Below are 144179 nucleotides of genomic sequence, written 5' to 3' on the forward strand. Positions count from 1 at the left end.
CCTAGCCCTTACTTCCATCTCCATCTGGTTGGCGTTCGTGGTCAGGGAGGGAAGATTCGACCCCCATTTTGCTGCCAGGGGGTTTTAATAGCATGTTCCTCAGAGTACGGTCCTTCTTTGTGTGGGCCACTGCCATGATGTCCTCGGTACACTGGCACCCCTTTAGTTACATCTAGGCTTGATTGCTTATGCTTACTCCGTAAGTAGGTAGCTGGGTGCAACACTCTCCCCGGCCCAGCCTATCGTCCTCAAATGGCAGGTCGATCGCTCACATAGACAGCGGCTACAGGTATCCTCCTATGTGGTCAGCTGGGCTGTTCATGAACAGTGGCTGCTCGCAGCAGACGCAGTGCTACTCTGCCTCGCCAGTGTCCTTGTTACAGGCATGGCACAGACCTGCGCGCTTGGCCCCGGCTGTCCCAAATGGCAAGAGCAGGCGCCGGTTCCGTACCTACACCAGCAGGAAGACCCCAGCTGTGCAAAGGCTATGGGACGGTCTGAGGGGCGAACGCAGGGTGGCCTCCAATATAGGTGTTTAAGTGGCTGTTCTCCATAGGAATCAGCGCCGTCGATGCCTCAGGGGAATGGGCAAGGCCTCACTTCTCTGTATGCCTGAATCCGGAGCTGATTCCTTCACTAGTGTCCCTTGTCATGCACTGACTGGGTGGCTTCTGTTGTCTCTGTTTAGGAGCAGGTAACCTTTGCTCTGCTGCCTCTAAGTCCTCAGGGCCCCAAACTAGATGGTACAGCAAGCCTCGTCTCTCCTGAAACAGCCTCTTGGGCATGGCTCTTACAGCCCTCCCGACTCGCTCCTCACCTCTGTGTGGTAAGTAGGCCTGCCGGGTGGTACAGTGTCTATGTCGCCCAGTGTCCTGGGCCTGGTTCTGGCCTTCCTCCTCATCTCCAAAGATCACTGCATGGTCCTGCTTCATTGATCGGCCATCAACAGCTCCAGATTGGCTCCAGGCACGGAGGGCAGTGCCATGATCTCAAGCGTCCACATTGTGCAATCACCATTTACACTTGGGCTGACCGGGCCCGTTTTGTCACTTTTCTGGAGTTCGGGTCCGCGGAATAGCCGAGGAGGTCTGCACCATCGGATCTGCTTGCTGAATGTAGGGCTTGAGGTGGTGGGGATGGAGGGACTCACCAGAGCGTCCTATCAGTCCACCATCTTGGACCCACCCCCTACTATTTAGTTTATATATTAATAAGTTCAGTCCCCATTTAAGTGAAGCCTGTTTGGACATTCCTAAGATTGATGGAGCACCAGTGCCAACCTTACTCTATGCAGACGATACGGTTTTGCTGGCCCAAACACCTAGGGCCTTGCATTCATTAGCCACTGTGTTCATCGAAAAGAATTAAAGTCTCCTCGATGAAAGTGGTTGATAAGCAACCGAATACCAATAGTTTTCCCTACCTGGGTATTACCTTTGATTCCTCCAGCTCTTGGGAGCCTAATATTGTGTCTCAAATTTCTTTGGGCAGTTGGGTCACTCCTGAGCATTCCTCATCCATCAGGAGAAAGTTATCTTCTGCCGCTCCTGATAATTTATAAAACCCAATGTGTCCTGATTGCTACATATGGAGCAGAAATCTGGGGTATAGCAAATAGTGCTGTTATCCAGGTAAAAGAGAACAGCTTCTGCAGAAAGATTTTGCCATCCCCCAGACCTCCCCAAACTGGGAGCTTCGACTCAGCTATTTAGAAGATTATATTAAATTTAGGCCCATCTTTCTGTGGATCTCTATCTGGTGGAATGAGAAAGCGGCGCTGAACTAACTTATCTTTAAAGATTGTTTATCATGTGTTACGGGCCTTAGCATTCCCTGTATTGCCCAGCTTAAGAAAAATTTCCATGGTTTGGTTAAACTTCAAGTATTTGATGATTCTAGTTTGTGCGGGAGGAGTACAGATGCTAATTTGCGTGCAGACTCTGAGGTTATCCAGGGAAGGCAGTAAACCCTCAATATCTGTAACTGAGGCCATCCCATGTTCTGGAGGATTATTTGATTTAACGTATGGTAGATGGGAGAGGTCGCTTTTAGTTCAACCAGAGCCTGTACTGTTGTGAACCTGTTGTGTTTTCCGCTTGTCCAACTTCTTGAGACTAAAGCATGTCCTTGTCCCTACGATGGTGCATCCACTCAGTCCCTGCTACATATTTTTCTTTTTCTGTAAGTTTTATCTGAGATTTACTATGCAGATTTCAATTCCTTATACTAAGAAGTTTAATATACAACACTGCAGATCAGCTCTGTACCATTTTTGACAGATGGTGAATCATGAGTGCTAGATCTTTTTTTAAAGTTGAAGTTCGCTCACGTAGCACTAAGCACTTTGATTATTTTATGTAGTTGAGATGCTGCATTGATGTAATGATGTCATGTTTTTATAAATGAAAGTTATATTTCTTGTATGGACGTTTATGGATGCTTTTGTATCCAAATAAAGTATGTATTCATTCAGTAAATTATCCCAAATGTTGTCTTGACAATAAGCAACCAAAATTAAAACATTTACACATGGATATAACTCCTGCTCCAACGTTATTCAGGTTCATTTACCTGGTTGCCAACCTCAATGGGGGGTTATACACAGGAGCTTTTAAAGTAGGTGACTGTACATTACACTATTGGTGACAATGAGTGGCATTATAAACAGATCCATTGCCTAGTGACAGTGACTTTATATAAAGGATAGAAAACCTCAATCATACTTTGTAAAGATAGTTAGTTGCCAAGGATATCCATGAGTAAGAACAAGTCCAACTCTGAAAGTGTCTTGAGATATTCTTTTAATATAAAAGTGGACGTCTGTCTTTTATGCCTTAAAATAAATAACATCCTACTTCTGTACATGTTTTCCTTTCCCTCTTCTCTCTTCAACCTCCACTAGAGTTTTGGTGCTCCCTCCTCCCACTCTCCCTTCTCCAATATATTGTTACACCTCTGTAATGGGAGCACAACACCTCACTGTCATCATTGACTGACCAGAGGCTCTCAATATCACTCACAGCACCAGTCTTGGATGGAAGACATTGTGTCCTGAAGGCACAGCCTAACAGCAAATCAATGGAGCGACATTCAGCTGACACTAATAGTTGCAACGGCAGGAGGAGGGCATTCCCCGCACAGGTAGCCCACCGCCAGAGCCTGAAGTCATCTAGTGCTTAGTGGAGGTACAAGAAGGATCCTGCCCATAGCAGTCGGAGCAGAGGTCCTGTATGAAAGAGGGAGCCACCAACAGTTCCTGGCGCTGTCTGATACTTAACTGGGGCTTGAAGGTGGTGGATTGCTCACAAGGGGTGATTATGCTCTGTGGCTACTGGTAGAAACCCAAGCTGGTTGCCACATGTTCCTCCTTTTCACACAAACCTACCACCAAACAGGGGTGTGTGGCATTTTTAGAAAGGGGCGGGACTTCCCAGTACAGCCTCTCCAAAACATCCAATCAGAGGGTGAAAACACAGCAGGGGATAAAGCCACACTTATATCACGCCATACAGTAAGAAAAGGAACTGCCCTATAAGGGTGTGGTATTTTGGACCAGTCCATATGTGACTCCTGTCACCTTTTAGTCAGGAGGGAGGTACCAGGCTGAACAGAGGTGTGCGGATAGTATCCTGATTTCACAGATTCCTGTGGGCGTTCTACCTCCTTGGAGTAATAACCTCGACCCTCCGCCAAGGGAATACAAACAATTGAGAATACCCTGTTACTCCTCTCTGAAGAAAGAACTGAAACAGACTGAAAGACATTCTTGAAATTGATGATTGTTCACTCTGAAGCACACTAAAAACTGGAAGTTTATTGTAAAGGAAGGGATCACTTCCTCTAGGTCATCCCTCGTCTCATGCTCTACAACCCCCTTTGTTAAAAATATCCCAGCTCCTGTCTTACTAAAATACATTTGCCATTCTTCACCTCTCCCCACTCACCCTTCTCCTTTACAAAATGTATTAGTTCTGGTGTTATCAAAGACTTTTAACAGTCCCCAAACAACTTTTTAATATATATAAATATACTTTATATATTACATATATATATTACACCTTTGCAACCACTACTATGTAGTTAGAATTAGATGAGAGTTTCCATTAGAAAGGCATTTTTGTTTCTTGAATACCGTTGACAAATTTGAAAGAAACTTTGAAAAATAAAAGTCACCCACTAAGGTTCTTAATGTAACTTTTTGCGCTGATCTGTTAAGCGCTTGGCCAAGATAAATGGGAATAAAGGAGGGGGGTACAAAAGTGACATTTCCAATTTTATTCCCATAGGAATCTTTGCTCTCTCTAACAAAAAAAACAGCTCAACAAAATTACACCACATTTGTTAAAAAGTTAGAACTTCACTCAGAAGTCGTGGTTCTTGTGATTTGGTATCAATCCGTTCAGCATTTTTTGCGAAAGTAACATTTAAATAGGTGCTTGGGCACAGCATGAAGGGCTTAATGGTGGTAAAAAGTTAAACATATCTGAAACGTTTATGTCTGATTGGCTCTGATTGGCCCATTTAGAATGGATGTAGAATATGTTGTGGCAGCATTTACAGGACTCCTGAGTGGGTACACCTTGGCCTCAGGGCCATGTGGGGGTCAGGGCGCCCGAAGAGAACCCTCAGGATGGCTAGAGCGCGCCACCAGGAACAAAAAGACACAAAAAAGCAGTCTCTTGGGGCAGAGAAAACATCGAAAGAAGTTCATCCTCTCGGGAGGACCAGCAGGGAACGGACGCATGCAGCACTCCACTTCTGGAAGCGTATTGAACCCACAGGGAGGGTTAAGCCCTAGGGAATCAGTGCAAGGCAAAAGTGATTGGAGAGAGTGTGCGTGGAGCCCAGTCCCATAGATATACTTACTCCCATGGGACCCTGCCTCTCGTGAAGCCAACACAACTTAGGAGCACCACAGCTCTCTTTGCTTATTTGTCCCTGGGTGCCCCCATTTCCTCTGGGAAACAACAAAGAGATGAGTGGCCAGGCCCTCCTTCCATCTCCATGCTGTAGAGGGGTGGGAGTGCCAAGCCTGAAGTCACCCACTCGTGCTCAGCACAGGTGGGCAGAGTACTTTGTTCCTGCTCCTGTCCGCAATCTGCACAGGTGGGGAGCAGAGAAGGATGCCACGGCACAGAGCAGCTGCACAAAGCAAGCGGGATCCGGCAGAGAAAGGAAAACGGCGTGGTAGTCCTCCCTTTTGCAGTTTCCCAGCAGCAGTGGTATCAAAGTGCCGCTGGCCAAGAGTGTCCCATAAGTCTTGTGTGGGCTTTAGAAAATGTGCATATTTGTGCCCGTGGTGCACGAGCTCAGGCAGGGGCACCACCAATGACACTGGAGTGGGTTATGGGGCTGCCAGTAGAACAGCAGACCCCACAAAAGTTTCCTAAGGGTTAGATGGATGACATCAGGGTAATTTTCAGACAGTTTTAAGCACTCCTAGAGTTTGAGCTTTTGCTCAGAGGTCCTGGAACATTGAGGCCCCTGTTGATAGGCCCTAAGGCTGGTCTTGCAGCATACTGAGAGTGGAGGGAACCATCATGCTCATATTTTATTGAAAGTGTAATTGTTTATTGACATTGAAGCCCCTGTTGGTAGGTCCTAAGGCTGGTCTTGCAGCATACTGAGAGTGGAGGGAACCATCATGCTCATATTTTATTGAAAGTGTAATCGTTTATTGACATTGAGGCCCCTGTTGGTAGGTCCTAAGGCTGGTCTTGCAGCATACTGAGAGTAGAGGGAACCATCATGCTCATATTTTATTGAAAGTTTAATTGTTTATTTATAATGACACCACTGATAACTATGCTTTATATGTCTTTGTGAAAGTCACACATTTGTTTTATTGATTATCATCAGGTTAACAGTGAGGCATTAAACATTCTAAAGAATGTCACTGTAAGGTAGTACCGTCCCTATACTTTTAATGGTGGTGCGAGGTCGGATATATGTTTCTGCCATTATGAATGTGGTGACACCCTGATGAAGCCAGCACTCTTGCTTTTTCATAACTACACCCCCTTGTAATGTGTCTAGTATGTGTAGGGGTATCATGGCCTTACGGTTCAAGGCTAGCGGTGTGGGCTGTTGGGAGACTGTCACTATAGGTATTTCCATTACCTACTTGTACATTTATGTAAATTAATTCAAATTACACAATTATTTGCAAACTAATTAGTTTGTGCATGGCTGGGCAATGCTTTAATGGGTATTGTTTGTTACATACCTGTGGACTAGTCCACACCACATCCCCTTAGCAAGCCTTAGACTGTGCCTCGCTACTATGAATGAGTAAAGTGCTACAAAGGGGTGCTATTCCATGCTATGAGGGCATTATTTTTTCAACATGCATTAATAAGAACTTTACCTTTTCAGGTTCCTTGATTCACCGTCCACCAGAGTCTACTTCTAGTTGAATGTCTCTGGTGGCTGAGGTTTTATCCCCTATGTACTTTAGTGTACTAATATTAATATTCATACTGACGATTTCAATGGCAGCCTGGCTTCCTTGCTTATCAGATTTTAAGGCCCTGCATTGACAGCAAATAGTTAATGGGCCCACTCACACAGCCGGTCACTTACTGGAGCCCATCTTCATCTTTTCTAATCTCCTCTCTTTGATTGTTACCACCCCTATACCTCTTATCGGGGCAGGTCATCCACCGCATCCCTGTTCTAATTTGTGCTAGTGATGCTGGAGAGTCTACTCTGGGACCCAAAATCTTTTCTCAGCGTTGGTCCACATTTAAACCTGCACTGTTCTGCTCTCATCTTCAAGAGATTATGCCTGAGCTGGGAGGGACAGTGGGCATTCTCACAGAGCTTGCCACAATTGTATCCATTCCACACTGAATCATTCCTTCCACTGAAACCAGGTACTAAATTTAAAGCTCGCCTTCTGGTCTCCTTGGTTCAATGATCCTTTATTAGCTCTAAAGAAACCTGCAAACGTTTGGAGCATGCCTGGTGCAAACATTACACTTGGAAGGATTAATTAAAGTTTAAACTGGTTACCAAGGATTATCATAGGGCGTGCAGGGCAGCTAGCACAGCTTACTGTCCTGAAAAAAATGCTGGTGCCCGAACCACCTCCAAAAAGCTCTTTCAAATTGCGAAGTCACTCATGGATCCCTCTATGGCATAAACTGCAATGAACTTACAGTTTGTTTCTGCAAAGTTGGTGAATAGTCATGCCTCTTTTAGCATTACATCTGCCATGGATTCGACCATCACTCCTCTTGCCTCTGAATCCATCCTGGCATCTTACCATCCTATAGATAACATCAGCTTAACAGCTGTCTTGGATACCACTAAGTGGGGTTCTCTGCTAGATCTCTTACCACCTGCAATTCTGAGAATGGTGAGCTCCAGTTCTGGTAAACGTTCTCAACACCTCCATGTTTAATGGACTGTTCCTCTGCTTTGGAAATATGTGTTGGTTGTTCCGCTGCAAAAGAAACCCAGTCTGGAAATAACAAGATGGTGTAGTTATCGCCCAGTCTTGCTGCTGCCCATCTGCGTGAAGATCCTTGAAAAGAATATTAATCGCCAACTGTTGGCATCAGTGGCGTAGCGTGGGTTGTCAGCACCCGGGGCAAGGCAAGTAATTTGCGCCCCCTAACCCGGGGCAAGGCAAGTAATTTGCGCCCCCTAACCCGTGGATTTTAGCACTCGAGTCTCTTCCAAGATGTTGCGCCCGGCCCCCCCTGCACCCCCCACGCTACGCCACTGGTTGGCATTGGAGGTTAACAATTTGCTTCATCCTTCACAATGAGGTTTCTGTCCTGAATACAGCACGGAAACCGCACTTTTTGGTGTAACTGAGCACCTCAGATTGAATCTTGGCAGAGGGTAAACTGCAGCTCTCATTCTTCTGGATTTGAGGGCAGCATTTGATACAGTCTCCCATCCTGTGCTCCTCCAGTTATTAGCATCCAGGGCATGCCTCTCTCTCCTAGTTTTCCTACTTTTTGCAAGATCGCTCATTTCAAGCCATTTCGACACCCTATAAATCCTTGCTACACCAGTTACCATATGGCATTCTGCAGGGCTCTTTATCGAGCTACACATTGTTTAATATCTATGTCCGTCCCTTGACCGACATAGTGGAAGGCTATGGTGCCGACGACACACAGATTAATGTGCCATTTTCTGCTATGGATGGTTATAGATCACCTAATCTCAGAATCTGCCGCATGGAGGTGGCAAGATGGATGAGGAACAATTATTTAAAACTGGTTGACAATCATCCTCAACTATGGGGCCCTCCCTGTTGGCTGGTTCAATTGAAGCCTTTCCCAAACCCAGTCAGGTGGTCCTGGATATTGGCTTCTTGCTGGATGTTATCCTTACCATGGACCAACAAATAAATAAGGTGGCCAATAGCTGCTTTTATAAACTTAGTTATCTGAGAAAAATGCTTTGACTCTTACCCTCCTCTACTCAAAGGATGATTGTGCAGGCTTTGATTCTTTCTATACTTGATTATGGCAACGTTCTCTATCTAGGGTCTACCAAGTCCTCAGTGAGCCGACTTCAGATTATTCAGAGTGCAGTAGCCCATCTTCTATGTCATATTACAAAATGTTGTTTTGGTTTCTCTTCATCTACAGAAACTGCACTGGCTCCCTTTTGATAAAGGCTTCCAGTTGAAGGCGTTGTGCTATATACACAAAGCCACAACTCGCTCTGGACTTACATACTTAGGGTTACTAGATCATCCAGACTGCTTGTGCCGTGTGTCACACTCAGGCAATCAGAATTGTGCTGCAGTGGAGACCTGTTGGTCCTCAGGAATGTTGGAGTGCTTCAGGGACCAGCAGGGCCCATTAATTGGTTGGTTTGTGCATACTTAAAGTTGGTAACATGAGGTCATCTTGACCGCACTTGCATTGGCTGTAGTTCTATGAAGACGCCCTGTAGTTTTTCTGATTCTTTTCTCAGGCAATCTCAAGTGGTTTGAGGGTCATTTTGTGGTTGGTACTGTAGTTAGTGGTATGGGTGGCCGGCTCACAGGTATGTCAACAGAGGAGGTGAGAGACGCCCTTTGTACTCTCTGCGAGGCTGGGTGGGAGAATCTAATGAAGCTGGGAGTGTATTCTAAGGCTTTGGTGGGTATGAGGAGGCCCAGAAGGGATGTGGTGGTTACAGTCGCTATATTATGGATGTGCCTTAGCAGGGCTGGATGAGGTGAGGGTTGGTGATGGAAGAATGCTTACCGGTAGTAGTTCCAGCTGAAAGCAGAAGAGCAGGTGAGGGGCAGCAAAGCCACAATGTTCCCCTCAAATGCCAAAGAAATGCGACAAGCCCACAGCGTGAGAATGTCTAGGAAACAGGGTGCTACCAGGATAGCTGAAGGCAGACACTGTCAGCTGCAATGGATTGTGATGCAAAGACAGAATCAGGCCAGCAGGGGGCGCTGGGAGATGCCCTCACCATTTCAGAGCAGCCTCTTATTATGTGGGAGCAAGGATGTTGCACCTGAAGATGCGCTGAATCCACTACCAGATTTAGCAGGGACAGAGACAAGATTAGCAGGAATTGAAGAGTGCCTATGTCAGCTTGGGTATAAAAAGGCTGGCTCAAAGCGATGATGATGTACAAACATAAGGGGACAGATTGTAAAAAATAAAATTACTGAGACAGATGCCGGGATGTCTCCGTTTACATCCCCAGGCACGGAGAGGTCAGGTTGTCCCCGCTTTTCAGAAGGAGCACAGAGTGGGCAAAATCAAGATTTAACCCCTCTGTTGGAACTGGACTAAGAGAAGGAACTGGAAGGGGGAAGTACTACATCGGGTGCAAATGAAAGACAAAGTGCACAAGGATCTGGGGACTGGCTCTGAGAGAGAGAGGGGTGGTGTTTCTAATGATGGGGCACAGTCTTTTATGTTACAGGCACACCTGGTACCTGGGGCAGCCACAGTGAGGATAGTTGCTGCATGGAAAAAGGGTAGTTGATTCAGTGAAGACCCATACAGGCGAGAAGTGTGTTTACAACCAGGTGGGTGTAAATGGTGGCACGCTTGGTAGATATTGAGAGAGGAGAATAATAAAAAAATAAAAAAAAAGAGGTAAAAATTTGTTCTGTTGCTGTGGGGACATATTCTTGGGGAATTCACAGATTCCCCAAAGATGTTGAGAAGTCCATTGGTACAGTTGCAGCATGGGGTGTGACACTTCACACAGAATTAACGAAAGGAGATACGGCTCAGCATTTTGGGGAAGTTGAAGGGGAAAGAACTGCGGGACAGGGGCATTAGGCAAAGATGACAAGAGGCAGGTTTTAGAAAAGTATAATAAATAATCAAAGAAACAGGTGAAGAATAGAAACAAAAGGCTAAATACAAGAACAAAATTGACATACATTGGTGTATCAATGCCACTAAGAGCTCATTTAACGAACACCCACAAAAGAAAACATCTGGAAAGGGAACTTTCCCATTGTCATTAATTAGTAATGATGAAGGAATCGTCAAATGAAGAGGCATGGGAACTTGCCGGCAACCCAAAATTAAGAATTACAGTGGACACATGGGCATAAGCGTTTTTTAAATTTGCGAGTGTCTAGTGTGAAAAGTTCCCTGAGAGGGTGATTGTCATTTTTAAGTATATGGATATTGTAAAGAAATGGACTTTGGGGTTTGTATGGTATAGATATGACAAGGAGTTCGAGGCTAGGTTAATATTTTCCTAAGAATACCTGGGGGGAATACAATAATTATATTTGTTTGCAGATAATTGCCCCTACAAGAGCAGCATAATCACACAGCCAGTAGTTTGCTGCTGTCTTACAGGCCCTTTCTGGGGTGTCCCATACAGGGGTGGGTGGGGTTGCAGTGGTAGGCACATAAGGAGTTAACTCCAGAGCACGCATGGATTTAACTGGGGTTATTGTAACAAGAGTCCATGCAAGGACAAATACAATTGCTCTTATTACATCCAATTGTAAAGTGCTTGAGGGAGCCCAAAGCTACAAAGCAGCCACAATAGAGGGGCTGAAGAGGTGGACAATAATTTAGTAACAAGGGCTTTTACTCTAGTCGCTTATGTATGGCAAAAAAAAACACAACACTCCTTGACTGTGGTTTTAAGAAGAGTTTTTGCCTAGATTACAAGGCCCTAGAGTGCCGTGGTTCGCTGACAACCTCAAATCTGCCAAGCAAATGCCACACATTGCAAGAGACAAGGTTTTCAATTAAGTGAGGGAGGGCAGAATGGAGAGTCCATTTAACCTTGGCCTTTGGAGAATGTAATGGTCTTTCCATTAGATGTGGTCTCTAAGAAGATGGCTGGTGAATTTCGTATGGTCTGTGGTCTCCCGAAGGGCAGTTGGTGAATGAGCTTATTGCTATGCAATTTGCTTCAGTGGATGTTGCCTTTGGCTTGATTAGAAATAGCGGTGAGAGTGCACTCGTTGATACGTTTGACATACATTTAGTTTACTGCCTGTGAACTTATTAGACTTTGGGCTTCAAGGTATATTTTTGAACTCCAGTTTTTTGCAGATAAGCCATTGCTCGTGGGGTGTGCCCTAGCATGTAAACTATTTGAGAGTTTCAGATGTTTCTTAAAATGGTGTTTTTCTTCTCAAGAGCAGGTGACTGTGGAGTGACTGTTTCTCTGGACAATTTTCTGTTCATGGAGCAAGCACATACTGACTGTGTGGAGTGTGCTAGAGCACTTAAGGAGTTTGAGTTGTTGACAGACGCTAAAGACAGAAGGACCAAATATCACACTAATATTTTTTGGAACAGAAATTGACTCGGTAGATATGGTGGCCCGTCCACCAGAGGCAAAGGCTGGAAAAAGCCAATTCTGCAAAGAAATTGGAGGTAAGAAAAATGCAAACTCTGCTAGGTCATCTAAACCTTGCATGCAGAGTAGTGGGAGCAAGGGAGAACTTACTGCAGATGTCTGGGTTTTGCTCTATCTGGTGCTTCATTGCCACATCACAGAATTCACATTCCATCAGCAGTTAGCGGGGATTTAGAAATCTGGCAGAATTTTCAAAAACATTTCAATGGTGTGACGTCCTGGTTCCTGGAAGATGAATTTCTGTGGTTAATCCAAACATTTTCAGATGCAACAAAAGTTAGACACATTTGATTGCTGTGTATGTTACACAGCTTCATGCTAGGTTGTTTAAAGTTCAGCATTGAATTTAGAGCAAGACATGCCAGGTGTGAACAATAACATAGTGGGTGATTTGTCTCATTCACAGTGACAGAAATGCCATGGACTAGCACTAGCAGCAGCTGCTCAGACTAAAGTACCATTAGAGGTCTGGTCTCTTAAGAAGCAAAGAATTATTGAGCAAACTGAGCAGTCTTTAGCACCCTCTCCAATAGGAGCTCACAGAAAGGGTTGAGCAGAATCTATCACAGGAGAGGCATGGAAGAGAGGTTATGAAGGACAAAGTTAGGTGGCAAGGCGTAAGGATGTGGTATCTTTTATATTGCAGTTGATGAAAAAGGTTTGCCTGCTGTGGCTATAGCAGGGAAACTGGAATGTACTGCCTTTATGGAAAGATGTTTGGGGTCATCAGTAGGTGAACTGGGGAGTCACATTTTAAAGGGTTGGGGGAAAACAGCAGAGAAGGTCACCGCAAGACAGGGAACAGAAATCAGAAAACCTGTATTTTTTTGGTATTTTTAATGTTCTTACTCAAATTATACATGCATGGATGTTCTTTGGGGGATTTAGAGTTTCCAAACTGTTGGGTAATTCCAATTTCTTGGGCATAACATTTGAAAAGCAGATGCAATCTGAGATGCTATTGTATTTGCTGAGGAAGTTGACAGCAGACCAGAGTGACTGAGGAAGGAAGTGTTGTTGAGGAAAGAAAAAGGTCCTCTATGCCATGTGGCAGTCTGGCTTCAGTTCAAACACTTGGTAGAGCACCCTACAGGATGAAAAACATTCAACTTCCTTCCAGCTTTTAGCAGCTCTGCTCTGCTGAAAGCTCTTGAACAATTGCACCGGGATCATCAGTGTTTAAGTACTCACTCCTTCAGGACAGGAGTGGCCTCTGGCTTATAGGTGGAAATCATCAGAAGACTGAGGAGATGGAAGTCAGACTGTTGTTGGCAATATATTCACAATGTTGATGATGCGTGATAGCAGGTTCATGTTTCTAATTTGTATCCTCTCTCTGCAGGTTGGTTTGCTGGGCCTTGGACAGCAGTTCGGGCTGGACTGTTCCCCTGGGGAACAGGGTCAAGACTGATTTGCATATGGCTGGGTCCAAACTGGGGTGGCGTGGTGAGCAAAAAAACAATGGATTAAACCCAGATCTTTGTGACTGGGGGTGAATGTCTGCATTGTTCAGCATTGCATCCATCATCTGTTCTTTTTGAGTTTGTCACCCCAAGTGGGAAGGGTATGCCTAGACGTAAGTCCCGTGCTCACTGGATTCAAGCTAGCCTGGCTGATGAAGGGTGATACCCTAAAACCAGTCCTAGGATGCTTGTTTCTGGTCCAGGGAGGACCTGACTTGGCAGTTCGGGCTCGACTGTTCCCCTGGGGAACAGGGTCAAGACTGATTTGCATATGGCTGGGTCCAAACTGGGGTGGCATGGTGAGCAAAAAAAGTGATGGATTAAACCCAGATCTTTGTGACTGGGGGTGAATGTCTGCATTGTTCTGCCTTCCGTCCATCATCTGTTCTTTTTGCATTTGTGACCCCAAGTGGGAAGGGTGTGCCCAGATTTGGGTCCCGTGCTCACTACGCCACTGGATTCAAGCTAGCCTTGCTGATGAAGGGTCATACTCTGAAACCGGTCCTAAGATTCTTGTTTCTGGTCCAAGGAGGACCTGGCTTGGCGGTTCGAGCTGGACTGTTCCCGTGGGGAATGGGGTCGAGACTGATTTGCATATGGCTGGGTCCAAACTGGGGTGGCGTGGTGAGGAAAAAAACAATGGATTAAACCCAGATCTTTGTGACTGGGAGTGAATGTCTGCATTGTTCAGCATTCCATCCATCATCTGTTCTTTTTGCGTTGGGCCTGGGACAGATTCATTTACCATTTGGATTATTAGTTGTTCTTTTATGCGCTGGACAGAGAAGCAGCTCAAGAAGAGGCAGTTTAGTGTGGGATGGGGACTTTGTGCTGATTACTTTTAGGTTAATTGGTGGGGTAAGGGCGGGACCAGTTGCTACCATAGCTGTCAGAATTAGTGGCATCTCATGGTTGTCCAACTGATTGTTAATTCACCTGCAAGAGTATGATGTGTTGCATGAAGGAGGATTTGAGGGTGACTGCAAGTTCTAGGTCAGGCTCTCATATCATTTGAGCAAAACTAATACTGGGACGGGTATGGAAAGGTATGAAACACAATGGGGTAGAAAGAGCTCGAAGAAATGTGAATGGGGACATGAAGAGATTTTGTGGAGAACAAAGCATAATGGCTTTGCAGCGCAAGAACACTATAGAAAAGTATTTGTCATCATTTAGACAGGATGGGATTAGTTTTTCCTTTCAGCAATGAATACTATTTGATGGGCACCAGGGAGCTCCTAGCAAAGAAATTGATGGTGAGGTTTGGAGTTAGTAGGCAGTGGGTTGTTTGACTGGTGAGGCGACAGTCACAGTCGAAGGCAGAGATTATGCTATGTGGCTGTTGGGCAGGAAAATACCTTGACAGGGTCTTTTTGGGTGGCAGGAGGATGAAGGCTTGGAAGAGTCTGGGGCAGAGGGGAGTTAGAGGATGGGATCCATGAAGGCAGCATTTTGGGGTAGGTTGGATGGATGATGGTTGGAAGGATATTGGAAGTGAGTGGTCGGTGGGGTCGTTTGATTGGGAAATTCTGTCACGGCGGGGAGGGGTCAGGTATTAATAAGCATTAGTTAGGCGAGTTATAATTATCCTTGTAATGTTTTGAGACTAACTTCACACCTGACCTAGTAAAGCACCTTTTGCTCTTACTCTATGGCCTTTCTTGCAGGCTGTCTCACCTGAATATCTGATAATGAAATAAAGAATTCAGTATTAAAAAACAGGATATATTGTCATTTTTTCCTCCAATAAACAGAGACCGTTGTTGTGCAGATCACAGCTGGTCATGGCTGGTGCTGCTTCTTAATGCAATCTTCTGTGTTTCCTTTCAGGAACACAATAAAATGCCATTCTGAAACACAGATTTCTTCACTCTGTACATTTCCTCGTTAGGAACAGTATTGTTTTTGTATGGCTGGATAAAATTCTGAAACCGATGCTGAGAGAACTGATTTGAGTGTTCAGAAGTCTTGGCTGTCCTCACACCGACCCATGTACCATAAAAGTAAGGCACTGTGTCGCTAAGCTTACCTTTATTTAAATACAATGTCCAAGATCACATGTGAGGTTGTGTGAAACATCTCAGTGACACTTGTGGAAATCTTAAACATTAAACATCTGAAAAGTACTGGCAAACTACAAAAATAATTCACATTAGTGCATGAGAAGAGGGGCTGCTTGAAGATAGATAGATGGATAGATAGATGCAGAAAGACAGATAGATTGAAGGGCAGGAAGGTTTGATGTCTATTATCCCACGTCTCTATTTTAGATTTGTGTCTCTTTTTTGCTAAGATAAAGTGACAAGAGCGTCACTGCTAAAGAGTCTATACACATTTTTAACGATGATCTCGAGATCTCTATTGTGCCTAGAACGGCTTCTCAACATCAGTCACTTTCCATTCATAAAGCTCTGTACTGGGCTCGCAGCACCTTCTCCCCTGTATGTAAAGGTCCTATTTCTATGGCTGCCTCGTGTCTGTGTCTATTTAGGTAACACACAATAGTACCCTACAGAGCCTGGCACTACTGTGGCAATAAAAATAAGGTAAATATACAAACTGCACCTGTTTATCAATGCCAGACCTACTGGATTTGCCAACACTTGTTTTTCCATAGCTGCTAAGTGACACGTGTCATCTTCAGCCAAAGCTGACTTTTTGCCAATATCATTTTACATGCTCTTTTCTTTGAGCCTGTAAAACAAAACTACATGCCCCATAATGCAGTTTTGCTGGTGAGTTCTAAAGAAAACCCAAGACTTCCACAAATGTTAAGCAAGACATTTCACAGCTACGTTCTTGTTTCAGTCATCCACGTTTGCTCACTCATCAAACCTCCTTCCTAAATAAGTAACGTTACGTCACAGTGCCAAATGGTTTTGCATCAGGCCAGAGGGGGCAGATTTCAAGACTGACTTAATCCTTGCCTCTGAGTTTAAGAGGAAGACGCGAGCGCCAAATCTCGGCCTCCAGAAGCAGGAGTATGTTTGTATTTCTCTTCCTCAGGTGCTCCCTGCGATGCAAATAAACTGAGTTTGTGTTTACAGTTTTATGTAGCGCGAACCTCACTCATGGGTATTGCAGCGCATTATATGGGCACCAGTTTCATTACACAAGGACACGTTCACTTTTGTGGGTGCGGGGAGATCAGTGATTTGTCCAGAATCCCAGGTAGTTGAATTGACGCCGGGACTTGATTCTGGTTCCCCACTCGGTAGGTCTGGCCGGAGCCCCACATCCTGTGACATTACTACTTGCATGTAATGACAATATACACAGAAACCTTACTTGGGGTTGGAGACTAAGAGTGACATTACCCACAGCTCCTTTACCTGGTGACAGGGAGTGACTGACACCTCTCTCTAACCTGCCGGTGCTGAGGGTCTCTTCACTCCCGTCCTGTCACCGGCAGGATCCGCAGCGCCCCCGCGTTCCTCCCTCCCTTGTTGATACATGGACTGAAGATAGGCCGCAGGGTGGGGGGGAAGGAGGCCCCGGAGAAGGTGAAGAGCAGAGACCGGTCATCCACATTGTACACCGAGAGCCTGCCCGCCTCATAGTCCAGGAAGAGACCCACAGCCCTGGGGGGTGCACGGGGGGTCAGGAGGGTGGAGGGGAAGGTGCCAGCTCTGTATTCACCATCTCTGAGACACACTGCCCAGTATCCGTTCTTAGGTGATAGTGAGATCTTCCCCTTCCTGCTCACAGCCTCGTCACACACCCCCAGGTCCCAGCCCATCTTGTCCCCCACCTCCACCTCCCAGTAATGCCGCCCGGAGCTCAGCCTCTCTCTCCCCAGGACAACGAGGACCGAATTGAATTTCTGGGGGGTGTCGGGCAGGTCCTGTGCTCCGTCTCTGTGCCTCACGCTCCTTCCGTCCTCGGACAGGATGAGGCACCGATGCGCAGTGTCAGGATCCAGGGTCACCGCAGCTGCAAGACACAGAAGCAGAGGTCAGAGCTCAGCAACCAATGATCACATTAGTAATTACAGCCCCCCAGCCACGGGCCGCCCACAGACACGGACTCACAACACCTCAGTCCTGTATCCATCCACATTCCTACCAATGAATCATTCAGTCCTCGCACTTCTCCTCCGCCGGCTTCTTTACCAGAAACACAATGCTCTGGAGCTGGTGAAACAAAACACACAATCCAGCCCTGGAGGGGACAGTGAACGGCTCTCTGTGGCCCTGCACTGCCGGGCTCTGCAGTACCCGGTTCTCGGTTCCTGGTTCTAGACTGCTGGCTCTAACATTGTGGGAAACGTTTCATATCACAAGAATTACAGAATAAGAAATGTAATCAAAAGGGTTCTCAATGTAATCAGCACAAGTAACTGATTTAAAAAAATCCCGCTAATGGTATGGTTTTATACAGGGAGTGCAGAATTATTAGGCAAGTTGTATTTTTGAGGATTAATTTTATTATTGAACAACAACCATGTTCTCAATGAACCCAAAAAACTCATAAATATCAAAGCTGAATATTTTTGGAAGTAGTTTTTAGTTTGTTTTTAGTTTTAGCTATGTTAGGGGGATATCTGTGTGTGCAGGTGACTATTACTGTGCATAATTATTAGGCAACTTAACAAAAAACAAATATATACCCATTTCAATTATTTATTATTACCAGTGAAACCAATATAACATCTCAACATTCACAAATATACATTTCTGACATTCAAAAACAAAACAAAAACAAATCAGTGACCAATATAGCCACCTTTCTTTGCAAGGACACTCAAAAGCCTGCCATCCATGGATTCTGTCAGTGTTTTGATCTGTTCACCATCAACATTGCGTGCAGCAGCAACCACAGCCTCCCAGACACTGTTCAGAGAGGTGTACTGTTTTCCCTCCTTGTAAATCTCACATTTGATGATGGACCACAGGTTCTCAATGGGGTTCAGATCAGGTGAACAAGGAGGCCATGTCATTAGATTTCCTTCTTTTATACCCTTTCTTGCCAGCCACGCTGTGGAGTACTTGGACGCGTGTGATGGAGCATTGTCCTGCATGAAAATCATGTTTTTCTTGAAGGATGCAGACTTCTTCCTGTACCACTGCTTGAAGAAGGTGTCTTCCAGGAACTGGCAGTAGGACTGGGAGTTGAGCTTGACTCCATCCTCAACCCGAAAAGGCCCCACAAGCTCATCTTTGATGATACCAGCCCAAACCAGTACTCCACCTCCACCTTGCTGGCGTCTGAGTCGGACTGGAGCTCTCTGCCCTTTACCACTCCAGCCACGGGCCCATCCATCTGGCCCATCAAGACTCACTCTCATTTCATCAGTCCATAAAACCTTAGAAAAATCAGTCTTGAGATATTTCTTGGCCCAGTCTTGACGTTTCAGCTTGTGTGTCTTGTTCAGTGGTGGTCGTCTTTCAGCCTTTCTTACCTTGGCCATGTCTCTGAGTATTGCACACCTTGTGCTTTTGGGCACTCCAGTGATGTTGCAGCTCTGAAATATGGCCAAACTGGTGGCAAGTGGCATCGTGGCAACTGCACGCTTGACTTTTCTCAGTTCATGGGCAGTTATTTTGCGCCTTGGTTTTTCCACACGCTTCTTGCGACCCTGTTGACTATTTTGAATGAAACGCTTGATTGTTCGATGATCACGCTTCAGAAGCTTTGCAATTTTAAGAGTGCTGCATCCCTCTGCAAGATATCTCTCTATTTTTGACTTTTCTGAGCCTGTCAAGTCCTTCTTTTGACCCATTTTGCCAAAGGAAAGGAAGTTGCCTAATAATTATGCACACCTGATATAGGGTGTTGATGTCATTAGACCACACCCCTTCTCATTACAGAGATGCACATCACCTAATATGCTTAATTGGTAGTAGGCTTTCGAGCCTATACAGCTTGGAGTAAGACAACATGCATGAAGAGGATGATGTGGTCAAAATACTCATTTGCCTAATAATTCTGCACTCCCTGTAGAAGTACATTATAAAGACTGTTCAACAACAATGGGAACCCCTCAGCCCCCCAACCCCCGTCTTCCCACCACCATCCCAACATTCCACCCAATGTCCCCTCTTTATCAGTGAAATAACCTCCCTGTCCACCTACAGCCATAAGCACCTTCAGGCCGGCTCTCTGCTGGACTCTGCTATACAGCTGCTCATGAATAAAAGGGCTGTTGTTTAAAAATGGAAAACAAACATAGGGGAGAAATATGGAGAAGCAAACTCTGTGGGAGAAATGTCACAAACAGAGACGTCCACGTGGAAATAGCTGCCTCCAGTTTATAAAACATTAATTCATTTTATTATTTCACCGACTGAAATGCAACGTTCCTTGCTATTTACTTCTGAGTTGAGCTTCCTTGGTGGATTTTTAATGCAAATTCAATCACAACGCTAGAAACATCATTTTGAGGTTTCTGCAGAGGGGGCAATCGAAAGCTCCCCCACATCTGACACTTTTTCACGCAGACCTGGTTTATTATGAGTCAGATGCAAGGTTTTAAAACTTCCCAGATCTGAATCACACAATATGAGATTATTTCAGTGTGATAATGCAAGCAGGGCGCATCTCATACAGCAAAGCAGCATAGAGCGTTGTATTCTAAGAGTGGGTTGTGGGGTCCGCCTGAGACTCGACCAAGGGAACCAGAATGGGGGTTCTCAACAGTAGAAACTAGAACAGAGAGTGGTTTACTGCGCAGAGCACCGGAGGCTGTGTAAAGAAATCTGGGAGGCAGTGGCCATTGTAAGGCGTTGAGGGTTGTGCAAAGTGGAGGCTCGAGGCTGTGCAGTGATTGCACTGCCGTGTAGGGAATGAGGCTGGCCGACTGGACTATGCAGTGTAAGGATTGGGGCTGTGCGGGTTGCACTATGCTGTGCAAGGACTGAGACTGTGCAGGGATTGGCTATGCAGTGTAAGGATTGGGGCTGTGCAGATTGCACTATGCTGTGCAAGGACTGAGACTGTGCAGGGATTGGCTATGCAGTGTAAGGATTGGGGCTGTGCAGATTGAACTATGCTGTGTAAGGATTGAGACTGTGCAGGGATTGGACTATGCAGTGTAAGGATTGGGGCTGTGCAGATTGCACTATGCTGTGTAAGGATTGAGACTGTGCAGGGATTGGCTATGCAGTGTAAAGATTGGGGCTGTGCAGATTGAACTATGCTGTGTAAGGATTGAGACTGTGCAGGGATTGGACTATGCAGTGTAAGGATTGGGGCTGTGCAGATTGCACTATGCTGTTTAAGGATTGAGGGTGTGAAGAGCTTGAACTATGCTGTGCAGGGACTGAAAATGTGCAGGTGTTGGACTATGCTGTGTAAGGGCTGAGGCTGGGCAGAGACTGGACTATGCTGTGCAGAGAATGAACCGGAGCAGAGATTGGACTATGGTGTGCAGAGATTGGACTATACTGTGTAGGGACTGAGGCTGTGCAGATTTGACTGTGCTGTGTAGGGATTAGGGCAGTGCAGATTTTGGACTATGCTTTGCAGGAATTGAGGGTGTGTAAAGTCTGGACTATGCTGTGTAAGGACTGCAGTTGTGCAGATTGGTCTATGCTCTATAGGGATTGATAGAATGCAGAGATTGGACTGTGCTGTGCAGGGACTGAGCTGTGCAGACTGGACAATGCTGTGCAGGAATTGAGGTGGTGCAAACATAGGGGCAGAAGCAATGCGGAGATTGGACTATGCTGTGCAGGGACTGAGCTGTGCTGATTGGACAATGTTGTGCAGGGATTGAGGTAGTGCAAAGATAGGGGTAGAAGCAATGCAGAGATTGGACTTTGCTGTGTAGGGGTTGGGGCTGTGCAGGGATTGAGCATGTGCAGCGACTGGGTTGTGCTGTGTAGGGATTGAGTCAGTGCAGAGATTGGACTATACTGTGCAGGGACTGAGCTGTGCAGATTGGACAATGCTGTGCAGGTATTAAGGTAGTGCACAGATAGGGGCAGAAACAATGCAGAGATTGGACTTTGCTGTGTAGGGATTGGGGCTATGCAGGGATTGAGGTTGTGTAGCGACTGGGTTGTGCTGTGTAGGGATTGAGTCAGTGTAAAGATTGGACTATGCTGTGCAGAAAGTGAGGCTGTGCAGAGACCTGACTATGTATTTAGTGTTGGGATTGAGGTGGTGCAGATATTGGATTATGCTCTGCAGAGATTTGACTACGCTGTGTCAGGGAATGAGGCGTGCACAGATTGGACTATGCTGTGTAGAGATTGAGGGTGTGCAGAGACTGGACACTGCTATAAAGGGATTGGGCGGTGTGTAGAATGGACTGTGCTCTGTAGGGACTGAGGCTATGCAGAGTCTGGACTATGCTGTGTAGAGATTGAGGGTGTGCAGAGACTGGACACTGCTATAAAGGGATTGGACGGTGCGTAGAATGGAGTGTGCTCTGTAGGGATTGAGGCTATGCAGAGACTGGACTATGCTGTGTAGAGATTGAGCCTTTCCAGACAAAGGACTGTGCTGTGCAGAGACTGAGGGTGAGCAGGGTTTGGACTCTGCTGTGTACAGATTGGGGCTGTGCAGACTGGACGATGCTGTGTAGCGATTGAGGGTGTGCAGAAGTTGGATTATGCTGTTCAGGGATTGAGGCCCTGCAGGCACCAGACTATGCTGTGTTTAGAATGGCGAGATGAGCACAGAGTGACGAACATGCCAGAGTGGAGAGGGCTCAGCTCTGACTAGAGGACGGTGCAAAGTGCCAAGGGCTGTGCAGACTGTGGAGATTTGTGCACTGAAGAAGTGGGCAGGGGTTTGAGGGCTCTGTATTCATTTATTTGCAGTTTTTATAAAGAGCGAACAAGCCCCGAAATTGTACCTGAGTGGGATACATAGCAACAGTTACTACTGCAGTCAAGCAATTTACCAAAGAACACATGTAGGGGTTACGAAGTCCAGCAACAAATTACACAATTATCGAGTTTAAACAAACGTCTTATAGATGAACAGAATTATTGAATCATCTAGATATGCGGTGGCTGTAAAGCAGATCACAAGAATTAAAGAGGCAACCTCCTCGGTGGCGTAGATCACAGTTGTTGTGGAAAAGCAAGTTTCTAATTACCTTCACTGGTTGTGATTGGTTTAAAGACCAGGCTGGAGAACCTGGTGTCTGTGATGATCACGCCCTGTGGCATGTGGCCTGCCACCAACAAGAGAACTAATGAGTGGTCCAGGTAAATGTGAAATGAGTCAGGTGGTCTCAGACCCACTTGTGATATGTGTGCGCGACATATTCGGGGATTAGTGCACCTAATCACAAAATATTCTTATCGCTTTGGAAACTGAACGGATTTTGCCTCAGACCTTGGGGAGTCCTTGTATTACCCATTCTCCAGAGCAAAGAAGGTGTAGAAAATGAAGGGGCCGGGTATCACATTCTACTGCCGATGTGACTTACTAAGTTATTCATTCCCCATTAAAATACCCCTCCTGAGCATGCACCAAACACCCCAAAATAGAAATAACAGAAGAATGATCCCAAGAAATTATCTTATAATTGACAATTTCTAACAAATGCATTACTTCTTGGTTCATCTATATTTCCAAATATTTCCTACCCATTGTGTAATTTCTGGAGTAGTTTAATTCAGAAACACTGAACCAGGGAATGAATAGTGGATCAGAAGAAGCAGTGGCTCGGAAATACAGCCCACAGAGCGCACCAAGGGCCAGATGTAGCAATATTGCAAATTGCGACTTGCAATTTGCGAGTCGGAGCGACTCGCAAATTGCAAGTCGCAATTTGCAATGCAGAACGGTGTCTCAGACACCGTCTGCGAGTCGCTATGGGGTCGCAAAGACCCACCTCATTAATATTAATGAGGTGGGTCGCAAATTGCGGCCCCATAGCGACTATAGGCACTCGCAAACATGGAGGCCTGCTGTAGTCAGCAGACCTCCATGTTCGTGACTGCTTTTAAATAAAGCAGTTTTTTTTTTTTTTCCTTAAAGGAAAACGAGCTGCACTTAAAAAAAAAAACCGAAACCTTTAGTTTCGGTATTTTTTCAGGGCAGGTAGTGGTCCCTTGGACCACTACCTGCCCTGAAAAAATAGTTTTGGGTCCATTCACAAAGGGGAGGGGTTCCCATGGGGACCCCTTCCCGTTTGCGAGTGGGTTACCATCCACTTCAAGTGGATGGTAACTGCGACTCCATTCGGTCGCAAATGGAATTGCATTCCACTGCAAATCGCAAATAGGAAGGGAACACCCCTTCCTATTTGCGATTCGGAAATGCATTTTGCGAGTCGGTCCCGACTCGCAAAATGCATTTCTGCATAGGAAAATGCGATTTGCGACTCACAAACGGCAATTTTTGCCGTTTGCGACTCGCAAATCCTTTCCTACATCTGGCCCATAGTCTTTAAAGGTAAATCCAGGACTACAAACTGGGTAACCTACTCAGGGGCCACGGAGGGATATCTGCCTACCCTAAACACTGCAAAACAAGGACAAAGGTGTTGCCAAGTTGGCCTATGCTTAGCAGTACAATTGCTTTAAGACTGTCAATGCACAGTAGCCAGGGTTGGTAACAAGGGCAGACTCCTGTGTGCTAACATAATCCTGCCACTCACCAAATTATTCAGCTTCCTTTATCACAAACAAGTTGTGATACATCTATATTTTTAGGTTAAAGCACTTTCCTACAGACTATAATTTATACTGAGGTTTTGCTGTTATTTAGAATGATAAAATTCAACCACCCTACTGACAACTAAGGACAATGTAATTTAAATTAGATCAGTAGGTTAATGCACCTGCTGCAAATAAGAGAAACACTAAAACAAATAGAAATAACATCACATGGAATAAATAGAAACGGTAAGAAGTCAAAGGTTCTATATTACTGCAGAGTGCTAAAGGAGGAGATAAAAGCCACTAGCAGACATCAAACAATTACAAAATGAGGCAGGACCTACAATCGCACAGGTCACAGTTTTACACATCTCTAACTCCACATCACTTCCAGCCTTTGAAAAAGTCAATATGGATGTTTGAGAGCTGTGTTGCAGCTTCACCTTGTAATGTGTGTGGGGGCAAATGTGTCATACAAGCGGGTTTATCTCTAAACTCACTGAGTACAAACTATAATGCGTATAGTAATAGGGTCTGTACACATACTTCACGGAGGTCTAACAAGAGGCAATATGTGTGACTAAAGATGAATATTTTACTGTTACACAAATATACTAGTGTATTATACTAGCGGTTTGAATTGTGTCAATTTGAAATGAAACAAGCACTGGCCCAGCTAATACATCTGGAGGCAGCCTCTTGGCTTTGTTAGTTTATGTTTTGTTCTGTCATTTTTTAGCAAAAGTTTATTGCTGGGAGGCTGTCATGCCTTCATCAATCTAAAACAAAGGCGACTAAAGGGAAAAATCTTTTTTGGTCTCTATAAAGCACACATTACTATAGTAGTCCCTGTCACCGAAGGGAACTACTTTGTGTGTAGGTGAAAGTGCAAAATACCGTATCATAGTGATGTGGGCAGACCCCTGCCATATGATGAAGTCTGGCTCACAATCCATATAGCTATGCTGTAGACATCATTTCAGTAAAAACAAAGGGCCTGATTACAACTTTGGAGGACGGTGTTAAACCGTCCCAAAAGTGACGGATATACCACCTACCGTATTACGAGTTCCATAGGATATAATAGACTCGTAATACGATAGGTGGTATATCCGCCACTTTTTGGGACGGTTTAACACCGTCCTCCAAAGTTGTAATCAGGCCCAAAATGTCTTGGCGAACACTACAGTTAGAAAAAACAATTGGTCAGAAGTTGGCTGCCAAACTCTTGAGCTTTTTTGTAATGTTTTTGTAAACCTTCATTACAATTTAAGAAAAAGGAGTGGAAAGACCAAACAATTAGAGCGGCTTGCACAGATAGACAGAGAGGGTTTTTGAGACAGATAGAGAGAACGACAGAGAGACAAGACAGGTGGACACACAGACAGTTGAACAAGAGCTAAATAGAAAGGACCCCAATCCTTAGAATCTACCGCCCGTCACTACTGGACTTCGCTGTCAAGATGGTGCGTAGGATGGTGTTGGTCCGCGTCTTGGACTGGGTCGGGGTCACCAGTATCCCCAGTCAGAGGCGCAGTACGGATTCCGTGACAGGTTGGCACAATAGAGCAATGTCTTAATGTGTCCCTGCTGATTAGTAAATACACCATCGCCAAGCAGGGCTCCATCGCCTGGCCTTCATGGACCTGCCCTGCGCCTTCAACAGTGAGGTGAGATCCAAACTCTGGGAAATACTGATTGACATAGGGATCGATGGCTGCCTGGCCCAGTTTTTGAGAGCCCGCCACTTCAACCTCTCTGCATTAGATCAAGTGGTTTTGAGATAGGGCGGGGGGTATGCCAACGCTGTGTTTTAGCCCCCTCTATTTCTGCTGTACATAAACGGTCTTGGTACTGCCCTGTCTGTCTAGAACTTTGAAGCTCCTTCTACTGGGGGCAAAACGTTTTCCGTGTTATTTGACGTGGATGATGCTGTTTTGTGGTCAAGAACCCCCAATATCCTAAAGATATTATTCCAAGAATTTGTTACCTTTATGGACTCCCTGAGTCTGGTCATTAATCGCTCCAAAACCTTCAAAATGATGTGCAACTTAAACCAAACTAAGATGCGGGGCATTAATTTGCAAGGTCACCTTGTGGCTCTTACCCCAGGATTTCTCTTACCTGGGTGTAGTTTTTGATGTAAAGGGGAACTGGGGACCCTGTATCTCTTCAGTCTGGCGAAAATGTTCAAGTTTGGTTGGTATGTTTTTAACCTGGCCAGATATATTGGGAAAAAACTTGTGGTACCCTTACTAGAGGTATATAGGAGAAAGTGTCTCCCCATCTTAATATACAGCACTGGCATATGGGGATATAGTAATCCCAAGTCACTCCAGGGTGTGCAAAATAGTGCACTGAGGCGACCTCTGGGTGTTTCACCTACTTGTTCCACCTTCCTGTTGCACCAGCAGTTAGGGGTGGAATATGTGGAGGACTCCATTACGCTAGCCCCACTTCTCAATATGGATCAGTCCGCAGGCTGCTGTTAACAGGGGAATAGTCCTAGACTGTTTATCATGTGACAGAGGGACGACTATTCCCTTGATTAACTATGTGCAGTCTGCTTTGTTGGATCTTGGGGAGTCACAGCTCCTTCACAATCCACAAACTTTGTCCAAACTAGATATGGTCCGGGCAAAATATCTGTATAAAGTGAAAAGATACAACCTTAGAGAAGCCAACAAGTTCTCCAAAGTTACTGTCGGAGAGCATACCGCCCTACACAACACCCGGGGCATGGCAGTGTCTGGAGTGGATAGACTCCTCCTGGGAGAGAATGTTGCTCACACGTTTTTGCATAGGTTGTGTTTCATGGAACCTGGGCTTCCCTTTGGGGCAGTCTGATGTGATTAAAATTGTGATGTGCCCATGCCATGAAGTGTCAACCCAAAGCTGGTAGCATTTTCCTTTTTTGTAAATCTTATCAGGATTTTAGCAAGATCTATTTACTCCCCATTTTGAGGTAACGGGGCACTCAAACTTCTTTGGCAGCCTTGGAATATCTAGAAATGTTGGAGTCTCCAACAAACTGTGTCAACATCTGCTCCTTTTTTGATGTCCTATTAATAGGAGGAACTTACTTCTGATTTAATTTGCTTTTATTATCTTTGTATTAGATCAACTATTAAGCACTGAGAGCAATGATATGCTGTTATGTAGGGCCAGATAGGGAACCCAAAGCAGCCCTGGCAAATTCTGTCAGAACAGTCCCCATAGAGTACAAAGCTAGTGGGCCTGAGCACTACAATGGCAAACAGTGCATTCTACCACACACTTTTCATTATATATTCACTTGCATTGGTTTTTAACGCGTAGTAAATGATGACCTTACAGAGCATCACAATACGGTAATTTTTGTATTGGGGCTCTTCAATGGTTCCCCCACCATCACCCTCTAACAGTGCCTCTCATCTTTCCATAGCCCCTTTCGTATATGTATTTCATTTATTTTATAGCGCCTCTCTTACCAGCATAGGGTGTTGGAGCACTTTACATGACACACACATACAGAGACAATAAATCATACGTGTATAAAGCAATGTATAGAAAATGTTATATAAGACAAAGGGGACAACAAGGTGTAGAAGACACATGTCATCCATGCTGGCAGGAGTTTTGAAGAGTGCTTGGTCTGGGGAAGCAGTAACTCAGGATTCAGAACATAACATAGTAGTTAGGGGTGACGTTACTAAGAATTTATTTCTACCCAAACAATCCCTTTTTAAGAAAATAAGAATAATCAAAGACTGGGAAACAAATAACTTTCTAACCTGTACCATGTACTTTGCATGCATCTCTTTGAAGGTCATAGCTTACTCTGCTGAATTATGACTGTAACTTATGAACTGCACAGTAACAAAAGGATCTCTATGACAAAAGCAGTATCCCACTGAGCTCTGTACATAAAATACTGCTCTGTGATCTGCATAGCACACGTTCTTTCCAGCAGGCATATTAACTCTCTGAGCTACCTAAGATGAGTCAAAACTGCCCCAGACAAAACTCCATCTCTCTCCAGCAGGTACATTAATCACCAGAGTTATCTTGGAACTTTTATTGTTGCCTGAAAACGTTTGGTTATACAAGGAACTGTTCAGTGTTTTTAAACTGCTGAATGCAGCACTGCTACAAAACCCCCCCCCACCCTTCCAGCCTCCAGGGGAAACACCCAAAGACCGGTACGGCCAGTCCGGTCTTGTTATTTGCTTCCTCTCCAATGAATTGGCGCCCGCACTTTATTTGGCTGTCCGGCGATGGGTTTATCAAGTGGGGTGAGCCCTCTGTAAATGCCAACTGCTGGTAAGATCTTGATGTTTCAAACTTTGATTTTCTTTGTGTATGGTAGCCCGTGATGTGTGCACTTTTATGGTGAATGGGCACACTTTTATAGTGACTGAGACTAGCCATTGTTTTTAACCCTGTGATGTACTTTTTATCTGTTGTACTTTTATGGCTACGCTTGTGGTCGAAATAAGATGTTAAACTAAAACTAAAAATAGAAAGGGTTGCATACATACAATAGATAACTAGGTACATAAGAAGGTAGATAGAGTTGCAAATATATTGATAGGTTTGCAAAGATAGAGCTAAATTGACAGATAGAGTTGGAAAGATATAGATAGATAGGGTTGCAGATAGATTGAGTTGCAAAGATAGAGGAGTTTCACAAATAGACAGTTGCAAAGATGGATGGATAGATAGGTGTATACATAGACTGAAATACAGTGCTGCATAAACAGAAATGGTTGCATACATACAACTGATAGCTAGGTACACAGGAAGGTAAATAGAGTTGCAAATATATTGATTGATAGGTTTGCAAAGAGAGAGATACATTTACAGATAGAGTTGGAAAGATATAGATAGATAGGGGTGCAGACAGATAGGGTTGCAGATAGATGAATGGATGGATGGATGGATGGATGGACAGATATATATATATAGATAATAATTTGCAAAGATAGAGGAGTTGCACAAATAGACAGAGTTGCAAAGATGGATGGATAGCTAGGCGTATACATAGATAGACTGAAAGACAGCTAGCCAGGTAGACAGACAGGTAGATAGATAGACCGGGAGATGGACTGTTTGCTAGAAAGACAGGTATAAAGATAGAGAGGTAATTAAGCAGACAGGTAAACAGACAGACAACTACAGAGACGGCCAGGTACATAAACAGATAGTACAGGTATGGTATATAGACGGACAGACAGGTAGACATACAGACAGTTGGACAGAGTGGCATAGAGACAGATAGACCAAAGACAGATATAGAAAAAATGACAGGTCAGTAGGCAGACAGGTAGTTACGTTGGATGGGGTGCAATGATAGACAGATAGCTAGATATACTCAGACTGGTAAGGAAATTAGAATAAATGGCACAGCTTGAATTAGTAAAATAATCGTTCATACAAGAGCACTGAAAGCAAGCTAGAGATATTATACAAGCGGGCCATACAGGTTAAACTGGATTGCAAGTAACGGAGCCTGCTGGACTGTTAACATTGGAGCTAGGTCAAGAAAGATTTTCATATGGCTGGGTCCAAACAAACGTGGCATGGTAGGCAAAACACAATGGATTGTGATGTAGCCTGAGAGATTGCCAGTGGCTGAGATTAATTCAAGCATTTTATTCATCACCTTGTTTTAAAGTGTTTCGGGTAAGCCCAGACATGGGTCTCTTGCTCACTGTGCCACTGGAGCCAAGCTATAGCTGGCTGATGAGCTCACACAAGGGTGAAACCTGTCCTGGGTTGCTTGTATTCCAGCTCAGGGAGGGCCTGCCAGTTCGGGCTGGACTGCTCCCATTGGAGCAGGGTCAAGACTGATTTGAATACGAGTGGTTCCAAATTGAGGTGGCATGGTGCAAAAAGTGATTAAGATGCTTCCCTGAGAGATTGCCAATGGCTGATATTAATTCAAGCATTCCATCCATCAGCTTGCTCTTGATGCCCTAAATTAAATAGCAGCAGCCATATAAACAAAGGCCACTCCAAGAGGAATTTACAACAGCATTAAGAGGGGACAAAAACGGAAAGGTGAAATGTTCCCTGTGCTCACATCAAAAGTGTCCTGTTTTCACATCAGCATCTAAACATAGAGAATCCAAAAGTAACAATAAAGTAAAAATACAAAACACTGAAGGGAACTAGCTTGTGTGTGGCTGCGCTCCTTGTGAAAGAGCAAAATGCACTCATTCAAATTGAAGCCAGTAACTAAAGCAGGTTGACACAGTGCCCAATGCTGTATACTGTAGTGGGTGGAAACAAACTGAGTGACACAACAACAGACAAATGGATAAAGAGAGCTGACTGAAAGGCCCTTTTAGTAAGTATGTTATACATATAATTTTATCAAAATAAGAAAAAGGTCTAAAATACGAGCAGTTAAATGGAGAAAGAAATCAACTTGATTTTAAAATTGTATGTATTACAGAAAGTAGGCTGATTTTGTTTTGTCTATACTAAAACCATAACATTTGAGTAGATAGTATCAAGGTGACAGAGTGACCTTCGCCTGCTTGTGACAAACTTGAAAAAAAGCTTTTTATATGAGAAGGAATCCTGTGAGATGCTGTAGCCTTCTCCTTTCATGCACATCTGTACAACGGTTAAAGTATATTGGGCAGGCATTAGAGTCAGATAAAGGAAAATTAAAACACTCATGTCGGTGCCAGAAGAAGAGAAAAAGTTGGTGCTGCCTGTTGTCTGTTTGAACTTCATCATTCTATCCGGGGGGCCTGCATTATCTCTCACACCCATAGTCCCAGCGGCTCTGCAGGGGTGTGCAGAGAGTGCAGGAAGGGTCTGGAGCCCGTAGAGGGCTGTGCAGAGCAGACGGTAGGAGGATACGTTGAGTGTAGGACTTTGTAGAGGCATGGCTTGAGAGTGTGGGCTGTGGAGCGCTATAAAGAGAGCTGACCAATGGCGTGGTGGAGAGTGGTAGGTTTAGTGGGAGGTACGATGGTGTACTGACAGTACATTGAGGTGAGGAGTGCAGCGGTTTGTGGGACGGTGAAAGGATGTACCAACAGTGCATGGAGGTGAGGAGTGCAGGGGTTTGTGGCAGGTGAAGGGATGTACCAACAGTGCATGGAGGTGAGGAGTGCAGGGGTTTGGTGAAGGGATCTACCAACAGTACATGGAGGTGAGGAGTGCAGGGGTTTGTGGCAGGTGAAGGGATGTACCAACAGTGCATGGAGGTGAGGCGTGCAGGGGTTTGTGGCTGTACCAACAGTGCATGGAGATGAGGAGTGCAGGGGCTTGTGGCTGTATTAACAGTACATGGAAGAGAGGCGTGCGGGTGCTTGTGGGACAGTGAAAGGATGTACCAACAGTGCATGGAGGGGAGGAGTACAGGGGTTTGTGGCAGGTGAAGGGATGTACCAACAGTGCATGGAGGTGAGGAGTGCAGGGGATTGTGGCAGGTGAAGGGATGTACCAACAGTGCATGGAGGTGAGGCGTGCAGGGGTTTGTGGCTGTACCAACAGTGCATGGAGATGAGGAGCGCAGGGGCTTGTGGGACAGTGAAAGGATGTACCAACAGTGCATGGAGGTGAGGAGTACAGGGGTTTGTGGCAGGTGAAGGGATATACCAACAGTACATGGAGGTGAGGAGTGCAGGGGTTTGTGGCAGGTGAAGGGATGTACCAACAGTACATGAAGGTGAGGAGTGCAGGGGTTTGTGGCAGGTGAAGGGATGTACCAACAGTGCATGGAAGTGAGGAATACAGGGGTTTGTGGCAGGTGAAAGGGGTTTGCAGAATGGGAACTGTGCAGAGACTGGAGAGCTATGCAGAGGGCTGTAGCATAGTTGCCTGGTCTGTGAAAATGTGTGCGATGCAAGGATTGGGGTGCTGCCAGTGGTGCACTGTGTAGAAAGTGAAGGTGTGCATACAGTTGAGCGCTGTGGTGAGTGGAATACTTTACAGAGAATGGTAGAACAGAGTGAAAGTTTGTGCAGGAGACTGTGGACAGGACAGAGAGTTGAGTGATACATAGAGATGGGGGCTGGGCTGAAGCTGGTTGGTGTAAAGGGTGAGGGGCCTGTTCAGAGAGTTGAGGGATGTGCACAGTTGAAGTTTCTTTAACGTGGCATGTGTGCATGGAGAACTACCCTAAGAGGGGGTTGTGCTGTAGATGGAGGGCTGTAAATAGAGCTGGGGCTGTGAAAAGAGAAGTGATGTACTGTGAGAGAAGTGATGTACCGTGAGAGAAGTGATGTCCTGTGAGAGAAGTGATGTCCTGTGAGAGAAGGGCTAGGCAGTGTGCACCACTTGAAGGAAGGTGCACAGTGTTACACTGTGCATAGAGTTAGCCTGAGTATAGAGGACTGCAGACAGGGCGGAGCAGTGTAGGGCTGTGCAGAAAGTGGTTTGAGTTCTGCTCTTCCCAGTGGGTGTGCAGAGACTGGAGCTCTGTGTAGATGGCATCTAGAGAGTGGTGATTGTGCTGGGAGAGTAGGACTGCTTAGATGTTTGTGTAAGTAATGTGGATGGCTATTCTGAAGATGGTGAGATGCATAGAGGTGAGAGATATGCAGAGTTTAGGGAACTGCCATTATCACAGTGACAGCTCCCATTTTAATCAGTCTGTTGTCATACCATGCCTGCTTTCAGATTTTCTTTATCTTTAATAGAAAGTGTGAAGTTCTTAGACACCCATTAAAAATACTGATTTCATGTCCACCTGCTATCTATGCTGACATGCTGTACTGTTTATAGTAGTGAACGCTGACATTATGTTATGCCCCCTTGCTGTATAGGATGCCAAACTTTTTATTGTTTATAATAATGGCTGCTTAAGGCCAATATGTGGCTAGAGCTGATGTATTCGGTATTAGTTTAGACCTAGGGGGTCATTACAACATTGGCAGTAAAAGCCGATTACCGCCGTGCAGAAGACCGCCAATACACCACTGCGGCTGCGGAATTCCGCCACAGCTATTATGACACACATCTCGGAATCCGCAGAAACTCAGGCACCCACACAACTCCGCCACACCAAAGGTCAGTGATAAACTGGTGAAAACAAAACCTCCACCTCCACGCCAACAGAAACACGCCCATGCTATTACGACCCACGAACCCACGCGGCGGTCTTTCATCCGCGGTATTCCATTGGCGGTACACACCGCCGCGCTCAAAATACACACACATCTCCAAAACACCGCCACATTGGACAATTCAAAATACACACACCTGATACACATACAAACACCACTCCCACACACCCAATACATTATAAAATACACACCCACATCAACCACAAACCCCTACGATCAGAATTCACGGACGAAGGCCAGAGAGACAGCACACCAAAGACAACCCCACCATACAGAGGCACACAACACCATCACCCACACAACATCCAAGCACAAAACACCGCACACCACTACACATCACCACACACATCAACACTCACACCGCCCCACACATCACACACACGACCCCATGGCACGCCAAAGACACCCCCGCTTTTGCGAGGAGGAGCTCCGGGTCATGGTGGAGGAAATTGTCCGGGTAGAGCCACAGCTATTTGGCTCACAGGTGCAGCACACCTCCATAGCCAGGAAGATGGAGCTATAGCGAAGAATAGTGGACAGGGTAAACGCTGTGGGACAGCACCCAAGAAATCGGGAGGACATCAGGAAAAGGTGGAACGACCTACGGGGGAAGGTGCGTTCAACGGTCTCCAGGCACAACATTGCGGTTCAGCAGACTGGCGGCGGACCCCCACCTCCTCCCCCACAACTAACAACATGGGAGGAGCAAGTCTTGACCATCATGCATCCTGAGGGCCTCGGAGGAGTCGGTGGAGGAATGGACACTGGTAAGTCAATTATTAACTATCATATCCCCCACCCTACCTGCATGCTATCACACACCCCCACCCTCACCCCCTCACCTATCACTCCAACTCCTCACTAATGTACTAATAACACAAACCACCCATCCCAACACCAAGCCCTGCATGACACAACTAAGCATGGACACCCATCACCTAAGCATGCCCACTGCACATACCCAGAACCCCCTAACCATCATCACACAAGCCCCCACACAGGAATGCTTGCACTGGGGTACACAAACACCCACCCATTGCACACTATAACACACACACATGCAATAATCATGCTCTTATGCCCCTGCAGGATCACAAAGGACCGTCAACACACCAGAGGGTCCAGACAACTCCACTCCACCCACAGAAGAGGCCCACAGTGACAATAGCAGCTCTGCCCTACTGGAGCCTGATGACCAGCCCGGACCATCGTGGGCCTCAGGACAGTTGGTTCCCCTTGCACAGGCACAGCCCAACACTGACCTTCCACCCTCTGGTAACACCAGCACAGCACTCACCCAGCGGGCCAAAACCTCCGTACCCAGGACAGGTCAATCAGCGGTGTGTCCACCACTACAGGGAACCCAGGGTAACCCACCACCCCAACAACAACAGGGACCTGAGGGCAGTGGTAGTGGGCACACGGTCCAGGGGACGGAGGCACAGGAACACAGGGGAACTGGAAGGGCTGCTGTGCGACAGGGGGCGGACAGACCAAGGGAACCCACTCTCCACGAGGCCCTATCCTCCATCATGGGAGCATACCACCACTCCCAGGAGACGATGGCGACGGTCCTGGTCAAGTTTCAGGAGACCCAGCACCTGCAGGAGGACCAGTATTTGGGGTTCAGGGAAGAGCTCAGGACCATCAGCTCCGCCTTGGGCACCATCGTAGGGGTGCTGAAGGACATACAGCAGACCCTGAGGGACACCGTGATACTCCAAGGGGCCCCTGACACTAGCATGGACGATGAACTGCCCACCACCTCCGCCGGCACTAGTGGACAGGACGCCCCGCCACAGGACCACCACACCAGCACCCCACCCCCTGCAGACAGACAACCACCACGCAAGCGGTCCCTGAGAGCCAGGAACAGGACAGAGCAAGATGGCAAGACCCCCGCCAGGAAATGAGACCACCCTGATTGTCCCCCCACTGTCCCACTTTGTTACCCTGTCCATACTTGAACTGCCCCAGCTCCACTTCCTATGCCCATATGGGCAGTGCACCTGTGAGACTAATAGACTGGACTCTGCCATGGACATTCCTCTGCCATCACCCATCACCATTTTACAACCCCCTTCCATTTTTGGGCACTTCAATAAACACCCTTGAAACACAAAACAATCTGGAGTCAGTCTATGATTTGGTAAAATATAATATCTATGACAGTGTCAAAATGCGTTGTGAGATGTAAAGGCAACATACCCATGTCACACATCACAAGTCCTTGAAGGATGCAAGTAGATGACACACGTTGGTAACCACACCTGTGAAACCGTAATGGAAAGAAACAACTCAATTACCAAATAATCCCATGAAATAACACACAGGATAGAGGAGGACGTGTGACAGTGAATGTAATGGTAAAAATGAAAATTTTCTCACCTGTGTGTCACTGGAAATATTGCTGTATGACTGACTCCCTGTTGTCGTCGTCTTCTTCCTCAGCTTCCTCCTCATCACTTTCCAGAGGCTCCACAGCTGCCACAACACCGTCATCTGGACCATTCCCCTGCAGAAAAGGCACCTGGCGTCGCAAAGCAAGATTGTGAAGCATCGAGCAAGCGATGATGATCTGGCACACCTTCTTCGGTGAGTAGAATAGGGAACCACCTGTCATATGGAGGCACCTGAACCTGGCCTTAAGGAGGCCGAAGGTGCGTTTGATCACCCTCCTAGTCCGCCCATGGGCCTCATTGTACAGTTCCTCTGCCCTGGTCCTGAGATTCCTCACTGGGGTCAATAGCCAGGACAGGTTGGGGTAACCAGAGTCCCCTAATAGCCACACACGGTGCCTCTGGAGTTGACCCATCATATCAGAGATGCTGCTATTCCGCAGGATGTAAGCGTCATGCACTGAGCCAGGGAACATAGCATTAACCTGGGAGATGTACTGGTCTGCCAAACAGACCATCTGTACATTCATGGAATGATAACTCTTCCTGTTCCTGTACACCTGTTCACTCCTGTGGGGGGGGACCAGAGCTACACGGGTCCCATCAATGGCACCTATGACGTTGGGGATATGTCCAAGGGCATAGAAGTCACCTTTAACTGTAGCCAAATCTTCCACCTCAGGGAAAATGATGTATCTCCTTATGTGTTTCAGCAGGGCAGACAACACTCTGGACAAGACGTTGGAAAACATAGGCTGGGACATCCCTGATGCCATGGCCACTGTTGTCTGAAAAGACCCACCAGCAAGGAAATAGAGCACTGACAGCACCTGCACGTCAGGGGGGATTCCAGTGGGATGGCGGATTGGTGACATCAGGTCTGGCTCCAACTGGGTACATAGTTCCTGGATTGTGGCACGGTCAAACCTGTAGGTGACGATTACATGTCACTCCTCCATTGTCAACAGGTCCACCAGCGGTCGGTACACCGGAGGATTCCGCCATCTTCCCAAATGTCCCAGCTGACGGCACCTAGGAAGGGCAACACCGACGATCAAGTCAATGTTTTTCCAGGTATGTACCCACAGTTACACAGAAGACGACACCAAACACAAAACCCTTCCTGTATGTGTGTTGAGTGTAGGCCTAGCTATGTGTGACGCAGAAGTAAATGAAGCCATGTGGCCCCTGAAATGGCGGCTGCCTGACGTCTAAACTGGGACAATTGGATTGTGAGGTAACTGCGTTGGCGTTGCACACCGTCGCGGTAGGCGGTCGTAGACCACGGCGCAATGCTGCATTGGTTGACATAGGACCCTATCGGTCCCAGGAGCCAATGAACAGGTGCGCCGGCGGTGATGATACGCACCGCCGCGGACGTCACCGCTGCGGACGTCACCGCCATTTTCTATCTGTTCAATCACTAGATACCTGATCTTCGACAGGAGAGGACCTACACTGCAAGTGCTGCTGTGACCTCGGTCTGGAAGAGACAATGGCTGCTGCGTCTGGGGAAAGGGCCCCTGCCTTCACTGCTCAGGAGTTGGAGAAACTGGTAGACGGGGTCCTCCCCCAGTACACGCTACTCTACGGTCCTCCAGACCAACAGGGAGCACGCTGTATGGGCTAGGCCTGGGTGGAGAGGGCTGGTTGTAAGAGGGAAGGGGGCAGAGTTCAGGGAACAGTAATGCATGTGAATGAATGGCCCATATGGCTAGAGTGGGGAGGGGGGCCACTCACATCGACGGTGCAGTTGGTAATGACTTTTCGTCTTCCCTTGTGCATGTCATGTAGGTCAGCGCCCACCAAAAGAGGGACATTTGGCGTGCCATCGCCAAGGACGTCCGGACCCTGGGGGCCCACCAGAGACGGGGCACCCACTGCCGGAAAAGATGGGAGGACATTCGCCACTGCAGCAAGAAGACGGCGGAGGCTCAGCTGGGAATGCCCTCCCAACGTGGGAGGGGTGCCCGTCGCACCATGACCCCCCTGATTTTCAGGATCCTGGCGTGGGCCTACCCTGACTTGGATGGGCGCTTGAGGGCATCACAGCAGACACAAGGGGGTGAGTACAACCTCATTCTGCGGACTTTGCGCGCAGTGGAGGGGTCTGGGTGGGGGAGGAGGCCTGTGGGTGTACCTAGGCCAGCCAGAAATACGTAGACTAGGCCCCTCTGTAATGCAGCCCATGTGGCACTCTACACCACCGCAGTAGAGTGCCAAGTACAGGTATATATACCCCTGTGGCATCCATGTGTGCAGATGTCCACCATAGCCATGTAGGCCAGATCCCAGGAATTGCATCTGCAGAGGCCAGGAGCACGGCGTAGTGCAGGGGGCTGCTGTGTCTGTCTTGTCCGCCAACGGTATGCCATGCACTCAACCTGTTCTTCTTCTGTCTTCCCCCCCCCGCTTTTTGTGCTTTTGCTGTTCTTTTGTGCATCAGCATCCTCAGGCGGAGGTACAGTGGCACCGGAGCATGAGGGAGCTGCATCCCACATGGCCATGGAGGGCCACACCACGGACTCAGAATGCACCAGTGGGACGGAGGGCGAGGGGAGCTTCACGTCGGCCACCGGATCGCCAAGCACCGACACGGACTCGTCCGCCGATGGGAGCTCCCTTGTGGTGGTGGCACCATCTGTGCGCCCCACTTCTACAGGTACAGCCGCCACCTCCCCTACCAGCACCGCCCTCCCAGCAGCCCCTCAGCGTTCGCCCCGTGCCCGCTCACCCAGGAGGGTGGGCATCACGTTCGCCCCAGGCACCTCAGGCCCTGCCCCAGTCACCCTTGCTGCCCTTAGTGAGGAGGCCATTGACCTCCTCAGGTCACTCACTGTTGGGCAGTCTACCATTGTGAATGCCATCCAGGGTGTAGAAAGAGAGCTGCAACACGGTAATGCATTCCTGGAGGGCATTCATTCTGGTCAGGCTGCCCTTCAGCGAACCCTGCAATCTCTGGCCTCAGCACTGATGGCAGCCATTGTCCATGTGTCTAGCCTCCCCCCTCCAACCTCCTCCACCCAGACCCAATCCCCTGTACCCCAGCCCATCCCAAGCACACCTACAGACCAGCATGCACACAAGTCAACACACAAGGGAAGCTGAAGCTAACATAGGCACCACACAACCCACAGGCACTCACGCAAGCATCACCCACATACAGACTCAGCAACATCCACTGCCTCCACTGTGTCCCCCTCCTCCTCTTCTCCCTCCTCCCTCCCAGTGTCGTCTACACTCTCACCTGCATGCACTACATCTACAGGCACCAGGACTCGCAACAGAACACCCAGCACCACACCCCGCTCACCTGCACTCACCACCTCCACTACCATTTACACGTCCCCTGTGTCCTCTCCCAGTGTGTCTGTGACGCCCCCTCCAAAAGTACACAAACACGAGCACCCACACACCCAACATCCATCCACCTCACGACAGCCTCCAGTACCTGCACCTGCACCCAAAACACCTAAAGTGACACCTACAACACCTCCTCTTCCTCCACTCCCAGACCCCCTCCAACTACCCATCCCCGTGTTCGTCAGAAACTGTCCCTCTGTAAAGTTGACCTTTTTTCCCCCACCCCCCCCTCCAATTCATCAGTCCTGTCGTAGCGCCTCAGCCAAAAAGCCTCCAATACCAGTGGTGCCTGTTCAAGGTGTGTGGAGTGCACCGGCCACCAGGGCAGGCAGTATGACCCGGAGCCAAGGCACTGGCAGCCCACCCCCTGTAAAGGCTCTGAAATTGGAAAGTGGCCGACGGGACCCTGTGAAGACTCCTGGAGGTAAAACAACTCACAGGGGTCCCAAGGCGATTGCAGAGTCAGCTGTGACTCCTCCAAAGGTGGGGAAGGGCCAGAGGAAGTCTGCACAGTCTGTTGTGAGCATCACAGCGGAGAAGGGCGGCATCCTTCCCGGCGGTCGAGACGCCACCGCCAGCACCGTCGTCACTGGTCCGGAGACCACCGCCAGAGTCATTGCCCAGGAGGGCCCAAGTATCGTCACTGGTCATGAGACCACCGCCGGAGTCAGTGCCCAGGAGGGCCCAGGTATCGTCACTGGTCAGGAGACCACCGCAGGAGTCATTGCCCAGGAGGGCCCAAGTATCGTCACTGGTCAGGAGACCACCGCCAGAGTCATTGCCCAGGAGGGCCCAAGTATCATCACTGGTCAGGAGACCACCGACACCGCCGGAGTCAGTGCCCAGGAGGGCCCAGGTATCGTCACTGGTCAGGAGACCACCGCCGGAGTCATTGCCCAGGAGGGCCCAAGTATCGTCACTGGTCAGGAGACCACCGCCACTGCCGGAGTCAGTGCCCAGGAGGGCCCAGGTATCGTCACTGGTCAGGAGACTACCGCACCGCGGGAGTCCGTGCCCAGGAGGGCCCAGGTATCGTCACTGGTCAAGAGACCACTGCCACCGCCGGAGTCAGTGCCCAGGAGGGCCCCGGCTGCCACAGCCCCACTGGGCTATGAGGGAACGTCATGCCACACACCAATGCCCAGTCCAGGGAACGTCATGCCACACACCAATGCCCAGTCCAGGGAACGTCATGCCACACACCAATGCCCGTTCCAGAACCGCCATGGCAAAGCACCGCTGAACAGTCCAGAGACCGCCATGGCAAAGCACCGCTGAACAGGGCATGCACCGGGGAAGAATGAAAAGACCACCACATCAAGCATCGTTATCCCATGTGCAGCTGGGACAGTGACGGGACAGGAACTTTCATGGGGAGACTAATCCAGTCTGGGCACCAGTCCCCCTCCAGAGCCAGTGGAGGCTGTTATCTACTTGCAAAACTGTGGCTTTGCACTCCCCAGGATGGTACAGTGGGCAACCCACCCACTGTAGAGACTTGAGAGACTGTGGCTTTGCACTCCCCAGGATACATCAATGGGCATGGAGACCCGTCGTGGATCTGGCTTTGCAGTCATCCGGCTGAGGTGCCCCCCCCCTTCCATTCCCCCTGAGGTGCCTGTAGTATTTCTATCTGATGCTCCGGCAGTGTTCTCTCCGATTGTGGACAGGTATCTACTGTGGGCCTCGCCCATGCATTTTTGGACTAGTGGTGCACGGACATTGATATGCGCATTTCTGCACTACTTCTCGTAATGTATATATTTCTGGCTGATTTTATAATATATCTGTATATTTTTGAAACATGTGTATTGATACATTACAATGTTTGAACTGATTTCGTTTTGTCTTTGCATTCTTCCGGGGGGATTGTGGGTTGTTACTGTGATTTTTGGACATGCATTGGTGTGTGTGTTGTAATATGCGAGGGTGGGGGTGTTTCGTGTGTGTCCCCCTAACTTTTGCCTCCCACCTCCCTTATGTCGTAGGTGGAGTACTCACCGTTGTCTTCGCCCGCGCCGGCGTTGGTCTTCGTAGATGAGTAGGAATACGTGGGCCGGTAGAATGTGTAATTCGGGCTCCATTGAGTCCTCGTTCCTTGTTGGATGTGTTAAGGTGAGCGTTTTCCCAACCCAGTAACTGTTTCCGCCGTGTTTTTATCCACGGTGAATCCGCCCCCGTAAAGGTGGCGGATTGGTAGGTTGTAATACTGTGGGCGGTACATTGGCTTCCGCCTGTCTGTTGGCGGTGTCCGCCGCGCTGCTTGTCTGTACCGCCGTGGCGGGCGGTGTGTTAAAGTGGCTGTCTTTGTTGGCGGTTTCCACCAGGGTCATAATTCCCTTTTTTTCTCCACCGGCCTGTTTGCGGTATTGCCGCGCCTTTAACACCGTCCGCCAGGGTTGTAATGACCCCCCTAGTGTCTCCAAGTCCTGTTTTATTTTATAAATATAATATAAAGCCAGTGGACAAATGCTATATAAACCCAGGTATTTGATTACTGATTGGGAGACATCGCCGGAGATCATGCCAGATTGTGGAGCCAACTACTCTCAGTCTGAGAGTTCAAGTCAAATCAGGGTTTATATCGCGCAACTACTCACCCGTAAGGGTCTCAAAGCATTGATTCCAGAACCCGTGCAGAAGTTGTCCTTCACCCTCAAGTGTATATTTTCTTCCACGGCACAGTTCATTGTACCAGTAGAAGTCCCTGTTGTACCAGTAGAAGTCCCTGTTTCTAAGTTCTATCTTTGAGTATATTTTTCATAAACAAAAGATTGTTTGGACTGCCACTATGTCCCTGAACTCACCTAGCATGACTGATAGTTACCACAAAACTCTGCGTGCACAGGATTGCTCAGTGGGCGAGGGCTGCAGTTCAACTGGCTTTTCTAATTCAATGTTGAGGCCCTGAACTAAGCCCTTGCATTAGAGAGTGAGATTTCTGACCCCTTGGCTATGGAACACCCCCGGTCGCATCAGGACTGGTGTGGGCGAAGCGCTATGTAGAGATGGCAGACTGTGCAGACAACTCAGCAAATTGAGGGCTGGGTCTGCAGAGATGGCTCTGCAGAGAATGGAAGGCTGTGCAGAGTGGACTGTGCCTGTGAATGGGAGGAAGGGTCAGGCAGTAAAAGCCTGGCCTGGAATGGGTGGTGCCGGTCAGTAGTCGGATCCATAGAGAAACAAGTGCTGTGGTGGGACGAATGACTGTGCAGACATTGATGTAAACAGTAGTGAGCTGTGCAGAGAAAGGAGCTCGAGGAGTGTAAAGGATGGAGGCCTGGGCAGGTACAGGAGGAGCTATAGAAGGAGTAGAGAGAGTGGAGGGCTGTGCAGAAAGAGGACCTTTAAAGGGAGTGTAGAAAGTGGAGGGCTGCCAGATACAGGAGCACTGGGGGGACTGTAGAGAGTGAAGAGCTGTAAAGAGAGGAAGATCTAGAAGGAGAGCAGAGAGTGGAGAGCCATGCAGAGTGAGTACATCTATGGTAAATGCAGAAAGGGAAAGGCTGGGCAGAGAGAGGAGCTGTAGGAGCGCAGAGAGTAAAGTGCTCAGCATGGGTTGTATTCCATGAAGTGAAACTTTTCCTATTTTTTGTGCTTTCAACTTCCTTCCAGTTAGTGACAGAAAGGGGTGTGAAACCAATGCGATAGATGTCTCTACCAGATATTTCGTTACCGAAGGTAAGTAACTTGTACATCTGACAGAGACTTCTAGTTGCAGATTCCTTACCTTAGAATAGATACCCAAGCAATGCCATCCTCGGTGGTGGGCTGCGAACCAAGATCATACTAGAAAGTCCTGCAGGACCGAACAACCAAAATAGCCGTCTCGAACAGACCCGACTAGCCAGGCAGTAATGCTTAGCAAACGTGTGCAGGGATGCCCACGTAGCTGCCTGGCAGATATCCAGGACAGGAACTCCGCGTGCTAACTTAGTGGAAGCAGCAGTTGCTCTGGTGGAATGAGCACGCAAGCCTTCAGGAGGTTGCTTCTTGGCCAAAGTGTAGCACATTTTGATGCAAAGAAGCACCCATCGAGAGATGGTACGCTTTCGCACCGCATTCCCTTTTTTCGCACCCACATACCTAATGAAGAGTTGATCGTCCACCCGGAAATCTTTAGTACGATTGAGGTAGAACGCCAACGCTCTTTTTAGGTCCAGAGGGTGGAGTGTCTCCTCATGGGAAGGATGTGGGGGTGCGTAGAAGGTAGGCAAAGTGATGGACTGGCCTACATGAAAGGGTGTAACCACCTTAGGAAGGAAGGAAGCTCTAGTGCGCAACACTACTTTGTCAGGGTGCACAGACAAGTATGAAGGTTTTGAGGAAAGGGCCTGAGGCTCACTCACCCTGCGAGCAGAGGTGATAGCGACCAGAAAGACAGTTTTGAAGGTGAGGAGCCACAAGGGACAACTATGCATTAGCTCAAAGGGGGGTACACATCAAATAAGTAAGTACAAGATTAAGGTCCCACTGAGGCATGAGGAAATACATGGGTAAGCCCTTTTAATAACCTACTCACAATAGGAGATTTGTGAGGGCTGATCAGGTAGCCTAAGAAAGGCCTAAATGGCAGATAAATACCCTTTAAGGGTGCCCAAAGCAGAGCCCTGCTTGGCTAAAGAAAGAACAGAGGAACCTCGGACAGAGGGGCAGAAAGGGGATCAACAGATTTGTTGGTACACCATGCCACAAATTTATTTCAACTACAGGCGTATACAGTTTTAGTCGATGGACGTCTGGCTTCCAAGGTAACATTGCAGACTTCGGGTGGAAGGGCAAAAGCCGTCAACTGTTGCCGCTCAATCTCCACGCATGAAGGCGGAGGTTGGACAGTTGGACACTCTTCAAGCCCAGTCCAGAACCTCCAAGATGACTTGGGCCCAGTCATTCTTGATTTTCTTGAGAACTCTGGGCAGAAGAGAGATAGACAGGAAGGCGTAAAGGAGGGCGGAGTTCCACTTGAGACGAAAAGCGTCTCCGAGCGAGTGCCGCCTTGGAAACTCCAACATGCAAAACTGCTGACATTGCTCGTTCTCTGCGGAGGCGAACAGATCTAACCAAGGCTCTCCCCACTGCTGAAAGAAAACTTGCGCCACCTCCGGATGGAGATGCCATACATGATCGGCTGTGCATCGAAGGCCAAGTTTGTCCGCTCTGGCATTGAGGGAGCCCGCCAGATGTTGAACCATCAGGGTAATGCCCTGGTGTTCCAGCTATGTCTAGAGGCGTAGTGCCTCCTGACAAAGGGTCCAAGACCCTACTCCACCCTGTTTGTTGGAGTACCATATGCCAGTAGTATTGTCCATGAACACCTGCACTACTTTCCCTTTGAGAGAGGGAAGAAATGCTTTCAACGCAAGCCTGATCGCCTGGAGCTCCAGCAGATTTATATGGAGCCCCGACTCCGCCGGAGATCAGAGGCCTCTGATCTTCACCTCTCCCATGTGGCCACCCCAACTCAGAAGTGACGCATCTGTCACTATAGAGAGATCTGGTTGGGGAAGGGAGACGGATCTGCTGTAGACCCAATTTTGATTTGAAAGCCACTGGACCAGGTCGGATAGATTCCCCTGATGCTGCGCCCACTGGAACTTCAGGTCCCACTGCAGAGCCCGCATTTGCCATCTGGCATGTTTTACTAGCAGGATGCAGGAGGCCATGAGGCCCAGCAGCCTCAGAGTCAATCTTAGCAAAACCCAAGACCAAGGCCGAAAGATCGAAATCATAGCCTGAATGTCTTGGACTCGTTTGTCGGGACGATAAGCCTGAAAGTGCACTGTGTCCAGATCTGCCCCGATAAAAGGGAGCGACTGAGAGGGAGTCAGGTGAGACTTCGGCACATTGATAGTGAACCCCAGCGTGTGCAGGAGGTTCGCCGTAGTCTGAAGATGGGAGACGACTTTCTGGGGCGAGACCACCTTGAACAGCCATTTGTCGAGGTAGGGGAAGACTGAAACACCTAACCTGCGCAGATGAGCTGCAACCACCGCCATCACTTTTGTGAACACCCAAGGGGCGCTGGTAAGGCCGAAGGGGAGCACGGTAAACTGAAAGTGCTCGTGACCTACCACAAATCGTAGGTAACGTCTGTGGGCAGGCAGGATGGGGATTTGGAAATAAGCATCCTGCAAGTCCAACGCTACCATCCAGTCTCCTGGGTCTAAGGCAGACAGAATGTGAGCCAGGATGAGCATTTTTAATTTCTCCTTCTTGAGGAAGTAGTTTAGGTCCCGAAGGTCTAGGATAGGACATAAGCCCTTGTCCTTCTTTGGTATCAGAAAGTAGCGGGAATAACAACCACAACCTACTTCTGGTACAGGGACCTTTTCTATAACTCCCTTGGCCAAGAGAGCCGCGACTTCCTGGCGGAGAAGCGCCAAATGATCCTCCGGAAGATGATTTAAGGATATTGGCATGTGTGGTGGAGCAGATTCGAAAGGGAGGGAGTAGCCCTTTCGAACGATCTGCAAAACCCACCCGTCCGTGGTGATATGTTTCCAGTGAGGCAGGGGATGGCAAATCCTGGCACCAACTGGACGGGGTGAGGGGATGGACTGGGAGAGTTTGGAGGCTGCAACGGGGGCACAGGTGGACTGAACAGACCTCTGGTTCCCTGTCCCACGGCAATGTGGGATTCCGCGTCCTCGGCCACGCATAGGCTGACCAGCATGCGTGGCCCAGTGGCTGTGCAGAGGATGCGACAGGACGCCCCTTCTGTGTCCACGAAAGGGGTGAAAAGCGGACTGTGGTGGGCGAGGGGCCGATGAAAGACGAGGGACCGAGCTGTAGCCTGTGAATCCTTGAATCTCTCCAAGGGAGAGTCCGCTTTGTCTCCGAAGAGACGGGTGCCATCAAAGGGCATGTCCATGAGTGACTGTTGGACACCCCCGAGAAACCAGAGGTTCGTAACCAGGCGTGGTGCCATAAGGCCACTGTCGTAGCAAACGATCTGCCCAGAGAATCGGTTGTATCCAGCCCACAACGGATTGTGAACTTTGCCGCGTCTCTCCTTTCGTTCACTGCTGGGGACACAATAGCACGGGCCTCCTCCGGTATCTGCGGCAGGACTTGCGCAACCATATCCCACAAGGAGTGGGTATAATGGCCCAAAAGGCATGCAGTGTTCACAGAGCGCAGCGCTAGACTGGAGGAAGAAAACAACTTCTTACCATACTGTTGCAGCCTTTTGGATTCACTAGTGCGGAAGGGAACGCGCCTGAAGAAGAGGAAGCCTGGATAACAAGACTTTCAGGCTTGGGGTGTTGGGACAGGAATTTAGGGTCGTTCGGGGCTGGCCGATGGCAGCGTGCAATAGTCCTATTTACAGGAGCCCCTGTGTTGGGTTTGGACCATGTACCCAAAAGGACATTGGTGAGTGCTACAATTAAATGGCAAACGCGGTTCTGAGGTAGAAGCCCCAGGCTGAAGCACCTCCGTCAGGAGATTAGACCTGACCTCTACAGTAGGAAGCTCAAGGCCGCGTACATCAGCTGCCCTACTGACCACCATACCATAAGCTGCTCCCTTCGAGGTAGCCACAGTAGGAGGAGACAGCATGCCAGCGTCAGGAGAAGTATCCAGACCACTTGCTTCGCCCAATTCCTGTGCCCAGTCCATAGCAGGGTCATCCTGGTATTCATAAGGGTCCAGGGACCCCTCCAATTCCTCCCCATATTCGTATCCATAGAAAAAGGGTCAGAATCTGACCTGGGGCGGATAGGCCCCACTGAAGCTGGAGGCGCATCGGCCGACGCTGCTCCGACTCCGAGTCGTCGGGGATAAGAATTGGGTCGACGTTGATAGTGGGCACCTCCGACATCGGGAGCGTTGATAATCGACTGGGTGCCGGGGAAGGTCTCAAGGGTGTGACCGGCGCTGGTGCGGATCCGCGGTCGGATCCGGAGATGACCTCGGTGGCCTGGGCCAAAGGTGCCGGCGCAGAACCCAAAGGCCCCTCAACCAAACCCCTTGGGCCCGAAGGCACCGTATCGGGGTCGGACCGCCCAAATATGAGGCGCATGGCATGGCGGGGGTCGCTGCGGCTCCGGGAAACGCGCAGAAGCGCGGAGCTGGCCCAGACGCAGGCTCCGAGGACGGAGGCCTAGTGCGTGGATGCTCTTCCCGCGTCGCGTCGATCGAGCAACGGGGCAAAGTCGGAGAGCGATAGGACTTCTTCAACTTCGTACCTTGACCCGAGGATTTAGAAGAAGACGAGTGGTGATGATCTGCGACCGATCTCGAGACCTTCCTCTTGAGCGAGACCGGGACCTACGCGGAGTCGAGTGCTGGGCTGTCATTATCTTTAGGGGCCGCTCCCTCAAAGCCTTCGGGTACATGGCCTGACACTCGGAACACGACTTTGGGTCACGCTCGAGGCACCACAGACAAACACGATGAGGATACGTCATCGACATCGTCTGATGGCCCGGGTCTTTGGAGACATCCTCGACGCACCAAAGTCACACTCAAAAAACTCGACAAAACGGTCAAATTCGCCCAAAAAGTAGCCAGGGTAGCTCTTCTCTGGATCAGCGCATGGTGCGGTAAGAAAAGAACTGATGTCACTGCGCGAGGGCGGCGTCTATGTACTACACCCAACGTCATCACATCGACCACGATGCCTACCACGCCTGCGGAGTCGACCGACGCCACCTACCGACGCGCAAGGGTATTGCTTGAAGAAAAATCTCCAGATCCAGTCTGACGCCTGGGGAAAATTCTAAGGTAAGGAATCTGCAACTAGAAGTCTCTATCAGATAGGCCTAGTGCCTGTGACAGGAAACAGACCAAAACTTATGGTAAAGACATCAAAATAATCTATCACAAAACAACCTGGTTTTGCAAGGAGGTAACCTGCATTTTTGGTCCTGTGCTCGGCGGCCATCTAGGAAAACCTACCAAACCAAGACAGTTCTGAAGACTAGACCCAATGGGGAGCCCAGAGAGGTGTGGCTTGCATAGATCCTCCAAAGTTTTCTTATCCAGAATCCCCTGCCCCGGGGGCGTATCAGGGTTAATCCCCATATGCCACCCCAGGGGGGGGGACAGAAAGACTGTGGCCTTTATTTTGGGGGCTGGGAATGTTGCCATGCTCATTCTGGGCAGCCCCCACCTCGACATTAACAAAAAAAAAAAAATAGTCCCTGATGTCTGGTGGGCTTTTTGCCACCCCGGAGGGAATGGGGTGGCAGATCAGTGGTAATAACCACCACCTGCCTCCTGGGGGGAGCGGGTGGTCAGAAAGGCTGTGCCTGTTTGTGTTTGGGATAGGTGGAGGCACCGCGGAGACCATTTTGGGCAGCCCCCACCTCTATGTATTTTAAAAAAAATGCCTGGTGCTTAGTGGGCTTTCTGCCCCCGCAAGGTGTTGGGGGCGGGGACAGATTGGGAAAGACTTGGGTCCCCATTTATATGGGGTGGGGGCATGGTCATGCCCATGGTGGGCAGCCTCCACCCCTCTTATTAAAAAAAAAAAAAATCCTGGGCGAGTAGTGGGCTTTCTACCACCCCCCACCCCCACCAAAGGGCAGATTGGAGGCCATTGTCACCGTCCGCCCTCCAGGGTGGGCAGAAAGACAGAACATGTGCCAAAAAAAAGGGGTGGTAGTAAAAGCCCTTTCCCAAGGGGCCGCTCTCCCACCAGGGGTGTGGAATTTATTAAAATATCTACTTGTCCAGGGGACAGGTTGCTTCTCAAATCTACTTGTCCTGTAAAAAGATCTACTTGTCCCTTTGGTGCCATGTAGTGTGGCGACAAATTATGGCAGCAATCTCATTATGTAAGAGCTCTGATAATAGCCTCTCTGATTATGCCAGGGCTACTACCTTAGTAGGGCTTGAATTCTTGCAGTTTCAATCCCTACTGTAGCAATTTCCTTATTTTGCCACCTTTCTGCAGATCTGCATACTGGGGCTGGAGGAAGCAGTAAGCAATAGTTCCAGGGCTGGAATGTCTTTGAGTCTGCAAACCTACTAACCTGCATGTTTTAAAGATTTTCACCAGCTTCTCTCTAATATTTTCCCATAATAAGAAAGGTTGGACATTTACTCCTGACAATGGCAGAATTAGAACTTCTTCCAGGGTTGGGAAGAAAGTGGCTGAAGGGAAAATGAACTTGCAAATGCTCAATAGATTTTCACATGAGCATATCTACACATCGTATTTACCCATGCTAAAATACAGTTCACAAATATTTTATAGGGGTACGACATATAACATGGGTGCACTTTTGTGACTTTCTTTAAGAATTTGGGGCCACATGTCGGTAGGTTCAGATTTGCGACTCGCAATTTGCGAGTCGCAAATCCAAATGTAGGATGGTGTCCCTGACACCATCTGTGATTCGCAAGGGCTTTGCAAATGCCCACCTCATGAATAATCATGAGGTGGGTCACAATTTGCGACCCCCTTGCGAATGGCGGGCCTCACAGGGATGGTGGCCTGCTGGAGACCGCAGACCACCATGTCTGTGACTGCTTTTCAATAAAGCAGTTTTTTTTGTTTTGTGTAATGCAGTCCGTTTTCCTTAAAGGAAAACGAGATGCATTACAAAAACGAAAAATGAAACGTTTTTGTTTCATTTTTTCAGAGCAGGCAGTGGTCCACAGGACCACTGCCTGCTCTGAAAAAATGTTTACAGTGACATTCACAAGGGGTAAGGGGTCCCATGGGGACCCCTTCCCTTTAGCGAAAGTGTTAGCACCCATTTGAAATGGGTGCAAACTGCGATTGGTTTGCGCCCGCGTTCGCGGTCACAAAACAATCCTACATTGCACTGCGAGTCGCAATTAGGAAGGGAACACCCCTTCCTAATTGCGAGTCGCAAACTCGTTTTGCGATTCGGTAACCAGGTTACCGAATCACAAAACTGGGTTTGTGCATTGCAATGTGCTTTTTGCACGTCGCAAACAGCAAAAGTCGCTGTTTGCGACATGCAAAAAGCTACCTACATGTGGGTCTTGGTCCCTAATTAGGTCTGGTGTTAACAAAGACATTTTGTTTTTATTTAACTTCTATTTCTCTCTCTTTCGGCTGGCTTTACTGTGAGTGATCGCATTCTGCTCTTCCACAAGGAGCATATTGGCACACAAAGTAGTTTTGTTCAGTGTCAGGAACTACAGTGGCAATCAGTGACGTAACGAAACTGGAGGGTGCCCCTTTGCAAAGAACATGGAGGAGCCCCCTCTCCACACTCACTCAGGCCAGGTGCTGTGCTGAAGGGGCCCCCTGGAGGGCGGCTGCAGGGCCTTTGTTATGCCACTGGTGGCAACGTGTGCTTTTAGAGTTCAAAAACGTTTTTTTTTTTTTTTGCCAGTGTTTGTTACAGTGTTGAGGGCCTGGTAGCTCCCACAACAATAAAGTGTTACAAAAGCCATGTCAAAACAAGACACGCATTGATGAAACTAAAAGACCTATAAAAATATGTCAGATCAGTTGGCTTTGTCAGTGTTTGTAAAGAAATGGCTCCCTGTTGCAGTTACCCCCCACTTTTTGCCTGATACTGATGCTGACTTGACTGAGAAGTGTGCTGGGACCCTGCTAACCAGGCCCCAGCACCAGTGTTCCTTCACCTAAAATGTACCATTGTATCCACAATTGGCACACCCTGGCATTCAGATAAGTCCCTTGTAACTGGTACTTCTAGTACCAAGGGCCCTGATGCCAAGAAAGGTCTCTAAGGGCTGCAGCATGTCTTATGCCACCCTAGAGACCCCTCACTCAGCACAGACACACGGCTTACAAGCCTGTGTGTGCTAGTGAGAACAAAATGAGTAAGTCGACATGGCACTCCCCTCAGGGTGCCATGCCAGCCTCTCACTGCCTATGCAGTATAGGTAAGACACCCCTCTAGCAGGCCTTACAGCCCTAAGGCAGGGTGCACTATACCATAGGTGAGGGTACCAGTGCATGAGCACTGTGCCCCTACAGTGTCTAAACAAAACCTTAGACATTGTAAGTGCAGGGTAGCCATAAGAGTATATGGTCTGGGAGTCTGTTTTACACGAACTCCACAGCACCATAATGGCTACACTGAAAACTGGGAAGTTTGGTATCAAACTTCTCAGCACAATAAATGCACACTGATGCCAGTGTACATTTTATTGTAAAATACACCACAGAGGGCACCTTAGAGGTGCCCCCTGAAACTTAACCAACTATCTGTGTAGGCTGACTGGTTCCAGCAGCCTGCCACACTAGAGACATGTTGCTGGCCCCATGGGGAGAGTGCCTTTGTCACTCTGAGGCCAGTAACAAAGCCTGCACTGGGTGGAGATGCTAACACCTCCCCCAGGCAGGAGCTGTGACACCTGGCGGTGAGCCTCAAAGGCTCACCCCTTTGTCACAGCCCAGCAGGGCACTCCAGCTTAGTGGAGTTGCCCGCCCCCTCCGGCCACGGCCCCCACTTTTGGCGGCAAGGCTGGAGGGAACAAAGAAAGCAACAAGGAGGAGTCACTGGCCAGTCAGGACAGCCCCTAAGGTGTCCTGAGCTGAAGTGACTCTAACTTTTAGAAATCCTCCATCTTGCAGATGGAGGATTCCCCCAATAGGGTTAGGATTGTGACCCCCTCCCCTTGGGAGGAGGCACAAAGAGGGTGTACCCACCCTCAGGGCTAGTAGCCATTGGCTACTAACCCCCCAGACCTAAACACGCCCTTAAATTTAGTATTTAAGGGCTACCCTGAACCCTAGAAAATTAGATTCCTGCAACTACAAGAAGAAGGACTGCCCAGCTGAAAACCCCTGCAGCGGAAGACCAGAAGACGACAACTGCCTTGGCTCCAGAAACTCACCGGCCTGTCTCCTGCCTTCCAAAGATCCTGCTCCAGCGACGCCTTCCGAAGGGACCAGCGACCTCGACATCCTCTGAGGACTGCCCCTGCTTCGAAAAGACAAGAAACTCCCGAGGACAGCGGACCTGCTCCAAGAAAAGCTGCAACTTTGTTTCCAGCAGCTTTAAAGAACCCTGCAAGCTCCCCGCAAGAAGCGTGAGACTTGCAACACTGCACCCGGCGACCCCGACTCGGCTGGTGGAGATCCAACACCTCAGGAGGGACCCCAGGACTACTCTGATACTGTGAGTACCAAAACCTGTCCCCCCTGAGCCCCCACAGCGCCGCCTGCAGAGGGAATCCCGAGGCTTCCCCTGACCGCGACTCTTTGAACCTAAAGTCCCGACGCCTGGGAGAGACCCTGCACCCGCAGCCCCCAGGACCTGAAGGACCGGACTTTCACTGGAGAAGTGACCCCCAGGAGTCCCTCTCCCTTGCCCAAGTGGAGGTTTCCCCGAGGAATCCCCCCCTTGCCTGCCTGCAGCGCTGAAGAGATCCCGAGATCTCTCATAGACTAACATTGCGAACCCGACGCTTGTTTCTACACTGCACCCGGCCGCCCCCGCGCCGCTGAGGGTGAAATTTCTGTGTGGACTTGTGTCCCCCCCGGTGCCCTACAAAACCCCCCTGGTCTGCCCTCCGAAGACGCGGGTACTTACCTGCAAGCAGACCGGAACCGGGGCACCCCCTTCTCTCCATTCTAGCCTATGTGTTTTGGGCACCACTTTGAACTCTGCACCTGACCGGCCCTGAGCTGCTGGTGTGGTGACTTTGGGGTTGCTCTGAACCCCCAACGGTGGGCTACCTTGGACCAAGAACTGAACCCTGTAAGTGTCTTACTTACCTGGTAAAACTAACAAATACTTACCTCCCCTAGGAACTGTGAAAATTGCACTAAGTGTCCACTTTTAAAACAGCTATTTGTGAATAACTTGAAAAGTATACATGCAATTTTGATGATTTGAAGTTCCTAAAGTACTTACCTGCAATACCTTTCGAATGAGCTATTACATGTAGAATTTGAACCTGTGGTTCTTAAAATAAACTAAGAAAAGATATTTTTCTATATAAAAACCTATTGGCTGGATTTGTCTCTGAGTGTGTGTACCTCATTTATTGTCTATGTGTATGTACAACAAATGCTTAACACTACTCCTTGGATAAGCCTACTGCTCGACCACACTACCACAAAATAGAGCATTAGTATTATCTATTTTTACCACTATTTTACCTCTAAGGGGAACCCTTGGACTCTGTGCATGCTATTCCTTACTTTGAAATAGCACATACAGAGCCAACTTCCTACATTGGTGGATCAGCGGTGGGGTACAAGACTTTGCATTTGCTGGACTACTCAGCCAATACCTGATCACACGACAAATTCCAAAATTGTCATTAGAAATTGATTTTTGCAATTTGAAAAGTTTTCTAAATTCTTAAAAGTCCTGCTAGGGCCTTGTGTTAGATCCTGTTTAGCATTTCTTTTAGAGTTTAAAAGTTTGTAAAAGTTTGAATTAGAACCTAGAACTAGTTGTAGATTCTTAAAAAGTATTCCAACTTTTAGAAGCAAAATGTCTAGCACAGATGTGACTGTGGTGGAACTCGACACCACACCTTACCTCCATCTTAAGATGAGGGAGCTAAGGTCACTCTGTAAAATAAAGAAAATAACAATGGGCCCCAAACCTACCAAAATACAGCTCCAGGAGCTTTTGGCAGAGTTTGAAAAGGCCAACCCCTCTGAGGGTGGCAACTCAGAGGAAGAGGATAGTGACTTGGAGGAAAATTCCCCCCTACCAGTCCTATCTAGGGAGAACAGGGTCCCTCAAACCCTGACTCCAAAAATAATAGTCAGAGGTGCTGGTTCCCTCACAGGAGAGACCAACACCTCTGAAATCACTGAGGATAACTCCAGTGAAGATGACCCCCTGTTAGCCAGGATGGTCAAAAGATTGGCTTTGGAAAAGCAGCTCCTAGCCATAGAAAGGGAAAGAAAAGAGATGGGCCTAGGTCCCATCGATGGTGGCAGCAACTTAAATAGGGTCAGAGATTCTCCTGACATCCTAAAAATCCCCAAAGGGATTGTAACAAAATATGAAGATGGTGATGACATCACCAAATGGTTCACAGCTTTTGAGAGGGCTTGTGTAACCAGAAAAGTAAACAGATCTCACTGGGGTGCTCTCCTTTGGGAAATGTTCACTGGAAAGTGTAGGGATAGACTCCTCACACTCTCTGGAAAAGATGCAGAATCTTATGACCTCATGAAGGGTACCCTGATTGAGGGCTTTGGATTCTCCACTGAGGAGTATAGAATTAGATTCAGGGGGGCTCAAAAATCCTCGAGCCAGACCTGGGTTGATTTTGTAGACTACTCAGTAAAAACACTAGATGGTTGGTTAACTGGAAATGAAGTGTGTGACTATGTTGGGCTTTATAATTTGTTTATGAAAGAACACATTTTAAGTAACTGCTTCAATGAAAAGTTGCATCAGTATCTGGTAGACCTAGGTCCAATTTCTCCCCAAGAATTGGGAAAGAAGGCAGACCACTGGGTCAAGACTAGGGTAACCAAAACTTCCACTGGGGGTGACCAAAAGAAAGGGGTTACAAAAACTCCCCAGGAGAAAGTGGGTGACACTAGAAACAAAGAAAAAGAGTCCTCTGTAGGCCCCCAAAAACCAGAACAGGTGGGTGGGCCCCAAGACACAACCCAAAACAAAGGTGGGTACCAGGGTAAGAACTGGGATGCCACTAAGGCATGGTGCCACAACTGTAAACAGTCTGGGCACCACACCAAGGACACTTCTTGTCCCAAAAACAAACCCCAGAACAAAATTCCAGGGGTAACCAGTGTAGCCATGGGAGATGACTCCTCAGATGAGGAGGTCTTCCTAGCCTTCAACTGGAAACAGGGCCCAACAGGTGAGTTGGAGATTCCAGAGGGAAGTAGACACTTCCACCACCTACTGGTGAATGGAATCCCAACCACTGCCCTGAGAGACACTTGTGCCAGTCACACTATTGTGCATGACAGGCTGGTGCTCTCAAACCAGTACATCCCAGGTGAGACTGCCAGGGTAAGAGTTAGCCTAGACAGGGTCCCTAAGAGGCCTGTGGCTTTAGTGCCCATAGAAGTGGGTGGCACTCTTAGCTGGAGAAGGGTAGTAGTCAGTACAGACCTCCCCCTTGATTGTCTCCTTGGAAATGACTACCCAGAGGTTAGTCAGAGCCCAAGAGAGGAACTGGTCCAGTGCCAGTCCTCTCCCAAGGATTCTGGAAGTCCTGCCTCTGCAGTAAATGCAAGCAGGCCCCAGAAGAAGAAGAAAAGAAAACAGAGTAGGAAGGGTGGACAACCTTTAGCCAAGGTTACAGCAAGCCAAGGAGATTCTGCTCCAGTAGGGGAGAACTCCAAAAATGGCCCTGATAAAGTCCAACCTGACCCACAAGAAGTCCTGGCTAGTCAGGCAACTGTTAAACCTGAGTGGGTGGCTCCTCAGCTAACAGAAGAAAGAGTGGAAGAAGGGTGTTTACTACAAGATGTGGTAACCCCCCACTCTAATACAGCAGACAGGCAACCTGAACCCAAAGAGGCCTGTAACTTAGCCCCTTCCCTTTTAGGTGAAGAGCTAAAGGTGTGGTTCTGGGCACTGACAGCTGTCAGTGGCCTCTGCTGGGTGTTAGCCTTTATGGCTGCACTGTCCTTGGCATGGTGGTCAGACCCCATGCCAAATAGCAAGTTAGGCCCCCTGACCCTGTTGGTCATGGTGGGGTTACTCCAGCTCTGGGTAACCTCTTTGGGTAAGCTAGGGATGACCCTGGCTAAGATAAGATTAGCAGAGGTGGATACCTCTAAACCCAAAATAAAAAGAATGGGTGGAGACATTGAAGAGGCAGACAAGAGGCAATTCAGACTAGGTCCTATCACTGTGGAAGTGGGTCAGTTCCCCAAAGGGAATGACCTGAACAGAAGGATGTAAGGCAGAGTAGGCCCTGCAACTAACCAGCCTATTTCTCCTACTCTTCCTCGCCTGACAGACTAGGAAGACTCTCCCAGCTTGGGCTGAGTCTCCTGGCCTGTGGGCTGGGGGGGGCTTGTGTAAAGAAATGGCTCCCTGTTGCAGTTACCCCCCACTTTTTGCCTGATACTGATGCTGACTTGACTGAGAAGTGTGCTGGGACCCTGCTAACCAGGCCCCAGCACCAGTGTTCCTTCACCTAAAATGTACCATTGTATCCACAATTGGCACACCCTGGCATTCAGATAAGTCCCTTGTAACTGGTACTTCTAGTACCAAGGGCCCTGATGCCAAGAAAGGTCTCTAAGGGCTGCAGCATGTCTTATGCCACCCTAGAGACCCCTCACTCAGCACAGACACACGGCTTACAAGCCTGTGTGTGCTAGTGAGAACAAAATGAGTAAGTCGACATGGCACTCCCCTCAGGGTGCCATGCCAGCCTCTCACTGCCTATGCAGTATAGGTAAGACACCCCTCTAGCAGGCCTTACAGCCCTAAGGCAGGGTGCACTATACCATAGGTGAGGGTACCAGTGCATGAGCACTGTGCCCCTACAGTGTCTAAACAAAACCTTAGACATTGTAAGTGCAGGGTAGCCATAAGAGTATATGGTCTGGGAGTCTGTTTTACACGAACTCCACAGCACCATAATGGCTACACTGAAAACTGGGAAGTTTGGTATCAAACTTCTCAGCACAATAAATGCACACTGATGCCAGTGTACATTTTATTGTAAAATACACCACAGAGGGCACCTTAGAGGTGCCCCCTGAAACTTAACCAACTATCTGTGTAGGCTGACTGGTTCCAGCAGCCTGCCACACTAGAGACATGTTGCTGGCCCCATGGGGAGAGTGCCTTTGTCACTCTGAGGCCAGTAACAAAGCCTGCACTGGGTGGAGATGCTAACACCTCCCCCAGGCAGGAGCTGTGACACCTGGCGGTGAGCCTCAAAGGCTCACCCCTTTGTCACAGCCCAGCAGGGCACTCCAGCTTAGTGGAGTTGCCCGCCCCCTCCGGCCACGGCCCCCACTTTTGGCGGCAAGGCTGGAGGGAACAAAGAAAGCAACAAGGAGGAGTCACTGGCCAGTCAGGACAGCCCCTAAGGTGTCCTGAGCTGAAGTGACTCTAACTTTTAGAAATCCTCCATCTTGCAGATGGAGGATTCCCCCAATAGGGTTAGGATTGTGACCCCCTCCCCTTGGGAGGAGGCACAAAGAGGGTGTACCCACCCTCAGGGCTAGTAGCCATTGGCTACTAACCCCCCAGACCTAAACACGCCCTTAAATTTAGTATTTAAGGGCTACCCTGAACCCTAGAAAATTAGATTCCTGCAACTACAAGAAGAAGGACTGCCCAGCTGAAAACCCCTGCAGCGGAAGACCAGAAGACGACAACTGCCTTGGCTCCAGAAACTCACCGGCCTGTCTCCTGCCTTCCAAAGATCCTGCTCCAGCGACGCCTTCCGAAGGGACCAGCGACCTCGACATCCTCTGAGGACTGCCCCTGCTTCGAAAAGACAAGAAACTCCCGAGGACAGCGGACCTGCTCCAAGAAAAGCTGCAACTTTGTTTCCAGCAGCTTTAAAGAACCCTGCAAGCTCCCCGCAAGAAGCGTGAGACTTGCAACACTGCACCCGGCGACCCCGACTCGGCTGGTGGAGATCCAACACCTCAGGAGGGACCCCAGGACTACTCTGATACTGTGAGTACCAAAACCTGTCCCCCCTGAGCCCCCACAGCGCCGCCTGCAGAGGGAATCCCGAGGCTTCCCCTGACCGCGACTCTTTGAACCTAAAGTCCCGACGCCTGGGAGAGACCCTGCACCCGCAGCCCCCAGGACCTGAAGGACCGGACTTTCACTGGAGAAGTGACCCCCAGGAGTCCCTCTCCCTTGCCCAAGTGGAGGTTTCCCCGAGGAATCCCCCCCTTGCCTGCCTGCAGCGCTGAAGAGATCCCGAGATCTCTCATAGACTAACATTGCGAACCCGACGCTTGTTTCTACACTGCACCCGGCCGCCCCCGCGCCGCTGAGGGTGAAATTTCTGTGTGGACTTGTGTCCCCCCCGGTGCCCTACAAAACCCCCCTGGTCTGCCCTCCGAAGACGCGGGTACTTACCTGCAAGCAGACCGGAACCGGGGCACCCCCTTCTCTCCATTCTAGCCTATGTGTTTTGGGCACCACTTTGAACTCTGCACCTGACCGGCCCTGAGCTGCTGGTGTGGTGACTTTGGGGTTGCTCTGAACCCCCAACGGTGGGCTACCTTGGACCAAGAACTGAACCCTGTAAGTGTCTTACTTACCTGGTAAAACTAACAAATACTTACCTCCCCTAGGAACTGTGAAAATTGCACTAAGTGTCCACTTTTAAAACAGCTATTTGTGAATAACTTGAAAAGTATACATGCAATTTTGATGATTTGAAGTTCCTAAAGTACTTACCTGCAATACCTTTCGAATGAGCTATTACATGTAGAATTTGAACCTGTGGTTCTTAAAATAAACTAAGAAAAGATATTTTTCTATATAAAAACCTATTGGCTGGATTTGTCTCTGAGTGTGTGTACCTCATTTATTGTCTATGTGTATGTACAACAAATGCTTAACACTACTCCTTGGATAAGCCTACTGCTCGACCACACTACCACAAAATAGAGCATTAGTATTATCTATTTTTACCACTATTTTACCTCTAAGGGGAACCCTTGGACTCTGTGCATGCTATTCCTTACTTTGAAATAGCACATACAGAGCCAACTTCCTACAGTGTTTGTTTATTTTCATGCTTCCCATAATCGTGTTGAAAATGGTTACACTGATTTTCCATTAGAAATATTTTTGGGAAATACTAGCATGCATCAACACATTTTACTAAATGACACTTCATTTGCATCTAATCAGAGAGCATTCTGGGAGCATTATACTTAGCCTCATAGCCTAAACTTTTCAAACCTGTGTATACACGTTTTTTCTTTTTGTACTGGAACCAACGTCAGTAGTGAAGTGTGACCTTAAATGAAAATGTCACTTACCCAGTGTACATCTGTTTGTGGCATCAGTCGCTGAGATTCACATGGTCTGCATAGCTCGCCATCTGGTGTTGGGTCGGAGTGTTACAAGTTGTTTTTCTTCGAAGAAGTGTTTTCGAGTCACTGGACCGAGTGGCTCCTCCTTCTGTGCTCATTGCGCATGGGCGTCGACTCCATCTTCGATTGTTTTCCCCGCAGAGGGTGAGGTAGGAGTTGTACTATAGTAATAGTGCCCGCGCAATGAAATGTGTAAGTATGTACCTATTAAAGGTTTAAATAATATATATACAAATGTACAAAATTGAAGGTAACTTCTGAACTGCTACAGGCTTCCGGGGAGGTGGGTGGGCCCATGTGAATCTCAGCGACTGATGCCACGAACAGATGTACACTGGGTAAGTGACATTTTCAGTTCGATGTCATCTGTCGCTGTAGATACACATGGTCTGCATAGACTAGTAAGCAGTTATTTCCCCATAAGCGGTGGTTTAGCCTGTAGGAGTAGAAGTTGTCTGAAATAGAGTTCTTAATACAGCTTGACCTACTGCAGCTTGTTGTGCGGATAGCACATCTATACAGTAGTGTTTGGTGAATGTGTGAGGCGTAGACCATGTGGCTGCCTTACATATTTCATGCATTGGGATGTTTCCTAAAAAGGCCATTGAAGCACCTTTTTTCCTTGTTGAATGTGCCCTGGGAGTAATGGGCAGTTGTCTTTATGCTTTAAGGTAGCAGATTTGGATGCATTTAACAATCCATCTGGCTATACCTTGTTTTGATATTGGGTTACCTGCATGAGGTTTTTGGAATGCAATAAATAGCTGTTTAGTCTTTCTGATGTTCTTTGTTCTGTCAATGTAGTACATTAATGCTCTTTTGACATCTAGTGTATGTAGTGCTCTTTCAGCCACAGAATCTGGCTGTGGGAAAAAAACTGGTAGTTCTACCGTTTGATTTAGATGGAACGGTGAAATAACTTTTGGTATAATTTTTGGATTAGGTCGTAGGACGACCTTATTTTTATGTATTTGTATAAAAGGTTCCTGTGTTGTGAACGCTTGAATTTCACTTACTCTTCTCAGAGATGTAATGGCGATGAGAAAGGCAACTTTCCAGGTTAGGAATTGTATTCCGCAAGAGTGCATGGGTTCGAAAGGTGGGCCCATGAGTCTTGTTAGGACCACGTTTAGGTTCCATGAAGGAACAGGTGGTGTTCTTGGTGGTATAATTCTTTTAAGACCTTCTATGAATGCTTTGATGACTGGTATCCTATACAAGGAAGTTGAATAGGTAGTCTGCAAGTATGCAGATATTGCTGCAAGGTGTATTTTAATAGAAGAGAAGGCTAGCTTTGCTTTTTGTAAATGGAGCAAGTAATTTACTATATGTTTTGGAGTTGCGTCTAGTGGTTGTATCTGATTATGATGGCAGTAACAAACAAATCTTTTCCACTTACTTGCGTAGCAGTGTCTAGTGGATGGCCTTCTGGCCTGCTTTATGACCTCCATACACTCTTGGCTAAGTTGTAAGTGTCCGAATTCTAGGATTTCAGGAGCCAGATTGCTAGATTCAGCGATGCTGGATCTGGGTGTCTGATCTGTTGGTTGTGTTGCGTTAACAGATCTGGTTTGTTCGGCAGTTTGATGTGGGGTACTACAGAAAGATCTAGCAGTGTTGTGTACCAGGGTTGTCTTGCCCACGTTGGTGCTATTAAAATGAGTTTGAGTTTGTTTTGACTCAATTTGTTTACTAGATAAGGGAGGAGAGGGAGAGGAGGAAAAGCGTAAGCAAATATTCCTGACCAGTTCATCAATAGGGCATTGCCTTGGGATTGCTTGTGTGGGTATCTGGACGCGAAGTTTTGGCATTTTGCGTTCTCTTTTGTTGCAAATAAGTCTATTTGAGGTGTTCCCCAGAGTGTGAAGTAGGTGTTCAGAATTTGTGGGTGGATTTCCCATTCGTGGACTTGCTGGTGATCTCGAGAGAGATTGTCTGCCAGTTGATTCTGGATCCCTGGAATAAACTGTGCTATGAGGCGAATTTGATGGTGGATTGCCCACTTCCATATGTTTTGAGCTAATAAGCTTAACTGCGTTGAATGTGTTCCTCCTTGTTTGTTTAGATAATACATCGTTGTCATGTTGTCTGTTTTGATAAGGATGTATTTGTGGGTTATGATTGGTTGGAAAGCTTTTAGTGCTTGAAAAACTGCTAATAATTCTAGATGATTTATATGCAGTTTTGTTTGATGTATGTTCCATTGTCCTCTTATGTTGTGTTGATTGAGATGTGCTCCCCACCCTGTCATGGAAGCATCTGTTGTTATTACGTACTGTGGCACTGGGTCTTGGAAAGGCCGCCCTTTGTTTAAATTTATACTGTTCCACCATAGAAGCGAGAGGTAAGTTTGGCGGTCTATTAACACCAGATCTAGAAGGTGACCCTGTGCTTGAGACCACTGTGAGGCTAGGCACTGTTGTAAGGGCCTCATGTGCAGTCTTGCGTTTGGGACAATGGCTATGCATGAGGACATCATGCCTAGGAGCTGTAGTATTGTTCTTGCTTGTATTGTTTGATTTGGAGACATGTGTTGAATGACTCTGTTGAAATTGTGAATTCTTTGTGGAGTTGGCGTTGCTACTCCTTTTGTCGTGTCTATTATGGCTCCTAGATATTGCTGTACTTTGCTTGGCTGAACGTTGGATTTTGCAAAGTTGACGGTGAACCCTAGTTTGTAGAGGGTTTGTATGACTTGATTTGTGTGGTTTGAGCATTGTGTGAGCGAACTGGTTTTGATTAGCCAGTCGTCTAGATACGGGAATACATGTATTTGCTGCCTTCTGATGTGTGCAGCGACTACTGCTAGGCATTTTGTGAATACCCTTGGAGCGGTTGTTAAACCGAAAGGCAATACTTTGAATTGGTAATGTATTCCTTTGAATACAAACCTTAGATATTTTCTGTGTGATTGATGTATTGGTATATGGAAATATGCGTCTTTGAGGTCTAGGGTTGTCATGTAGTTGTGTTTTTTGAGCAATGGTAACACTTCTTGTAGTGTGACCATGTGAAAGTGGTCTGATTTGATGAATGTGTTTACTACTCTGAGGTCTAGAATTGGTCTCAGTGTTTTGTCCTTTTTTGGTATCAAGAAGTACAGTGAATAAACTCCTGTGTTTATTTGTGTGCGTGGTACTAATTCTATTGCATTTTTTTGCAGTAGTGCTTGAACTTCTATCTGTAGAAGCTGTGAATGGTGTTTTGATAAATTTTGTGATTTTGGTGGTATGTCTGGAGGGAATTGCAGGAATTCTATGCAATAACCATGTTGGATAATTGCTAGAACCCATGTGTCTGTAGTTATTTCCTCCCATGCTTCGTAATATTGACCTATCCTTCCCCCCACTGGTGTTGTGTGGGGGGGTGAGTGACGTGTGAGTCACTGCTTGTTGGTAGTGGTTTTGGGGCTTTGAAATCTTCCTCTATTCCTAGGGAATTGCCCTCCTCTATACTGGCCCCGAAAGCCTCCCCTGTACTGTCCCTGGTAGGTGGACGGTGCGGACTGTGAGGTACTGGCTTGTGTGGCCTGACCCCGAAACCCTCCTCTAAAAGGTGTTTTGCGGAAGGTGGTATAAGATCCTCTGCTCTGCGGGGAGTAGAGTGCGCCCATGGCCTTGGCAGTGTCAGTGTCCTTTTTGAGCTTTTCTATGGCTGTGTCGACCTCCGGACCGAACAGAAGTTTTTCGTTTACTGGCATGTTAAGTACTGCCTGCTGAATTTCTGGCTTGAATCCAGACGTTCTGAGCCATGCGTGCCTACGGATGGTAACCGACGTATTAATGGTCCTTGCGGCTGTGTCTGCTGCATCCATAGAGGAGCGTATTTGATTGTTGGAAATGTTTTGACCCTCTTCAACAACCTGTTTTGCTCTTTTTTGTAGATCTTTTGGGAGATGTTCAATGAGATGCTGCATCTCATCCCAGTGGGCTCTGTCGTATCGCGCTAGCAGCGCTTGTGAGTTTGCGATGCGCCACTGGTTTGCTGCCTGGACAGCGACCCTCTTCCCGGCTGCATCGAACTTTCTGCTTTCTTTATCTGGGGGAGGTGCATCCCCAGAAGTGTGTGAATTTGCCCGTTTTCTGGCAGCCCCTACCACCACAGAATCTGGTGGCAGCTGAGAGGTGATGAATACAGGGTCCGTAGGAGGCACCTTATACTTTTTGTCCACTCTAGGCGTTACTGCCCTACTTTTAACTGGCTCCTTGAAGATCTCCTTTGCATGGCGTAGCATGCCTGGGAGCATAGGCAGGCTTTGGTAGGAGCTGTGGGTGGAGGAAAGGGTGTTAAATAAAAAGTCATCCTCTACTTGTTCAGAGTGTAGTTCCACATTATGGAACTGAGCTGCTCTAGCCACCACTTGTGAATAGGCTGTGCTGTCCTCAGGTGGTGATGGCCTAGTTGGGTATGTGTCTGGGCTGTTATCAGACACTGGTGCATCGTACAAGTCCCACGCGTCATGATCTTGGTCGTCGTGGCTCATGGCGGTGTGAGCTGGCGAATGTGACGGGGTGTAAGTTGGCGAAGCCGGAGTTACAGGTGGAGGCGAGGGAGGAGGTGTTACCGTCTTTGCTGTTTGTTGCTGAGGAGCCTCTCGTGCTACAAACTGAAGTGTTCTCTTTCTTTTGACAGGTGGAAGGGTACTGATCTTCCCTGTCCCCTGCTGAATAAAGATACGCTTTTGCGTGTGATCCACTTCAGTGGATTGCAGTTCTTGTTCGAATCTGTGTCTTTTCATTTGTGAAGACATAGAAAGTTCTTCAGTATAGGAGCCTGAAACTGGGTCTGTTGGTGCTTTTTTCGGCTCCGAAAACCCTGTTGTTTGTTTTTTCGGCTCCGAGGTAACCTTCCTCTTCTTTTGTGCCGAAAAATCTTGGCCTCTATGGTCTTCGGCGCCACTGTCTCGGCGTCGATCCGTGTCGACACCGAACTCTCGGTGTCGATGCTTCTGTTTAGCACTCTCTCGGTCCCGAGGAGGCTGCGTGCCAGTGTCTCGACCGGAGTCGGACGATCTCGACACTGAATGGGCCTTTTTCGGTGCCGATTGTTGGTCACCGTGAAGTTGGGTGGAGCCATGGCCGGTTGGCAGTGGCGTCCCCTGGGCCTTTTTGCCTTTTTTAATTTCTGATCTCGACGTCTTACTCACAGTTTTTGTATTGTCGAGTTCGTCGGAGTCTGAATCCTGGATGGAAAAGGATTCCTCCTGTTCCTCTTCTGTCTCGAACTGTCGATGCTCCTTTGGCGTGGACGCCATCTGCAGTCTTCTCGCTCGATGGTCGCGCAGAGTTTTTCGGGACCGGAACGCCCGACAGGCCTCACAGGATTCTTCGCTGTGCTCGGGTGACAGGCACAGGTTACAGACCGAGTGTTGGACCGTATAGGGATATTTGTTGTGGCATTCAGGGCAGAATCGAAACGGGGTCCGTTCCATCGGCGTTGTTCTCCACGCGGTCGGGCCGACTAGGCCCCGACGGTGTGCCGAAATCTACCCCGAAGGGCACCGAAGCGCTTCGATGTTCAATGCGTTGTCGTCTGTGTTTATCTCGAACCGGATCGCAACGATACCGTTGAAAATCTTCCGTTTTCAGCTATCTCTCCGTTCCGAAACTCGGAGCGACAGGAACACGTCCGAACCCGATGGCGGAAAGAAAACAATCGAAGATGGAGTCGACGCCCATGCGCAATGAGCACAGAAGGAGGAGCCACTCGGTCCAGTGACTCGAAAACACTTCTTCGAAGAAAAACAACTTGTAACACTCCGACCCAACACCAGATGGCGAGCTATGCAGACCATGTGTATCTACAGCGACAGATGCCATCGAACACATTTATTTACAGCACTCACCCTAATAATAATGGCTTTCAAATAATGAACCATAAATACAAGTTCGAACAGCATTGTCTTTTGGAAACACATTACCTCAACTGCAGAGAGTTCCACTCTCTGTAAACAGGCAGCCAAAGGGTTTGTGTTGCAGAGGGTTGGGCCTACTTGTCCCAAGGACAAAGTAAACATAAAAACTTGTTGCCCTTGACCCCAAACAAGATGTCCCGGGCGTCGGGCGATAGGAATTCCACATCCCTGCCCACCCTCCTTGGGGATGGCCCTCCTGCGGTGATCCCCAAGCAGCGATCCACTTGAGCACTGATGCAGAGAAAGTAAAATGATCGGATAATTTCACTTTCATATTCAGAGAAATGACATCAGCATGCTGCGAGCATTACCGTAATTTCCCTGAAAACACAGAAACGGCATTGGGAGGTGGGGAAGCATTCTCCCACCTCCCAAGGTAGTTTCTCTCCAAAAGAAATACCCCTGGTGCCCGCACCAGAGGGATTTCCAGTACTGTGCAAGTCGGACGGCCCCCGTATGTACGATGCACATACACGCCGACGTGCCGGATGGCCAGGGGCCGTCCAGCGCATCGAAGGGGTTAAAACAGAAAGCAACATAACAACCCCATTACAACACAATAACATCACATTCGAAGGGGTTAAAACAGAAAGCAACATAACAACCCCATTACAACACAATAACATCACATTACAGTAATTCAACACAAAAACAAAGCAGCACAAAAACAACAGAACACATCACCACCACAACAAAATACTACAAAACATTAATGTCACACATTGAGATATCCAGATATGTGCATTCACAATACAGCTGTAGACGATGTTTGTACCAAACACTGCCTTAACCTACCACCAAGGACATGAAATAGCATCAGTAAAAATGTTTTGTTATTTGGCCCAGGGGCTCTAATGGTCGTGATGACAGTTCCATGGACCAGTCACCACAGGTCTAGCGCTGGTACTGACACCAGCTTCAGTGCATACCCCAGCAGCAGTGCGATGTGCTACAGACCCCAGCAGCAGTGCAGACATCAGCAATTCTGTAGACCCCAACAGCGATGCAGATCCCTGAAATGCTACAGAACCCTGCAGTGCTTCACACTCCACAAGCAGTGAAGGCCCCAAGCAGTGCTTAAGACCCCAGCATCAATGCAGATTCCAACAGCACTACAGATCCCAATAGTACATCAGATTCCAGCTGCTCTACAGAACCCAGCAGTGCTACAGACTGCAGCAACGGTACAGTCCCAGCAACGGTGCAGACCTCAGCAGCAGACCTCAGCAGCAGTACAGACAGCAGCAGAACTGCTGATCCCAGAAGCACTACAGAATACAGACATGCTACAGACCCCAGCAGGGGTAAAGAGCTCAGCAACAATGCAGAGCTCAACACTGGTGCAGCCCCAGCAGTAGTGCAGAATTCAGTAGCACCATAGACCCCAGCAAGCAGTGGTGGCTTTAGGGTGGTGCAATTGGTGCTGCCACACCACACAACATGATCAAGTGAGCGCTTTTTGAATAACAGGCAGCAGCGAGATGAGCGTAGTCTGCAGAGATCTTTCTGTGCATGGCGTTTTTTCAGGGGATTTATTACAATGTAATGTTGGTTAATGCACTTGACGGAGACCATTTGTCTTCTCATACTAATCACAGAAAATCTAAAAAGAGTCTGGGACCAGAGAGGTTCGGCGGCACTTATTCTTTTAGACTTAAGTACAGCCTTCGACACAGTGGCCCATCCAACTTTATGCAAGAGGCTGGAAGAGGTTGGCATCACTGCCAAGGCTCTCAGCTGGCTCATTTCTAGAGATCAGGAGTCTCCAGGTGAAGGAAGGGCCTTTTTCATCCAAGACACATCAGCGTGTGGAGTGCCGCAGGGATGTTTCCTGAGCCCCACACTCACCTAACATCAAGCTAGTATCAGGAAAGTTCTCCGCCTGTCTGAAACGGGTCATGAATTGGATGGCGGCCAGTTGCCTCAAATTGAATAGAGAAAAGACCAAAGTCATGATCGTGGGCAACAATCCCTCCCTATGGGATCAACTCCTATGGCATTCATTCTTAGGGGAACGACCCCTTCCAAAACCTTAAGTTAAGGGCCTAGGAGTGGTCCTGGACAAAGATTAATCCATGGCCTCTTAATCCAAGAAAGTGTTGAGGTCATGTTTTGGCCTGTTAAGAGCCATAAGGAAAACGATTAAATGGCTCCCGCTTGAAACTAGAAAGATGTCGTACACAGAGTTATCCTATTATGCCTGGGCTATGGCAATTCCCTGTTTCTGGGAAGCCATTCTTATGTCATAAAGAAATTACAAGTCATTCAGAATGCCGTAGCCCTGTGCTGCTAGGTCTTTCCAAATAGGAGTCAGCACAACCTGCTGTCGTCAAATTACATTGCCTACCTATAGCCAAAATGGTACAATCCAAAGCTTTATGTATTGCACATAAGCTGAAATACTCAGCCAACGGTAACATCCTCCGGCACCTTGTTACCTCGTATAAAGCTGCTAGAGAGCTTAGATCGAACAACCACGCCCTGCTGACGGTTCCCAGAATCAGAAAAGCTAAAGGTGGAGTCCGCTCCTTTGCATATCAGACTGCCAGACTATGGACATCCCTCCCTCTTGATCTCAGAGTAAATAACAATCAGTTAATCTTCTCGAAACAGCTGAAAACGTATCAGTTTGTCTAAAATTGTGTAACAACTGAGTTCCTTTTAGCGTTGGGAAGCCTGGTCCTAGACAGGTATGTGCTCTATAAAACTTAGACATACTTTTGACTAGTGATAAAGTAGCATATAGGGCTAATGTTCCCGCTACAAAGCTCAACGACTAACATGCAGATCCCAGACTAGTGTTTTATGTAGGTAACTCTTTGGGTTATTGCTTTTGTCACAGAGATCCTTTTGTTACTTGGAGTTTATCAGTTACAATCCCTTTACGATAGCACAGTGAACTGCATACAAATTGAAAGGCATAGGTTTTTAACCCTATTGTTATTTCTTTCAATGTTTTGTTTTTTTACGGTTGTCAAATAGAGTTGCCTGCACAGTAATAGAATTTAATTAATTTGACACCCCCACTTATTGTGTTACATTTTAAATCCTGAATTTACGGGCAGATTTACTAACACTTTACACCTGGTTTGCATTAAGAAAAGGATGCACACCTAGTGCAAAGTGCTGTTTTGGGCCTTACTTTCCAGCTCAATACCTGACTAGTGTTGGGCAGTAGCCCTAAAGTAACTCAAAGTGCAATATGCGCTACGTTACGTCAAGGATATGTCCCATGGGTGGTACATGGACACTCATCCCTATCTACTAACTTTAATAGAAAGGGAATTGCATCAAAACTACACCTCCTTGACGCAGATGTAAAGTTAGAGAAAATATTTATTTTCTTCAAACCTTTCCAACTTTGTATGTGTGCTGTATTGTACAGCCCACATACAAACTTGTAAAGTGTTAAACTTTGTCAAAGCATAGAATGTCGTACTGGATGGACCTGCCTGAGCACTATATCTTAGTAGATGTGGTGCTGTTGTGCGCTGTCTTTCTAATATAGTGCAGCACAGCAACTCTGGTTACTGTGCAGTCTGAAAACTTAGTAAATCTGTCCCTTTGTTTCTCCAGGCCAAGCACTTTTAACATACAGTGCCTACCACTATGGATTACGTGTGACTCGTATGCCTTGTATTCCTCATTGTCTTAAGTAGCATTCTCTATACATTGATTTACACACTTCTATGCCTCACTGTCTCTGTATAACATGTTTGTGATGTAAAGTGCTCTGACAGTCTACACTGAAATGAGTAGCGCTATAAAAAAATAAATGTGAGAGAGTGGCTAAGGTGAGATAAGGAGCACCAATGCAGGATGATAGTGAAGGAATCCGTGAAGAAGGAGGTCATTCGGAGGTGCTGAAAAAATATTGTCCCACGGGGTACCCCCAACGTTAAGGTGCCAGCAGCACTACAGATCCCACCACCAATAAAAAAAAACAGAAGTGCTACAGACAATCAGCAGTGGTGCAGCCCTCAGCAGAAGTGCAGACCAAGGCAATGCTACAAATCCCGGCAGCTGTGCAGGCTCCAGCAAGAAGGGCACAGACTGTAGCAGCAATATGTATCCCAGCAGTACCGCAGATCCCAGAAGAGGCACGGGCCCAAGCAGCACTACAGATAACAATACTAGCCGTGCTGCAGATCCCAGAAGCACTGAAGATCCCAGCAGTGGCACAGACCACAGCAGCACTACTGATCCCAGCAGTGGTGCAGATCCCAACAGCAGTACAGATTCCAGCAGCTGTATCCAAGCAAGAGTGCAGATCCCAGCAGCCATGCAGAACCTAGAAGCAATGAAAAACCCAGCAATGGCACAGACCACAGCAGAGTTACAGAAACCCTGGAGCAGTGCTCACTGTCTGTTCTCTTCCAAAATGCTGCTGCATGTTCTGATGTGTTCTGCCGCCAAAGCATGAATAATACCAAAGCAAAAAAAAAAAATAGTCCATCTGACTAACAGCAGAGGCTCTCTGACATGCTGCACATTGTTAATAAAGAAACAATATCAAATTAATGCAGAGACCAGTAGATGCAGCTTATTGAAAACACTCACATAACAATAAGAAATGAAAGAGAAAGTGAGGAAACCAAAAGAAAGGACAATCTGTAGTTACCTGCAAAGCTGCGGGCCCATCTCCACTCTAGAAGACAAATATAGGAAATTAAAACAGTATAAACCCATATGGAAATGCACAAATTTGGATCTACAATCAGGGTTTACAATTAAAAAGATATATTTTATGTGTAAATGTTCTGAAATCTAATTCACTGAAAAGGCAATTACCTTTATCCCTCACCAATACTTCAATCCCAAACTTCAACTGAACAACATTAGTCAAATCCTAACTAATCCATAAATTTAAACCAGTCTAATGCTATTCGCGTTTGGATTTTGCCCCATGTGAATAAATCTCCTCCAACTCAAAAGTAAGATTCCAATCAATGTGAGGTTTGTTTACTTTAGGGTGTCTCATCAGCATCCTGGGCCACGGCGCTGCTTCAATTGTGTACGCGCAGATGCGCGGCTGCTCCGTGGCACACAGGCTGGCCGCCGTGCCGTGTGGGGCAGCCCTTGAATTCCCAATTTTTTCACTTGCGCATTTCTAAAGCCACATGGGCTTATCTATGTCCTTTGCCACCAACATATGAATCAAACCCAGAATGTCATTTGAGATCCTGTGCATCAATAACAAGTGTCTGGAAGGAGGAACAACTACATCCCTTCAGGATAAGGTTTATCGCTCGCTCCATCGCTCACCACTCAGTCCAACTAAACCTCCAAGTGGTTTCTGGAACCAGGTGAAGAGCAGAGGAGACAGCCACTTTGCTGCCACAACCCAAGTCTCTAGAATAGACTCCCACTGGAAGTCTGCGCCCAAGTCTCATGACCTGCAGAGCAAAATAACATAGTCTTATTTAACTCCCTGTGCTCACCCGGTAAATAGGCAGTCTTGTACTAAACTGCTTGAGTCAGTATAAGTTGCATCAGTGCCATTAGTTCTTGGAAGATGGGCCTCTTACATAAAGTGAGGTTATTGTAACTTCAAGTGCCATGCCTAGGACACAAGCACTTTACAAATCTGTTTTGACATTCAGAGCTAAATGCAACATTAGCATTAATTTATTGTGAGTTTTCTATACTTCAGAGCTGACAGCATACAGATTAATGAAGTGATGGTGGAGAGTCTATTCTGAAGACTGCATCCCATATCCGAAGTTCCACAATTGCAGTACACAAAATAAAAAACATGCACAAAGATATCTTTGTATGTATTTCTGAGAAAGTACATTCTTTTGATGTCCTGAGGTACATAAACTACTAAGAATAGGAAAATGGATTTTCTAAGTAGTGTCTGGGATGGTAGGAGTAGACACACACGGTCTCTGCCCAAATGGCTGGCGTGTGAGCTAACATAATATACCACTGTCCTGGCCTGGTGCCTGAGAGGCTTATGACGATTCCCAAAGTGTGGGCAGAAGAAAGCACCAGAGCAGACCAGGACACTAGCCAGCTTCTTTTTTTCACCCTTCCTGGTGCAACGCTGGAAGCTAAGCTCAATCCCGGATCTAGGAAATACTGGATCTAGGACATTTGCAACAGTCTTCCGGCACCAAAAGGTGGCACTGTGGCTCCAAGCCAACCCCTGCACCACCCTGGATGTGAAGTCACAAAACCATATATGGTGTCACCTAGGAAGCCGAATATGGTTCTCTGTCCTTTTCCATGTGCCTTTATAGGTGGAGACAAACCTGACAAATGTAAAGAAATGCAATGCACAAAACCAGCACTTTAACCACTCCTCAGTTGCAGGCGGCTTGATAAGAAATCTCCATGCAGTCATCATATAGAACTGCCCGAGTTTACCACAGAGGAAAGCTAAGAAGACTTCAAATCAGTGGCCAGATGGCAAACAGAGACTAGGCAGTGTTGAGGGAGCCCGGTAACGGGTAAGCAGCACTCCGCATACCAAACTAGAACTGGCACGTCACATCCTTCCCCTATAGCCAGACAGAATATGCTGGCGGATAAAACAAGTAGTACCAGGACACGATTGAAGAAGAGAGCTAAACTCAGAACAGCAATCATCTGCCCAGTCATTTACCTCAACAGGGCAGAAAAATAGAAGCCCCAAATCCTGGTACAGGACCTCAAGGAGATCACCCCTTAACAACAGCTGGCCACAAATATAAGTATACCATGAAGGGAGTGGGACTGCATGACCTGGGAAGTAAACAAACAAAAGGAACAAGCCGAACTATGGCATCTTATTCCACCCCAAGTAGATGTGACCTCCTGCAGAAACTCCTACCAGAATTAGGGCACTGTCTCCAAGAACACGAGGAACAAGGCTCAAAACACGAGTTCAGGTGCATTTGACCGGTGCAAATGAGTAGGCAAATCCAGAAGAAAGCCCCCAGAAGATCTTTTAGGGACTCTGCAAGATATGACACTCCTTATCAGCACTAGATAATGGTTGAAGGTTTTCTTAATGTTCAACAGAATTGCATCTTCTATGCGTCTCTTGAACAGCTGTCAGCCTCTCTGTGCATCCTCTAGGGCTTCTGTATAGAAGTCAGAAACTGGGTAGGAATATGTCAGTCTGGACCCCACTAAAATTTGCTCAGCTCCTGCTGAGAGGCCTTGAAGGGTCAATCCAGCAAGTATCTCTGTGCTACCGTTGGAACACCAGATATGGTGCACTTCAGGCTTTGTGAGTGCAAAATTATTTCATGCATCAGGGCACAAGTGGATAATTTAATGATTAGTCCCCCAAAGAAGTTCCTGCTTTGAGGGGAAAACAAAACAATGAATAATATCCACCATATGCTGGGAGCTTTATAAACAGTTTGGGTGGACATCGGTGGATGTTTTCTGCCGAAAGCCAACAAGGCAAGCGACTGAAAGGAGGGTGACGGGGCAGCCCTCCTCTAAATCTGGCGTCATGACTATTTGAGAGATGTAGTGCAATGTCCTTATTATTTATAGCAACTGAAGTCAGGAATCACTTGGTATAGCAGTGGTGACTGGTAAACTTTGGAAGGTGCATAGACAGACGTGTATAGCATTAAATTGTAATACATGACCTTGAGGATGCCTATTCTTTATGTACTTTATACTCCTGCCACATCATAGAGGGTGTGGGTCTGATATAACAGCTTTTCTGTCTATATTATGCCAATGGCAATTGCTGCAAAATGTGTTACTTTTCCCTAATGTAAAATCGTTTGACTATGCATTCAATTTTCAGTAACGCAGCACAGGTTAGCAACTGCACATGTCTTAATCTAGTCTTGATACAACTTTGACTCGGTTCTCTCCACAGCCAAGAATCATTACGGCTCACTGTCTCTTAGTTCAAGCAGGCATTAACACTTTTCTTTTAAATTCTTAGCACTTGTTTTTTTTCATTACATCGTAGACTTCACAAGTGCTAGTCATTGGCGTTGATTCTCCAAAATGTGACAACATTCAAACATTCACCTCCTGATGACATTACAGGAAGTGATAGCACATTTGTTTTACCCTGGTGATATTAGACAAGGGGTTGCTGGATGGCATTTGACATAATGGCATTATAGTAGAGACACAGCTGTAGCAGCAATAAATGAAAGATTAAATAGTAAGTACAAATGTCAGGGAACAACAGATATTGTCATTCACTTCTGGCACAGGCCAATTAGATTCCTGGGGTGGACAGGCAAACTAACACATTTTTCGCCTCTGTGGGACATGGCAGTACTAGGTACACTGGGAGATCAACCCGGTTTTGACAAACAGGACCCATTAGGTATTTCTAGGGTGGGGGACCTATGGAGCCAAGGGGTGTTCATATCACCTGAGCACTACAGATACTTACAGATCCGACATGCACTCCACAAATTGATACCCAAAAATATGCAACTTCCAGAGTTGGCACCCTTAGAGGACCCCCTTCTAGAAGAATACATCCCTTGCAAAGCCACCTCACTGACATATAAGAAAATAATCCACAACTCGCCAGATGCTTTGGTACAATTGCATGACAAATGGACACATGATCTAGGAGACAATGGATTGAAGCCCCAGCCTTCCCTACAGAAATTGCAATTAGTTCAGGCTTCCGTCTTGTGCAACCAAAATATTACAATGTGCATATTATGCCCCATAAAGCTGGTTAAAATGGGCAGAGCAACATCCACCAATTGCAGGCAGGGCTGTGGTCAGTTGGGTGCCTTTTATCATGTGATTCAGGATTATCCAAAAATACAAGCTTAAGGGGGGGGGGTAGTGGTACAGAGTCTAAACAATGTCTTTCTCGTACCTGAAGCAAAGTGGTGTCTTTTGAACATATTTGGGGGGGGTGGGGGAATCCACAGGTGTGGGCAACCAGGGACTGGCAGTTGCAAAGCGCAATATTTTCCATACGTAGTGGGTGGAACTGGTGCCACATCGAGCAGAGTGGAGTAGGGACATGGACAGGTGAATGCGGGCAGAAAAAACTGTCTACAAAAGTCGAGAGTGTCCAAGAAAAGGGGACACACTCTGGGGGTTCTGGAAAGCATATAGGGACAGGGTGTAAGAGGTCCTCGTGAAGACTACATTCGACCTGGTAGGTCGAGAGAATCAAGATAGAATGCTGAGGGTTTTCCAGGATCCGCAGGGGGAGATAGTGGTAGGAGGGACGAGTGATGTGGAATTGTTTTGGTGCTCGATGTTGCTTTTTCTTGAAAATGTCAATAAAAAAATGTGATCAAAAAATATTAAGTAAAAGGTTAATAAAATAATGCAAGAGGTGTCTGAAGCAGATATAAATCTATTTTTTACCGCACACACACGTAGTACAAAATTAGGTTTATATCTGCTTTAGAAACCTTTTGCATTATTTTAATGATCTATGAATTAATCTATTTATAATATACACATGTGCACAATCCTCATAAATACACGTTGTAGTGGGCCCCCATCAGTTTTATCTGTGGCCTCACCGTGTGCCCCGTAAAAATCCCTTTTAGAGACAGTGAGGATTTAAACAATTGAATTAAAATGCCACAGTTTAGGACAAAAAGTAAACAGGGCACATATAACCCTGTTTTCCTTCAGCTCCTGCCACTGCCTTTGTGATTGGTCACGCCAGGGGTCACAAAGGCAATGTCAGGAGTCGCAGGGAGCACCCCAGGGGTTGCAGCTGTTTCTAAATGACATCCATGGCATTAGTATCCTTCCCGTCTCCTAGGAGGCAGAGCCTGGCAGTACAAAATGTGATGGAGACAGGACTACTTTCTGACGTCTGCCATTCCCATATCATCACAGTGTGTGGTGGGGTCAGTGAAGCTTCCTGACTCCATCCCACTTTGTGCTGAGAGGGAAACTTTAAGAGTCTGAGTGGAATGACGTGAAGCCACACACAGGGCTTCTCTCTACAAAGGCCCAGGATATATGTGGGATAGATCTAATTGCAGCAGTGTTGCTTGCTCACCTGCACCATCCACGGCTACAATACAATACAGTACAATAGAATTTGTAAAGCGCGCAGCTGCTTTCGAAGAAGCCTCCCAGCCTCAGCTGCATGACGGCGGAACAAACAAGAACTTACAGAACCCCAGTACAGAAAGCCTATGCATCAAAAAGAAAAGTCTTCAATAGTTTAGGAAAAACTGGTTCAGAAGGAGTGAATTGCAGAGCAGTCGGAAGGGAATTCCAGAGTTTGGCAGTCAGAAATGAAAAGGAACAGCCACCTCTCCTTCCCTTGCAAACCCTGGGAAGGCGCAGAATCAGCGCGTTGGATCACAACGATCTGCCCTGATGGTAGGCAGACAACCTTCTTAAATATAACGGGCCTTTTTGCTCAAAGGTTCCATAAGTGAAGATTAATGGCTTGAATGTAATGCTGCTGACAATGGGCAGCCAAAGTACACCGAGTAAGGAGGCGGCCATAGATGAACGAGCTTGTATCTTCACAATTAGCTGTGATGCTCGGCTTTGAATGATCTGCAAGCGATTCAGCAAGCAAGCCAGTAGACCCAGGTACAAATTATTTGCATAGTCTAGCTTGGAAGTAACCAAGGCATGGATGATGGTCCTCCGATTGTCCTCAGGAGCCAGATGGGGCATCTTCCTGAGAGATTTTAACGTAAGGAAACAACTGGCGGAAACAGCTCTAACCTGTGGTTCGAAAGACAAATTCAAATAAAATTTGAAGCCTAGATTTCTTACTGATGTGAAAGTGAAGGGCTGAACAATACAAGTCCAATGTCATTGCCTCACTCCTGTACCTCGAGGGTGTGCCTGGCTGCCCAGTCTTCATTACAAGAAGGACTCGGGCAGAAAGGCAACATCATTCCATTTAATATGCTTACACTCAGAGTTACATTAATGAAAAAAAGATAATGGGGTGGCAAATTAGGTGAGATGACGGAGCCCCAAAGTTCTACTCAAGGAGGCCCTACTGCAGTGAATTATGCATCCTCTGTATGACTGATATTAACTTTTATTATAGATTCTGTCAATTAAACAAGTTTTGCCTAAGATGACAGCAGAGGGAGTTAAGTCTGTCACTGAACTATCTGTATTGAAAAGGTCACTAGTCAAATCACGGCAGGTCACTCTGCCTCTTTTCCTTATGATGATGATACTCCGAAGTCCATAACAGCGGGTAAAAAAATATATAGGTTTTTACAAAGATTCAAAGATACAAGTCGTCTGATTGTTTTTCGAGGTGCTTTTTGTTGTGCTGTTTTCTTGGGTGGGGCTCAGTCCCCCAGAATCCATCTGCCCCAAAGGAGGAACTTTGACACCATTGCGCTATATAGCACATAATCACCATTGTGGCGCGGGATGGGCGTGGTCTATTCGCCAGTGCACTGGGCCAAGAGCAGGCCAGTCTGTGCGCGTCAGAGACAGGGATCAGCCACCCCTCTTGGTTTTTTGATTTGAAGACCCTGGTAAGTACCTTTTGTTTATTGGGTAAAGAGAAAACACAAAATGGCTGGTGGTGGGGCTGTCCCCACCAAACTGACCAGAATTGACACCATGCTGAAGTGTGTTATCAGGGTGGTGACAAATGAAATTGACTTAACTGAAAGAAGGTTGTCGGTGGGTCGGGTAGATTTGTCAGTGGAGGGGGAACACCATGAAGGACCTTCTTTGGACGTTCCTGAGGTGTTGAGGGAGGGGGGGCAGAGGTGGCCCCCCTATTGGTTGCATCAGTGCCCCATTTAGAAGCTAGAAGGGGGGCAGAGGAGGGACTCCCCGTATCACCAGGATAACCGGTCAACAAAAGGAAAAGGCAAGGTCCCCGTGGAGCTGGCTCAAAGGCACAGAATACATCTGTAGGGTAGCAAGAGGAGATTGTGGGCTCTTTGGGAAGGTTTGACTGGGAGCCCATTGCCAAACGATTAGAAATGATTTTGGAATCCTGTTTAACTCCTATTAAAGTATGCCTGGCTAGAATCAAATCTCTTTTGGACTCTTGGTGTCAGAAGGCCCCCAGAATTAAAGCAGTGTGTCCCGGAGCAGTTACTCTGTTGAGGCCCTCAAATGTGGACCCCCAATCTTTGGTTCGGGGGAAGTCTCAAAACTAACCTGCTTTGGGTGTATTGCAGGGCAAGGATGGGCGACCAGTTAATTCATCTGGACCACCTGTCTTCGCTCGCTAGGGCTGGGAACTGAGAGGGTCCCGGCCCATACAGTAGTCTGGCTCAAGGGAGGTCGGCTCCCCACATGGACTTGCCTTTAAGCCCATTTGGAAATTAGGGGCATTAGTAATCAAGGTCGTGGGAACGGACCTTCACCCAGAACATCGAATGACTTAAGACGGGCTACCTTCTCGAGGTTGCACCTCCCACCAGCTGCTACCCCTTTCATGGCAATCCTGGCCAATGTATCACCTTTGAGGTGAATCAACGGAGGGTCTTATTTGGAAAGTCAGGCACTGGTGTTCACGGAGGAGGGGGCATGCCTGTTTGGGACTGTAACAAGATCCTCATGGCTAGAAGAGTGGGATGGATTGGGGCGGGGAGGAAACTGTTTAATGGGGATTGTGTTGTTGTAAATTTTAATGAATTGAATGCAACAGGGCAGTTGTTCTCTCGCTCCGTTCTTGAGAGAGGGGTGAGGTCTGAGATCATAGTCCTTCCGGTAGGTTATTTTTACCCCCCCGGAGGGAGGCCATTTGCGGAGAAGGACTAATGGTAACTATCCTACTCTAAGGAGGGCAGTGCTACCCAGCAACAGGTACTCGTCCATCCCTCTAGAAACTAGAAACAGATTTCAACCACTGGAGGGGCTAGAAGGGTTGGATTGACAATCCCAGGATATTGGCGCTGAAGACCAAGGGGTAATTCTGACAGTCTCCTGGTGCGACCATTCTTTGCTGGTTAAAATTTGTTTCTGGAATATAGTAGGGCTGGGGAACAAGAAACAGAATGTTTGGATGCGGGATGCATGGTTGAGGGAAATCAGGGGGTATGATATTGTGGGATTGCAGGAGACTTGGGACCCTGAGGGTAAACTTTTTCCTTCACGGCTATATAACTTATTTGATTCCAGCTGTGCCGTCTCTGATGGGTAGAGCAAGGGGAGTACTACTTATCTTGGTTAACCTTGACTTAAAATGTTCTTCATTGCATATTGTATCAGAAGCTAAGAATTTGTTGGTAGTAAGATTGGATTTGGAGGGAGGTCTAAGCATTTATTTGCTTAACTTTTACAACTCCTTCGAGCAGAAGTCAACTACTGAACACTTAGTGAAAATAGGCCTTGGTGGTTTGACCTAATGGACTGTAGGGTTGCACCTAATGTAACTGATACTTATGGGAGATTTCAACGTGCACCCCTGTTCCTTTAATTGTTATTTAAACAAATACTCCAAAGAGGGCGATATTGAGGGGGGGCCCCATTTTGTGCAAGGCAGTTTTCTCGACGAGATCCTGGCTGATTTCAATTTGAGTCAAGCTGGGGTGAGCCCGGAAGTGCTCTCTGCTACTACCTTCAAGAGTCGGGATTCTAATACTACTATTGTTTATGTCTTTGTTTCAGTGGCTCTCCTTATGCTTATTCGTAGATTTGAGGTGTTGTCATCATCTTTTAGTGATCATAATCCTTTAGTCTGCCAGACTGATTGGAGTCCCCAGCAGCAAGGTCCAGGGAGTTAGTCCTTTGAACAAGAATATTTTGCCTCAGCTCAAGGGCAGAGAATAAAATGGAGTAGGGTGTCATCCGAGGCCTTTTTGGAAACTCTCTTATGTCACTTGGAAAGTGACATTGGACTTTGCCTGAGAACCCTGGAGGAGGTCGGAGTGCATTTGGAGGTCTTTGACAGGGTTTATAAATAAACTGACAGACAGTTTAGGGTTACCAAGAGGCAGTCACATTTGGTAAGGGAAAGGTGGTTTAATTCTGAGTGCTCTCAGGCACTTCAGAATTTGAAAACGGTATTAAAAGAGAACCAAGAAATAGGGCGAATATAGCTCAGGCCAGGAAGAATGATAAACTTGCCACCTAAGCATGAAAACGAGAGATTAGGGATTAGGTTTAGGAGATTTGTCAAACCCACAGCTTTTGAGTAATAGTGCCTCCTTTTGGGAAAGTATTAATTGGTCCTTTTTTCCCCCAGAGAGTCGTCAAGTGAATGTTTTATCCCGGCAGCTGAGTGGGTAAAATACTTTGCTGGGGTTTATGGGAACCAGGCGAGGTGTATGACCCGTCCAGGGTGTGGGCAGGGTAAGGGGAGGGATTTTATTAGGTTTACTTAAGAGGAGATGGAGAAGGCAGTTGATGTCTTGTAAAATAATAAAGGTCCCTGTCCAGATGGGGTCCCGGCAACATTATTCAGTCACCTTGCGGGTCTATGGATTAAAATCCTTACCTGCGTCTTTAACACAGCTTGGTGTGTGGGCCCTCCTAATTTAAGGCTAAATTCTATTCTTATCCCAGTGTTTAAAAAGGGAATAGATTAGACCCAAAGTCTTATAGACCTATTTCACCTATTGACTCTTCTTTAAAGGTTTTGGGTAGGGCCTTTTTGGCTAGAATGTTCCTTTGGTTAGAACAAAGGAACATTATTTCACATTTCCAGTACGGTTTTAGGAAGGGCAGAGGGACACAGGACCATTGTTTAAACTTGCATCTTTTAATTGGGAAATCTTATATTGCCAAAAATTAGCAGTTATATTTGGCCTTTACTTCTTTATGGACCTGTCTTCTGCATTTGACCCGGTAAACAGACAAAAGTTATGGCTAATGCTTATTGATATGGGCTTGGACCCCTGCCTTGTAGATTTTTTGCATAATCTCCATCTGAATCTCACGGCAAGGGTCAGATTCAATTCTGAGGAGTCCTTGAAAGTTCCGTTAAGCGTTAAGAGTGGGGTACGGCCAAGCTGCATCCTTTATTGTTTACTATATATATATATATATTCATAATTTGTGGCCAGTTCTAAGCTTTGCCTCCAATTATGTCCAGCGGGTGGGTTTGAGATGGATTCCAGCATTGGTGTACGCTGATGACACTGTGCTTTTGGCCAGAACTGTGGTGGGTCTCCAACGCCTTCTTGAATCCTTTGTCAAATGTATGGCTTCGCTTGACCTGTTGGTTAATTATTCTAAGTCTCATGTTATGGCCATTGGCCTGGCACAAGGCGAAGCAAGAACATTTTTGGAGAGGGAGAAGGAAGCATCAAGAGTCAGTTTTCACTTATTGAGGGGTTACATTTCATGAAAAGGGAACATGGGCTGCACAACTGAAGGAAAGGAGGAATGCCGGAGCTAGGGCCGTGGCTTCACTTTTTGACTTTGCCTCACCGTTAGGCTCCAGGCCTGTTCCAGCATTATTGAAAGTTTACTCTGCTAAATGCTTAGCAATTGTGTCGTATGGTTGTGGCCTCTGGGGCTATAGTGTTTGCGGGGAGATCCAGAAGATCCAGAATGCATTTGCCAGAAGATTGCTTGATCTCCCTCAGTCAGGTTCAACTTTTGCTGTCCATGAGGAGTTAGGTCTGGGGTACATAGTTGATAAATTGGCCATGGCCCGGTAGTATGCTGGCTTATGCTATGGTCCAATCCGGAGCTAGAATTAAATCAGGCCATAATCACAGACTGTCATGCATTAGGTAATGTTTTCAAAATTCTGTGGTTGATTTATGTTAAAAGGATGTTTGAAAAGCTAGGTTGCCCTCAGCTTTTTGCTACCCCTGCCTTAATTAAAAAAAGGACCTAGTCTGGGTTAAGCAGCAGTTTATGTTGCGGGCTAAATCTGAGAAGGAGGCCAGGGAGTTAAATAAAACCTCTGTTAGGGCTTATGTGCTTATTCAAACTGAACTCGCCGTACCTTGGTATTGTTAATTCAGTGCATCAGCGCTTTTTATTAACACATTTTTGACTTAATTTATTACATTGGCTTATAGCTGTTCCCCCAGATACGATATAACGGAGATGATTGCACTCCTTGCTCCTGTGAGGACATCTCCACCAAGGACATCATGCATTTTATGTGCTTTTGTGCCCACTTTTCCTCTTTACATCAACGTTATATAGTACCTCTCTTGAAAGGGAAAGGCTTATATGAGGCAAAGCCTGCGCTAATTTATCTACAAATGTTGCAGTCACCCATTGTCTCTGTTCAGATGGCCAGGTTTCTGGCTGATTGTGGAGCTGCTGTCAGATAAAGCAATTTGTTCTTAAAATGTCAGATGGAAGCTGAGATTTTAAAATCGATACATTCATTGTCTTTTGGTACTTGTTTTTTTATAGAGGTATTTGGAAATTATTTATTTACGGTAAGACATATTTGTTAATCTGTGTTTTATGATATTTTTATTGATTGTTCATTTTAAAGATGGTGCATGGACTGTGTTTTTTCTTTTATGGATTATGGGGGTCATTTAAATGTGGCGGTATCCCCGCCAACAGGCAGGCGGTGTTTACCACCATATTATGGCCGTGGTGGGTTTGCCGATGGCAACCCGCCACACCACCACTCATACCGCCACAGTGGTATGAACCGCCGGGCCGGAGATCTTCATCTCCAACTCGGTGACCCACAGAGTACCGCCGGCAGTATTTCGACCCGGCCTACCACCATGTTTTATGCGGCGGTAGCACCGCCACGAAAAACATGGCGGTAGGGCTATCGGTGACAGGGAATTCCTTCCCTATCACCAGTAGGTGGGTCCCCCAACCCCCCAGCGAGCACTTGACCCTCCCACCTCCCCCACAAACACTAGCCCCCCACCCCCTACCAACACGGACCCCTCCACCCCCTCCGATTCACACACTGACTCCCCCACCCCCTCCGATTCACTCACCCTACCACTCCTGCCGACTCAAACACATACACCCCCACCCCCTCATACACGCACATACCCGCAGACACACACAAACACACACACACAACAGCCATTCATGCACATGCAGACATGCACCCACCACACAACTTCCCCCACCCCCCACAGCTATACACGCATTCACTCATACATACCAACACACATACATACATGCATCAATACAGACTTCCAGACACACATACACACTGACATGCAGACAGGCACTCACACATTCATACACACAATCAAAACACCCCCCCGCCCTGTTGGACGCCCAACTTACCTTGTCAGGCAAGGTGGTTGTCCGGCAGGGAAGGGGTGCTGCTATCGGCTAGCAGCGTCCCGCCAGCAAGATACCGCCAGGCCGTATTCCTGGTCAAAATATGGCTGGCGGCATTCTACTGTCGGGGAGGTGCTGGTGTTACCAGTGCCAGGTCACCACCATCCGCCAGCATGAACAATGCTGGCAGAAGTCAGGCAGTGCTTTTAATCTGGCAGACGAATGCTCGCCTCCGAAGCAGTACATTGGCGGCAATCACCGTAGCGGTAAGCGGTGGCTACCGCCAATGTCATAATGAGGGCCTATGTTTTTTAAATTGAAATATTTAAAAAAAGGTAAAGTTAAGTCGTATTTAATGACTTGTCGGAAAGTGCCTCTTGACATGGTCACCCCTTCCACACACTTTTTGATGGTATCTGGTGTAATTTCTGCTGAATGTGCACTGGGTTCCTGCTAAACAAGTCCCAAGTGCCAGATCTCTTTCCCCAAAACTGCACAGTTGTTTTTCCCCAACGGGCAAAACCTCTAGCACGCTCTGTAAGTCCCCACTAAACAGTACCCCTGGTATCTAGGGCCTAGGGTACTAAAAGAGGTCCCTAAGGACAGCAGCCCAAATTGTGCCACTCTCAGGGACCCTTCACTGACCACATGACAGACTGCATTGTAGGCTGTGGGTCTTGGTGCAGACAAAAGTGAAAACAGGACATGGCACACCGGCTGTGTGCCATGCCCTCTAAACACTGCATGTAATATATATGTCACCCCTCTAAGAGGCCTTACAGCTCAAAGGCAGGATGAATTATATTACCTGTGAGGGCATAACTGCACAAGCAGCTATGACCCTGCTATGTCTTTGTCGATTCTCAGACATAGTAAGTGACCCGGGAAGCCATTTTAAGTACATGTGCTGGATACTAGTAAATACGAGTTTCCCAGCTACATGATGGCTTCACTGAGGATAGGAATGTTTGATATCAACCTCTCATTTTGGTGATCCCACACTGATACCAGTGGCAGATTCACCAATAGAAGCACACAGAAGGCACCTTAGAGGCACCCCCTTAAAACCTACCAACTACTAGCTTGTTCACTGACTGGCCCAAACCAGTGCAGCCACTCTATACTGAGTTCTTGCCCCCTATGGTGAGAGCCAGTGCTCTCGGAGGCCCAGGACCAAGGCCTGCCCTGGGCAGAGGTGCTAACACCTAGTCCAGGCAGGATGGACATTCTAGGGCAGGGAGATTCACAGGCCTAGATGCCTATGTAATGCGACCCAGGGCTCTTTAAATGGCGGAGATGACCCACCCACCTGTCCTGACCCCACTTTCGGCAGCAAGACAGGCAGGAAAATTAGTTAAAGTAGTTGGAAAATTAGAGTAGGAGGTGTGCCCACTTCATGCCAGTCCCACCCCTAAGGTGGAAGAGCTGAAGTGGACACCACCTTTTAAATTCCTCCATCTTAGTTTGGAAGGGATTAGGCAAAAAGGGTCAGTGTTATGCCCACTTCACAACAGAAGTGGTCATAGAAAGGGTGTAGTCACCCTAAAGGTGGGCAGCCCATTGGCTACCGCCTGGCACTCCCTGTAACGCCCCTAAATAGAGTATTTAGGTGGCCCTCCTGAACCCAAGAACTCAGATCCTGATGACCTAAGAAGAAAAGGACAAAGAAGAGTCGCCCCGTGCAGAAGAGGAGAAAAGAAAGCAGCTGACCTGGTACCAATCCCACGGCCTGTCTGCACTCCTCAAAAGACTCTGCACCACAAGACACCTCGTCCTGAAGCTGAACCTCCAGAAACTTGGGAGGATTGCCTGCCTTTGAAGAAGACTCAAGACTCCCATGAGCAGTGGACCTGCTCTACAACCAACTTCAAGAACAGGACTCTTCTGCAGCCTCCTGAACCGCAAGGACCCAACACCCAAGGTCACCACTGCACCCATGGTCCATGACCTGAGGTGAGACTGACCACCGGTGCCAACAAGATTCCACAGCTGATAGGAGTCAGAATCCACTGTGGTTTCACACCTCTTGGACTCCCTGAAGTCGCCTGCAGCCTCTGCACACAAGCCTCCTCTCCGGCAGCCTCTGAGGTGAGACAAACCTGGCGCATAAAGTAAGCACTGCACCCATCACCACTGGCTCAGATTGAAGCAGGCGTCAAAGACATCCCCCAGCACTCCCGAGCTCGAGTCCACTGTGGTTGCACCCCTCCTGGACTCCTCAACGATGTCTGCAGCCTCAGACCACAGGACCCCCCAGCCGCGAGTGCTCCAGGACAAAGGAAACCCGTGCATCGGTCGTCCCTGGGCCCTGGTGAAGAGGACCAAAGGTCCCACGGCACCCCATGTTGGTGACCTACCTGTTGGTTGCCCCAGACTGGTCCTCCCAGTCCAAATCTGTAGCCTAAACCCACAGAGACCAATCCCCATTGAAGTACATTGGGCACACGACACTGTACTGCACCTCTGCACCCGGTGGCCCCAGTGCTGCCCGGTGTGACCTGTTGGGGTGGTCCTGACCCTTGCCCAGTACTCACTTCAAGATTGTTCCAGCGAGTCGTCAATAATTGCTTGTTTTGCTGAATGTGTTTTCCTCCCATAGGTTAACATAGAAGAACTCTGAAAATTGCAGTGCGTGGATTTCTGAAAGTGGAAAGTATGTATGCTGAAAAACATACTTATTTTATAATGAAGTTCTTTGGTTCAAAGTATACATCAAAATTTTATTTTTCCAAATTGGCCTCAGATTTATTCTTTGTCGCTCTCATTTATTGCCTCTGTGAGTACATCAAATGCTTAATATGGCTCCTTGATAAGCTTAACTGCATGCTCACACTACCACAAAATAGAGCATTAGACCTGTCTAATTTTGCCTCTGCAAACTAACTGGGGATCCACTGGACTCTCTGCATGGTGTACTTCTTTTTTAGTGCACCATACAGAGAGCGAGCTCTCTACCTTACTGCATTAATTTTATTACAGCCTTGAAGCTCTTTAATAGGTTGGGACTTGCCAACTAAATATATTGGTGAGCTGATACATATAGACATTCACAGTTTTCTGGACAGTCTTCAAAGTTAACACTAATGACAAGTTTGTGGATTCTCACCCAATGATTCAATTATCTTTCTCTGCAGGTCCACTTTCTCCTCCTCTTCCTCATCCTGTATCTCTTCCTCTTCCTCCTTCTCCTCCTCCGCCTCATCCTTCACCTCTTCTTCTGCCTCTTCCACCTCCTCCTCCTCCGCCTCCTCCTCCGGCTCCTCCTCCTCCTGTGTCTCCTCTTTGTTCTCCATTAAAGTATATACATTTGTTTGCTGCGGTTTCATATTTTCATACCTTGGAAAGAGACAAGTGGAGATCCTATGAAATTCCCATATACTCAGAAGGTATGGGTAGGAGAGGAATCATGCACTGAGTGAGACAAATATGAAGAAATAAAAAAGAGATAATAGGGATTATTCACGCTGAGACAAATGAAGAATGGAATACCAAGGCAAAAGCAAAGAGAGATGTATATGGTATTTCTTTAGCACAATCCTAGCCAAAAGGCAGTGGAGCGTGGCACTTGATCAAAGAAAGAATAAAGTCAATGAGGAAAAGGAGCATACAGAGATTTTGTTCCAGATCCTGGGTGCATTTATGGAGAATGCTTGCTGCTTTGTGTGTTTTGTTTTAGTTTTTTTTTATACACGTTTTAATCTGCAGTCTGATGGTGTCCTGCTGTGGGCGTGCTAAGATCCACCAGAGATGATGAGCTTCTCTGCAAGATGGTGGAAGGTGGTTTGTTGGTTGTGATATGAGATAAATAAGGATTGTTCAACCTCTAACTGTAAAGGAACAGACAAGGAGTTCACCTAAGTCAATGGAATAAACAGAGGGATCTCCCAAAGCAAAGTGTCTGACTGGGAATCTATACTGTCAAATAAAGAAAGGAGATGCACCATAGAACTAGGCCCCACCCCCACACCCTCCAACCACACCAGACACCTGGACATCATCTTGGACACCAACATCACCACGAGACATCCAATCAATGCTGTCACCTCCGTCTGCTTTCACATACTCAGCATGCACAGAAACACTGTCAAATGGCTCCCTCATGACAACAGAAAGATCATCACCCAGGCCCTGATCACAAGCAAACTGGACCACAGCAACACCTTCTCCTACAGCATCTCTGTACACCTGTGGCACAAGCAGAAAACCATCTGAAAACGCCACCATCAGACTAGTACTCAACCTTCCTTGCCATATGCACATCACACCTCACCTCCAACAACTTAACTGGCTCCCCATCCAGAAACGCTGCCAGTTCAAATGCTCACCTATGCCTGCAAGGCACTACACAACCTGGGTCCCACCTACCTCAACCACTGACCACACTTCAATCAATCAACCAGGAACATCCACTCTGCATCACTCGCACACACACACCCTGTGTCCATAGAAGCAAGACAGGAGGCAGGGATTTCTCTTACTTGACAGCCAAATCCTGGAACAACCTCTCCCAGCACATTAGGACAGGCACTTCTCTTATGGAGTTCTGCAAGAAACTGAAAACTTGGATCTTCAACTGAACCATCTTGCATAGCCTGTACCTACTCAGCGCCTGGATACCATCATGAGTCTGCGCTCTACAAATCCACATTACATTACAAAGATAAGAAAAGGACAAATAATTAATATGGTGGGGAAAATTAAACTGTCAATTGAACTGTACAACACTAAGGCCCTCATTACGCAGTGTGGTGGTCTAAAGACCGCCACAGTCGCGGTGCTGGTCGGACCGCTGCCAAAGTGGTGGTCCGACCTCCACATTACGACCGTGGCAAAAGCGCCACGGTCGTACCGCCAGCATGCCAGTTTTAGGCCGGCCGACAACCTGGCAGTGCTGCCGGTCTTAATCTGCCAGGGGAGTTCTGCAAGCAGCGCTGCCCTGGGGATTACAACTCCTGTGTCCACCAGCTTTTGCATGGTGGTTCCACTGCCATGCAAAGGTTGACAGAGATGGGGTGCGGGTGGCCCTGTGGGGGCCGCTGCACTGCCCATGCATTTGGCATGGGCAGCCTCATCGTGATTTGCACTGCCTGATTTACAGGCAGTGAAAAGCACAACGGGTGCTGTTGCACCGGGGTACCGCAACAGTGCGGCTGGCTCAAAACTTGTAAAAGGGCCAGCGGGCGAAAGACCCGCCACCCACCAAACTCATAATGAGACCCTAAATGTTAAGGATTTATATGATATTTTGTAAGTCCAAGTAAATAATATACCAATGCTCTAAAAGTTAAACAGTAAAGAAAAGGTACATGTTAGAAAACTGACAAATACTCCTGTTAATAACTTATTATTATATAGCGCATCATATCACACTTCTGAGTGCTGTGAAAATTAGGGCTACAACCCATTGTAATGATATTTAATTTCCAAACGCCAGCAGGAGGGAATCCTGAGTCTGCAGGTATTTAGAATACTGTATGGTTCAGCAGCAAGCATTCAACCAAGTAAGCCATACAATGAGTATTAAAATACTGCTTTATTATATATAATATGCAAATTAGGATAAAAATAGAATCCAAGAAGGGGATATTAAAGTAGAAAAGAGAAAACTTAAAGTAAGAGTTAAAGAAAAAACAAAGGCAAAAGATAGACTAGAAACAAAGAAAAAGAGTGGAAATGAAGGACAAAAAAGACAGACGTAAAAGACAAAAAAAGACAATCTAATCAGTAAGCAAAAAGGAAGGTATGGGCCACATTAATAGAACAGAAATTAGTACATGAAGGTAAAGGAAAAGGCAAACAACAAAAAACATATAATCAAGAGGCACATAAAGGAGACATTAAGATAGAATATAAACTGATAAAGGAAACTGTGAGACAATAAAGGAACATTATAACAGGAAAAATAAACAAATGATGGAGAAATAAATGGAAAAAAGAAAATTAATAAGACGATGGAGAAAACAAAAAAATATAGAAGAGGGCAAAATTATAAAAAAAGAAAATATAAAGAAAAAGCTATGATCCTACATCTCCTCGTTTAATATCGTGGTTCCAAATAAGCATGGCAGTTTTGCTTTTCGTAGCCAATTAGAAAATTCTGAGCTATTGGAAAATGGGCTTACACAAGGGCAAATATACATAAAGGAGGCTGCAGTATCACAGAAGTAATGTTAATGACTCCTCTTTAATTTATATGATGAGCTGTCAAAGAAGATAATCGTACCTGCTCAATACGATCTTCGCATCCTGGGGAGTGAAACAAACAGATCAACATGTGACAGTAGAGTTTAGGTTTAAAAAAGTTATTCACAAGTGTACATATTACAAATAACTATATACAAATATAAACAAACATGTTAATAATGAACACACATTTCTATTACTGACCTTCGCAGAAAAAAGCATCAACCACAGAATTACTTGATTAACCCATGAATGCATTCAATCCAATACAGCTCTACAATAATCGTAAAGTACACCACTATAACGAAATTGATAAATGATCCTTCCTGAAGATAAGATTAAACCAAATACATAAAGATCAGACGATTGAGTAAATTCTAAATATTGCACAATCAGTTTCCTAGCTTCTCCAGGACCCTTGGACTCAGTATGGCGCAGGGCACCTCCATCTCTGGGCACAGGAGCAGCCACTGATTGGGGTCATTAATGCATGAGGAATCTAAACCCTTCAATGCCTCTCCATGTGGATCTCTCACAATACTGCTACTTTTTTGTTCCTTAAACGTTTCCTCGTCACTCCATGATCTTGTCTAGCATGCCAAAGAAAGTCAACAGGACCGGATGCTATTAGTGTTAGAAATTGGGTCTCTAGTTGGCACAGGCATGTACCCTGTCCAAGTAGGGACCACAATCCTAGTCAGGGTAAGTCAGATACACAACTTAAATTAACCTCTGATTACCACCTGGTAGCTTGGCACAAAGCAGACAGGCTTAAGTTAGAAGGCAATGTGTATGGTATTTGTGCAACACACATGCAGCAATGCAACGATAACACCACAAAAAGGACTCCACACATATTTAGAAAAATAGTTTTTATCTAATAAAAATATGACCAAAACAGTACAAATCAAATTGTTATAAGAACTGTTCACTCTTTTGCAGTGCTTTAGATAAGTTACTGAACTCAAGTAATGCAGGGAGAACTGAGATATATTTGCGAGTCTCTTAGAAATGATACGGTAAAATCCTCAGCCGCTTGTGTGTCTCTTAGAAATGATATGACAAACTCCTGTGCTGTGCTTCGCTCCAGAGAGAGATGTGCACAGGTACCCCTCTCAGCTCAGCCCCAACTCCAGACTCTCAGTGGGAGGTAATCAGCCCCTTGTGTGGACTCTGGTCACTACCCTTTCAGATGGAAGTGGGAGCCCTTCCAAACCCCAGGGAGCCCTTCCTCCCCAGGAAGACCCATCAGTAAGCAGATGAATGCAGATGCAGTTGAGTATCCTGTGTCGTGGGTATCTGAAGAGAATGCACAAGTGTAGCTGTCACCTAGCCCAGGCCAGATGTGTACTGGAGATAGGCTGTAGACACACAGGACAGTGAGGGCAGAGAAATGCCCACTTTTTAAAAGTGGCATTCCAAAAATAGGAATGATAAATCCAGCTTTACCAGTAAAGAGAATTTATCATGAAAAGTCCAACGGTACTAAACATGATGCAGCCACTCCTCTCAGGTCAGGAATTAAAGCTTTAAAGTATCATGAGGAATTCCCAATGCTGGCCTATGAAAGGAGCAGACCTCACAGTTATGAAAAACATCTCTGGGAGTTTTTCATTACCATCATATGAAAGGTTTAAAAGTACATGTCCTGCCTTTTACTTACATGGCACCCTGTCCTATGGGCTGTCTAGGGCCTACTTTAGGGGTGACTTATATGTAAGAAAAGGGGAGTTTAAGGCTTGGTAAGAGGTTTTAAATGCCAAATTGGAGTGGCAGTGAGACTACACACACAGGCTCTGCAGTAGCAAGCCTGAGACATGTTTACAGGGCTGAGTGGGTGGCGGTCAGTGCTGCAGGCCCACTAGTAGCATTTAATTTAAAGGCCCTTGGTATATGGTATACCACTTTACAAGGGACTTACATGCAAATTAAATACGCCGATTGTGGATACACCAATGTTACCATGTTTAGGGGAGAAGCACATGCACTTTAGCACTGGTTAGCAGTGGTAAAGTTCTCAGAGTCATAAGGCCATCAAAAAGTTACAGCAACAAAACAGGCACGAAAAGGCAACTAAGTCTTGGGCAAGGCCACCTTAAGGATACCTGGTCTACCAATTACCACAATCAATGCCTCTTTGAGAAAAGGCATTGTGCTAAAAGCAATAAAATGAGTAAGGGTGGCATAACTTCTTAGACAAACTAAACTAGATGCCCCATCCAACATAAACTCAGTTCACATTCTTTCGTGACGACAGTCCACTGAGCCTCCGTGTTGGTCAGTCAAGGTCCCTGTAATGATACATGTGGCTGCCTTACTTCATTCTGCAGTGCAGGAGCCCTGGCAGTAGAGCTGCCAGATTCTGAAGCGGGTGGACCACTGGTGTAACCAGGGTGGAGACTAATCTGTCTCTGCCATAGTTATACCCCTCCGATGGTCCGAAAGACTAGGGGCCGTCAGAGACCGACCTCTATATTTTAATCTAATTTAGATGGCCCGATGTACAGGTCAGTTTTCGTGGCCCATCACTGACAGGGAAACCCTGGCAGTAAGGGGCAGTGAAAACTGCTCTATGCTTACCTCAACATCTAATAGAATTCCCATGGTGAGGGGAGCATTTTTTTTCCCCAAAAAGAAAATTCCATCTCAGGAAAAAACAGACAAATAAGTCTGACAGATTATGATGGAGCAATGAATCAAACTTTAATTTAAAAAAGCACTCACAGGAACTGCAGTGACAGCGGGTCCTGCAAATGCTTGTTAAATGACCGCCTGTTTGGCGATAATGTCTTAATTTGGTAGGCAGATTACCCTCCGCCTGGCGGACATTAAGTCCTCCGCCAGGTTGAAGGAGAAAACTGTCTGCCAAAACGTAAATCAGGCCAAGAGTTTCATTATCTGGAGATATGGGTTGTTTAAAGATATACCAGATAACAAATTAGGTGCATAAAATTGCTAATGACTTCCTCTCATCTTCAGAATGCAATGCTCCTCCAGTTGAAGATGGAGCCCAGCTGTGTTACAAGTCAGAGTGTCGATATCCTGTGTCTCTGTTTTATCTCTTCTCCAAATTCCTTTTCCCTGGGTTTACTTCTTACCAACTTATTACTTTGTGTATATTTTGTAGTGGGTTCAGAGAGTTACGGAAGCATATATCCCTCCCGCTAGGTCTGGCTTACAATATTGTTACTTTCTGACACTAATGAAGGTACGCTGAGCTTCTTGTGCTGTAGATTTATAATATTTTCTAACCTTCAATAACTCCACATCCTGCTGCTGACACTTCGATTCTATCTCAGTAATCCAGCTTCTTAGGACACATTGCTGTTCTTCTAATTTTGTTACTGTTTCTTTGATGCTCTGCAGACTTTTCTTCTCTTCCTCCTCCAGGTTGCTGAGGTGACGAGATTTTTCCTTCTCCAGAAACGTCTGGAGCTCCTCAAACTCATTAGTGATTTGCTCTCTCTGGCTCTTGAACTTAGCCTGCAACATGAAAATAAATCATATATTCACAATGCTACCACCTCAGAAATATGTAATACATTTATAAAGTGACTCTGGGACTGACATTGGTTTTCTTGTCAGTCATTGGGTGATTGAGGGCCATCATATAGGTCATACCGGAGACAGGGGTGTCCGGTAGGACAGCAACTGCCTCACATGGACCTCTCCTGTACTACTATTTGATGTCTTTCTAGAACAAAGGCATCGTTTTGTTGTCTGTCAGAGAACAGAATGACTGTATTTCAAGCTTTATTAGAAATGTTTATGGGTAAGATGCAATTGTATCCTAGAACTAACCATTTGTCTTGAATTGCACTGTGGCTACACGGGGATGCTGATATTAAGGTGCGGTAAGTTGCTTATCTGGCGAAGAGGTTCAGATCATGGTAGACACTGCAGCTTTGTAGCTGATAAAACGCCTTTAGCTTAAGCCTCCGCTACATGGGAGGATGGAAGACAGATGTGGTGCCATGGCTGGAAACAGCAGATGTATTTACAGAGAAGTGTACTCCATATGTAAAGTATGATGGCATTTTTGAGAGCCCCAAGTGCAATGGAGGAGAGACTGTAAGCCACAATTAATGGAAGCAGAGAACGGGGTAATATTTTTAGTGACTTCAGTTTGGCATTGAACTGGAGTTGGTTCTGAAAATCTGGTGAGAGATTTCTATCCATAGACTGTCTGAAGCAATGGCAGTCTGGTTCATCCAACAAGAGTACGAATACTGGAAAAGGGAAAAGTCCTTTTAGGGCGAAGTACACTTGGCTTTCATCAACATACATCAAGGTCAGTTGTACTGCTCTTGATACACACTTTACAATACATGATAAATACATTACAAGATAAAAACTGGCTCTAGACTGCTATCTGTTTCCTGAAAACCGCACAGCCCATGAGTTTGCACACATCCATGCCTGGCAACACATCAGTGATATCACAGCAAAGAAAATATTTCTAACTACATGGGCGACAGTATGAATTCTCAGTCTAAACGTCCATGTACAAATCTAGAACAATAGAAAAACCTGAGTACCTGCTATGTGAAGCAAGCAGTAAAAAGCCTAAAAGGTCCTGCACTTTAAAAGAGGGTGTGTGTACTTTTTTCATGCTCAGCTTACAATACAGGCCTTCAGGTTCCATATCAAGGAGCGTAACCCACAGCGGGGAGGAGTCTCCTTATTATTTAAGGTTGAACATCCCACTCCTTCCCCTGCACCATCTTCAGTCTTACGCCTGCAGGGAGCATCCCAGGCAGTGCAGTGCCTACTCTCACCTCTACCCCTCGCTGCTGCATTCCAAAGTCAGTAGAAGACACAAGAGAATAGTTGTGTTTTATGCAGCTACTGCTTGCCATTCCTAGTCCTATTTCTGTACTGCTGGACTACAACGTCTTCATGTGTAAAACTCTGAAGCCTCTGGAAGTATAGCTTTCACAAAGTAAGGGTGGGCTACACTATATATTGTATGTGTGTGCCTAAAGACTGTACATCTTGCCTCTGGTCCAAATGTACCATATTTAACTTTGCCGCCGTCGGACTAGACCTGTGAGAAGCAGCATAAAAGGTGCAAGTGAAAGCTAGTCAGATAGCTGGCATAGGTCAGTACTCTGAGTCCTGGCTGCACTACACAGTGAGTGTGATACCCTCTGAGGGGAAGGCAGGCTTGTGGGTGGGACAGAGCAACAAGATAATACTGAGGTGGTTGTAACTTTAAACCTAACCCTCCACCCCCTTCAAGGGCAAGCAGCTAAGAACAGACATTGAACCATAAAGCGCACAGCACCTGATAGAAATTACCATCTTTGGTATGGTATACGCACAGATTTTATTACAATACTGAAGGCACTATTATGCTTTCTTTTCTTGTATTTATTTAAATAGCAGCCAAGATAAACTACAGTTCCCATCATGCTTACAGAAAAAAAAAAACTACAGTATGCAATCACAAAAGCAAAAATGCAATTATATAAAAACAACCCTAAAATCTTTTGACTGGGAGCAACAAGTCCTATTTTCTTTCTGGTTGCAGTCAAGATAAGTACTTTATCATCCTTTATTTCCTAATATAATTTGTGTTTATATTTCCGTTTAAATTTATATTTGTGCTGTGGTTTGTTTAATAGATATTTTACCTGACTTTACCACTTGCTTAATGCAGTCCAAATGTCTCTTACGCACTTGCTGAGAGAGATTCTGCTCATGAGCCTTACTGAGCCACACACTTGCTCCTTTGCACCCACTCCTCAGCATGCTGCTGCCCTTCAATATCTCTCTTCCTCTGCAATGTGTCAAAAGGAAGCCGAGATATCAGGGCGCGTCTCTCTGGCTTCGGCAGCCTACAGAGCTTTGTTTCAGGAAGCCGGTTCCTTCGTCCTTGGCCTCCCTCCCTGCACCACACACAGGGACCCACCAGTTGTTTCGAGCCACCCACTTCTCCCTTGATTTTCCACATGCAGTTCTCAACTGTGTGAATTTAGGACTGCTCCTGTAATTTTAAAAAAATAAACGCTTGGGTATTTAAGCTCCCCAAATCTGAAATACCTTAAAATTTCAAAACATTAAATTCATAATAATTGACAATTTTATTGCCTCTGCTCTCAATTCTAACTTCAGTTGGTTTTATTTATAATGGAGTCATATACTGAAGAAGAGGTGGCTCAAATCCTCAGAGACAATATACATTATTTTATTAAAAGACTCTATACAGCAAGATGTCTCTGGTTCTCTGCCCAATATTTGTAAGGCAACTGAAGGTTCTGTGCAAAACATTTGGCACAAGATGCTAACTCAAACGCTATTAGTTCAATTAAAAGGTTAAAAAACATAATTTAGAACAAATGGATAAACTCAAAGACTCTCCAAACTTAGAACCTCTCTCTGAGGTTGGTTATCTATCAAACTAAATTAAATTACTTATTCACAGTACAACTCGCCCTCGCCACCGTCCCCCGCATCCACCATACCACAACCGGCGGCAGATCCTTCTCCCACCTCGCCGCCAAAACCTGGAACTCCCTCCCCGTCAACCTACGTCTGACCCAGGACCTCCTGACCTTCAGGAAATGTCTCAAGACCTGGCTATTCGAGCAGTAGCACCCCCCCCCCCACCTAGCGCCTTGAGACCCTATCGAGAGAGTAGCACGCTTAACAAGTGATTGATTGATTGATTCAATCACATGATATGGATAACGATGTGGGTGACATAGATACTGATATGGACAAAGATGCGCCAGAAAAAATGATCTGGGCTGGGCCTCTAGAGAAGAAGTGAAAAACTTTTCTTAATGATTTGACAAAGTCTACGTCTTCCTCCAAGTCTAATTCTAAAGGCAAAACAATCCTTGATTTCTCGGTTCAACCTTTGTTTTGCCCACTCTAATACCGCCCCAAATTCAAGAGAATGGTCTCTTTATGAGCATGTATCACAACATGTGCCACCTAAATTGAGACAACCTTTGGATATGGTAGTACAAGATTTTTGATTTTACTAGTCTTCTTACAAAAATTCTGGATCTAGCAGAGGAAGCAGGAATTGAGGGCACACAAGTGGACCCTTTAACCTTAACCAATTGGATGCAGAGAGCGATATGTATTTTAGGCAACGCCAATTCAGTAATGGGGCAAGAGCTTACTCTTAAAGACTGACCGCAAATTGGAAACTTTTGCAACTAAAGAAACGGGTCAGGGAGCTAATGGATTACTCTTTGGTATTGCCTTCATCAAAGAACTGAACCATGTGTGGCTACTTTTGCATCAATAGATAAGGTCCAGTCTTTCTTACAAAACATTTTTGAGCATCAGATTTTTGGCAGGGCTAGAAAAATGGCAGGAGCCGCTCTGAGGGCCATTATCTTATACCTCAAGAGGTGGATTCAACCAAACCAGAGTCTCCTTTGGATCGCAACAAGACCTCAAATGACAATTTTCCCCTCAGCCTGTCATCAGTTTGAAAACTTTCAACAATTACGTGGTTTACAACCATTTAGAAAAAGAAACAATCCACAATAGGGACTCGCTATAGAAGAAAGACTGGATGGTACATTTAGATCTTCAGGATGCTTATCTACCGATTCTCTAATCATTCAGGAAACATCTACAATCTGAGGGAGACACATTTTTTCAGTTCAAAAGACTACCCTTCAGGCTTTCTTCGGCACCTTGGTGTCATGAAACCTGTCATAATGCACATGAAAGAATGAGGCTACTTTCTTCTTCTAGCTCAGGACAAAGGCTAGTTGTTAACTGATCTAACAAATCTTGTGACTCTTTTCCAGAATCTGGGATTTCTTATCAATCAAGGCAAATCTGCATTACAACCTGCCCAACAGATGGAGTTTCTGGGTTTCGTAATAGACACTTAAGGCTCTATTTTTGCACCTTCCAAAAGAGAAAGTTTCTCTCATAAAAACATGACTCAAGTTTTAACTCGATCCAATTGATCTCTTAGGCTTTTAGTAAAAGCGGTGGGTCTGCCATGATCCTCGATCCAGGCAAACTTTTCTACATTCCCTGCATTATTGAGCCTTACAAAGTTAAAAAATGTGCCATCTCTGGAAGAATCTCTCCTATTGCAATATTATGCAATTAGAGCAAGAGTCTTCTGAATTCCAATGGTGGTTAGACCACTTAGAAACATGGCAAAGCAATTTTCTCTACAGCACCAGATCTTGTTTTAGAATTCATTGCAAGCTGGACTGGTTGTGGCCTATGATGTGGGCTCAAGATGTGGGCAGTTTTCGACTGGTGGCACATGGTCGCAAAAGAGTCATAATTGTCCATCAACTGTTGATGCCTGCAGGTTCCTTTGCAAAAAAACACAAAAGTTGCTCTATTCTCCTTTGTATGGACAATCTCTCAGCAGTTGGGTATATAAACCGTCTGGGAAGTACAAGATCAAGACCATTGGCCGAACTAGTCCAACATGTTTGTGACTTCTACCTTCAAAACAAAATCTCAGTTTAGGCAGAATATCTACCAGGGTATGTAAATACAAAGCAAATTGGTGCTCTAGGAATCTTCAGTATGCCCGACATGTTCACCCTACAACTTTCAAAAAACGTTTTTCCCAATTCGATCCCTTTGCAACAGACCTCTCTGATTATCATTTAAATACTTAACTTCCTTCTTTGCAGGAATCCCAGCAAAACACCTCCAGGGACTCCAACGCATCCAAAACGCCTCAGCCCGACTCATCACCAATGCACCCCACCACAGCCACATCACCCCTCACCTCAAAGGACTCCACTGGCTTCCCGTCGACAAAAGGGTCACCTTCAAGCTCCTCACCCACGCACACAAAGCACTCCACAACACCGGCCCCTCCTACCTCAACGACAGACTCAACTTCTACACACCGACCCGGCAACTGCGATCTGCAAGCCTCGCCCTCGCCACCGTCCCCCGCATCTAACGAACCTCCTCCGGCGGCAGATCCTTCACCTACCTCGCCGCCAAGACCTGGAACACTCTCCCTACCTACCTCCGTCAGACTCAAGACCTACTCGCCTTCAGAAGACTCCTCAAGACCTGGCTCTTTGAGCAGTAGCAGTCTCCCTCCCCCCCCCCTCAGCGCCTTGGAACCCTAACGGGTAAGTAGCGCGCTCTATAAAAGTCTGTGATTGATTGATTGATTCTTTACAGTTGGAGACTAGAGCCACAAGCTCTGGCAACAGACGCTTTCAACAAGGCTCTCTAACTAAATTATACTTTTCCCCCTTGTGTAATAATATCTTGAGTTCTCCCCAAGTTCGATGACAAAAAGCCCACCTACTATTAATCACCCTGTTGTGGCAGGGTCAACCCTGCTTCCCTTTGGGCCTAGAACTATCAGTAAGCATACAGATCAGCCTGGATTGTCTGGAATAGCCAGTGCATGGACAGGGGTGCAGGTCCCTTTTCAACATGTATAACATTAGTGGTTCATTTTCTAACTTCCCACACCAAGGCATACAAGACGGTCAATACACACAGATCAGCAATATCAGGAGAGCATATATATACAAGTGGATGGTTAACCGGTGGATGACACGCTTTGATATGCCATCCTTTGAAGGAGGTAACATTTTCTAACCCTCCATTACAAAAGTAAAATCTATTGTTATCCTAATTTTTTCTCAATTGGCCTGACGATACCTTTTATCACTGAAATTACTGTCTGAATAAGTAATTGTCAAACTTAGATGTCGCTTCTGTTCAATATACCCCATTGGGTGTATATTACCAGGTTCGCAGAAGAACCAAAATATACTTAGAGCCTGATTTAGATCTCAGCGAATGGAATACTCCGCCACAAACATGACGGATATCCAGTCTGCCGTATTACGATCCAGTTAAATCTTATGGGGATCGTAATACAGCGGACGGGATATCCCATGCACCAAGATCTAAATCAGGACTTAGGCCCTCATTATGAGTGTGGCGGTCTTAAGACCGCCACACTCATGGTGGCAGTCTAACCGCTGCGGGCCCAGCGGTGAAGACCGCCGTATTAGGAGACTGGTGGTTTGGCCAAAGCCAAACCGCCACAACGCCGCCAGTACTGACGGGGCGGTCGGGCTGCCGGGCCAGAGGTGAGTACCTCCGGCTCGGCGGCAGCTGCAAGACTGCCAGTGGTATTTCAATTTGGCAAACCGTCAGGCTTTCCGCGGCACTCAACCCGCCACGAAAACCCTGGCGGTAATGCACCTGGAGACAGGAATCCCCATTCCTGACGCCGGCACACGCACCCTCACATGTACACACACCTGCAAACACCCACTCACCCATACACACACACATACAGACAGACACCCCATCAACCTCACGTATACTTTCAGACACCGACACTCGCTCGCAAACACGCACTCACACACCCATTTGCACACGAACCCGCACTCAGACAGATGCCCCCACCCCTCTGCATACATACAGACATGCACTCCGACACACCCCCTACCCTCCGCTTCCATTCAGACACACACACCCTCCACGCACACATACATACGCACACTCATACCGCTACACATACACACCACACACATGCACACAACTCCCCACCCTTTTGGATGGTCCATCTACCTGTCTCGGCGAGGTGGTTGTCCGGGAGGGGATGGGTGTCGGCGTTTCCACCGCCAATGCCGCACCGCTGTTCAGGAAACCGCTGCACCGTATTACGTATCGTAATATGGCAGGCAGAGTCCTGTTGGTGTGGCAGTGCTGGCAGTGGAAATGCCTCTCTTCTCCTGTTGGCCAGGCCGACGGTGTCGGATTTCTGCCCGTAAAAGGGTGGAAATCTGACTTAACTCATAATATGGCAGTTTTCAGACCGGCAGTTGGCGGTCTTCTAGAACCCGCGATTTCAGCGGTCCTGTGAAAAGATCGCCAAAATCGTAATGAGGGCCTTAATGTCTGTTTTCTATCCTCATATCCCTCTTCAGCCTAAACAATGTGTTGGAAATCGTTTACAAGGATATATTGCTAAAAATCAAAGGTTTGAGAATACCCTCCTCATTACAGCTATTAATTTATTTTAGATCTCCTCACAAATCTGTTTCTTCACCTAACTTGACTCCCTGGCTCAAGTAGACCATGAATTTGGCAGGCACCGACACCTCATTTTTTGGAGTTCATTCTACTGAAGGTGCCATGGCATCTAAAGCCATTTGGGCTGATATGGGTCTGGACGACATTCTCACATCTGTTGAACCTTTTTTTGCAAGCCTATTTCTCTTGTCTCTAATTTAGTAGTTGCTATGCTTTAAACTAGCATAGTAAGAGCCTCCGGTCTTGTAATACAAAGCAGATTTTCTTAGCTTTAGTGAAAGAAAGTCTTGATATTATTAAAGACACAAGTATTATCCAATCGCATTCAGATTTGAACCCTCACTTTCTTTCCTATAGTGCCTGTCTCAACCACAAACAAGACTGTTAAAAAGACTTCCAAACTGGAGGTACCCTAGAAAGACACCATTATTCAACTCTTAGGGACTTTGGCGCTACAGGCGGTTCTTCTGCGCAGTCCCTGCATAGTCTTCTTCTTGTGGATTTTGCTAGAGACCTTTTTACTCTACTAATACCTTTAGCAATTCTTATGGTTCCTGTTCCTATATCTCAAAGTTCTTGATCGGCTCCTGCAAAAATAGGGGACTCGTTGCTCCCAGCCAGGAGAAAATGTATACAGTTTCTCTTAAATGATTGGTTGTTGCCTTTGTGACTGTAGTTTTTTTCTCTAAGTATGATGGAACTGTGGTTTATCTTCGCGGTCATTTACTTAAATGCAAGACAAGAAAGCAGAAAAGGAGGACTCTCTTTCACCAAAGCTAATAAAATCTCTATTTTTGCCTTTTTTTGCTGAACTTGTTTTTTGTTGGCTATAGAACGCTCTATTTTACTTCCGTTAACCAGTGATAAAGTGTTTGAGCTCTTCCTCTTAAACATGGTATAATAGGTATACCCGGTTGGTACATTTTATTTACTTGCAAGTGCCTAGTATAGGGTATTACATGTACCCAGGGCCTGTACGTTAAATGCTAATAGGGAGCTGCACCACTCATTGTGCTACCCATTAAAGCTACACTGTAAAACATGTCTCAGGCCTGCCATTGCAGCATGTAGTGCACTTTAAAACTGCTATTTCGGCCTGGTAAAACAGACCTTTTGCCAGGCCTAAACCTTTCTTTTAAGTCACCCCTAAGGTAGTCTCTAAATGCCATTGGGGCAGGGTGCATGCTATGTAAAAAGTAGGACATGTATATTTAATGTTTTACATGTCCTGGCAGTGAAATATCTCAAATGTCGTTTTTCACTGTGTTAGGGCTGGCTCTCCCGTAGAATAACAATGTTTTACCCTACTACTTTTGATAAGTGCTAAATTCAGTTTGGGAGAAGTTAGAAAACTATTGCAAGGACTCATTTTAATAGTAATTTAAACTCTAATTTAACTGTAAAGTAAGGTTTCAATTCACGTCTTTGGAAATGGCATTTCCCTGCCTAAAATTTGTGGAGCCTTTCTCTGAGAGGCCAGCTACCCTTGAACTGTTGATGGCTCCTGCAATTGGAAATGTGTATTGTTTCCAGACAGAGAACAGCAAAGGGCCTTTGTGTAGAGGCGTTGTTGTTCCCTTGGCAGGATGGGCTTGGGGCTGTACCCTGCTGTCTGAAGGACGAATGGAACTGCTTACCTTGAACCCAGGGCCCCAGATGTGACTCCAAGGGTCAGTTGGCTGACCTCCTGTTTGAGCTAAGGGAAAACAACAAGCTATAATAGGCCGTTCCTGCCGCTGCCCAGCGGCAATTGGACCAGGACTTAATACTGCTGTTTGGTCTGTGTCTGACATTCTGTGAGTCTCATAGTGCCTCCTTTGAGGTCCTGGTGGCTTTAAAAGTGGACTCCTGTGGTGTATTGGGTGTTAAAGGACTAAAGACTGAAGGTACAATCTTAAACCATGGTGAACCTGGTTAGTGTATTAGACCCATGATCCGTTGCGGTCAGTGTCTAATTGCGCATAGGTCTTTTTCTACCGCAACCACTGACTATCACTGGCACTTTGTGATTCTTGGCACTATTTCTTCTTAAAACCTAGAAAATGTATAACTCCAGTACAACCCACTGGATTTTTGCCATTTTGGTATAATTTTGTTTATTACACTTTACTTTTTTTAATCCGATTTGGGGTTTTTATTATCATATTATCTTTAGATACTCCATAAATACAATACACATTAGCTCTCAGGTTAAGCCTGTCTGCACTGTGCGATCACTACCAGGGGGTTGAACTCAAGTTTATTTAGTGATTATTGTGCCTCACCCTGAAAAGAGTGAGGTTATTATTATAAATGGGTTCTCACCCCTTCAATAAATAAACCAATTCTTTTTTTTTTTTACACCCACTAGAGAGGCTTTAGACATCAGTCTGAGTCAGATTGGGTCTGCTATTTGGGTACAGCTGAATCGGTTGGCTACCACATAGATATGAGCACAGCACGGTAGATATTTCAACTCTGTTCAGTATAGTTGTACATTTGTTCCAAACACATAGCTACGAACACCTATATGACTTATAAAAGCTGACTGCTTCAACCATATTCACACAGAGAATTAGACACCATTCATTTGTCCAACAAAATATGATTAATTGTTTTAACATTTACTCCTTCATCAGCATTTTGCATGATGATAAAATAATTCCCTCTTTGGTTTGTCTCGTACTTTTAAAATCCAGTGCCAGTTAAGATTCCTTAAAACAGGGGTCTCAAACACATAGCTCAGGAGCTACTGGTAGCTCACCAGTACCCTGGAAATAGCTCCCTTTAGTACAGCCCAGAACAGTGAGCAATTCAGAGTCTAGTCACTTTAAGAATGGTAATTCTTTATAGGTGAGTTTAACAATATACATGCTAAACTCCACATCTATGTACATCTCCCACACACCGACAACCCCTCCGCCACCAGAACCAGCTGGTCACTGATTGGATGAAGAACAACTGCCTGCAGCTGAACACAGACAAGATGGAAGTACTGACCTTTGGCAACAGCAGCAACATATGGATCGACTCCTGGTGGCCATCAGACCTAGGACCCACTCCCACCGACCGTGCCATAAACCTCAGAATCATCATTGACAACAATTTCACCATGACATCACAGATCAATGCCGTCTCCTCCGCCTGCTTCCTCACTTTGCGCATAATATGCAAGATCTTCACGTGGCTACCTCTACATACGAGACGCACCATGACACAGGTCCTCATCACCAGCCGACTGGACTACAGTAATGCCCTCTACGTAGAAATCGCTGCGCACACCTACAGAGAATTCAAACCATACAGAATGCCGTAGCCAGACTCATCTTCGGCCTTCCCCAACGAACCCACATCACACCCCGCCTCAGGCAACTCCACTGGTTCCTCGTACAGAAGAGAAGCCAATTCAAGTTGCTGACCCACACGCACACAAGGCTCTACATAACAAATGACCTGCGTACATTAACCACCGCCTGAACTTCAATCAACCATTGAGAAGACTATGCTCTGCCTCCCTTTCACTTGCCATACTCCCCACATCTGCTTTGGTAGAAGTGAAGGACACTCCTTCTCTCACGTTGCAGCAAAAAACCCACACACTTCTGGACCATCACCTCACTTCCCGAATTCCGAGGGCCCTCAAGACCTGGCTGTTCAAATAAGCCTCCGAGAACTGCAAGCGCCTGGATATCCTATTGGGTGATTAGCCGTGCTTTATAAAACCCGATTGATATTTGCAGGCATGGGGTTAAGAGTAGTAAATCGATATTTACTTATAACTACATAATGTCATGCTATTGTATTAGTCAACATTCTGGATATATTTTCGTATGACAGGTGATTACTACTAGTAATCCTGCAAGGTGTGCCCACAATATTGATTGTATTTGATGTTGTCACCACTGCAAAAATGGTCAAACCCAATAGTAGCTTGGAACTATTTTCACTGATCATAAGTAGGTTCCATTACAGAGGATGGAGACTCCTGTCTTAACATGTAGTAATGCACTTTAATAATATCCTTGTTACCATCACCCCATGGACTGAAGTCACCTCCCCCAAGAAGACATCTAAGGAAAATCAGGGATACAGTTGATCACCTTTACACAACATACAAACAAAATCCCAGGGTTTTGAAGCAACATTATGCTTTTGTATTAGTGGATGCTGCAGGTGACAGTTTCAAAACACAGTCAGGAAGACCCTAATGTAGGTATGGTCGACCCCTGATACGAATTCTGTGATCTTGTAGGAAATCGTGTAGAGCGAGACAATGTATTGAGTACTTGCTCCAAGCTACTGGTATTTCAGTTACTTTTCTCTTACCTCCAGTTGTGTTACTTTCATCTCTTCTTTCCGATTCAGCTCTAGCATATCCTCCAGATCTTTCTTCAAACAGTCTAGATAACTTTGAAACTTCTCCTAAAAGAAGAAAGTCTATATTTTCAAAACCATAAACATATTGTGCAACTATCCTTCAGTGGTTGAGATACATACTTTGTATTTGTCTTTTAATAAAAGTGTCTGTTACTGCCAAAGGTACATAAAGATTCCTCTTGTATGTTATCAGAGCAATACACCTAAGGGCATGCTACAATGGCACGCTATCTGGGACTTTTATGGCATGTTATCTTAGCAATACATCCTCTCACACATGAAGTTTTATCTGGGTAGTAATTCTGTAAGCCATAATCTCATGGCAAACAACTGTCAGGACATATTTTACTGGGCAAGTAACTTATGATATTCATCAGAACAGGCTTCTTTTTTTTTTTTTATCACTGGCTTGTTCTTAGATTCCATACTGTGATGATTTCATATTTTTGGCGTACGAATACAAATAACGGGCATTTTTAGGCACATGATTTATCATGATGTGTAATCATTAGGAAAGCAATTTTGAGGATTTGCCTTGTTCTGTACAGAAGTTGACGATACATGTGTTACCAAAGGTATTACGATTAGATTGCATACGGTCTATGATTATCAAGAAAGGCAATTCGCCGACTGTTTGCTGGACTTGACTTCTAAATATTGAGTGTAGGATTGCCCCTATCCAGTAGTCCAGTATTTGCTTATTTTCCAAGATAGGATTATACATTGGCATCAATTTTGTTGACCAGAAGGTGAGGTTTGTTTTTAAAAGAACTCGCTCTAGACCATTTAGTCCTGGGGCTCCCTGTGCACGGCTTTTTAGTATCAGTGTTTTCAGCTGTCTTTCTTTATAAGCCATCAAGATGTTGTCAAACTGCTCGATACAGAGGACTCTAACTTCTGGAGAGTGACACAATTCTTCTTCTCTCCCGGCAATAACATTGGTATCTTTATACATTGCAAAGTAGTTCAAGCTGAGTTAATTAACCTATGGTGGCTCTGAGATGTCAGTGTTCTTTGCATTGAAACAACCTCTTTCTATATGGCTGATCGTTTTCCAAAATTCTTTCAGACATTTACTGTTGCTTGTGTACTGCAGCTTAACCCTGAATTGATCATAATATTCCTTTTTTTGCTGCCCAAACTCCTTTTTAGGTCAAGTGCGCAAGCACTTTGACCTGTTGTAAGTAGAGGGGACTTTTAACTACACCCATCACACTCGCTCATTTGTGGGCTTGCCTTTCAAAAATCCTTTGTTATTATTGGTAAATGCTTTACATTTGTCCCTCCTTGAGGAGGTTTTGTTACCGCCTTGCAGACTGACCTTGTTACATAGATAATTGCACGTCTGTCGATATGTTTGACTGTGAGCAAGCTTTTTCCTTTTGTTTCTCTCCTTCACGATCATGCTCATGGTGGCCATGTCGCTTTGAATTGGCTCGCTTATGTCAACTAATGTCTTACTTTTCATTTTCAATTTATGTGGCAAGAAAAGCCAATAGCTCTAAGTTTGCCTTATCTTCCTGTGTTTTGCAAGACACGCATTGATGAAACTAAAATACTTACAAAATTTGTCAGACCAGTTGGCTTTGTCAGTGTTTGTTTATTTTCATGCTTCCCATATTCGTGTTGAAAATGGTTACACTGATTTTCCATTAGAAATATTTTTGGGAACTACTAGCATGCATCAACACATTTTACTAAATGACACTTCATTTGCATCTAATCAGAGAGCATTCTGGGAACATTATACTTAGCCTCATAGCCTAAACTTTTCAAACATGTGTATACATGTTTTTTTTTTTTTTTTGTACTGGAACCAACGTCAGTAGTGAAGTGTGACCTTAAAACATTTATTTACAGCACTCACCCTAATAATGAAGGCTTTCAAATAATGAACCATAAATACAAGTTCGAACAGCATTATCTTTTGGAAACACATTACCTCAACTGCAGAGAGTTCCACTCTCTGTAAACAGGCAGCCAAAGGGTTTGTGCTGCAGAGGGTTGGGCCTACTTGTCCCATGGACAAAGTAAACATAAAAACTTGTTGCCCTTGACCCCAAACCAGATGTGTCGGGCGATAGGAATTCCACATCCCTGGAATTACACATAACGGAGATTTATACCCAGGCTGTCCATTTATAACACGTAAACTGGTAGAGATATATGCGTTAAAATATTTTCTCAGATTTCATCTCGTCTACTGTGTGGCAGTGCAATCTTGTTGCGTAAATTCCACATAAGTTATTGGGATCTAATTTTGTTCCTCTTCATGTGGTAGATAGAACAGGTTCGCGTTAACGCCCCCAACAAACGTATAGCAGCATTATTATGTTCTGCTTTGAGGTCCATAATTTGTAAAAGTAGTTTGCTCGCAGTGTCCCACTTCTCGTTTTGTGATGTATAAATATAACAAGGCTGCTTCAATGACCACCTCCTGATTTTTACTACTAAGATCCAAGATGCATTTGTTCATATCTGAGTCACATTAAGATTAAGATCAGTCGAGACACAAATTTCTAGCCCACCCTTTGGTAGTCCTTTTGATACCTCTTTAATCGCAACATTATTAAATTCAATTTATCCAATTAAAGGGATTGGTTGTTGAGCCCACGTATCTTGCATTAAAAAGATATGAATTTATTGCCAGCATAATATCTTCTCATGCTCTTCGATCATCTTTAATAACCCTCCGACATTCTAGGAGCATATTTGTAATAGCACAATACTTTGGTTCAAAGCCGCTGATCTCAGAGTTGGATCCATGTTTCAGCTCGTTGTTCAATAAATTAATGCTGGTGTGAGCCAGATGTAATCATTTTTAGGGTTTGAGCAGCTCACTTGCTCAGTGGTTTGACCACTGTAGTGCAGTATTGTAGATAGGGGTACAAGCTGAGACCTATTTTTAATCTTGGTTATAGTTTTTCCTATTGAGTTTTTTAGGATAGATTGTGGGGCCTCCACGGCAGGTGAAGGGAATTGAACTATCAAATATGAATGATTTTGAATTTGAAGCGCTAGCTGAAATGGGTAGGAATTCTCCATATATTAGTCATTTTTATTTACAATCTGAATGCATCTTTTTAAAATAAATCTGTGAAGCTATGCCTGAGGATACCCAACTAACTAATGTTGGCTCATTTGTTTGGTTCCATAGTAGGGTTAAGAATTATGTGGAAACTATGGCCCTCATTACGATTTTGGAGGGCGGCTGAAGCCGCCCGCCAAGATCGGACCACCGGGCGGCCGCGGCCATCAGGAGATCCCCGCTGGGCCGTCAGGCAGAAACCTGGTTTCCGCCCGCAGGCCCAGCGGGGATCTCGGCCGCAACACAGGAGCCGGCTCCAAATGGAGCCGGCGGTGTTGAGCCCGTGCGACGGGTGCAGTTGCACCCGTCGTGCTTTTCACTGTCTGCATAGCAGACACTGAACAGCTGCACGGGCACTGTCAGGGGGCCCCTGCACTGCCCATTCATGACTCCCCGTACCGCCAGCCTTTTCCTGGCGGTTCAAACCACCAGGAAAAGGCTGGCGGTAGGGGGACTCGTAATCCCCTGGGCAGCGCTGCAAGCAGCACTGCCCTGGAGGATTACTCCCGCCGGGACCATCGTGGCGGTAAACCACCAGTCCCAGCGGTGCAACCGCGGCCAAAATACACAAGATTGCACCGCCAGCCTGTTGGTGGTGCAATCGCCAAAACAGCCCTGGCGATCTTTGACCGCCAGGGTTGTAATGACCCCCAATGTCTATAGAGTTCATATGGGACAAGGCTTGCAGATGCTTTAATAAGTTGACAATACTGTCTAATTAAAAATAATGTAGCTCCTTTTGGAGACATATTTGGGCATTATTTATAACTTGGGGTTCATGTTGTCTCGTAACTCTTTTCTATGGTTGTTCATCTGGGCTTCAATTCATTTGTTGCAACTGCTCTCAAATATTCATGGAATATATGTTCTGAATTTGCCTTAAAATGCCCATGTTTTGGTTCTTTATAAAGCTTGATTATGGGAAATGGATCCTTATCTTCTGGAGTTGTTGGCTGGCCTCAAGGTTTTTACTTGCCTTTTCCATGTACTCTGCCATCCTGGAACGTAGGCCTAGAACATAGTCCACTATATCTTGTTTAGGCTCACATAGAGGTCTCTCCCAGCCTTCTTTTACAAGAGCTAGTGGTCCCCTTACAGGATGGCCAAACAGAAGCTCAAAGGGGGAAAACCCTACTCCCTTCTGAGGCACCTCCCTGTAGGCGAAAAGCAGACATGGCAAGAGGACATCCCATCTCCTTTTAAGCTTTTCAGGGAGCCCCATGATCATGCCTTTCAACGTCTTATTAAATCTTTCTACAAGACCATTGGTTTATGGATGGTATGGTGTGGTGAATTTGTAAGTTACCCCACACTCATTCCACATGTGTTTCAGGTATGCTGGCATGAAGTTGGTACCCCTGTCAGACACCACCTCCTTATGAAATCCCACTCTGGTAAAGATACCTATGAGTGCTTTAGCTACAGCAGGGGCAGTAGTGGACCTAAGGGGAATTGCTTCAGGGTACCTAGTGGCATGATCCACTAACCTCTAGGATATACTGGTTCCCTGAGGCTGTGGGAGGTTCAAGTGGACCCACTATGTCCACACCCACTCTTTCAAAGGGGACCCCCACCACTGGAAGTGGAATGAGGGGGGCCTTTGGATGTCCACCTGTCTTACCACTGGCTTGACAGGTGGCACAGGAGACACAAAACTCCTTTACCTTCTGGGACATGTTGGGCCAATAAAATGGTTGACTAACCTCTCCCAAGTCTTGGTTTGTCCCACATGCCCAGCAAGTGGAATATCATGAGCTAAGGTCAGAATGAACTTCCTAAACTCCTGAGGCACTACCACTCTCCTGATGGCACCAGGTTTGGGATCTCCTGCCTCAGCGTAGAGGAGTCCATCTTCCCAATAGACTCTATGTGTTCCATTGATTTTTCCTTTGGTCTCTTCAGCAGCTTGCTGCCTAAGGCCTTCAAGAGAGGGACAGGTTTCTTGCCCCTTACACAACTGTTCCCTTGTGGGTCCCCCTGGGCCTAAGAGTTCAACCTGATAAGGTTCCAACTCCATGGGCTCAGTTCCCTCAGAGGGCAGAACTTCTTCCTGGGACGAGAGGTTCCCTTTCTTTTTTTGTGTTGAAGCTGGTTCCCCAGTCTTCTTTCCTTTTCTCTTGGAGGGTTGGGCCATTATTCCAGGCTCCAACACCACTTTTTCACCCTGAGCCTTGCACTGTGCCCTTGTCTTGTCACACACCAGTTCAGGGATACACAGCATGGCTGCATGGGTTTTGAGTTCTACCTCAGCCCATGCTGAGGACTCCAGGTCATTTCCAAGCAAACAGTCTACAGGGATATTTGAGGAGACTACTACCTGTTTCAGGCCATTGACCACTCCCCATTCTAAAGTTACCATAGCCATGGGATGTACTTTAGTCTGATTGTCAGCGTTGGTGACTGGATAAGTTTGTCGAGTCAGGTATTGTCCTGGGGAAACCAGTTTCTCTGTCACCATGGTGACACTGGCACCTGTATCGCTCAGGCCTTCTACACTAGTCCCATTAATTAAGAGCTGCTGCCTGTATTTTTGCCTATTAGGGGGCCAGGAAGCCAGTGTGGCTAAGTCCACCTCACCCTCAGAGACTAATGTAGCTTCAGTGTGGACCCTGATTTGCTCTGGGTAGACTGTTGATCCCACCTGGAGACTGGCTATTCCAGTGCTAACTGGAGTAGAGTTTGAAGCGGAACCTTTCTTGGGACAGGCCTTGTCTCCAGTTTGGTATCCCTGCTGATTACAGCTACGACACCAGGCCTTTTTGGGATCAAAGTTTTTACCCTTGTACCCAAAATTGGATTGTGAAGAGGCTTTGGACCCTCCCTCCTGAGCAGGCTTTTGGGGCCCTGTAGAAGGCTCTTTACTTTTACCCTTGGATGTCTCAACACTCTTCCCCTGGGGAGTCTTTGTGACTCATTTCTTTTGGTCACCCCCTGTGGAAGTCTTGGTCACCCTAGTCTTGGCCCAATGGTCCATCTTCTTTCCCAATTCTTGGGGAGAAATTGGCCCTAGGTCTACCAGATGCTGATGCAGTTTATCATTGAAACAATTACTTAACAGGTGTTCTTTCATAAACACATTGTACAGCCCATCATAATCATTTACACCACTGCCATTAATCCAACCATCCAGTGTTTTGACTGAAAAGTCAACAAAATCAACCCAGGTCTCGCTCGAGGATTTTTGAGCCCCCCTGAACCTAATCCTGTACTCCTCAGTTGAGAATCCAAAGCCCTCAATCAGGGTAGCCTTCATGAGGTCAGAGGATTCTGCATCTTTTCCAGAGAGTGTGAGGAGTCTATCCCTACCCTTTCCAGTGAACATTTCCCAAAGGAGAGCACCCCAGTGAGATCTGTTTACTTTTCTGGTTGCACGAGCCCTCTAAAAAGCTGTGAACCATTTGGTGATGTCATCACCATCTTCATATTTAGTTACAATCCTTTTGGGGATTTTTAGCACGTCAGGAGAATCTCTGACCCTATTAAAATTGCTGCCACCATTGATGGGACCTAAGCCCATCTCTTGTCTTTCCCTTTCTATGGCTAGGATCTGTCTTTTCAAAGCCAATCTTTTGGCCATCCTGGCTAGCAGGAGGTCATCTTCAGTGAGACTGCTCTCAATGCTTCCAGAGTTGATGGACTCTCCTGTGAGAGAAGCAGCATCTCTGACTATCGCTTGTGGAGCCAGGGTTGGAGAAACCCTGGTCTCCCTATCTAGGACTGGGGGTGGGAGTTCCTCCAAATCACTAGTGTCCCCCTCTGTGAGGCCATCATCAGAGGGGTTGTTTTTAGCAAACTCTGCCAAGAGCTCCTGGAGCTGTACTTTGGTAGGATTTGAACCAGTTTTTATCTTTTTGATTCTGCACAGAGACCTTAACTCTGACATCCCAAGATGCAGGTAAGGGGTGAGGTTGAGTTCCATCACTATCTCTTCTATAGTAGACATTTGGTTTCTAAAAGTTGGAATACTTTTTAAGAATCTAAAACTATCTCTAGAACTTAATCCAAACTTTTAAACTCTAAAAGAAATGCTAACAGGGACTAACACAAGGCCCTAGCAGGACTTTTAAAAATTTAGAAAAATAGCTCAAATTTCAAAAATCAGTTTCTAATGACAATTTATGGAATTTAGTCGTGTGATCAGGTATTGGCGGAGTAGTCCAGCAAATGCAAAGTCTTGTACCCCACCGCTGATCTACCAATGTAGGAAGTTGGCTCTGTATGTACTATTTCAAAGTAAGAAATAGCATGCACAGATTCCAAGGGTTCCCCTTAGAGGTAAGATAGTGGCAAAAAGAGATAATTCTAATGCTCTATTTTGTGGTAGTGTGGTCGAGCAGTAGGCTTATCAGAGGGTAGTGTTAAGCATTTGTTGTACACACACAAGCAATAAATGAGGAACACACACTCAAAGACAATTCCAGGCCAATAGGTTTTTTTATATAGAAAAATATATTTTCTTAGTTTATTTTAAGAACCACAGGTTCAAGATTTACAAACCATACTTTAAATGAAAGGTATTTCACTCAGGTATCTTAGGAACTTTGAATCATCACAATAGCATGTACAGTTTTGGCAAAAATGGCAATAAGCTATTTTAAAATTGGACACTGTGCAAAATTCAACAGTTCCTGGGGGAGGTAAGTATTTGTTAGTTTTTCAGGTAAGTAAAGCACTTACAGGGTTCAAAGTTGGGTCCAAGTAGCCCACCGTTGGGAGTTCAGGGCAACCCCAAAGCTACCACACCAGCAGCTCAGGGCCGGTCAGGTGCAGAGGTCAAAGTGGTGCACCAAACGCATAGGCTTCAATGGAGAAGGGGGCGCCCCGGTTCCAGTCTGCCAGCAGTTAAGTACCGGCGACTTCGGAGGGCAGATCAGGGGGGTTTTATAGGGCACCGGGGGGGGACACAAGTCAGCACAAAAAGTACACCCTCAGCAGCACAGGGGCGGCCAGGTGCAGAGTGCAAACAGGTGTCGGGTTTGCAATAGGTTTCAATGGGAGACCCAGGAGTCTCTTCAGCGATGCAGGCAGGCAAGGGGGGGGCTCCTCAGGGTAGCCACCACCTGGGCTAGGGAGAGGGCCACCTGGGGGTCGTTCCTGCACTGGAGGTCGGATCCTTCAGGTCCTGGGGGCTGCAGGAACAGTGTGTTTCCCAGGTGTCGGGTTCTTTGAAGCAAGTAGTCGCGGTCAGGGGGAGCCTTTGGATTCCCTCTGCAGGCATCGCTGGGGGGGGGGGGAGCAGGGAGGGTCAACTCTGGCTACTCACGGGCTCGCAGTCGCCGGGGAGTCCTCCCTGTAGTGTTGGTTTTCTGCAGGTCGAGCCGGGGGCGTCGGGTGCAGAGTGGAAAGTCTCATGCTTCCGGCGTGAAACGTGTGGTCTTTAAAAGTTGCTTCTTTGTTGCAAAGTTGCAGTCTTTGTGGAACAGGGCCGCTGTCCTCAGGAGTTCTTGGTCCTTTTAGATGCAGGGTAGTCCTCTGAGGCTTCAGAAGTCGCTGGACCCTGGGGGAAGCGTCGCTGATGCAGTTTTTCTCGAAGTGGAGAGACAGGTCGGTAGGGCTGGGGCCAAAGCAGTTGGTGTCTCCGTCTTCTCTGCAGGGCTTCAGGTCAGCAGTCCTTCTTCGTCTTCAGGTTGCAGGAATCTATCTTCCTAGGTTCTGGGGGCCCCCAAATACTCAATTTAGGGGTGTGTTTAGGTCTGGGGGGTTAGTAGCCAATGGCTACTAGCCCTGAGGGTGGCTACACCCTCTTTGTGCCTCCTCCCTGAGGGGAGGGAGGCACATCCCTAATCCTATTGGGGGAATCCTCCATCTGCAAGATGGAGGATTTCTAAAAGTCAGAGTCACCTCAGCTCAGGACACCTTAGGGGTTGTCCTGACTGGCCAGTGACTCCTCCTTGTTTTTCTCATTATCTCCTCTGGCCTTGCCGCCAAAAGTGGGGCCGTGGCCTGAGGGGGCGGGCATCTCCACTAGCTGGGATGCCCTGTGGCGCTGTAACAAAGGGGGTGAGCCTGTGAGGCTCACCGCCAGGTGTTACAGTTCCTGCAGGGGGAGGTGAGAAGCATCTCCACCCAGTACAGGCTTTGTTACTAGCCACAGAGTTAGAAAGGCACTCTCCCCATGTGGCCAGCAACATGTCTGGTGTGTGTCAGGCTGACAAAACTAGTCAGCCCACACTGGAAGTCGGGTATGTTTTCAGGGGGCATCTCTAAGATGCCCTCTGGGTGTATTTCACAATAAAATGTACACTGGCATCAGTGTGCATTTATTGTGCTGAGAAGTTTGATACCAAACGTCCCAGTTTTCAGTGTAGCCATTATGGTGCTGTGGAGTTCCTGTAGGACAGACTCCCAGACCATATACTCTTATGGCTACCCTGCACTTACAATATCTAAGGTTTTGCTTAGACACCGTAGGGGCATAGTGCTCATGAACCTATGCCCTCACCTGTGGTATAGTGCACCCTGCCTTAGGGCTGTAAGGCCTGCTAGAGGGGCGACTTATCTATGCCATAGGCAGTGTGAGGTTGGCATGGCACCCTGAGGGGAGTGCCATGTCGACTAAGTCATTTTCACCCGACCAGCACACACAAGCTGGCAAGCAGTGTGTCTGTGCTGAGTGAGGGGTCCCCATGGTGGCATAAGACATGCTGCAGCCCTTAGAGACCTTCCCTGGAATCAGGGCCCTTGGTACCAGGGTTACCAGTTACAAGGGACTTACCTGGATGCCAGGGTGTGCCAATTGTGGAGACAAAGGTACAGTTTTAGGGAAAGAACACTGGTGTTGGGGCCTGGTTAGCAGGCCTCAGCACACAAAATCATAACCTGGAATCAGCAAAGGCAAAAAGTCAGGGGGTAACCATGCCAAAGAGGCATTTCCTTACAAAAGGTTAGAGACCTGAATATCGAGCCATGCTTATAATGCAATAAAAGAAACATGACCAGAAAATGAAGGGGGTGTGTGAAATAAACATCCCTCAAAACCTAAAAGTCAACCAAAGATGAAACGAAGTCAGTAATCAAGGGAAACAGAAGGTGGAAGAACCATCCGCTCAGAGAAACCGACAGATACAGTGCGGTACAGAAAGCACAGAAACGCAAAGAGAGTGTAATTCTAAAAGGAGCAAAAGCAACCAATGGAAGAAAATCGTTGAAGAAACAGAATCAACAGCAGTAAGCCCCAGGGTTGAACCAGGACAGATATAGTGAACCAAAGGTAGAGCAACAGTGGATGCTGCTCTACAAAGCATAACAAGTTCAATTCCTGGAATGGAATCAAAATACTAGACCTTAGAAACCTGTCAGGTTAGAAAGGAAGACATATAATAAAAAGAGAAAAAAAACCTTCCCACCCCTAAGATACAAGAAAGTCGCAACACCAGGGGAGTAAGCCTACAGTGAGATATCTGTAGTAGACGACAACAGATAAGAAAGAAGACACATACCGAAGGGGAAACAACCCTCCAAAAGGGTTACAAAACTAGTCATAAAAGACTAGGTGGGAAGAACACCCTATAGGAGCACTAGACATCTCCCTCATGGGAGGAATGTAGGAAACGGCAAGATCCATTGCATAGATGTATGGTGATACACAATTATAACCCAACCATAGTGGACTAATGGTTAGGAAAGAGTCCACAGAAGAAGCGATAGATGACTGAAGGGAAAAAGGGTGTGTGAAAATATCTGAGACATACGCAGAGAAAACCACACACAATTCAGTATGAGTATCAGCGAGCCTGGACATGAAGCCATAGGGGAGCACCCCACACAATGCCCATGAGGGAACTACAGTACCATAAATGGACAGTACAGAAAAATAAGTTATGTTGTGACAAAATATATATATATATATATATATATATATATATATATATATTCTTTTTAAACAGAAAATCAGACAACAAGGAATGACATTCACAGCCACCTTCAAAAAAGCAGTAGAAAGGTGAAAATAATAACCTCCAGGGGCAACAGATGTTGGCCCTGAATGTGGAGAAAGATAACCAGAAAAGGAGATCTGGAATAAAAATATGAGTCAATTGACCATTATACACACCATTTGAACATGGGTAGAAAAAATCTCTTATATAGGAAGAATGGAAAAGGACACATGCAACACATGCACAGAAATCATAAGACATTAGGAAACAAACTGCTCCATTAGGAGTACCAAGAAAGTTCCCAATAGGGAACACAAAGGCGGGAAGAGTAGCAAAGAGCTTACATCAAATGCTCAAAAGAGCTATGGCTAAACCCAATCTCCACAAAATCACAGAGATTGTAGGCCACCACCTATAAGTAGAATAGAACAGAAAACATGCCATAGGTGTAATGATATTCAGACCTGGTATAAAATCACAACAAAAAAGAACCACCATGTGTGGAGCCACCAAGAAGAAATTAACATGAATGTCCTTCGTGGCTTTGCGATTGCTGAACTAAAATGGTGTGCACTACCAGTTAAATGTAAATGAACATTTAAGGAAAAAGTCCATAATGGGAAAAAAACATTGTAAAAAAATGACCTTGCAAAAAGCAGGAGGTCACACTGGATGCTAACTGAATTCCAGAAGACAACACTAACTGCAATGAACAACACAACTGCTAAAGGAGTGCATGTATAAAAACACACGAGGAACCTCAGAGACCCAAAGCATCATGCTATGGTATAGGTGCCTGAAAGGAGCTCTACAGAAGGATCTGACATTAAGTCCCATTATAAGCATCTTTGAAGCAGCATAAAGCTGAATCTGCATGTGCGCTAAAAAGGGACTTGCCATCAAAAGTCATGTCAAGCAATCAATCTCTCACAGGATCTGAAAAATTAGAAGAGTGTAGCCAAGCTCTTTGCTGTAGTGCAACTGATGAAACCATTAGAACGGAACCGATGGTATCCATACCAGAATGAACACCGAGTTTGGCGGCCTGCTGACCATCCCGTATTAAAGGGCAGCCCTAGCCTTGTCAGGCAGAGATGGTAAAATACGCTCCACTAAATCCCATAAAACATGGGAGAAGCGAGCAAGCACATAAGAGGTGTTAGTGGAACTTAAGGCCGAACTAGATGAAGCAAACATCCCCCTACCAGAAGCGTCCAGCTGTCTGGCTTCCCGTTCTGGTGGAACAGGAGAAATCTGTGTAATACCATGTGCAGCCAAAGCAGTTTGCACTACAAAACTTTGAGCTGTCGGGTGACGGCGTAGGCATAACGGATCTTCCGGGGCTGGCCTGTATCTGTGGGAGATAATACGCCCCACAGGGGGGGCAGAAATTGGCTGGGTCCAAACAGCCAAGACGATGTCATAAAGAGTCACATAATAAGGAAGGATTGGCTCTATAGAAGACTGGCCAGGATGTAAAACATAAAGTTAGGGCTCCGTGGACAACTGCAGTGTAGAAGGCTGTAAGTGCAACACCTCAGCAATCCGTTTGAACATATCTGCAGAAGCAGAACTAGCCTCGGTCGCTAAACAAGGAGATGAGAGGAGGCTGTGAGAAATCAAGTCCGCTCGCGTTGGGCAAATCAAGCAACCAATCTGAATGTGAAAGCGGAATGGTGCCTGAAGAAGGAGGCTGATAATGTTCAGGACCCTCCAATAGAGGACCAAGAGGCTCAGGCATTGTAGGAACATCCAATTCCAGCAACGCCACTCCCGGTGTCGGTGTCAACGTCGAATGATGCTGAGAGGGTGAGGCCTCAACCTTGGATTTGGTGTCGTCCGACTCCAGAGAAAGAATAATAGGGGTGCTGAGTCGTATGCGCCACAAATGCCGAGAACGGCGTTGGAAGAGCGGAATCAAGCGCAGCCGATGGGGGCATAAGAGGCCTGCATCGGCGCCGATCCGACTCTGGAGTCAAAGTCGAGGGACGTAATGGGCATCAAGGACTAAGCCGCCGGTGAAGGCCCCGTCAGAGCACCCGCCGCCTCCTTACGGCCCGAAGGCACTATAGAGGGAAGGGAAGACCCAAAAATTGCATGCGAGGACGAGTAATAGTCCCACAATTGGGTCAGAGATTCCCGTGCCACATGGAGCTTCATCCGCTGCCCAAGGACTTGGGCTTCAGTTGACGACAGGCGTCGCAATCGTCGGCGTCGTGGTGAGTGCGAAGGCACCACATACAGAAGCAGTGGGGTCCGTGAGCGACATATGTCGAGCACAGGTCCCACAGTTCTTAAAGCCTGAAGGCATATATGCTTTTCCCAACCCACAAAAAAATTCAAAGAAAAGGGTAAAGGCCAAAAAAGGGCCAGAGGAACGGCTTCTCAGGATCGGCGTTGCTGCGCGAAAAATAAGAAACTGATGTCTGCATGTCGGGGGAGGGACTATATGGACTCGGTCGACGTCATGTCCGGGGACGACATCGCAACAGTCGCCAAACGCCCTCTACCGACGCGCAGAGGTACTGCTGAGGATAACGCTTCCGGATCCAGTCTGATGGCTGGAGGAGACGATAAGGAATCTGCGGCTAGCTGTCTCTATCAGATATCAGATTTCAAAGCAGATGATAGTGACATTATTACATCATCAAAATACAACCTTTAACAATCAATTTCAAAGCTGGGCCATCCTTATTTCTAACACGACTTTGGACTTGCATGTGTGTGAGCGGGCTTACACATGTGGGCAAAAGCTAAAAGGGGAAAAGACAAATAATTGGAAAAAAATCATCTAACTTGGGTTACTCTCTATAAAAAATACGCTGGTGTAATTATCTAAACTAGAAAGGAAATAAGAAACCACATTTAGTATTACCTCTCCTCATAGAACAGCAGACAGGAATGTTTCATCGAACAGAACGGTCATCTTCTCACGACATCAGCATCAGGACATGTTCAGAATTAGTTGGGCATATTACTACTGAACAGCATTAGCAAACGGGGCAATTAGGACAAGAAGAAATTCATAATATAAAGATTAAATACGGCAGAAGACTTTGAGAGGGACAGGAGGTGGAGATGACAGCAGCAACCTTCACCAAACATCAGCAGACACTGACAGACAACAATATACTTGAGACAGGACTAGACTAACTTTAAGTTTCAAAGTCCCTCACTAATTAGAAATATCCGTGGACCTTCTGATTGGTCCTTCAGGTGGGCTCATCTTAGGCACAAGATTCAGCATCCAGTAGGTGGTCGCTGACACCATGAAGTTTACAGCTATTCTGGATTTTCTCAGAGAAATTCATGACCATCTAGATGAAATCATGCAGTTCCGCCAAAACATTACATTTTCTAGTTAATTGTTACATCAGGATCTTCTCTCACGGTACGCAGCATGGACTAATCATTTCTCACATATAAATTATAAGTTTTCTGTCTTGCTCGACAGCTAGGACAAATATTGTGACATAGTTAACATTGAAAAATGTTCTTCACCTTCAATACAATAGGGCATTTAATATCACGTCAGCCACCTAGGAAAAAATTCATGTTAGAGGGAACAGAATCAGCAAGTCATTTTCCTCTACTGCTGTAAAATGAATCTCTAGCCCTAGCCAAGTAAAGAAAGTCTAAATACACATTAATACAATTAATGCACATGAATCCTATTGCACACCTTACAATTTAAAGCTGAATAAGCAACCCAAATTATTTAAGTGCAAAAGTTAATTATGACATATCAAAACAGTTTAAAAGTGCATTTTTTTTTGCACACATGTAACTCATATTAATAAAATCCATTTCAATCAATAGAAGTATGATTTATGATTAATTCATGTTCATTTAATACTTCACTTCTAGTATTCATCTAGTAGAAATACTTTTTGCATTATTTCATGTCAGCAGTTAACACAAATATCGATGCACAATATCTTTATGTGAAAACAAGATGTCAAAAGACGAATGGCAGCCACATTGTCCATCATAATTCAAATGTGCACATTTTTCATTTTCCTGGTTAAATTTTCTGTTCAGCCTTTAAAGGAAGGTTTGTAAGTCACCATATGCCAACTTCTATGCCACTAATGTATTAGTAAAATTTGATCTCTATCACTATGCACACGTTGTTCTCCTCTGCAGCCTCTAATGGGGAAGCTCTATGAATCCTGTTTCAGCCTCTGACTCAGACTAGAAGCACACACTGTGTACTATTGTGCAGCCTCTCCGATGGGGGGCACAGTTAGGGTTGTCACTTTTCTCAGCAAAAAAACTGTCCATTTATTCACGTTTTAATACTGCAAAGGCCGGCACACACAACTTTATAGAAAACGGTCTGTGTTCATGGCCTTTCTGTCTTGTTTACTTTAATCAGTCAGGGATCATTACAGCAGCTGTGGAAAATATGTTTAAGTACTTACTTGTTATATATACTGGTTTAAGTGTGTACTGATACAGAGTAAAAAAATATATATACAGAAGTTATTTCCCTAATTTCTGTACCAGTTGGGATATTAAAACATTAGTCGTGCCAGTAAAAAAGGTCAGTTAGCAACACAAAGCACAGTATGAGGCTGGGCTACCCATGTCTAGACCAATTGGAGACGTACCTTGTACTCCTGGGCAGCCTCTCGAATAAACAGCAGCATGTGATCTGTCCCAGCCTCTGACTCACCTCTGTAGCACACATACCTTGTACTCCTGGGCAGCCTCTTGAACTTCCGTGTGGCCTGGTTCCACCCCGACCCAGCTCTGTAGCACACATACCTTGTACTCTGGGCAGCATCTCGAATGACGAGAGCATGTAGTCTGTCCCAGCCTCTGACCCAGCTGTAAAGCACACCTACCTCCTCTCCTGGGCATCCTCTTGGAGTACCGTGTGGTCTGGTCCCACCCAGGATCAATCTCTATAGCACACATACCTTGTGCTCCTGGGCAGCCTCTTGAATGGGGAGCATCCTGTGCTGCTTGTGATCACGTGACACGCTGCAGACCACGCAGATGGGCTCCTGGTCATCTTCACAGAACAGTTTCAGTTTCTCTTCGTGTTTTCTGCACAGATCCGCCTCCTTGGGGGTCGCATTCGGTACCTGAAGCTGTTTGGCGATTTCCACTACATTCGCCAGGTGCCTGTTGGGCCGGAGGGTTTTACTTCGAGATATTTCCCTGCACTGAGGACAGGGGAAGTCTGTCTGCAGCCCCTCCCAGCACCGAGTGATACAGGACAGACAGAAGGTGTGTCCACACTCCACGAACACCGGGTCTGTGAAATATTCCAGACATATGGAGCAGGTGGCCTCGTCCTTCAGGCTCCGGAGATGGTTTGCTGCAGCCATGTTCCTGTCCAAATCGCCGGTGCGCATGCGCACAGTTCTGCGCATGCGCACATAATAGAGCCGACCCGATTCGGACGGGGAGCGGCTAAAGATAGAACACCGGGGAGGGAGTGGAGCAGTTTAGTTTCGTTTCTCACAGCTTTTGAAGTGGGAGTGTCCGTCTCTCCTTCCTTCCACCCCCTCCCACTGCACAGAACTGCTGGGCGTGTCTGCAGCAGAAAAGGGAGTGTCTGTGGCTGAATAGGAAGTGTGCAGTAGCATATGTGACTGTCTGTAACGTGGGACTGCGCAGGAGAGCAAGGAGTGTCTGCGGCGGAGCTGGGAGTATCTCACCTGAGAGTGTCAGCAGCTTACAATGTACGAAGCTGTACAGGGGGCGCCTGCGGGTGTGCAAGTCAGGTCCATGGCGCTATTGCGACGCAGGCGGCAACCATTTACCAGCCTCCAAAACCCCCAGGGTGTCCCAGTGCAGCCAAAGGCCGCGGATTATCCGTCAGGGACTGGAGACTCGGGGGGGCCCCTTCACATTCTGCAGGGGGCATCACGATGTGTGATGCCACTGGATGTCGGCAGGTGACCAGACTGTTTGAGCCTGATGGGGGCGTCTGCATCTGGGAGTGCCCGAGTGTGCTGTGTCTGTGAGTTGAAGGGAATGGAACACATTTATGAAAATGTAACGTTCACCCACAAGGACGTCATGTGTGACCCCTTTTTACAGACGTGACCTTCACTGAACTGTGCTTTGCACGGTTGGATGGAATGGTAAAAGCAAAACTACAAGTCCCAGAATGCACAACAATGTTAGCTAAAAGGTCCGGACAGGCTGGAAGTGTTATGTGTGGCGTGAGGTCACTTATCAGGCCTAGTTCCAAGTACCTACCCCTGAGGTGTGAGGGTGTCAGTGTCTGCCACTGAGATTGGAGTCGCAGCTGGAAGTATCAACAGGTTACTGGAAAGTGTCTTCAACTTGAAAATGGGAAACCAATGAAGCTCTTTCAAAGCCTATAGGTTGGGCTTATAACTGATGCTTCCATCCATGAAGACACTTATCCATCTGTACATACACCCAGGCACTCATGTCTGCATCCATACATTTATTCATCCACCAGTTGACTCAGTCTTGCACTCACCCACTTACCCATCCAGAATAGCACACACAGAACTCACAAATTAATGAAGAGGCCTAGTTTACTGTGCTGCAATTTTGTGAGGAGCGTGGGTGCTATCGGTAGTGCCTGCCTGCTTATCTGTGAGGAGTGTAAGTGCTGCCAGTGGTGTGTGGCTGCCAGTCTTTAGGGGTTGTGAGACTGCTCCGGGTACAGTGTGACTCCTGGTCTGAGATGTGAGAGCGTTACTCTGTGAAGGATGTGTGCTCTCAGTAGTGTGAAATGTTGACACAGTTATCAGGGCTAAATAGGTATTTAGAGGCCACAGATGCATTCCTAGTTCCTGGGCTTAGCAGCCTATGCCTACTCTGGTCTCGGCAGTGGTAACCAGCCACCCACCCACGAGAAGCGTTCCACATGTACCACAAACAAAATACCGCACCACTCTCAGCACAGAGAGAAAGCTACTGCTCTCACTGCAGAGGAAAGAGCCCTGAGCACAGTAAGAGCAGCACCTCCTGTTGTAGTACACCAGCATCTCTCCACAGCAGCGCCGAGTCCTGCTGAGCCTCTCACTAGACTCCCTCTCGGGGGCCACTTTGTGGAGCACCAGTACCAGTGCCACAGCCCACCACTGCGCTTCTAAATAACCGCACAACCCAAAGAAGATGCACAGAGCTACAAAGAAACCGTTCTGGGGCCTGGCATCAATGTACCCATTGCGAGTGGTTAGAAAGTGTGCTGGGTGCGATGGCAGACAAATCTTTGTAAACTTACCAGCCACCTATGTGTGGACGAAGGTGGACTCCCGAAAAGCTCATGGGAATCTGTGGCTGTTGCTGTTATGGGACCAGCTAGGGGACCCCACAAGTATGTGATTTCTGTTATGAACACCTTTTCCCTTTGGCCTGACTTCAGGATTGTGGAAAGGGCTGGTGGTCATGCAGTTCTAGGCTTCTTTCATGGGGGATTATGGATGAGGGTTTGTCTGCAGTGTTACTCAGCGACAGTGATGTTCAGTTACCTCCTCACAAGGTGAAAGCCTACTTGGGAGACTGGCAGTAAGAGCCACTCTCTGTATAAGCCTGGTGCTGATGGCATGATTGAGAGATTTAAATGTGCTGATGGGTGCCATCCAGTTGGGTGTGAGGTGTAACATGAACTGGGAAGTCCTAGTTCTCAAGACTGTATAGATGTATATGATGACTGTCAATGAGGCCACTGGGTAAACGCTATTGGGAATAATGAGAGGGAGAATTTCGAACACGTACGACTGGATGTTTGAAGCTTTGTGTAACATTAGTTGATGGATATAGTGAGAGTCAGATTTAAGGCGGCACATGACAAATATAAGCGTTATTATGACTGTATGACCAACACTAGACCTGTAAGAGTTAAGGTGGATGAGTATGAAAAAGCCTTGCAAGGCACACAAAGGTGAGAGTCAGTTTTAGGAACCCATGGAAGGGATTCAGGTTATGCACAATTCGGAATAGTTAAGCATTGGGAGAGTATGCAATCTCAAACACATAGCTGTGCGGCGTGGAAGTAACTGGAGTGTTGTGGAGCTCTGAAGATTTGTGTAAATGCATGGCAGGGGTGGTTGTGGGGGGAGGATTTCTTTAAACTTTCTGTTGAGCCTTGTGGTGCTGGTCAAGAAGTGTGCTCCAGGGCATGAGGGGACAAAGTCTTAGTGTTAGACCTGGCATCCTTGGCGTGGTTTCCCCTGTCTTTTTACCTCTGCTTCCTGTGTTTTTGACTGTGTGCTGGTTTTGGTACTCTGGGCACTTAACCACTGCTGACCAGTGCTAAAGTGTAAGTGCACTCTGTGTAAATTGTATGTGTAATTGGCTTTTCCCTGGTTGGCATATGTGATTTACTAGTAAGTCCCTATTAAAGGGCGCTAGAGGTGCCCAGGGCCTGTAAATCAAATGCTACTAGTGGGCCTGCAGCACGGATTGTGCCACCCCATGAGTAGCCCTGTAAACCTGGCTTAGACCTGTCACTGCAGTGTCTGCAATTTTAAATTACCTTTTTGTACATGTAAGGCACCCCTAAGTCAGCCCCTAGGTAGCCCCATGGGCAGGGTGCAGTGTATATTAAAGGTAGGAGATATACTGATGTGTTTTACATGTCTTGATAGTGAAATACTGCCAAATTCGTTTTTCACTATTGCAAGCCCTATCTCTTTCATAGGTTAACATTGGGACTGCCTTTAAACCTTTTTTTAAGTGCAGTTTCCCATTTGGAGCTGATTGAGATGTGGAATTTGGGGTCTCTGAAGTCACAATTTAAAAATACATCTTTTAGTAAAGTTGTTTTTTAGATTGTCAGTTTGAAAATGTCACTTTTAGAATGTGGGTATTTTCTTGCTTAATCATTCTATGCCTCATCCTGCTTGTGTATTCAATGTCTGGGTCAGACTGACCATTGGGCAGTTTGTGAATCTCCATTAGACAGTGACACAAACGGAGCTGGGGTGTACCTTGCATATCCTGATGAGTCTCCTGGGCTAGAGTGGGGAGGGAGGACTTGACACTTATAACTGAAAGGGCTGGGCCTGCCCTCACACAATGCAGTCTCCAACCCCATGGTGTGTGTCTGGGGCCAGGCCTGGGCAAGGCAGGATCTTGTGAACAACATAGACTTTCCTTTGAAGTTTGCCTACGACAAAGGCAGAAAGGGGTATAAGTAGTGGACCCAAAACCCTGGAGTTTTAGATTACTTCTGGACTCAAGAGGAACCTTTGCCAAGGAGAAGAGCTGGAGGAGGAGTACTGCCTCTTTGCCTGTGATTGTGCTTTGCTGGGTTGGCCTGCAGTTGCTGCTTCTGCCTGAAAGAGGACAAAGACTGTACTTTGTGGATTATTCCTACTTGTGAAGTGTCTACAAGGGCTTGGACTGAGCTTGCCTCCTGTTTTGAAGTTGCAGGGCCCTTAACGACTTCCTCTGCCAGCACCTGGACTCTGCTGAGACTCCTACCTTGCCTAGTGGAGCCCACTCTTGTCCTTGGGCCATTGAAAGGTGAAGCTGGTGGAACCAAGACCGAAATCCATGCACAGGAGCTGTGCGGAGAAAAATGTGATGCACCACATGCAACGCGGCTGTAAAAACGATGCACCACCTGCATCGTGGCTGAGAAATCAACGCACCACCTGCATCGCAGCTGAGAAATCTATGCGTCACCTGCATTGCGGCTGGCGGATCTACGCAACACCTGCTTGTGTTTGCTGAAATCAACGTAACCCCATTCAGTGTGGTTCCTCATCCCCGTGCGACCGGATTTCGCATGCATCATCGCTGGATGTCAAAGTCATTGTGAACATGCGCGGACCTGAGGTGCCCACCCGGAAATCGCTGACCCAACTGGAGAAGAAACGATGCACAGCCTCATTATGAGTAAGAAATGAACGCATCGCTGAGTTTTCCGACGCACGGTCACCCATGTGGCTTTATTTTTTACGCAAACCAGATACTTTGTGGATACGCATCCATTGTTTTCTATGGAGTAAGACTCATTAATTTAAAAATTCATAACTTTACTTGCTTATGTTGGATTTTTGGTCTTGTTTGATTTAGATAAATATTGGCTATTTTTCTAAACTGGTGTGGTTTCCATTTTGTAGTGTTTTCACTGTATTACTGTGTGTGTTGGTACAAATACTTTACACATTACCTTTGAGACAAGCCTGGTTGCATGTGCCAAGCTACCTAGGGGGGTAAGCAGAGGTTATCTTAAGTGTGTATCCCTATTGCCCTGACTAGAGTGAGGGTCCCTGCTTGGACAGAGTGCCAACTGACTGCCAACCAGATACCCCATTTCTAACACTTAGTATGCGGGTAGAGTCAGCCGGGCAGTATAGATATTAGAGTAGACGAGAGCAGTACATGCATGCCTTCGAGTGCTGATTCTAGCAAGGTTGGCAAACAAGTGTTGTGTGATGGTAGTTAGATGTAGAGATCAAGCCTCATTGAACCTTAGCTGGCAGTAGAAGGAATAGAAGACCCCCCCCAAGTGGCGGAACGGTTATGTGCGTTGTGGTGACTGGAACAAGACTTTAGCCCAGGGGCCTTTTTGTAGGGATCTTCTCTATTTGTAGCCATTTAAGAGTTTTTGTCAACATATACATTGTGACATGTATATAGTATTGTGCTGATTTTACTTGTACCTTGTTATCAGGTTTTCTTCACTTATCACCCTTCAATGTTACTTGGTTCTTGGACTCTTGTTATTTAGATCTTACTAACCTGTGTCCTTGATCCTTAGAGACATCACCTCATGGTAGTATTTGCATGTTTCATTTCCACATTTTGCTTTTGTAGCCTCCTTCACTATGTTTACTTTATTGTTTTCTTTTGTCATAGGGAAGATGTGCAGTGTTGGGTCTTGACTACGTCCTAATGCTTCCACTCCATTTCCAGAATCTTAGCAGCCCCCTAGATCAGAACAGGAGGTTTATGAGCTAAGGTATGGATGTCCAGGGCATCTACTAGGATTATACTCACGGAACTTCATGCCAGCTCCTCTATTCATTGACACCACAAAAGCAGCACTACTGTGATCCCACTAAAGTGTACGGAAAATTAACACTTTTTAGGGTTGGGCGAGCCAACGCTCTGGCCTGTTGTAATCTCTCTGTGGGCTGTTAACCACGCCCTCACTTGCTATTCATTCTTTGCTCTGCTTGTTTTAAATGCTTCATTTTTATTGGTGCATTTTGTGAAATGTCCCTCATTTGTGTGCTGAGTTCCCTTCCAGGCGATTTCCCTAAGTGAACATTTTTGTTGGCCATTACACTATGTCACTCTTTCTCCTGTTACAGCATGTGATGGCCCCTCTTCTGGTTTCAGTTTGCCTTTCATCCCAGCCACGATCCTTTCTAGAGATTCATGCAGGGAGCCAATAACTCTCACGCTCACAGTGGCCGTGGCGCTTTGAATTGACTTGCTTATGTCAACTGTTTTACTTTTCATTTTCAATTTATGTGTCAAGAAAAGTCCAGTTAGGAATTTACAACGCTAAAAGCTCTACCTCAAACAAATACAAGACCCATTGCATTGCAAATGCTTGTTTGGAGAATGATATTGGTTTGAAAAGAGGGTGATCCCGTTAAACTCTATGGAGGCATGTTGTGCATCACACAGGTGAACAGAAGTGAAAAGAGGGTAAAACGTGCCAAATGTGGGTGAACCGACAGGCACGATCTGAGAAGCAGCATGCCATTGTCCCCCAATGCATGCTTCAGCAGAGGAAAAGTGTTTCCGCATGATGGTAGGCCCGGCGTAGAGTTGCCTATAACCATTGTGAGTTGTTAAGAATGTTGTGTGGTTCTGGGGACAAAAGCAGCACTGCATTGAGAGTGCATCAGACTAGGGAGATGCTCTTGTTGCTCAAGACACTGATATCCCTGAGTCTCAAGCAACAAGAGGCAATGCAACAAGCCCTTGGAGATCACTTTGGGTGTAAGCGTCCAGCTCTTCCTCAGCAGTCCTTCAATATTAGCAGTTCAGCAGAGTAAAAGTCCTTGATGCAGCACAGCAGTTCTTCTGACAGAGTCCAGTTGTCAGTCCTGAAGTGACTGACTTGGTTGGGTCACAGACCCAGTACATATACACAGTTGTGCCTTTGAAGTTGGGGGGGGGGACTTCAAAGAAGGCCCTTTGAAGTGCACAGCAGCCCTTTCCTGGCAGTCATGGCTCCAGGCTGTCATTAGTGGCAATGAGCCCTTTGTGTGGGAACAGGGCCCTGCCTATTCAGGTGTAAGAGTTAGTCATTTCCTCTCTTCCTACCCAGGGAGAACCATCAGAATGCAGGTGAATGCTTAGACACCACAAACCTCGCTGTGTTTGTGTCTGTCTAGAGGGAATGCAGAAAGCATAGCTGTCACCCGCCCCAGACGTGTACTGGAGGCAGGCTGCAGGCACACAGAGCTATAAGAGCAAAGAAATGTCCACTTTCTAAAAGTGGCATTTCTAAAATAGTAATAATAAATCCCACTTTACCAGTAAAGAGGATTTATCATTATCATTCCAAGGACATGATTCATGACATAGCTCTCAATCAGGAATTACATCTTAAAGTGAAAGGAGGAATTCCCGATGTTAAATTATGAGAGGATTAGGCCTCACAGTAGTTTCACTACCAGCGCATACAAAACTGAAACGTACATGTCCTGCCTTTTACTTACACAGCACCCTGCCCCATGGGCTACTTAGGACCTATCTTGGGGTGACTTATGTGTATTAAAAGGGGAGTTTAAGGCTTAGCAAAGGGGTTTGAATGCCAAGTCAAATTGGCAGTGAAACTGTACAGTCAGGCTGTGTAGTGGCAGGTATGAGACATGTTTACAGGGCTATCTGTGTGAGTAGCAAAATCAGTGCTGTAGGCCCACTAGAAGCATTTCATTGACAGGCCCTGGCTATGTGGTGTACCACTTTACAAAGGACTTACAAGTAAATTATATATGCCAAACAGGTGTACACCAATGTTACCATGTTTAGGGGAGAAGCACCTGCACTTTAGCACTGGTTAGCAGGAGTAAAGTGCTCAGAGTCCTGCGTCCTACAAACAGATTCAGCAAAAAGAAGAGTTAAGCAGGCAAGTTTGGAGGAGGGCCCCCCTAACACTGACAGGTCTAAGAAGTACATTTTATTGGAACTATAAACCTAACACAATATTCTAGCAGCACACCACCAGACGTTCATAAAGTAAGCACCCCCAGGTTATTACATAGCAAATGAATGTCCGTGTTTCATCAGCAAGGTTCCATATTTCATTTTAGGTTTTATTACATTTTTTTTCAATTGCCCATACAAAAGATGAAGCCAAAACTTCTCACCAATATGTGTTTCGTTCCTAAATGATTTCTCCACTGAACTTTCTCAGGTCTATAACAGAGCTTAATTTGTGAATAAATTCATGCCGGTGCCCAAAGCTCCTCTGAAACATGTGGCTGCTGCGATTGAATGTGCGAGCACGGAATCCTGAGGTAGCGTAATCCTGAAGCCAACGCAGGCCTTTTTAATCCATTTACAGCCACTCCCTGCCCCTTCAGCTCACTCTTGCAGCTTTCTGCTTTCTCCCTGTGTGACGCTTTTTCGTTTTTCTCTTCCTCCATCTTTCCCATATTTGTCCTTTGCCCACACTAAATGCTTGAGGCAGAAAAATAAGTGCTGGCCCTCAAAAATAAGTGCCGGTGCCCATACTCTGATCAGTATATGTCGACTTCAACCATACCCATAAAGAAACTGTACTTCAAGGGGTCTTATAGCAAACTAGAGTAGACCTAATATGTCAATAGATAGATACAGAGTAGAATATTATTGATGTGGTTTGGGAGATATCTTGGAGATCATATTGATTGTCATGCAACTGAATGGATTTAGAGGCACACAGCAATGGAAGATAGTAAATGTTATATAGATCACGTGTGAATGCTTCACAGTAAGAGTTTCACAAAAAGTTGTTTAGATTAAATTGAAGCATTGACATAAACTTGATTTAATGCACGAGATAAGTTGATGTGAACAACACACAACTCAAGGAAAAGACCACAAGTGAAAGTAGTCAAAGGAACTGGCAGTTCCTAAGTGAGTAGTACATGAGTAGCATTTTTAGGTCTGGCTTGACAGTGCAACTGTCACCTGTCCTGTTAACCTACACTAATATTATTCTACAGTTCTTTGCCTCCGCACAAATACACATCTATTCCTGTGCTATTTACCTATAATGCTTCACACTATGGGATTACTTTAAAGCCAGACCTGATTGCATTGCCAAGGCTTTTGCTGTTAGTGGAATGCGAATACAAGTCTGTAGCATTGAGTTATGTAAAGGGAGCCCCTTATGGTATTTAAAGATTCTTTTGTAGTTGTTGTTTCGAAGAACTTATTTCTATCAGTCCACTGATGATAATTAGAGAATAAGGTGGTCATTACAACCCTGGCGGTCGGTGTTAAAGCGGCGGTAAGACCGCCAACAGGCCGGCGGTAAAATATTTGCAATTACGACCGTGACGGAAACCGCCAACAAAGACAGCCACTTTAACACTCCGACTGCCACGGCGGTACAAACAAACAGCTTGGTGGCCACCGCCAACAGACAGGCGGAGGACAATGTACCGCCCACAGTATCACAATCTACCAATCCGCCACCTTTTCCGGGGTGGATTCACAGCGGACAAAAACACGGCGGAAAAAGGACTCCGATGTCAAAACGTTCACCACTACACACCCCACCAGGAACCAGGACGCCATGGAACCTGAGCTCCAGATCCTGCCAGCCCTCATCTTCTTGCTCCTCTACCAGGAGCACAAAAGCCGGCGGCGAAGGAGTACTGCACCTACGACACAGGGGAGGGGGGAGGGAAAAAGAAGGGACACACACATGCAACACCCCCACCCTCACCCACTACAACACACACACTAATACAGCATGACACATTACAGTTACACCCCCCAAACCCCACGGAAGAATGCAAAGACAAAAGCAAATGAGTGTAACCATTGTAATATATGAAAATCCAGGACGCAAAAATATATATACACTATAAACAAATATATACACCAAGAATAGTAGTCCAGGTAGTGCTCCATTGAAGTCCGTGGAACACTGGGCCCACACGGCATGGGCGACGCTCACACTCAATCCCCGAACATGACGGAGAGAACACTGCAGGGGCATCAGATAGCAATAAAACAGGCACCTCAGGGGGAAGGGAAAGGGGGGGCACCTCAGCCGGTTGAGTGCACGACGCCAAATCCACGAGGGGGCCACATGCCCACTGTCCAATCCTGGGGAGTGCAAAGCCACAGTCTCTCAAGTCTCTATAGTGGGTGGGTTGCCCACTGCTTTATCCTGGGGAGTGCAAAGCCACAGTCTCTCAAGTCTCTACAGTGGGTGGGTTGCCCACTGCTTTTTCCTGGGGAGTGCAAAGCCACAGTCTCTCAAGTCTCTACAGTGGGTGGGTTGCCCACTGCTTTCTCCTGGGGAGTGCAAAGCCACAGTCTCTCAAGTCTCTACAGTGGGTGGGTTGCCCACTGCTTTATCCTGGGGAGTGCAAAGCCACAGTCTCTCAAGTCTCTCCAGTGGGTGATTTGCCCACTGCTTTCTCCTGGGGAGTGCAAAGCCACAGTCTCTCAAGCGGATAACAGTCTCCACTGGTTCTGGAGGGGGCTTTGTGCCCAGAGTGCTTCATCCTGCCAAGGACTGAGGTAGTGGATGTATCTCTCCACTGGTTCTGGAGGGGGCTTTGTGCCCAGAGTGCTTCATCCTGCCAAGGACTGAGGTTGTGGATGCCTTTCTCTACTGGTTCTGGAGGGGACTTTGTGCCCAGAGTGCTTCATCTTGTCAAGGACTGAGGTAGTGGATGTATCTCTCCACTGGTTCTGGAGGGGGCTTTGTGCCCAGAGTGCTTCATCCTGTCAAGGACTGAGGTAGTGGATGTATCTCTCCACTGGTTCTGGAGGGGGCTTTGTGCCGAGAGTGCTTCATCCTGCCAAGGACTGAGGTAGTGGATGTATCTCTCCACTGGTTCTGGAGGGGGCTTTGTGCCGAGAGTGCTTCATCCTGCCAAGGACTGAGGTAGTGGATGTATCTCTCCACTGGTTCTGGAGGGGGCTTTGTGCCCAGAGTGCTTCATCCTGCCAAGGACTGAGGTACTGGATGTATCTCTCCACTGGTTCTGGAGGGGGCTTTGTGCCCAGAGTGCTTCATCCTGCTCGTGACGGACTCAGTAGCGTCAGTGCCCTTGGCGCTCATGGGCCAGCGGTGCTTGTTGCGGCGGTGTCCTTGGCAGCAGTGCTTGTTGTGGCGGTGTCCTTGGCAGCGGTACTTGTTGTGGCGGTGTCCTGTTCAGCGGTGCTTGTGGTGGCGGTGTCCTTGGCAGCGGTGCTTGTGGCGGCGGGGTCCTGTTCAGCGGTGCTTGTGGCGGCAGGGTCCTTGGCAGTGACTCAGCTGCTGGTGGTCCTGTCTGGCCCAGCAGGGCTGGTGCTGGCGGTCCTGTCCTGGGCAGCTGGGCTGGTGCTGGCGGTGGCCTCCTGGGCAGCGGGGATGATGGCGGTGGCCTCCTGGGCAGCGGGGATGATGGCTGTGGCCTCCTGAGCAGCGAGGATGATGGCGGTGGCCTCCTGGGCAGCAGGGATGATGGCGGTCTTCTCCGCCGTGCTGCTCTTCCCAGACTTGCTGACTTTCTTGTGGCCCTTCCCTACCTTGGAAGGTGTCGCAGCTGACTCCACACTCCCACCTGGGAGCGGCTTTGGTGGCTGGAGTCTTCCCCCTCTCCCGCCGGGCACTGGCCAACTTTTGATGCTTGACAGGTGGGGGACTGTCTGTGCTGTGGCTCCGTGCCACACTGGCTGCCCTGGTGGCCGGTGCACTCCAGACTCCGGTGACTACAGGCACCACTGGTCCCGGAGATGTTGTGGCTGAGGTGCTAGGTTGGGACCTGGAGAGTTGGGCCCTAGGAGACGGACGGGGTGGGGGAGGTGAGGGAAAGAGGTCAAGGTTGGACAGGAAAAGTTTCTTGGGAACACTGGGGCGGGTAGCTGGAGGGGGTTTGGGAGTGGAGGAAGAGGTTGTGGTTGTAGGAGGTGTTTGTTTGGTGACTTTGGGTGAAGGTGCATGCGCTGAAGGCTGTCGTGAGGTGGATGGCTGTTGGGTGGGTGTGTGCCTGCGTTTGTGTATCTTGGGAGGTGGCGTCACAGACACACTGGGAGAGGACACAGGGGACGTGTGAATGGCAGTGGGGGTGGTGACTGCACGTGAGCGGGGTGTGGTGGTGTGTGTGCTGGTTATGGAAGTAGTGGCTGTAGATGTAGTGCATGCAGGTGTGAGTGGAGACAAGACTGGGAGGGAGGAGGGAGACGAGGAGGAGGGGGACACAGTGGAGGCAGTGGATGTTGGCGTGAGTGCTGTGGGATGTGTGGTGCTTATGTTTGCCTGAGCTTCCCTTGTGTGTTGACGTGTGTGCATGCTGGTCTGAAGGTGTGCTTAGGATAGGCTGAGGTAGGAGGGGGGAGGCTAGAGACAGGGACAATGGCTGCCATCAGTGCTGAGGCCAGAGTCTGAAAAGCTTGCTGAAGGGCCGCCTGACCAGAATGAATGCCCTCCAGGAATGCATTTGTTTGTTGCAACTGCCTTTCTACACCCTGGATGGCATTCAAAATGGTAGACTGCCCAACAGTGAGGGACCTGAGGAGGTCAATGGCCTCCTCACTGAGGGCAGCAGGGGTGACTGGGGCAGGGCCTGAGGTTCCTGGGGCGAAGGTGATGCCCACCCTCCGGGGTGAGCGGGCACGGGGCAAAGGCTGAGGGGCTGCTGGGAGGGCGGTGCTGGTAGCGGGGGTGGCAGCTGTACCTGTAGATGCGGGGGGCACAGATGTTGCCTCCACCACAAGGGAGCTCCCATCAGGGGACGAGTCTGTATCACTGGTGTCAGCTCCTGTCCCCCCGCCGTGGAGCTCCCCTCGCCATGTGGGATGCAGCTCCCTTCTGCTCCGGGGCCACTGCTCCTCCGCCTGATGATGCTAATGCACACAAGAACAGGGAGACCACAAAAAGGTGGGGGGGGAAACGACAGAAGAAAGACATGTTGAGTGCATGCATTACCGTGACCGTTGGCAGACACGACAAACACAGAAGCCCCCTGCTCTACGCCGCGCACTTGGGCTCCACTGTTCAATCCCTGGGACATGACCTACAAGGCTATGGCCGACATCTGCACACATGGATGACACAGGAGCTTGACTAGGTGTACTTGGCACTGTACACGGGTGGGGTGGGGTGCCACAGGGTCTGCCAGAACAAGGGGACCTAACTAGCACACTCGCCCTGGCCTAGGGAATCCCACAGCCCACGTCCCCCACCCAGACACCTCCACTGCGTGCTAAATCAGCAGAATGAGAGTGTACTCACCCCCTTGTGGCTGCTGTGATACCCTCAAGTGCCCATCCAACTCCGGGTACGCCACCGCCAGGATCCTGAACATCAGGAGGGTCATGGTGCGACGGGCACCCCTCCCACGTTGGGAGGCCATCCCCAGCTGGGCCTCCGCCGTCTTCTTGTTCCAGCGGCGAATGTCCTCCCATCTCTTACGGCAGTGGGTGCTCCGTCTGTGGTAGACCCCCAGGGTCCGGACGTCCCTGGCGATGACACGCCAAATATCCTTTTTCTGGTGGGCGCTGACCTACATGAATTGTACAGGGGGAAATGAAAGTTATTACCAACTGCACCGTCACAGTCATTGGCCCCCATCCCTACCCTTGCCATGTGGCACATGCACTCACCGTCGTTTGATGCACGCCTCAATCTACCCCCTCAACCCCCATCTTTCATCCACCCCACTCCACACAGGCATAGCCCATACAGCATGCTCCCAGTGTACTTATCTGTTTGTCTGGAGGACCGTAGAGTAGCGTGTACTGGGGGAGGACCCCATCCACGAGTTTCTCCAACTCCTCCAATGTGAAGGCAGGGGCCCTTTCCCCAGACGCACGAGCCATTGTCTCTTCCAGACCGAGGTCACAGCAGCACTTGCAGTGTAGGTCCTCTCCTGTTGAAGATCAGGTATCGAGTGATTGAACAGATAGAAAATGGCGGTCACGTCCGCGGCGGTGCGTACCGTCACCGCCGGCGTACATCGTCATTGGCTTCTGAGACCCATAGGGTCCAATGTTAACAAATGCAGAATTGCGCTGCAGTCTTCAACCGCCTACCGTGACGGTGTACAATGCCAGCGCAGTTACCTCACATTCCCACTTTACAGGTCAGGCAGCCGCCATCTCAGGGGCCCACATGGCTTCATTTTTAACTGCGTCACACATACCTAGGCCTTGCCTCAACACTCATACAGGCCAAATTTCGTATTATGATTCGGGTTCTGTGTAGGCTGTGTGTACGTACCTCTGAGTTGGTTGACTCTGTGCTCGCTGTTGTCCTTCATAGGCACTGTCCGCTGGGACATGTGAGGAGATGGCGGCATCCTCCGGTGTACAGACAGCTGGTGGACCTGTCGACAATGGAGGAAAGATATGTGATGATCACCTACAGGCTTGATCGTGCCACAATCATGGTACTGTGTGCCCAGCTGGAGCCAGACCTGATGTCAGCTATCCGCCATCCCACAGGAATCCCCCCTCAAGTGCAGGTGCTGTCAGTACTCCATTTCCTTGCAAGTGGGTCATTTCAAACAACAGTGGCCATAGCATTAGGGATGTCCCAGCCTATGTTTTCCAACATGTTGTCCAGAGTGTTGTCTGCCCTGCTGAAACACATGCAGAGCTACATCGTTTTCCCTCAGGTGGAGGATTTGCCTACAGTGAAAGGTGACTTCTATGCCCTGGGACATATCCCCAACATCATAGGTGCCATTGATTTGACACATGTGGCTTTGGTACCCCCCCCGCAGGAGTGAACAGGTGTACAGAAACCGGAAGAGTTATCATTCCATGAATGTGCCGATGGTGTGTTTGGCAGAGCAGTACATCGCCCATGTTAATGCCAAATTCCCTGGCTCAGTGCATGACACTTACATCCTGCGGAATAGCAGCATCCCTTATGTGATGGGTCAACTCCAGAGGCACCGTGTGTGGCTATTAGGTGAGCACCTGGAAGCAAGTCAGTGGGAATAGTTGTCTGGGTCTGGGGATATCCCTACAGGTTAGTGTGTGTCTAACAGTTGTCCCTCGCTATTTGCAGGTGACTCTGGTTACCCCAACCTGTCATGGCTACTGACCCCAGTGAGAAATCCCAGGACACGGGCAGAGGAATGCTACAATGAAGCCCATGTGCGAACTCAGCGGATTATAGAGCGGACCTTCGGCCTCCTGAAGGCCAGGTTCAGGTGCCTCCATATGACAGGTGGATCCCTATTCTACTCACCAAAGAAGCTCTGCCAGATCATCATGGCCTGCTGTATGCTTCACAACTTAGCTTTGCGACAACAGGTGCCTTTTCTGCTGGAGGATAGTCCAGATGGCAGTGTTGTTGCAGCTGTGGAGCCTGTGTACAGTGAAGACGAGGAAGCAGAAGAAGAGGACATCGACAACAGGAACTCGGTGATCCTTCAATATTTCCAGTGAGACACAGGTAAGAATACACACCTGCTTACTACATGTACTTTAACACTGCTACCTCTCTACTGTCTGTCGTTTTCACCCAGTGTTGGTCACTGAGCTGTCACTTTCCCTTACGATTTCACAGATGTGGGTCCCACTGTGTGACATCTGCTTTGTTTCCTCATGGACTAGAGCTGTGTGACATAGGTATGTTGATTTTACATTTGAAAGGTCCTTTTGACACTGTAATTGCTAATACTCTTTCGAAATCACAGACTGACTCTAGATTGTTTTGTGCTTCAAGGGTGTTTATTTAAGTGCTCAATATTGGAGGGGGTTGTAAAATGGTGAGGGGTGAGGGTGGAGGAATGTCCATGGCAGAGTCCAGTCCATTAGTCTCACAGGTGCATTGCCCAAATGGGCATAGGAAGTGGAGCTGGGGCAGTTTGAGGATGGACAGGGTGTCAAAGTGGGATAGAAGGATGACATTCAGGGTAGTCTCATTTCTTGGCGGGGGTCTTGGCATCGTTCTCTGTCTTTGTCCTGGATCTCTGGGACCGTTTGTGGGGTGGTTCTCCTTCTGCAGGGGGTGGGGTGCTGGTGTGGTGGTCCTGTGGCAGTGCCTCCTGTCCACTAGCGCCGGCGAATGAGGTGGGCAGTTCATCGTCCAGGCTAGTGTCAGGGGCCCCTTGTTGTGCCACAGTGTCCCTCCTGGTGTTGAGGACTTCCTTCAGCACCCCTACGATGTTGCCCAGGGTGGAATTGATGGATCTGAGTTCCTCCCTGAAACCCAAATACTGTTCCTCCTGCAGCCGCTTGGTCTCCTGAAACGTGGCCAGTACCGTTGCCATCGTCTCCTGGGAATGGTGGTATGCTCCCATGATGTTGGAGAGGGCCTCGTAGAGAGTGAGTTCCCTTGGCCTGTCCTCCCCCTGTCACACAGCAGCCCTCCCAGTTCCCCTGTGTTCCTGGGCCTCCATCCCCTGGACCGTGTGCCCACTGCCACTGCTCCCAGGTCCCTGTTGTTGTTGGGGTGGTGGGTAGCCTGGGTTCCCTGTAGTGGTGGACACACTGCTGATTGACATGTCCTGGGGACAGAGGTATGGGCCCGCTGGGTGGGTGCTGTGCTGGTGTTTCCAGAGGGGGAAGCTCTGTGGTGGCCTGTGACTGTGTGAGGGGAACCAACTGTCCAGAGGTCCCTGATGGGCCGGGCTGGTCATCTAGATCCAGTTGGACAGAGGTGCTGTCATCACTGTGGGCCTCTTCTGTTGGTGGTGTGGACATGTGTGGACCCTCCTGTCCGGTGACGTTGGGTAGGGGTCCTGCACGGGTATAAAAGGATGTTTGTTACATCTGTGTGTGCCATGGTGTGCAATGGGTGGGTGACCGTGTACCCCAGTGCTTGCATTCCTGTGTGGGTCCTTGTGTGATGGTGGTTTAGGGGGGTGTATGGGTATGTGCAGTGGCCATGCTTTGCTGATGGGTGTCCATGCTTTGTTGTTGCATGCAGGGCTTGGTGTTAGGATGTGTGGTTTGTGATGTTGGGACATTTGTGAGGAGTTGAAGTGATGTGGGTGGGGGGAGGGTGTGGGTATGTGATAGCATGCAGGTAGGGTGGGGGATGAAGTAGTTAAAGCTTTGATTTACCAGAGTCCATTCCTCCATCTACTCCTGCGAGGCCCTCAGGATGCAGAATCGCCAATACCTGCTCCTCCCATGTTGTTTGTTGTGGGGGTCCGGCGCCAGTCCGCTGAACCGCAAGGTGGTGTCTTGAGACCACGGAACGCACCTTCCCCCATAGGTCATTCCACCTCTTCCTGATGTCATCCCTATTTCTTAAGTGCTGTCCCACTGCGTTGACCCTGTCCACTATTCTGCGCCAAAGCTCCATCTTCCTAGCTATGGAGGTGTGCTGCACCTGTGATCCGAATAGCTGTGGCTCTACCCGGGCGATTTCCTCCACCATGACACTGAGCTCCTCCTCAGAGAACCTGGGGTATCTTTGCCGTGCCATGGGGTGGTGTGGGTGATGTGTGGGGTGGTGTGTGTAGTGATAAGTGGGGTGATATGTAGTGGTGTGTTGTGTGAGGTGCGTGGAAGTAATGTGGGTGATGGTAATGTGTGCCTGTGGATGCTTGGTAGTTGTTTGTAGTGTCTCTCTCTGGCCTTCTCTCTGTAATTTTGTTGTAGGGGTTTGTGGGTGTGTGTTTTATCTTGTAATGGGTGTGTGGGAGTGGTGTGTGTATGTGTATCAGGTGTGTGTATTTCGAATTGTCCAATGTGGTTGTGTTTTGTAAATGTGTGTGTATTTTGAGCGTGGCGGTGTGTACCGCCAATGGAATACCGCAGTTGAAAGACCGCCGCGTGGATTCGTGTGTCGTGATAGTGTGGGTGTATTTCTGTTGGCGTGACGGTGGAGGTTTTGTTTTCGCCAGTTTATCACTGACCTTTGGTGTGGCGGACTTCTGTGGGTGTCTGAATTTTAGCGGATTCCAAGCAGTGGGTCATAATGACCGTGGCGGAATTCCGCTGCCGCAGCGGTGTCTTGGCGGTCTTCTGCACGGTGGTAAGCAGCTATCTCAACAGATATGATGGATTACTAGCTGATTTTCTTCTTAAGAAGGGGGTTCCCCCAAACACGCTGAGACTTATATTGCTCTGTATGAATCCATTCATGCGAGGAGAGGAGAATATTAGCAATTTGGAACATATTAAAATAAATGCAAGCTGAGCTGTCTTAACTACTTTAAATTTTTGGAAAAAACAGAATAGTTTTCCTTCTAAGGTGTGTGCTCTACTGGAAAGCTAACCCAGTATCCAGTCATATTTACATTTGTGTCCAAGTACCAATTAGCAGAGGGGCAACTTTAGAGCAACATTCATAAACTATTGGAACAGCTTTTAAGAATCGAGTGTGGAGAAAGACTGTATAGATAACAGAGTACTACTTAAAAAGGTACAAAATATGCCAGAGGAAAACGTGTTGCATAAGGGTGCTGCTCTGTATGTTATTGTAATTAGGGAGGAGTTTGCCAGAGTAAAAGTAGTCCCATCAGAAATGTAGTCAGTCTGTCATGATGCTGCAAGTACCATACATATTCTTCCTATTTTTACAGGACATTTTGGTTATTCTTAATATGATATTGTGATTAGTGGCCTACAGTCAGTCTACCAGCTTTGCAGCCCTCACTGCTTCCGGCCTCTGTCAGTGAGAAGGGCAGTCAGCCAGGACCCCATACCCTTGGCCTGAAGGATAGACGGCTTCACATCAACTAAATACTGTGCCGAGGGAGGTGCAGTGTCTGGGCACCCAGAAGCAAATAACTATAAACTATCTCCATCCAATCACACCACACACCTTCCACTGCTCACAGGATGTCTCCACCTTGCTCATTGGTTGTGAATACGTAAGGGCTTCTCTCCGGCGCTGCTGACCACCGGCTTCCGTTAGCAGGAGAGCCATGGATAGTACATTTTAATGTGACATTAAGGCAGTTCAGTGGCATTTGAGCAGGTGGCCACTCGCACTCTTAAAATGGCGTTCACGTTAGGAGGTGGAGGCGGGGATTGTTTCTAAAACGTAGGTTGTGAATCAGGATACTCTGAAGCTTGCGGTGATCTGCCAGACTTCTGTCTGGTGGTTGTGAGGTGTGAAGACAGATTAGTGAGGGATCCTAAAGAGGTGCTGAGGGTGAGTGAAACAAAGCTAGATTCGGTGAATAGGGTGGCGTGTCATTGAAGGGTCTTTGTTATAAGGGAATGGTCTTAGGAAGAGGACAAGGTGTTAGTGTAATCACTTATTCAAGGTGTATGTCAAGATATCAACTATAAGAAAATTGAAATGACTGGGAGAGGTTAGAGCCTGAGTGTGATTTTAGCATTTTTTATAACACATTTTATTGTATTTATGATCTAGCCCATAACCAGTACAAACATCAAGCAAGCAATGAGAGCCACAGTTAGAACATCGAGCAATACAGATAAGTTGCGCAGTCATGTACAGTAGCGGAGATGACAGCCATCACTACCTCTAAAGCAGGAATACTTATTACAACTACGAGTAAACATAGTCTCAACAGTCAGACTTCTTAATCCATACACCACCAGATTCGGTTGAATTTCTGTTGGGCGCCCCTCACCTTGTATGCCAATTTTTCAAGTGCTACACATGAGTCCATCCCTCAAAGGCTCTCTTGTATGGATGTGGCTTGCTTTTCTCTCCAGATCTTTCTTGGCCACCATTTATGCCATTGTGAGGGGAGAGCGGACTGCTCTAGCGTCCCCCACAGAGTCCATTATCCCCAAAAACACAATTTTAGGGTCAAGTGCCAAAGGAATGCCCACCCCATGGGCTGTTAACTGTTGACCAGTAGGCCTGTGCCCCTGGACATGTCCAGATAGCGTGGTAAAGGGTACCTGAGTTGGAACCACGGCGTAGATAAGCTGGTTTACAGGCCTGGCCCATGTGCCGAAGACGTTCATGAGAGTAATAAATCTTATTGGAGTATTTGAACTGGACCAAGCGAAGACTTATTGATATCGCAAACATCCTAGCGCCATCTTTGCGTCGCCCCAGTCATCACAGTCTAGGGCTCCCACATCCTCCTCCCACCTGGACCTTAGAGCACCCAAGGGGTTGGGCATGTTTCTGGCCAAGGATTTGTAGAGTGGAGATATACCACCATTGCCCAGCGGTCACTAACTTGCCTTCAAGCGGGTTGAAGTGTTGTAAGCCCGTTTTTATAGTGCACTAAGGCATGTCGCACTTGCAGGTAGCGGTAAAACTGGGAGGAATGAAGGCTGAAGTTGTCTGCCAACTCTTGGAAGGACCTTATGTGGCCTCCCTCAAGACATCTCCCAAGGTGGAGATGCCTATTAGGTCTCACAGTTGAAATCCGTCTAACCTTGTAGTTTCAGCCAACCACGCCCCATGCCACGGGGGTGACTACCATGAGTGTACAATGGCAGTGCATATGGTGAAGCGCTGAGTAGCAGCAATTGATAGGGACCTGGGTTACTGATGGGAGAGGGCACCACGGCCCCTGACTGTATAACAAGGAGAGCAAACCATGCGGCTGAAGAAGCGTGCTCTCCAGCCTGTGAGCTGGATCTCCTCTGTCTGTCCGGAACCGGTCGTCAATAGTGACAAGCTGCGAGGCACAGTAATACAGACGAATGTCGGCCCAACCCAGCGTCGTAAGCAGAGCAGCAACACTTTCCGAAACACATCCTTGGGGTCTTCTAAGCCCAGAGAAAAGCAGTGATGTGCGACTGCAACTAAGGGCCAGATGTAGGAAGAAAACATTTTGCGAGGTGCAAATTGCGAGTACCAGCGACTCGCAATTTGCACCTCGCAAAATGTTATGCAGAAAGGTGTCTCAGACACCTTCTGCGACTCGCTATGGGGTCACAAAGACCCACCTCATGAATATTTATGAGGTGGGTCGCAGTTTGCGACCCCATAGCGAGTCTAGGCACTCACAGGGATGGTGGCCTGCTGGGGACAGCAGACCACCATGTCTGTGACTGCTTTCTTAATAAAGCATTTTTTTCTTTTTTCTTTTTGCAGCCCGTTTTCCTTAAAGGAAAACGAGCTGCAAACAGAAAAAATACCGAAACCATTTGTTACGTTTTTTTCAGAGAAAAAAATATTTTTGTTTGCATTCACAAAGGGGAAGGGATCCCATGGGGACCCCTTCCCATTTGCGAATGAGTTACCATCCACTTCCAGTGAATGGTAACTGCGGGTTGATTTGCGAGCGCTTTTGCGGTCACAAATCAACTCTACATCGCGATGAGGTTGCAAATAGGAAGGGAACACGGTACCGACATGCAAAATGTGACTCTGCATCGCGTAAGGGCTTTTGCGCCTCGTAAACGGCGTTTTTCTCCGTTTGCGAGGCGCAAAAGCCTTCCTACATCTGGTCCTAAGTGAAGAACGAGGTTGGTATTGCATAGGGGTAATGCTGCAGCACATATAGAAAGCTGGGAAGAGCCACCATCTTAAACAGGGCTCCCCGGCCCACCATTGTCAGTGGCAGCTTGGACCACTCAGGCATATCTCTCCGCATTCAAGGTACTAAGAGGAGAATATTAAGTTCCCAGTATCGTGGCTGGGATAGGGCGACCAACATGTCCAAATAACAGAAACTGTCACCCACTATCTTTAGCCGAGGATCCACCCAGTCTCTTGTATCTCTCTGCGGACAGGTACCAGGGTAGATTTGGACCAATTGACTCTTAGACCGGAGGCCATCCCATAGATCTCCAGAATCTCCATGAGTCTCAGAGGGTGCAGTGGGGCTCTTGGATGAAAATGAAGATATTGTCTGCATACAGCGAGACTCGGTCTTCCACTCCACCCTCCTAATCAAAGCCACTGACCCTGGCTTCGTTTCGAATGAGCTCCTCCAAGCACTCCATTACTAAGGAGCTCCATTACTAAGGCAAACAGCAAGGGTGAGAGGAGACAACCCTGGTGAGTGCACCTCTCAACCGGGAAGAGTGTGGAAAGGGCACTGTTGAATCAAACCTGAACCCACAGATCAGTATAGAGGATCGACTCCCATCGGCAGAACCGGGGACTGGACCCCATCTTGTGGAGGACCGCAAAGAGATGGGGCCAGTGCACCAGATCAAATGCCCACTCTATATCTACCAGGAGTAGCTGTGCATCACCCCTCAGCACCCCTGACGGGGCCACGGCTACATGGAGCCGCTACAAACAGTAGCAGGTAATCCTTTGTGGCATTAAGCCATTCTGATCTGCATGCACTATCAAGTGGACAACAGTTGCAAGGAGGGGTGGCCAGCACATTGGCCACGATTTTCACTTCCAGGTTGATAGGACACAAAGGGGGTCATTAGCCGAGGCCGCGGAAGACAGAATACCGCCATTGCCGGCGGTATTCCTGGCTCCCTATTATGACATTTCCGCTGGGCCAGCGGAAATGTCACATCAACATTGCTGCCGGCTCATAATAGAGCCGGCGGCAATGCTGATGTGCAGCGGGTGCAGTAGCACCCGTCGCGCATTTCACTGCCCGAAATTCGGGCAGTGAAATGCGTGACAGGGCTATGCCTTGGGGCCCCTGCACTGCCCGTGCCAAGTGCATGGGCAGTGCAGGGGCCCCCAGGGGCACCCCATGTCCCCTTACCGCCAGCCTTTCAATGGCGGTGTGTACCGCCACGGACAGGCTGGCGGTCGGGGACTCATAATCATGCATGCACCGCTGCCCTGGGGATTATGACCGCCAGGCGCAATCTTGGCGGGAAGTGGAGGGGCCGGCGGTATGGCCGTGGCTTTTCCGCCACGGTCATAATTGCTGGCGGAACACCGCCAGCCTGTTGGCGGTGTTACCGCCAACATACCGCCGGCCGCCAGGGTCGTAATAACCCCCTAGATCCCTTGGTGGCTTATCTGGTTTCAGGATGACCACAGGGGTCGCTCAACTCAGGTCATGTGGGAGTAAGCCACTGAGGAGAGCCCCGTCATACGGCGCCATCGGGTGAGGTATTTAAAAAGGTGCCTTCCATTTATACAATTTGAGTGAGAACACACTGGGCCCGACACACTTCCCGAGGCCATGCCCAATATCCTGTGCTGGATTTCCTCAGCGGTGAGCAGTTCATTGAGGTCTCTGCACTCCGAGGTCGATAAGTTCCATACTGGGATGTCGAATATGAGGAGCAAGTCCAGTTCCCCAGTTGGGGGTTCTCTGGCTGCATGGATGTCTTGGAAATAGGAGAACAAACAACACGCCAAACAAGCCGCCCCAGTTATAGTCTCTTACTCCGTGGACCTCAATTTGGTAATCATAGTGGAGGGACAGTCAGCAATAGCCAATCAATAAATGAACTTGCCTGCCTTGTCCCCCATCTCGTAGACCCTGTCAATAGAATGGAGCCTTCTCAACTTCATGGAATCCCGCAGTTTATGCCAGAAATATAGGTGCACCTGTGCCACGCTACACTGCTCTGCCTGCAAGAGACGGGCCCCAGTAGTGCACTCGAGATCCCTGATCTCGTTCTCTAAGCGCTGCAGATCTGCCTCTCTACATCGCATGCGATCCCTGATTGCAGAAAAGACCCAGCCTTTGGGGACCATCATGAATGCCCCCTATAGCAGCACCGGGGAGTCGACAGAATCCTTATTGAATTCAAAGTAGTCTATTATAGTCTACCTAATCACCTCCGTGATGTCCGTGTCATGCAGCCACCATGCGTTCAGCCACCCCATTCCCCTCTCGTTACAACCAACCCGCCCACCAACAGTAGTAGTGGAGAATGGTCTGATAGTGTCCCGGGGGAGAATGCAGCACTGAGCAGTCAGTCTTGTGTCTGAGGATTGGAGAAGAAAATAGTTGAGTCACAAAGACGTGTTGTGTAGGGGTGAGTGATTGGGGACGAGTGTTGCAGCTCGGTGCGATGATGAAAGTGCCAAGCATCTACTAAGCCAAGGCATCTGCCTAGGATCTAAGCCTGGTAGTTCGTAGGGCTCCCGGGGCAGACATCATATCCATCACAGGGTCCATTACAGCTTTAAAGTCATCCCCCAGTAGAGTGAACCCAGGAACAGCTGGCATCAAAAACCTAGCCACTACCTAAAGGGTCTCTCCTAGCAACTGTGGTGGCGCATACATGCTCCCCAGCATCCATGCCGCTCCTCCATTTAGCAGGCCATAGTGGAGTACAAATCTCCCCAACTGATCATTGTGTACCTCACGGACCACAAACGGGAAAGCGCGTTGCAATAAAATGGCCACCTCCCCTGGACCCTCTTTTGTACCACAAATGATAAACTCAGGAGTAACTGTAGGTCCCAAAAAGAAGCACTGGGTCCCCAGGCGGTACATCTTTTTGAAAAAAACATTGACATTCCACATGACTTTCTTGTATTTCCCTACGTGACCTTCCATTGTCGGATACCCCAGAGAGCTAGTAGGTGTGTGTATGCTCTTGCCAATAATGGGCTAGTGTGGGCCCTGCCATAGAGCTAGCTTAACTGAAAAATAAACATCTGAACACCTCAATGCGCCACCAGTGATGCTGGAACAGCCTGCACTGGTCCCCAAAACCTCCCTCAACCCTACACGACCCCCCATGAAGCATCTGTCAAGCTAGAAACAAAAACATAACTCCACAATAAAACACAAACCATCAGAGGGGTGAGGTCCTCCAACCCTCAGAAAATGGACATATCGTTCTATTTTGATCCCTCCACTGGGAGTCCATTGAGAGTCTGGTGAGGATGGTCACTTCTTCCCCCTCCGATTACCCCTAAAGCCTGGAGACCCTCTCTGCCAAGGCCGAGCGCTGCCTGCACGGGCCCTAAGGGGATGTTTCTTCTGATCTGTGGCAACGTCTGTCCTTTTTTATGATGCTTAGGCAGGGGCTTCAAGGCAGCTGCCACTGGGTCTCTGCAGGGGAGACGGATTTCTCACACCCCCAGTACTGGACACTCCTCAAGCCAGACCCAGACACTCTCTGGAGTGTCGAAAAGCAAAGTCCGTTCTCTGTGGATGATCTTAAGGCATGC

At 47.1% G+C, this 144179-nt stretch overlaps 1 protein-coding gene across 1 annotated transcript; it reads right to left on the reverse strand.

Moving 5' to 3' along the window:
- Nucleotides 1-2784: 2784 nt before the first annotated feature.
- On the reverse strand, nt 2785-119543 carry LOC138299225 (E3 ubiquitin-protein ligase TRIM39-like). The gene is made up of 7 exons (XM_069237356.1): nt 119068-119543; nt 103127-103222; nt 91049-91279; nt 87837-87859; nt 84720-84949; nt 69147-69173; nt 2785-17213 (listed from the first exon to the last, which is right to left on the reverse strand). The coding sequence occupies exons 1-7, from the start codon at nt 119524-119526 to the stop codon at nt 16669-16671; spliced, it is 1611 nt and encodes a 536-aa protein (XP_069093457.1). The 5' UTR covers nt 119527-119543; the 3' UTR covers nt 2785-16668.
- Between the last annotated feature and the right edge of the window lie 24636 nt (nt 119544-144179).

This window comes from Pleurodeles waltl, chromosome 6, assembly GCF_031143425.1.
Source record: "Pleurodeles waltl isolate 20211129_DDA chromosome 6, aPleWal1.hap1.20221129, whole genome shotgun sequence".
NCBI lineage: Eukaryota > Metazoa > Chordata > Amphibia > Caudata > Salamandridae > Pleurodeles > Pleurodeles waltl.

Coding starts and splice junctions, on each gene's coding strand:
- LOC138299225 (XM_069237356.1), bottom strand. CDS start 119,526: ATGCGCAGAACTGTGCGCATGCGCACCGGCGATTTGGACAGGAACATG. Junction 91,280..103,126: donor TGAAAGTAACACAACTGGAG/GTAAGAGAAAAG, acceptor TTCATGTTGCAG/GCTAAGTTCAAGAGCCAGAG. Junction 17,214..69,146: donor ATGGGCCCGCAGCTTTGCAG/GTAACTACAGAT, acceptor TGTGTCTTGCAG/CTGCGGTGACCCTGGATCCT.